Source organism: Nyctibius grandis, chromosome 11 (assembly GCF_013368605.1).
Source record: "Nyctibius grandis isolate bNycGra1 chromosome 11, bNycGra1.pri, whole genome shotgun sequence".
NCBI classification, from domain to species: Eukaryota; Metazoa; Chordata; class Aves; order Nyctibiiformes; family Nyctibiidae; genus Nyctibius; species Nyctibius grandis.
The window spans coordinates 4331043-4470434 of NC_090668.1; the positions used below are offsets into that span (position 1 = coordinate 4331043).

Below are 139392 nucleotides of genomic sequence, written 5' to 3' on the forward strand. Positions count from 1 at the left end.
CAACCAAAACGGTTCTGTGACAGCAATCCCCCAGCTACAGATCGAGCCTGGAAAGCCCCAGAGCCCCCATGGTAGCGCAGGGTTCCTGCTGTCCCCTCTGCTGAGCACAGCGGGACCACCCGCGGAGCGGAGCAAAAAGGGAAAGTGCCGCAGGGGAGTCGCAGCGAGACCGAGCTTAGTCTGAAGAGTGGATGGGGGAAACGTACGTGCGTGGGTACAGCAGCAAACAACACCAGGAAGGAGGTTAAAAGGCAAGGTATGCATTAAATGCCACAGAGCAGCAGCTGTAGCTTCAGCCAAATGAAGGGAAGGAGCAAGCTGGCTCAAAGACAAGGTGTCAGGAAGACAAAGAACAGGACTGGAGCCACTAAATACCCAGAAGAAGAGAACAGGAGACCTGTGAAATTCAGGGATTTCGCCTAGGACTTCGGAGGGGCGAAGGAAAACAAGGAGGCGAAAGATCCCCATGAGCATCCCCTTCTACAGGGAACAACAGGCCAGTCCAAAATCAGCTCATCGCTGCCTGCGAAGGGTCCCAAAGACACAGAGAGGACGTGGCCACCGGCGTCCCTTGTCCCCTGTGTCTCAGACAACCGCTCAGGCACACAGGTCTCAGTGTATGCACGAGCGAAGGAAAAAAACAACTCGCTTGGAGCTTTTGTGTAATAAATCCCCCTCCCCACTGTTTGGCCACACCAATCTCCCACTGGAGGCAGTGGGATGCGGGCGTGCAGTCCCCGTGGAGCCGGAGGCAGCCATGCACCGCTTTATTAGGCAGCGGTGCCGCACGCGCGGCCGAGACCAGTCACTATGTACACTTGGCAAAGGACGGCGGCGAGTACCGAGCTCCCGTGCAGGCGGGGCCCACCGCTGGCCTGGCCCCCCCATGCCTCGCTAGCCCCCGGCAGGCCCCTGCTCGCCCCGCGCCAGCCTCCTCGCCTGCGGGCACAGCCATTTCATATCCCGTGGGCAGAGCCAGGCACCCTCACGGAGGCACCTCAGGCCCGTCAACGTACGATTTCTCCCCCTTTTCCCGCACATCGCCCCTCTCCAAGGCCCCAGCTCCAGTCCTTGTGTCCCGAGCTCTGCCCGGAGGCAGACGAGGGCGGTGGGCAGCCGGCGAGCCCCACTCAGCTCCTCGTGTGGGGGGTCCCCCCGGGGCTGTCCCAGCAGACAAACCGGCACATGGTAGACCCCCGAGGACGAGGGGTGCGGCTGCAGCAATCCCCAACAGCGCCGGCCGTGCCCAGCGAGCCGCTCGCTGGTCCAGAGCCCGTCCTTGGCACAGCAGCGCTCAGCCCTGCGGACGGGCCAGCTTCGGGTGCACCCGGCCTCGAGCCCGGCTCGTGCGGGGTGAGGACTATAGGGTACGGATAGCCACCGGGTAGAGCAAGGACATGTGCTCAGCCCCCTTGATGGGCAGCTTGCGACTGGCGTAGTGGTGAATGATCTCCGGCACGCTGTCGAAGGGCGGGCTGTGCTGACCCAGCACGTACTTGTTCTCTTGGGTCCGCGACAGTTTCATGTGCATGAAGCCCTGGCTGCTCCTGCAAGGAGAGATGGAGGCAGGGTTAGGGGGTGCAGCTGGCCCCAGCCTCCCATCAGCTCACGTCCCCCCGAGACAGGCAGCCTGCCCCTGCAGCTGGGGGGACACGGCGGGCTCCTGTCCCCAGCCACGGCCCTGCCCGTGCCATCCTGCTCTTGGCCAGCTCCAGACGAAGCCCATGGAGCAAGGGAGGGATGTGGCTGGCCACGCTGCACTGTGTCCCCCCCAGGGACCACGGCCGCGCAGTAGGGTGTGGGGGGTCTGTTGGGGGACAAGGACGGTGCCCGAGGCTGGGGTGGGTGCGCGCAGGCAGGGAAGCGAGGGCACAGCCCGGGCAGGAGCAGCGGGGGCTCTCGCTGCAGGGTGACTGACGTAGGGGCAGCGGCTTTTGCCCCTCGCACGTGGCAAAGCCCCTTTTGCAAGCGCCTGGCTTGCACAGGAGGAGCACGGCTCACCGTGGCAAAGCAGGATTTTCTCCTTCAGCCCGCCGCCCCTTGACCCCCCGCCCCACGCCGACACTGCAGGCTCCATAAAACCCGGCTCAGCGTAGCGAGGCCATTTCCCGGCACAGCACGGGCACGGAGCCACGCGGGGCTGCGCAGGCAGATCCTGCCACGAGCGCTGATTCCAAGTGACGGGCTAATGGCCCTGTTGCTATTAATTTGCATCTCCGAGGAAAGCCACAGCCTGTCTGCAGCGTCTGGAATGCACATTATGGCAAAATATTGATGACTTAAAAGCAGACAGGACCTCATCAGCAATGCTGAGCCGCTTCCAGCGCTGCGCAGGCCAGTCCCATCCCCCCGGCTGGAGACGGTGCCCGTAATGGACAGCCCAGCTCCATTAGCAGAATGGGTTTGCAATCCATTTAGCGCCGAGGCGGCTGTCCCAGGGGGATGGCAGGGGGGAGAGCCGCAGCCCACCGTGAAGCGATAGCCGGTCGCATCTTGCGTCCCGGCGGTGGGGTGCGGGGAGGAGCTGTGGGGGCTGCACCACACGCGGCACCCCGTGAAGGGGCACAGGTTTTTCCTGCACGCACACACGGTCACACCGCTAACACGCAGGGCTGCCCATGGGTGCTGGCCTCGGCGCTGCGCCCCGTCTGCAGCCAGACCCAGCCCTCGCCTGGTGCTGGCAGGGGAGAGATGCGCAGGACCCCGGTGCAGGATCAGTGCCGGTCCAGAGCTGGAGCACTGCCACGCGGGTCCACAGAGAGGTGATGCTGGTTGTGTTTTGCCCAAATCCCTCCACGGGTCTTTGTCACAAGGGAGGTCACCGAGACTGGACCCCCAGAGAGATGCCTGAGGGAAGACACGGCCAACTCCCCAGCATCAGGGATGGGATGAGGACAAGGGGCAGGCGCTGCTCCTGCTGAGCACCTTATGGCTGTGAGGAAGGACCCAAACATTTGCAGCACGGCCTTGGCCACTCTCACAGAGGTGCAAGCCAGGAGGAACTCATTCCCCGAGCGTTTGAGGCAACGAAACTACAGCTCTGCCCACCACAGGCAATGTGAGGCTGCCTGGCCTGGACCAGCCAGGACTGTCATGGCAGGGTTAAATCCTTCTGGCTACCTGACACGTTATGGGTACCCAGCTTCTGCTGCTCTCTCTTGTGCATATTTTCCTTTAAAGCAGCACAAAAGGGCTTTAGGTCAGCACTGGAGCTCTCTTTCAGACCATCTCCTCGGCTGTGCCTCCTTCTTTAAGGGAAAAAAAAAAAAAAAATCAAGAAAAAAATAGAAAGAGACACAGACAGACAGCTTACAGCTATATAAAGAGAGTCCTGGGGGATTTTCCTTGAAAAGGCTCTACAGAGAAAGGCAATGGAGTAAAAATCACGTTCCGAAGGCTGTGGGCTCTCTGCAAGAGAGGCATGGTGGGCAGGCAATGCCCGAGCAGCTCCTGGACGGGCTGCAGTCTCCTCTGGGGAGGTGGCACACTGCTGCGAGGCCATGTCCCAGCTGCACATGCTGTTTGAGAAGAGGATTTGAAACAAAGAAGTAAGAATAAGAAGTAAGGAATAAAACCCCAAAGAAATGGGTGAGTGGCTTGTAGAGAGGTGATGGAAAGGGAGACCTGATCTGGGAGGAAATCCCAGCACCACCTCCCAGGCTCTCCAACGTGCATGCTGGCTAATGCCACCCATGAGGTGATGGCCAAGAGGACCTCTCGCAGCCTGGAATACGGCTCATCAACCAGCAGAAGCTGTTGCTTCAAAATTGCTCGCAAGCCAGGGCAAGGAAAAAAATATTGAGAAAACTAAACAAGCAGTAAAAATTCTGACCAAAAAAAAACGGTAATGAGGGAGGTTTTCCAGAAAGGCTCGTTGTCTGATCTAAAAGCTACAAGTGCAGAAGGAAGAAAGAATATTTTCAGCTAAAGATCTGCCCTGGCTTGGTGCTGAAGGCAGCAAAAAAGCATTAAAAAAAAAAATAGAGAGAGAGAGAGAGCAATCTAATTCACAATTGTGTCCCTGGGAAATAAACTGGGGAGAATGAAACCACCAGGGAGCAATGCAGGTACAGAGACTACTGGGGAAACTTAAAATATATTGAGGGAAGCGTAGGGATACGTGGCTTGTTGCTGTGCAGAGACGACTGAAGTGCTCAATAAATAGTTTTTTCACATCTGCCAGGAACAGAGCTAATATATTCATCCGGCAGGAGGGCAAGAAAGTATTTGCTAATCCATCATCATCTTCAGGACAGTAACAGCTTTGATTTAGTGGGTTTGGGCTGCCCCAAGAGCCCCAAAAGAGCTGGATGAGGAGCTACAGGCAGCTCCTCCCTGGCAGGACGTGTGCTGCGATGCTTCATGCAGTTTTGGCGCTCAGGAAAACTTGGAATGGGTGCAAAGATCCTCCCAAAAAACCCAAGCAGAAGCCAAGCTGTGCTGTGGGGGTGAGGTTTCCCTGCTGGGAAACCAAAGCAGGGTAATGCCCTCTCTGCAGCGCGGTTGAGAAAGGGCTTCAACAGTTACATGGGCTGGGGAGGCAGGGATGGGTACCCACGTTTCCATCAACAACGGGATCACACAAACTTCATTTTCCCATGAAACTAAGCTACAAAAAAAAAGGGGCAACAAGAAGCCAGAGCTGGAAGCTGTAACCAGACACGTTCCAGTGAGCAGTGAGGCACGTCATTTTATCCGTCTGAGGGATTACTAGCACTGCCAAGGGAAGAGCAACGTGCCTCCAGATCCGCAAGCCTTCCCAAGAGATACTTCTGCCAGACACCAAACCAGAAGCCTGTGCCACGCTGCAGAGAAGTGCAGACTGCACATTCCAGCCATTTCTGACCACCCTGTGGTCATCTCAGCGTTACCCCATCATCACGGGCACACGTTTGCGTGGGGCACCCATCGGCACTGGGTCACCTTTGCTGTGGGTCCACCACCCGCCCCAGCCCCGTCCAGGCTCACTCACTTCAAGGAGAGGGAGAAGTCGTTCTTGCTAGTCTCGCTGTTGCGCACCAGGTAGCTGGCCTCCTTGCACAGCCTCAGCAGCGTCTCCGCGTCCGTCCGGCTGATGGCCCCGTGGTACCAGCTGCAGGCGGGAGAGGGACCGGCTGTGCCAGGCAGAGAGCAGACACCCCAGGCAGGACTCTGCCCCGGGGCAGCAGCCATGCCAGCTCCCCCGGCACCTCCCTGGGGACCACAGCCACGTTCAGGGAGAGGGATGCGGGTGGCACCGCAGCGGTTGGGCGACAAGGGGCAGGGCTCCAGCTGGGCAGCTTAGGGGGATGCAGAGGGCACATGGGGACACCACGACTGCGAGAAGGGCGGCAGGGACAAGCAGGCAGAAAGGCAGCGCCAGGGAAGAAGGAAAGAAGCAGGTCTGCCCCAGGGCTCCTCATGGCGTGGCCACAGGGATCCCAGAGCAGGCGGCAGAGTCGGGCAGCGCTCGGGGCAGGCAGGACTCACCACTGGCTCTCCAGGGGCAGGGCAGGGTCAATCCTCTCCCCAAGGAAGGGTCCAGGCTCAGCGATCAGCGTCTTCGTGCTCTTGAGGCTGCTGGAGCCGTGCCGGAGGGCAGCCCTGGCCTTCTCCTCCCTGCAGGGCGAGGTGCGGCCGTACCCCAGCCCCTCTGACGGACCTGCAAGGCAGACACGCGTCGCAGTGGCGGCGGGGACAGGCTGGGCTCCCAGCTTTCCCCCCACAGAAGGAGCCCACAGAGAGCCATAGCCTCATCGCATCACGCTGGGTCCCCTCACACTGCCCCGTCCCCCCTGCTTTAAGGGCAGGGCAGCTCTTGGGCTGCTGCTCACTGCGGTGCCCCTGGATGGACAAGGTCAGGTCCCCATCGCACCAGGACTGGGGTCCTCGCAGCACCCAAGCCCCTGGAAACATTTTCAAAAGCTCAGAGAGATTTTGCTAATGCAACCAGAGATTCAGCGGTTGTGGCATAGAGTTAAGTGAGAAGCAGTGAGGAGAGACTCCCCAATCCTGAGGGGAAAAAAAAAATTAAATTTAATTTAAATTAAAAAAAAAAAAAAAAGAGGAGGAGGGAAATGGAGCTAAAGGGAGCAGTCAGTTTGGAAACGATGGACCCATTTCTGCCAGCACAAGTAAACCTCCTGGGGTGAAAAAAATAATTCCCCGAGGTGGGAAGGGGACGTTCCAACAGCGAGGTGCCTCTCCAGTGCAGCCACCTGCCTGGCACCAGCCCAGCCACGGGCCCCACGCACTGACACGGCGCGGTGGGGCATCAGCCCAGCCGTGCCCCAGGGACCTGGCCTCCCGCCGGCTGTTATTTCCGTGCGGGATGATTTCAGCGTTAACAATATTGTTTCTCCCTCCTCCAGAGAGTTCATTATTGCTCCCCTGTAACGCAAACCCCCTCGCACAAATTACTTATCGATCGGGCAGAGCTGCCTTGATGCGAGGCTGCCGGCGGCTGCCGCCGCGGAGGCACAGGCACCCCGGAGGCAGCTGAACCCGGGGGGGCCGCAGCTCCTCTTGCCCCCAGGATGAGGGGGACAGCCCAGGCAGGAGAGCTTCCCCCCTCCTCATGCTCCCTGGATGCTGGAGGGGGATGCTGGTCCCAGCTCAGTCCCCTGAGTGCCGCCGGCTGCCAGGGCTCCAGGCAGGGGCGAAGGCCTTCAGAGCACCCCAACCTCTGCAGGCAGCGAGGGCACGCTCCAGCATCCCACCCCCTCCAGCTCCAGCAGCAAAGCAGGGTGATGCTGAGGCCACGGTGCTGCAGCGCAGAGGCAAAAAAATACCCAGAGAGGGATGTTTTTCTCTCTAGTAGGGCATGCTCTAAGGCAGCTATTTAAGGGGAACCTTGTCTGGGCCCAACATGGGCGAGCAGGTCTCCAGCCCGACCCTCCCAGCACTGAGAAGAGAGGAAGGCAGCCGAAAGGAAACCCAGCCAAAATCACAGAATCACAGAAGGGTTTGGGTTGGAAGGGACCTTAAAGACCATCCAGTTCCAACCCCCCTGCCACGGGCAGGGACACCTTCCACTAGACCAGGTTGCTCACAGCCCCATCCAACCTGGCCTTGAACACTGCCAGGGAGGGGGCAGCCACAGCTTCTCTGGGCAACCTGGGCCAGGGTCTCACCACCTTCACAGCAAAGAATTTCTTCCTCAGATCTCATCTCAATCTCCCCTCTTTCAGTTTAAAATTGTTTCCCCTTGTCCTATCTCTCCATGCCCTTGTAAAAAGTCCCTCTCCAGCTCTCCTGTAGTCCCTTCAGGTACTGGAAGGTGCTAGAAGGTCTCCCCAGAGCCTTCTCCAGGCTGAACAGCCCCAACTCTCTCAGCCTGTCTCCAGAGCAGAGGGGCTCCAGCCCTCGGAGCATCTTCGTGGCCTCCTCTGGACTCGCTCCAACAGCTCCGTGTCCTTCTTCTGTTGGGGGCCCCAGAGCTGGACGCAGCACTGCAGGGGGGGTCTCACGAGAGCGGAGCAGAGGGGCAGAATCCCCTCCCTCGCCCTGCTGGCCACGCTGCTGGGGATGCAGCCCAGGACACGGGTGGCTTTCTGGGCTGCCAGCGCACGTTGCCGGCTCATGGTGAGCTTCTCATCACCCATCACCCCAAGTCCTTCTCCTCAGGGCTGCTCTCAATCCATCCTCCGCCCAGCCTGTGTTTGTGCTTGGGATTGCCCTGACCCACGTGCAGGACCTTGCACTTGGCCTTGTTGAAAGTCATGCGGCTCATGCGGGCAAAACCCTCTGCAGCTTAGCATGGCTTGAACCCCCGCAAGAAGGAGCTCGGGGAGGAGGTGCCCAGCATTAAGGCTTGACAAGCCCTGCCTCTGCAGCGGTCTGGCTTTTCACTCGCCCTTGTACATAACATCCAGGCTTCAATTTCAACTCATCGCCTTAAAAAATTAGGGCGATCGTTAAAAAGCCAGACAATCAGAACACTCGAGTGTTTGCCGGTGGCACAAAGTCACCATGTACGAGGCGCAGAAGAAATGCATTGCACCTGTCAGAAAGAGGCAGCGGCATGTGCATGATTAAACAGGATATTAAAAACAAGCCTCTGGGAGTAAGACGACATCCTTCCAGGAGTTCAAGTCACCCCTAGACAGGGGAAGTAGAAAATAAGACAAAACTCTGGCAAGATAAACTTAACATAACAAAGCAGGTGGGGGGGGGGGGAAAAGAGAGTCCGTGTTGCTAAAACCGGGAAAAATGACAAGCTGATGTGTTCATTGGGAGCAGGACGCGTGCCAGAGCCACTGCGGGGATAATAAATGACAAGGGAAGCGAGGAGGCTGCATAGCAAAGAGATTAATTTTTCTTGACACCTGCGTTCGTTGTAGGAAGAGGATCAGGAAGTTTACCCCTGCCAGGACCTTTCTTTTTCGAGCCTGATCTCAGCCTGCAGCATCCCTACGGGTTCGGGGCAGCACCCCAAGGCGGCCCCGGCAGAGCAGCCGCGTCGCTACGGGGTGCCCCTACGACGGGCAGCGAAAGCGGCCGTCACGTGCCGCCTCGTGCTCAAACCCACCTGGGAGGCATCGAAAGCCACACTGTTTTTTTTTCGCTTTACAAAGCTCTGCGGGGATCTGGGTCGCTGTAGATAAGGAAATTGAACATCTGCACCTGGCACGTCGCAGCGTCGACCCGGAGCACCGTTAGAGACAAAGTCACGTCTCGCAGACCCGTCCCCGTTATCTGCAAGAGTGGCAGCCCAACCCCAAAAGCCTGCGTGGCTGTTGACAAAACCCCCTACCTAATGCTCTTGGAAAAACCCTAATCCACCTTATACCATAAAAGCAAGGTCCTTAAAATGTTAATAACGGGTTAAAAGAGAAGCGGCAATATTTGGCTTTCACAAACGAGACTGCCAGCAGAGCCCACGGGGGATTTACACGGGGTCTCTGCTGCTCAGCACACACAAAAGGGGCTTCACAACAAGGCAAACCCGAGATGATAAAGTGTGCCTGGGAGATTCAGCTGTTGAGGACAGGAAAAACGAGAGCAAACAATCCAGAGGGACCTCCTGCTGCTGAGCAGCAAGGTAATAAAACAGCGGAGGGAACGGAGCAGTGCTAATGACGAAGCGAGGCGCACAGAGGAAAAAACAACCCCAAATTCAGCGCTGGGATCTGAATCAGCTGCTACCACACCTGTAAGGGGAGCTGGGTGTTAGGAGTCGCAAGAAAACATCAGCTGAACGCTCAGAGCAGTTGTCGAGAAGACCATAAAAGCAGCCATCAAACACTGGGAATGTGGAGGCAAAGAGGAGAGAAGAAAAGAGAAGGTAATAACTCTGCCACCGAATAATCATAGAATCAGAGAACCGTTCTGGTTGGAAAGGACCTTTAAGATCATCGAGTCCAACTGTTAGCCCAGCACTGCCAAGGCCACCACTAACCCATGTCCCTCAGCACCACATCTACATGGCTTTTGAATCCCTCCAGGGATGGGGACTCCACCACTGCCCTGGGAAGCCTGTTCCACCACTTGACAACCCTTTTGGTGAAGGAATTTTCCCTGATCTCCAACCTAAACCTCCCCTGGCACAACTTGAGGCCAATTCCTCTCAACCTATCACTTGTTACCTGGGAGAAGAGACCGACCCCCCCTCGCTACACTCTCCTTTCAGGCAGTTGTAGACAGTGATAAGGTCTCCCCTCAGCCTCCTTTTCTCCAGGCTAAACACCCCCAGTTCCCTCAGCCGCTCCTCATCACACTTGTGCTCCAGACCCTTCACCAGCTTCGTTGCCCTTCTCTGGACTCGCTCCAGCACCTCAAGGTCTTTCCTGTAGTGCGAGGCCCAAAACTGGACACAGTATTCAAGGTGCAGCCTCACCAGTGCTGAGTACAGGGGGACGATCCCTGCCCTAGTCCTGCTGGCCACACTAGTGCTGACACAAGCCAGGATGCTGGTGGCCTTCTTGGCCACCTGGGCACACTGCTGGCTCATATTCAGCCATCCATCGACCAACACCCCCAGGTCCTTTTCCCCCAGGCACTTTCCAGCCACTCTTCCCCAGCCTGTAGCGGTGCAGGGGGTTGTTGTGCCCCAAGTGCAGGACCCAGCACTTGGCCTTGTTGAACCTCATTCAGTGACCTCGGCCCATCGATCCAGCCTGTCCAGATGCCTCTGCAGAGCCTTCCTACCCTCCAGCAGATCAACACTCCTGCCGAACTTGGTGTCGTCTGTGAAATTATGGAGGGTGCACTCGATCCCCTCATCCAGATCATTGAACAGAACTGGCCCCAACACTGAGCCCTGGGGAACACCACTTGTGACCGGCCACCCACTGGATTTAACTCCATCCACCACAACTCTTTGGGCTCAGCCATCCAGACAGTTTTTTACCCAGTTTTAATCCCCTGGCACAGCTCGACTGCTGCATGCAAAGAGGTATTGTGGAGCTAGAGAAGATGCAGAAGAGGTGAGGACAAATGTCTGCTGTCCAGCACGGGACAACTGAACGGGCCAGGAGCCGGGGGAAGTTGGAGGAGGGTGATGTCTGGCAGCGCCCGCAGGCAGAGCCCTGCCAGGTCTGGACGGGCTCTGAGGCATCGCAGCATCTCGGCGCCGGCGGGGCAGCAAGGCAGGGTGGCGGCAAGCACCGGCCGCAGCCCCCCCGGGCACCCCGCTGTCACGCGAGACCCACCGTTGGTGTCTTCGTAGCCGGGCTGGCTGTGCGGCGGAGGGACGGAGGCACCGGCCTCACCGTCCGGGGGGCTTTCACCGCTGTCGAGCTGTCCCACTGGCGGTGGCCATGGCAGGTCTTTAATGACCTTGATTTCAACTGGATGGGGGCGGGGGTGGGAAAGAGAGAGAAAGAGAAAGAGAGAAAGAAAGGGCTTAGAAAAACACCAGCAACACCAGGCCCACAGAGAAAGAGAGCAGTTGTGGGAGGGAAAGACCTGAGGACTAAACTCCCAGGAACCCTATGCTGGCTTGGCCAATTCATCCCCTTCCCAGCACCGAAAGACCCCGCTCCTCCGTCAGCTTTCCCAGCCGACCCTCTCTGGGATTGGGGGGGGACCCTGCAATCACCCCCGTCCCACATGCACATCCATCTGGGGGACCTTCGCCGAGTGTCCCATTGCCACCTGTCCTGCCCATGCACCTGTCCTGCCCCTGGCACTACCCGGCCACCCACAGGGTCCACGTTCCCCTGCCAGGCGCCAGCATGTTGCTGCCTTGTGCTGGCACCAGGTGCCCATCGGCAGGGGTGTCGTGGGCCTCCGAAAAGGGGAAAGGACCAGCAGAGAGATCCCAGCATTGCAGGAGAGGAGAAACACCCTGCGAGCCACAGCAGGACCTGCTCTGGCTCCGGGAGAAAACAGGCAGCGGGTCCTAACGTGGCCCAGGGCACGGCAACCTGGCTCCCTCGGGACTTGGAGCAAGCCTGCAGCACCTGGGGAGCGCCCACATGCATCCACACGCGAGCCAGAGCTGTGGACGCGCCACCTCCACCCCGGGACATCGAGCAGGGCGGCTCATTCACCCAGATCCGGAGCACAGACACCTCAGCACCAATCCAGCCCAGCAGCGCACCACGTCTCATGACGGACAAGCCGAATGCCTGGCACAGCGTGCCGCTGGCCCCGCGCCCAGACGAGTCCCAGCGGTGCAAGCTGACGCCACAGCATCCAGCCCAGCACACACATCTCCAGCTCGCAGAGCCCGAATCCAAAAGGTGAAGCGCTCCCAAGCCCGAATCTCCGCGCCTCTCTCCTCCAGCATCCCTTGTGCGCGCCAGCTGCAGCGCAGACGCACGTTGCTGCAATTAAAATGTATCCTAGATAAGAGCCTGGCAATTAGCCAGCACGGGTGGAGGAGCCAGCGCTAATGCACAGCATGGATTTCCTCATTAACCAACACAAACACAATCGATCCCGCAGCACGGATAAATAGGTCAGGGGGATGGACGATCACCTGGCCAAAGGCTCCTGGGGAGCACCCAGCTCTCCTCCTGCCCCAAGGAAGGAGGGATCTGCTTGAGCCCAGGGCTGAGCCTCTCCCCTGCAATTAGGGGCTTAGGGGGGTTCAACTTGCACCCAAGGCTGCCATCAGTTAGAGGGGGGAAGAGGCAACGAGAGATGGGCACTGGACACACTGCCAAGGGAGTTCCATCCATCACTCCACCCAGCTCGGCTCCCTGCTGAAGAGAAACAGCCTCTACAAGTGCATGAGCACTCGCCGAGCCACGGAAATGCAGAGGCCAACACTAACAACCCCCAAAAGACAAAGGAACCCCAAGAAGCCAGCTTCCCTCCCTGCAAAACGTGACGCAGCACTGGTCACTTGATGGCTGCTATCCATCTTTTATGGGTGCTCCCATCACTCACCTGCAAAGGCTTTGGAGATCCGCTCCTTTTTCCACTCCCAGGGCTGATCGTACTCCTCCGGCGGCCGCTCGTCATCCTCGGGCAGCCGGGACTCCCTGGGCCTGGGGCAAGCTGGGCGGTCACCGTCCACGTCCAGCCCTCCAAGCACAGGCTCGTAGGGAGTGTCATAGAGGTGCAGCGGCCGGGTGGGAGCCTCCCGTAAGCCCTTCTGGCGGATCTCTAGGCGGAGAAGAGGGAAAAGACCATGAGCTTTTTGCCCAACACAGCCCAGCCATGGTCCCCAAAGCCCTGCTTGATGAAAGGGCTCGATTTCACCCAACGGCGATGCGAGGCAGGGAGCATCAGCAATGGAGCAGACCCCCAAAACTCCAGCAAGCACCTGCCAGAAGCAGGGCAGCTGCTGGGCAGCCGGGTCCCGAGCAGTCCACAGCACCAAGATGCCTTCCCTGCCCATGGTACCACATCATTAGGTGAACCTGCTTTGGCAGGGGGTTGGACTAGATGATCTCCAGAGGTCCCTTCCAACCCCAGCCACTCTGTGATCCCCACTGTCAGGCAGCCCTTCAAAGCGGGGTCCATGGGGCCAGAGCATCCCAGAGCCTGATTCCCTGCGAGCAGTGAGGCCAGGTTTCCCCCCTGGACACCCAGCGTGAGTAGTTCAACAAAATGCCCTTCCCTCAAGCAAAACAAAATTCCCTCCCACAGACCCAAGCAGCCTCTTCAGCACTTGCCAATTTTTCCATGAAATGCAACGGGGCCTCCTCCGAAAAGCCGCACGAGCTTTCCAGAAACCGCTCGCTCCAGGAAATACCACGGGACTGCACAGCAGAGCCGCAGCCTGGAGCGCGCGAGCCGGCATGGCACGACTCTGCGCGCACCGCGGCAGCGAGAGCGATGCTTTCGGGAGCGCGCGCTCCCACCTCACCTGCTCTCCACCACAAATGAGCCCGCCGGGGACCCCGCTGCTGCGGCAGACAACGGCACGCTCTGGCCCAGTCCTAACCGAATTAAACAGCTCCCACATCCGTCTTAGTTTGATGCCAGACGCATCGAATGTCAGGTCTCTCCTTGGCTCAGCCTGGAGGGCAGGCACCGTGGCCCCGGGGGACAGCACCGCAGGCAGAAACAGTGAGGTGCCTTTATCGCTCGGGTGTAGCCTTCGTGAGCGCTCTGGCTGTGGCAAGGCCATAGCATGGGGACAAAGCTGTGAAAATTTGCCTGCAAAGTGGCTGTGCACCACCACAGCGATCGCCCAGGTTTGCCTCATCTCGGGGACCCAGTGCTGTCTCGGGCTGCAAGTAACAAAGAATACAGCGGGCACCAAATTCACACGGCAGGGACCAGAGGCCTTTGCACGGAGCCTTCCGCCTTACCAGCCATCATCTTCTGGGCTTCGTATGGCTCCATGTATCCATCGTTCTCCGTCACCTTCTCCAGCCCTCCCTGGCTACCAGCCACCTGCGCCGCATCGAAGGGGTCTGCGTAGTCCTCCAGGACAGCCAGCTGGAAGAGGGGAAGGGTAGAAGGAGGGTTAGGGTACTCCCTGCCTTTTTTGGTGGGAGGTCAGGGACCAGTTGAAGCCCCTTGAAACCTCACCACGAGCTCTGCTAGCAGCAGCCAGAGCGGCAGCCAGGACCCCAAGCCCTCATTGTGGCAGCCCCGCAGAGCAGGTGCTGGCAGCCGGCGGCTTTCCAGGCACCGGCACTCGGCCGTGGAAACGCTCCAGCCTTTGTCCCGAAAGCTGGGATGGAGCCAAGCAGAGCAGAAGGCGGCCCAGCCTCCTCCCTTACCATCGGCTCAGCACTGCCAGCACCCGCACAGACGCCCCGGCAAGGCCCCCGCCGCGGCGCGGGGCTGCTGGCGGCGCCGAGCCCCCACCACGGCTCGCAGATGCTCTCCCTGAATGCAGCCACGCTTCCTCGCCCAAGGAGGAGAAGGGGCGCAGATCCCAGTACAGGGCTGTCAGCTGGCACTGGCATGACTGGGAACTCACTAGTTATTTTCCAGGGCTCCTGCAGGCTTGTTTGAAGATGTTTCTTAACAAACGGGCTAAGAACAGCCTATGGCTTCCTCTCCGCTCCCTCCCGGGCCCCCGCAGCATACCCACACATGTCCCAAGTAACTCAAGCCAGGGCTCCTCCACGCGATCAGGAGTCACCAGGAAGCAGGACCAGGAGCCTCTCAAGTGCTACAGCATGGGGACGGCACAAAAAGACCAAGGTTTGCCCTTACTGGCGAAAAGGAGATGATCCTGCAGTAGGATATGTGGCATAGAATCACAGAACCGTTTTGGTTGGAAAGGACCTTTAAGATCATCGAGTCCAACCGTTAACCCAGCACTGCCAAGGCCGCCACTAACCCATGTCCCTCAGCACAACATCTACACGGCTTTTGAATCCCTCCAGGGATGGGGACTCCACTACTTCCCTGGGCAGCCTGTGCCAGTGCTTGATAACCCTTTCAGTGAAGACATTTTCCCTGATCTCCAATCTAAACCTCCCCTGGCACAACTTGAGGCCATTTCCTCTCGTCCTATCACTTGTTACCTGGAAGAAGAGACCGACCCCCCCCTCGCTACACTCTCCTTTTAGGCAGTTGTAGACAGTGATAAGGTCTCCTCTCAGCCTCCTTTTCTCCAGGCTAAACACCCCCAGGTCCCTCAGCTGCTCCTCATCACACTTGTGCTCCAGACCCTTCACCACCTTCATTGCCCTTCTCTGGACTCGCTCCAGCACCTCAATGTCTTTCTTGTAGTGAGGGGCCCTAAACACAGGATTCGAGGTGCGGCCTCACCAGTGCCAATACAGGGGGACGATCCCCGCCCTAGTCCTGCTGGCCACACTATTGCTGATACGAGTCAGGATGCTGGTGGCCTTCTTGGCCACCTGGGCACACTGCTGGCTCATATTCAGCCGGCCATGTCCCGGAGCTTGATCTCCTCCAGCGCTGGAGCCACACGCTTGCTCCGGCACCTCAGCAGCTTCCCGGCCGGAGCACCCCATCGCACGATGCCGCAGCCCTCAGCAAACCTGGAGCTGTGCATCCTGCCTCCAGCCCAAAACCCTGGTCCCAACACGGGGCCAGGCGATATTTCCCACAGGGTCCGAGTGCTCCCAAGCACCTTTGCCGCGGTCTGCAGACCCCAGGCTGGACCATCCGGCGAGATGTGTTTTGCCACCACAATGCCAGCTACGCAGAGCTCCTACAGCAAGAACCAAAGGGCCCAAGCACAGTGCAGCGGCCGCCTAAACCCACCCAGCGCCAGGCTCTGTCCTCACCGCCGCGCTGTCCCTGCTCCTGGCCCGCCTCAGAGACCGGGGCTGCTCACACATTCCTCTCTAGCTCCCAGAATTGGCTTAAAACAAAACACTTCTTCCTCCTTCCTGTGCAAAACGGCCCGACAATAGCCTTGAGCAGCAAAACCCAGCAGGAAAAGGGAACAGGAACTGGAGCTGTAAACACCTCTGCGCAGCCCCGAGCCCTCGCATCCCTCCGCGCTGCGGGAGGAACGCGGCTCCCCGCGCCCCGGCTCACCACCTCCTCCCCAATATCCCGGCTCCCCGGGCAGCCGATGCAGTGGGGAGCGGGGCAGCCCTCCAAGCCCAATCCCTCTGTACCAGGGTGCATGCGAGTGGCAGAGCATCATCCCCAGAGCAAACCCTGCCAGCCACGGGGCTCGCAGCCACCCCGGGCGAGCACAAGGGGGGTTCAAATGTGGGAGCAAGCGGACGCCCACGTCCCTCGGCAAGGCAGCAGGAGGAGAGACTGCCGCTCAGGGTCTGGGAGGAGAGGGAAAGAGCAAAGCCTCCCGCTGGCTCTGCAGGCAGGCCCCGGTGCCAGCAAGCCGGGACGGAGCTGCAGGAACAGCCAGCCCCTGGCTCTGCAGCAGGAGATGGGAAATCTGCTCTCGCATCCATCATCCGAGGGAGACACGGCATCACTCAGCCCCGGCTGAGCACCGGGGGCACCAAGGGGCAACGCTGAGCCCCAGGGGCTGCAGCCCTTTGCTTGCCACCGCCGGGGAGAAACCCCGCAGGGAAATCTAAGGTCGCCGGTGACTTTTGCAGCTGCTCGGTCGCTGGGACCTGACCTAACGCCTGCAGAGCGGGGAGATGAGCTACAGCGATGAGATCAGGAATCAGGAAGCCCCTCTAAACACCATTTTCCTCTCCAAGGCAAAGAGGGGTTCAGCCTGCAGCAGGAGGGTGCTTCGCACTCGCTGCCTGCAAGATACGGAGGGCAGATTGGTGCCCGCTGCTCCGAAGAGCCGGGAGGTCCCGTGGGCTGCACCCACGCCTCGGAAAGCTGCAGAGGCTTTCGCTCCGCCGCCACGACATCCGCAGAGCACAGCCCGGCACCGGCGACAGCCCGCTCACACACGCGCTAGTGCCAGGTGAGGCACGGGCACGCAGGCGGGCGTCCCGACACGCGCAGATGCACAGGCTCGGCACGCAGGCGCCCGACACTCACCCTTGGCAGAGAGCTCTCACGGCCCCACGCGCGCCACAGGTCTGTGCAACGCCGTTTGCTGACCCTCCTGGGCTCAGAAGGGGGTTGCCTGCTTGCTCCTCCCGACCCGAGCCTGCATCCAAACGTGCCACGAACCTCGTTTCCCAGATGCCTTTTGCTAGACAGATGCAGACCCAGCTCGCTGCTGGCGCTGGTTCTGGACCCTCCCTCTCCCACCCCGTAAACACAGAGCAGCTTCAGACAAGACGGGCACCAGCACAGCAGCTTGGCAGCCGAGAGGCTCCTCCGCACGCGGCAGTCGCGCTTCCCAACCAGAGGAATGCCCCCTCCGCGTTTCCTCGGCGTTTGGGTCTGGCTTCCCAAGGAGGGACACATGAGCCCCAGCAAGCTCATAGAATGGCACCCACTCAGGTGCCTCCAGCTCTAGAAAGCAGAGGATGGTGGAGAATCCTAACATGTCTCCACTGAGACCCTCAAAACCGGGTATTTTGCTTGCAGGGGGGTGCAGAGGCGCTCAGCAGAAATTATATGGGCTCTATGCAAGCAGGACGTGGTTTGCTGGGCTCGGCTCAGACCCAGATCAGGGGCTTGAGTCTCCAAGCTCTATAGGTTTGGTGGGGTTTTGCCACGCTGGCTTCACTCCTCCACTATCTCAAGGATGCCTCTTCGTAGGAGCCGAGCCTCCCCACCGTACGGTGCTGAGAACGTAAACCCATTCGTTTTTTAATGATCAGATATTACAGCGAAGTCAAGAGCCACGGAAAAGCTGGGAAGGCAATTCCTGTCTCCAGGAGCGTTACAACCTCAGGATGCACAATCAAGCAAGCGAGCACAGTACCCTGAGCCCCGAGGCTGGAGGCTCCAGCCGGTGCCAGGAACCGGGCTCTTAGGCGATCACACAATTACCGATTGCATCCTAATGCCCTTGCACGTGGGGCCAAATTAAGGTTGCCCAGGAAACTGCATCTCTGACATTTCCCAAGCCCACCGCCGGACTTTACGAGCCGCGCAGGGCTCTCTGCGGCAGCCACAGTGCACGCGGCCGCTCCGCCAGCGCAGGAGGGGGCTACAGCCGTGGGCAGGCCAGCTCCCAGGGGTGCCCCAGACCCCAGGGCAAGGCATTCCCATACTTCGCTCCCCTCCCGTGCCGCGGAGGGAGCTGCTCGCCCGGCCGATCCCAGCGCCCTGCGCCGCTCAGGTACCCGGGTACCTGCTCATACACAGCACAAGTTTTGCTAGATTTGAAATAATTCAGGCGCAAAGCACATGCCTGACACACAAAGCCACCGAAGCAGGACAGCTCGTGGTGCAGAGCAGTCCTTCGGGCACCACCGGTCCTTAGACACACGTCCTCTTGGTGCACACGAGTGTTTTTCACGCGCTTATCTGCCGTGGCAATGCACACCCAGGTCCCTGCTGCAGTACCAAGGCTGGTCTCGCTCTATTATTTATGCCCACTGTAAGAAAAAAAAAAAAGAAAACCAGAAGAAAATTAAGGTGAAGGCCCAGATCATCACTGGGTTCTCAGAGTAAAATGGTTTTTATGCTGCCCACCAGGGAAGGTGACAGACGGCGGCTCTCCAAAAGAGTTCACAGTTCAGACACCGAGATCCCAGGGCAGAGCTGGGGCTCTTCACCCCATCTTGCCTACAAACGTCCTACCTGCCACCACCTTTTGCCACAACAAGGTGTTCTGCTCTATAGAGAGGACACCTGGGGAGATCCTTCACTTTATAAACAAGCTCCTTACCCCGGAGATAAAGCGTGTTTGGGGTCACCCCAGGAGATCGCTGTGTTTCACGCTGGAGCCACTCCGAGTTACAACCAAACTCGGTTCGTTCTCTCCGTTGGGTGCAAGATTTCCTCAGTTTCACCCACTTTGCAGCTTGTCTTGTGGCAGACGTCAAAGCCAAACCCAAAAACAAACCGAGCGCTGGCCTTCCAAGAAGGGTCCGGGCCAGGTGGGGAGCCCACGGCTGCACCCATGGCAGGGGAGGAGGGAGCACGGGGCAGACAGCACGGCATCGCGCAGGATGACTCAGTTCGGGGAGGCTCTCGCAGGAAAGACACACACCCAAGAGCTTCCTGGCCGGCCGTTCCCACACCCCGCGGCACCGACCCTGCGCTCCCAGCAAAAATGCCAGCGGCGGGTCCCGGCGGGCACAAGACGAAGTCTTCCCCAGGCAGATCCCCAATCCTGTCCCCAGGCGTGCTGTCCCCATGCAGGGAGGTCCCTCACTGCATCTCTCCCCACTGCATCCTGGTGGCACTGCTCCTCACGCCTAATCCAAACACAGCAGAGAAGACACCTCCCGGGTATCCACCTCGCTTAGGTAAGCCGCAGTCCACTGCTGCAGGGAAAGGACTGCCCAGACCCAGCAGATGGAGAAGGACCTGTGCTGGTCCCCACCGTGGCCAGCAAGCATTTGTAATGGAGCAGGAGCCACTGCAGACCTCACTCTAAGCACGTCCCCACAAGATGTTGCAGATCCCACGCGAGGCAGAAAGATGCGACAACTCAGGCTACGACGGCAAAGCATCGCGTGGCCCAGGCAGGAAGGATGCCATTGCCAAGATGTTCCTGCCCCGTCTTCAGTTCTCCAGAACGGGCAGGACAGCTACAGCGGGTACAGGGCTCCCAGAGAACATGGTCTGTCCCCCAACCTCAACGCAGCGCCTGTACCGCAAACCACATGGCCTCAGCCAAACCACACAACCAGGAACTGGTGGCTGCTCCTTCCACTTCTGTCCATCCTCATCCTCCCCGCTCAGAAGGGCTTCACATTTTATTAGAGTGTTTTCCACTGTCAATCATTAGCAAAAAACCTCTGCTCCAGCAGCCTTGCCTGTACCTAGAATTGTCCTTCTCCCTTCATCTTCAGCATCACCACAACCCAAGGCCTGCACCCATGAGCTTCCTGGAGTCCCAGTCCCTGCAGCAGGTAGGGAACTGTGCCCACCGCCTCTTCCTAAGCGTGGGAGCATTGAACCCCCTGCCACAACCATCATCTTGGCTTGAAGAGCTCAGCAGAGGCTCCAGTCTGGCCCTGGCATGCCTTCCCTGCTCCAGGACACCTTGACATTGTCGCCAAGAGCAAGAGCCTCAAGCATCAGCAATCCCCCCGCAGGCACCTCCGTCCTCCTGGACCACCTCCAGAAAGGACCACCACGACCTTGCAGCAATCAGGGAACCCTCCCACCGCTCAGCCCAACAACAAGGGCAGCAGATGGGAGCTGCAAAGGGTGCCCAAGCCCAACAGAGACGCTCCACATGGTGGACGCTCCCCGGCTCCTCCAGGGAAACATTTAATGGACAGTTGTTTGCACTATCAAATATTCCCACCTTATCTCTGGCTTCACCCAGCCTCCGGAGCTCTGCCTTTGCCCCTCACGTACCAGAGCCCTCAAGAATTAGAAACCTCCTCCCCACAGAAGCACGCAGGAGATCAGGAGATAATCTAATCACCAGCTATCTTGGATAAGATGAAGGGTCATGGGCCTCGTGCTTTTAGGAGGGTTTCCCCAAACGCCTCCCAGCTTTTGGCTCTTCTCTGAACTTCCCAGCTTCTCTGGATGCCCACACAGCCCTGGCTGTACCTGTTGGCAATCCCCGTTTCCCCAGGTTCTCCTCAGCTCTTTACCCATCACAGCCCGAGTCCTTCCTATGACCACCACCCATTCCTGGTCCCTTCGATCCCACACCACACTGCAGAGGAAAAAAACATCCAGCCTGCCTCAGAAAACTGCATCACCGCAACAGCGCCTTCGGTCCCTGCTGCCAGTACCCTCCTCCTCCTCTGCAGCGGCCAGTTTATAGAATCCCGGCTGAAGAAGGGGGTTTCTGCCGGGCCCCTCCAGAAACATCCCGAAAGCAATTAGTCGGTACGAGCAACTTTCCAAGATCCACCGACGACAAGTTTTTCTATCTGCTTAAAATACTCCCGGCGGGCTTTTGCCCGGCGATGCCAGGACCACGGATGGGATCACTGTATCCACCGTTCCCTCCACCAGCCAGATCTGCAATCCCGTCGAGTTCGCTCGACAAGCCCCGTCTTGCAGGCGGCAGCGCTGGCAGGCACTAATTACCCCTCCTGCCTTTATTTGCGCAGTCCCCGCATCAGCCTCTCCGCCAAGAGGCCCGGCACCGACGGCGGCAGCCCCCGCGGGTTTATTCCTCTACCGAGTCCTTGTGCCGCTCCGAGCCCACCTCCCCGGTCCTGCCTCTCGCTGGGGACGCTTCTCGCCTCCTCTCCGGCAGCGCCAGGCTCCACTCTCACCCCTGGAGAAGCCGGCTGGGAGGCAGCAGACAAAGAGGCGCTGAGGCCCCTGACAAAGCAGCACGGCAGCTCAGGGGGGCCCGTCCGCCACCACTGGCACCGGCAGGCGGGCAGAGGGAGATCCACGCTGCCGAGTGCGGGGTGGAAAGAGGCCCAGGGCCACTGGCCTCAGCGTTGGAGGCCACCGGAGACAAGTCCTGGGCTATGCAGGGCCTTTCCGAGCTGGAAAGTCTTCACCTCTGTAGAGCACCAAGCACTTGGCTGCAAAGAAATGGCAAGAAGGGAGCGGGGGAAGGTGGCCCTGCACCCTCGCACCTCCTGCACTCTCGCACCTCGGTGAGCGACGCTTCCCGCTGGGGTTATACCTGCGTCCCGCGGGAGCCGGAGGAGAAGCTGGGGCCGCCCCCGCTGCTGCTGCTGACGTGTGACCGGCATGTCGGTGCTGCCGGGGCACACGGGGGGACGCCCCGGCCGTGGCAAGCCCTCAGTGGCTGGGCTCCACCTGCCCCGGGGGGCCCGGCCCTGCTCCTCGCAGCGGGCGCTGAGGGTCCTGCGGGGAGTCCCAGAGCATCCCCCCGGCCGTGGGGTTAGGGGTACCCCAGGGAGGGTGGTGGGGCGCCCGTGCCGGGACACTCACCTCCTGCGGCGGCTCGTCGGGGGGCTCGGGGCCGGTGGGGGGCGAGCTGGGGGCGGCGGGTGTCAGCGGCGGCGGCGGGGGGCTGGCGGGCACCTTCTCGACCGCCTCCACCTTGATGAGCCGGTGCTTGGGCGAGACGTACCGGGGCCCGTCGGGGGGGGCGGCGGCGGCGGCGGCCGGCGGCGCCCCGCTGTAGGGATCCTCGAAGTCGCGCTCCTTCTGCAGCCGGTAGGCCGCCACGATGTCGGGCTGGGCGGCGGCCAGCGGCTCGGAGACGCCCCCGGGCGGTGGGGGCGGCTGCGGCGGGGGCCCGGCGCGGTAGTCGGGCTTGGGCGGCGCGGGGGGAGCGGGCTTGGCGCTGCGGAAGCCCAGGTGCTCGCGGAGCCAGCGGGCCATGGTGCCCACGCACTGCGGAGCCCCGCCGGCCCCCGCCCCGCCGCCGCCGCCGCCGCCGCGCTCCGAGCCGGCCGCCGCTCCGCTCAGCAGCATCGGCGCTGGCGGACTGAGCGCGGCGGCGGAGCCCGGGCCGGGGGGGGAGCGGGGGAGGCGGCCGGGGGAGGCGGCCAGTGCCACCTGCCGGAGCCGCCGCGCCGGCTGCTGCGAGCGGGGCTTCACCCCCCCCCCCGCTTCCCCGGCACGGCACGGAACGGCACGGCACGGCCTCCCCGCCGCCCGGCCCGGCCCGGCCCGGCCCGCCTCCCCGGGGCCCGCCCCGCTCCCCCGCCGCCCGGCACGGCACGGCACGGCACGGCACGGCACGGCCCGCCTCCCCCGGGGCCCGCCCCGCTCCCCCGCCTTCCGGCCCGGCCTCCCCCGGTGCTCCGGGCCGCCCCGCCGCGCTCCAAGGCAGCCGCTGGCTCTCGGCCCCGCGTCCCGGCGCGGCCCCCGGGGAAGGTTCGTCCCCCCCGGGGGTGTCCCGCGCCCCGTCCGTCTCGCTGCGGAGCCTGGAGACCGCGGGCCTGATGCGGCCACGGCTGCTGCCGCCGCTGCCCGTCCCCCCGGAGCGTCACCCGGCTCCGGGAGCGGAGGAAAGGTGCCTGCGGTGGCACCAGGAGAGGGGCCGCCGGGGCGGCTGCTGAGGCCGGAGCGGTAAAGAGCCCGTCGGTGGCGAATCCCCTGCCTAGGAGGTGTTCAGGGAACCAGCCCCATGCAGGACCCGAGGAGCAGATCGCTCCAGGAGAGTCACCGAAACACCAGGCTGGCACCACGGACACCCACAAGAAACACCACGGGATCGGGGCGAGCAGGGACAAGCCAAGGGAAGGTGCTCAGGAAGAAGGCTGAGCCGAGGCTGGGTGTGCAGGGACATGGGGCAAGCGTGCAGGGACATCGGGCAAGCGTGCAGGGCCGAGCCCCAGGACACATCCCGGTTCCTGGATCCCAAGGAAGGATCCAAAAAAGAAGAGAGCTAAGGAGGAGACGTGTGCAGGTTGTGAATTCGTGGTTTAGCGGGCTGGAGGACATCGTCTGGGGTGCAGCCCCATCAGGGCTGGATTTGCCGGTAAGGGGCCAGCAGTGACAAGCGTGCAGAGCAGGGAAGCGGCGTTGAAAACTGTCGGAGCGTGGCAGCAGAGGCCGAGGCCATCGCAGCGGCAAACAGCACGCTCACACGTGCTCTGACTGTTACCCCTGCACACACACCACCACCACTCACCACCACTCCTGCTCACCCACTGCCCAGGACTAACTGTTCCACCGTGTCCCCCTAGGCCCCGTCAGCCACTGTGCACAGTCCTGTCTCCACTTCTACCCCCCTGAATCCTCCACACCCCTCCCTAAGCACACACCATTCACCTAAACCCGCTCCCGGCCCTGCTCGAAGGCTGAATCTCCCAAAGGCCACGGTCAGGCATGGTTGGAAGGGAGGGGGGCCAGAGCTGCCTCCAAAAGCAGGACCAACACAGAGGTAGAGCCGTGCAGAGGCATGCGGTGAGGGGGAGAGATGCCACCGCATGGCCCCGCCTGTCCTCACACCGTGAGCTGGGCTCCTGCCCCACTATGGGAACAGATGTTGGGATGTGGCTGCAGGGAGAAGAGGGTGCCTGGAGAGAGACGCTTCTCGTGGTGACCCCCCTTCCTTCCAGCCCCTGCGCAGGAGGAGAGCTGGGATGGGGCTGCCGAGGGGCTGAGCCTCCTGTGCCAGCATGGCACAGCACGTGCCGAACACGTGCCCAGTGAGCCCACCGAGTCCCAGGTTTGCTGGTTTATAGAGTACTTGCATACTGCACGCTCCTGCCCAAGAAACCCAGCCAGATCCCCCAGGTCCAACTGGACATCAAGGGAGCTTCCTCCCTAGGGAGAAGACAGCCACAGCACCCAGAATCCAAGACTGGAAATTTCAGAGCGTAGGGAATGCAAGACACAAAGGCATCGGGATGAGAAAGTGTCTGCCAGGAATACAGTGAATGCAAGGCAGGGTTTGAGGTCTAGCAGCAGACCTCAATCCCGGCAGATGGGGATGATGAGATCGTTACTAAAATACAGAAAAGACAGAGGTTCTCAATAAATCTGTCTGTCCGGCATTTGGAAGCAAGCAGGATGCAGGGCTGATGGCACATGAGATTGAGAGTACTTCCACCCTCTGTCAGTAACCAAGGAGGATGTTCAGCAACATCTGTTGGAGATGGCTCTTGTTAAATCCTCAGGCCTGGAAAACACATGCTCAGCGTCTCCTGAGAGGTGACCAAGGAGGGATCTAGTTTGTGGTGGTGCTTTATTTTTAAAAATACTGTCATACCAGAGGAATTGCAGAGGTCCTCCCTTCCCATCCCGTCCTGTCACACCCTGTCCGTCGGTCCCTCCTTGGAGAGGCCACTGTGCCATGGCCATGCTGGGGATCGAAGAGGGTCTGTGGTCTGAGCCCACCTAGGACCCCAGCACCTCCTCACCATTTGCTGGGCCTGTTTCTCTTCCAAATTCCTCTGTGACCTTTCGGCAGGTGGGCACCTGGCCCAACGTAGCCCCATTCTCTGATCTGTGCCCCATGGGGCATCCCCTTCTCACCTGAGGCTTCAGCAGAACCTGGAGGGGCATCAAGAAGAAGATCCTTGGCCCCACCTGAGCCCTCAGATTTGAGCTTCCCCTGGAAATTTGCTTCCCCTGGGCCAAACCACCCAGACAGCAACATGGGGCAGCAGGGTGAGGAGAACATAGCTGGGGTGCGAACCCGCTTTGGGAGACTTCTTTGTGCTTGGGGAGCTTTGAAAGGGAGTCCAGAAGGAGACCAAATGAGCTCCTTACACCCCGCACCGCTCAGCACAGGCTCGGGCTGCTCGTATTTTTCCCGCAGTCGTGATGAGACCCTGGCGACATCCCTCCTTTCACAGCAGTTCGCTTCAGGTTCGAAGAAGCAGCGACAGATTTCTGCATTCGCGCCGCCGAAGCCAAGCTCCATCTGCGTCTCATGCCTCAGCTGGTGCTGCTCCAGTCCCCAACTGTTTACATCCCTCGTATCTGACGCACGCTGGGACCCGGGTTTGATGCCTGCACGGTAGAGACTGGCCCCGATGCCACAACCGTGGCCGCTGTGCCGCTTGGCCCGCGGATCCCCGGCGCGTTGCCGTGACAGATGGCTGTCAGGCGGCATCGCTGGTGTAGGGGCTGGCGGGGGGACGCGGGGTGGGACTGGCAGACGGGAGAGGATCAGGGAGCACACGCTGCGCTGCTCGCATGCCAGACTCCACATTTCATCTGCTCGCTCACGCAGCCGTGGTGGGAAGCCCCCCTCGGTGGGATCCCCGGGGAGGAGGGATGGACGGCAGTGGAGCTGCTGTGCACACAGTCCTGTTGGGAGGAGAACAACCCATGGCCGCACAGAAGTGATTTTTGGGGAGACAGGAGGCCTTCTGCAGGGGCCTGCCAGAAGGGCTGGACCTCTGCACCGGGAGTTCTGCTCCCACCCTCTTCTCCATCTCAGGAGGGTCCAGGAGCTCTTCTCTGCTGTCTCGGGGCTGGAATTCACAGCATGGCCCTTCCTCTCACCGAAGGCAGCAATAGCTGCTCGCCTGGGTAAACACTTCCCAGGCAGGTCGGAGCACGCACCAGGAAGAAAAAGCCAGGCAACGTCTTCCGGGCTCCTGCCAGCCCTGCGGAGAGCTGTGTGCGTCCTCAGCCCTCACCCGTCCTCCTGGGTGCGAGGAGCTGCTTCCGCTACCCTGAGTGCTCCTTGTGCTCACCCACAGCTGGGGACAGGAGCCCTGTTTGGCAGCCCGGCCAAGAACAGGACACGGGACCTTCCATGGGTCTAGGAGGGCTCAGGCCACATGGTACCGGTAAACCTTCCCCTCCAGTTTAACCCTGGGTGGTGTGGACACAGCCCAGCATCCCCCAGGCAGCAGCTTTTGGTGACTCAGAGGAGATCTCTGCTCCTGCACGCTCTTGAGGAGGTGCTGGAAGATGATTCACCCACACGTGATGTGGGGGCTGAATTTAGTGTTTGACACTTGCCAACGTGTCACTTGAGTCAGGCACTGGGTTGGCTGCTACCCCTGACGCCAGCATCTCCCCTGGCTTGTAGGGAAGCGTGCAGCCCCTTCAGTCTCCAGGTGCTTCTTCCACAGCTTCGAACAAAAGCCATCTCCAGGAGCTTGGAAATGTCTGTGGTGACTCCAGCCCCTTGCCTTCTCGGGATCACCCTACACAAGCCCTGTTACGCAGCGCAGCAGGGACCGGGAAGATGTCACGTCTGCTGGGTGACACCCCAACCTCCACCAAGGTTGGGGTACAGCCGGGGGCATCAGGACTGGAAGGTGGCAACTGTGACACCAAAAATGCTTCCCAGGAGGCGGCCAAAGAGACACAGACTGATAAATGACACATCTGTTCTCTGCAAATGAACAAAACCTGGCATAAGGAGTAGGAAACTGGCTTCTTAGGGGACAGATGGATAAATGTGACATGCTGGGAAAGAGCTGACACAGCTCTGTCAAAGTGAATTTCTTTTTTTTCCAAATCTAGTGGCTTTCTTGGAAAGAGCCAGCAGGTACCTGAGGGTGATCCAGCTGAGAGAGGTCACCTGCATTTCCACAAGCAGATCCTTTGATGAGATGAGGTCAGTAGAGAAGTGACAAAATCTGCTAATAATATTGAATTATTCTGGATACTGCGGATGAACGCTAAGGATTGCAGGGGGGCTTTCAGAGGCTGAGCAACTTGGCAATAAAATGAGACAAAAGGCAGCGTCAGGGAAGTGACACACATGGGGAAACCAAGCCCAGCCTCACGTCTGAAGTGATGGGCTCTCAGACTGGGAGCTCTGACAGGCCGTGAAAACATCCCCTCAGCACCCAGCAGAGGTCAAAACTGCAAAATCTCTTCATCAAAACTGATAGGAAGGGTTAGGAAAAGGTAGAGATGACATTGGAGGTGCCACTATTCCCTGGTCAGCCCCGGCCTGTGTGTGGTGCTGGTCCCCCCATCCCAAGGACAGAGCGGAGCTGGAAAATGCGCAGAGAAGGGCAGACAGGATGACCAAAGGTTTCCACACACACGGTGCGTGATGGACCAAGGCGCTTTGGCACAGAAAAGAGACAACTGGGGCCACAGGGAAGAGATCTGCGTGTCCGGGGGAGGGTGGGGAGAGACTGGTAGATCAGGGATAAACACGGGGAGGTGACTTGGCGCGCAGCAGCCCTCCCTGCCACGGGCCGCTGCAGATGCTACGTGGTTTAGGAACTAGACCGGACAAACCCACAGAAAGAAATCCATCAAGCACCGCTAAATACAAAGACTGGCACAAGGAGCCTTGCAAATATTTAGAGGCAGGGATCGCACCCAGGGGAGACGTTCCTACATATTTGCACCACGAGACCATCAAAGACTGGGCAGTGGGTGAGATGGGCTGCTCTCCCCGCAGCAGCTGCCCGTACGCAGTGATATTGCTCCCAGACACATCATCAGGCAGCACACTTCCATTTGGCAAGACGTTCCCAGTCTGGACAGAGTCCCTCTTTCAGCAGCCCCTCATCGTCACACCAAGCACATCCCCCACCAGTTGCACCATAGAACTTAGGAGCCCACAAGCTTTGTTCCTCCCTTCCAAATATCCCAGCTCCCATCAGGCTGGAAGGAAACAGCACGGAGCAGCGATGCCCACCCATCCCAGCTCACTGCCAGGGCAGGGAGCAGGCTGGCATGGGAGGGATGCTCTGCACAAGGTGATCTGCAGCAACCTCTCACCCCGGCCTGCTGCTGTGAGTTGCACAGGGGTGGCAAGGGCCAAAGACAAGCGGTAAGTTGGGGGAAAGCAAGGAGGAACATGGAGAACATGGGCCCACACCAAGTCCCACGTGTGACGTGACACGCTGCTCCTCCCAAGCATCACAAACTGGGACATTTCTGCATCAACACTCACACACATGATGCAGACCCGGGCTTTGTAAGTGCGTTCAGGCCACTCGGACGCTGCCTGTCCAGACATGTGAAATATGCCCAAAGCACGTACCTTTACCAAATGGAGCAAACCCTTGCAGACACTTTTTGCAGCTCCCCAACCTTTCTGTCAAAAGAAATCATTATGCGGTTGATAATATAATCGAAACCACGCCGATTGACTGAAAGAAGAGGCGACAACTCGCCGACAGACATCTGCCAGGTCAGAGCCAGACACGTCGGTCATCACCGAGCGCCTTTTCTGCCTCTGCTCTTAGCGCTGACAGCCCTCTGCACATCCACGGACCCGGGCGTCGTAACTGCTCTCTGGTGTGATCCATTATTTCATTAACACCCGACGAGGTGTGGAGAGCCGTGGGGAACTTCATTTCCACAAAGCCAGGCACAGCACCCTGGAAATGGGCCAGCGAGAGAGCTGGGTGACAGATAGGAGAAAAAAAAAATTGCTTCAGGACTGACACAGAGGGTGAAAAACGCCTCTTTCACCGGCAAATGCCACGTATGGGTTTGAGGGAAATTTCCCCACAGCCACATGTAAACTCTTTGGCGTTATTTTTTTTCCCGTACGATCGTTTCACACAGGCTCAAGCCCTGGAGTGCTGAAGCCGTACTCAGTGCCCGTGGGGACAGGGATGCCAAGCCACAGGAGCCCTCTGCCTTTGGTATTTCCCCAGCAAAACTACGCTTGTGGCAGGGAAATCTCATGACAGATGCCAGCGTGGTGGCAACAGCGATATTATATCATGCAAATCTCGCGGCCCCATCCAGCCACCCGCTTTCACCCTCTGCCCAGCCACGCTGATGCTTTCAGGGCTCCAGTCGTAGCACAAATTCAACCCCTACATTGCTGGCCCTCCGGTGGGGCGGCCGAGGAGGAACATCTGCATCCACAGGGTATGATTTGCCCCTGCCAGAGATCTTGACCCTGCAAGGGCAGAGCGGTTTCCAGGCGGGATAAGCTGCCTGAATTCCTCCTCTGAACGAACAAAGGAAGCGGGACCAGCTGGGAGAGCACGGATCTGAACTCGATAGCAAGCGGTAAAGTGGAATTGATTGGAGCCGCCGGCGCTCATCGATCTGAGGCAGAGCAAACTAAGGAGCTGGAGCGTTTGCAGCTCAATCAGAGTGACGTGCCCGTTGGAGGCCTGTGCTCTGGGGCTGGCAGGGGACCTGTGCACCCCAGCAAAGTGTTAATGGTGGGTTTGATTAATCCAGCTGCAATGGCCATGCTCACACAGCTGAGTCCTTCTCCAGACAGACTCCCACTGGCTTTACATTGCCTAGGGGGTGTGAACCATCCCTGGCACCCCCTTATATCTCTTAATAGGGCTGTCACCAACCATCAGGAAGATGGGCACGGCGGAGAAGAGTAAAACAAGGGCCGTTCTCCCCACACGGAGGGGAACAAGTGCTTTTGCCACCAACCCAGCCCTGTGCCTCTGAAAGGGCTGGGTGGCAGAAAATGAAGGTGAATTCAGAGGGGAGTGCAAGACGCGGAGAGGTGAGCACCGGGCAGGCTGCCTGGCAGCACGTGGCTGCATGTTTTCTGCCCGCTCAGCATCACAAAGAGGGGTTAAGAGGTGGCTGTGTGCAGGCTATAAATCCCTGCTGTGGGAGGAGGCTCCACTCACAGCGCAGACAAAGGCACAGTGAGAGCTCGGGCTGGCAGCTGGAATGAGGCAGGGCACATATGAACACGTGGCAGCATTTATACAGGGCTGCGGGCTGGCTGACTCTCCCCTGGGATGCTTTTATCACATCCCAGCTCCAGCTGGATGCTGGACCCACAGGGAAAGGGCTCAAGAGGCTGCTCCAGGCTTTGTGCTCCCTGGAGGTCAGACAGGACAGCTTTGGTGAATCTCTGCTCCATATATTTTGGGGACCATTTTCCCTGGTCCCTGAACGTTGGAGCCAGGCAAGGGGATCCCAAAACATAACCAAGCAGAAAATCAGTCTGTTGTAGCCTGTTTGCCTGCCTTACATAGTGCTGGCAGACTGGAAAATGTCCTTTCAACCTTGGGCTTTAGAAGAACCAGGACCATCTCATGCACTGCTGTGGGCTCATAAAGCCTCTCAAGAGCATCAGAGCTCAACATTCATTTCAAGAAATGCTTGAGTCCTTCTCCTTCAGTCCTTGGGGCACATGCACCATGAGCTAGAAGAGGATGGGGAGGTGGATGGTGGGGACAGAGCCATGTCAGGTTGCTTGCAACTGTCTCTCAGCTCAGATGTGCTGTCCTTCACCCCCAAAACCCACCTAAACCTTCACCCCAAAAATTATCCCAGCCCCAGGACCCTTCCCTGGCCTGCCCTTGCTCCAGCATCCTGCACTGGCCCGGCAGTGCCTGTGGGTATGGGAATACGGGATACTGGGCTCGCTGGTGTAACTCAGTGGAGCTGCTCTGATTTCCCTCAGAAGGAAGGTGGGCTTTCAGCAGCAGAGCAAATTGCAAGCTGAATTTATGGCCTCCGAATACCCAGAGATGACAGTGCTGGCCTATGTCAGTGCACAGTTTTCTATCAATCACCAGTAAAACACGGAGCACCTGCTCGCAGCGCTGGCATCCGTCCCGCCTCCCCAGGCACCAGCACTGCTCTTGGGGCTGTTTTAGGGATCTGAGACCGAAAGAGGAGGCGGTGGGGATCACTCTGCCTCCCATCTGCCTCCTTGAGATGGGGGAAGGAGGCCAGGGGCTGCCCCAGCAAAGGAACAGCTGGAGAGGCCGCTCGAGGGGCAAAGCAGCTGAGACAGCCATGCAGTGATGAATTGCTCTTGTCCCTGTGCCAGACGGAAGATTTATGTTTGTGCCACGGAGTGGCAACGTCTGGGCCCGGCAGCGCTCTCTGCCTGGCTGCACTGGCGTTTCGACATTGCAGGCACCTTTAAAATCCCATCGAACAGAAACCACAGGCATCAGAGGGCTTGGAGAAGAGTCACCGAGGGACAGAGCAGGGTGGGAAGAGCAGAGGTGCCTGCCTGGAGCAGCTGTTCTGCCCAGGTGCTGAGCAGAGCCCAAAGGGATCAGGTCGTCCAGCAGATAGACGGTCCCCCAATGCCCCCACAAGCTCATCCCTTTTCCTTCACACTGCGTGAACACATCCTGGCAGGTCCAAACCATCCAGGACAGACCAGCAGGATCCTGTGGACAAAACCAGGCAGCAGAGGGCTGTTGGGGCCCTGGCAACCTGGCACGATTTCATTAGGAGCGGTCGTATCCGAATCCTGTTGGGGAAGGCAGCCCACAGGTAGGAAGCTGTGCTGGGACAGGACCACCACAGCCAGTGATGGGTGGCAGCAGCTTCATGCCTCCTCTTCCACACCCGCCAGGCCCCTGCCACTTAATCTCCGTGTCCACTCGCCACCACCCTGCTGACTTCCATGTTTGGCCGACTCCTCCTTATCGCTGCAGCGTTTATCTCGGTCGCGCCTGTTCCAGCAGTTGAGATCATTGTTATTCTGCTGGCTTCCCCCTTCCAGAAACGTCTGCCGAGCATCCAAAGCATGAGCCCCGCTGCCTCCTCCTGCCCATGGAGGAGCCTGCGCCATGCACACCACGTGAGCGAGGCCTGGCACGCACCCACGCAAACGTGAGCCCTGCACCATGCCAGGCCAAGAATTGGGATCCACCATGGTGGACACCAGCCTCAGACGTCCTGCTCTGCTGCCCGTGCAAGTGCTTGAGGAGGAATCCCCTTGTCACTGTGTGCATCGCTATAGGTTCTCCGACCCCACCAGGCATGGACAGCATGTCCTGCCAGAGGTGCTCCACATCTCCACACCATCCTACCTTTTCCCTTAGGTGCTTCTTCCCCACCACCGCTACGCTGACCCAACACAGCATTTGTCCAGGGCCAAGCGTGAGAGCTGGCTGTCGTGGAGCTGGGCTTGTCCTTTTACCGGTGACACCACCACCTCAGCCTGGAGGAAGGCACAAGAGGCCAGGCACAGGGCAGCACAAGGGTCTCTCTCCACCACAAGCTCGTGCCTTGACATTCAGCGGTCACAGTGACCCCACCTCTACAGCTCAGCTGTCCCCTATCCTGTGGATGGCTGTGTGGTCAGATCTCTTTACGGTGCAGCCAAGGGGCTGATGACGGTATTAAACTCCCTGGATGTGAGAAGAGGCACACGTATCTCCTACCAGTGACTCTGCGTCCACTTTAGGTCCAGCATGAGGACACGGATGGTGACAGGGTTGGCCACAGATGAGCAAGAGCAGTGTTCTTGCAGCTGGGAGAGACAGACAGGGATCGTTGGAGGGCAGACAAGGGCAGCACTGGGGCAGGAGCGCAGTACCAAAAGCCACGCGGACACCCAGGTCATTCAGTGATACCACCAAAAAGCCCCTCCTCCACCATCTCCTGGTCAGCCAGGTTTGATGTGGAGAGTGTCTCCCATTGCAAAGGGTCTCACCATCGCTCAGGGACCAGCATGCACACCAGCGCCCAGGGCAAGTCAGCAGTGAAGAGGCTGAGGGAAGGAGGAGGTGGGAATAGAGACAAAGAGAGGACTGTTCTGTCTTCCTCCACCACTCTGAGCTCTTTTGGGTTGGATAGGAGCAAGATGAGGAGGCCAGAGGGGCAGGAGAAATTACTTCATGGAGTAATAAAGGTGCACAGGGCCTTCCTCTGGTTTGTCCCAAGCCTCAGGAAGGCTCTTTTAGATTTAGGATTCACCAGCTGCAGCAGATGATACACAAGGACAGAGGTGGTGCAGGGACATACCCCTGCCCAGCACGAGCAGAAGGGCTGCAGGAGACCTCTGCCTCTTCCAGCAACCCCTCCACACGTAGGCAAAACACGTGTGTGAGACGATGCTGAGCGATGAGCTCATTGCGCACGTGGGATCAGGGGTTTCTTTGACCAGCTCTTCTCCCTCGTGCAGCTCAGAAGTGTGAGTCATCTGGGCCATCCAAGTGCCTGGAAGTGCCATGATCGCTCTAAAAATATTTTACACAGAGAAATCCTTTTGATCCCAGGTGTTTTGAATTCTTCACATACCTGTGAAAATAAAAGAGCCTTTAGTACTTGGAGCGCTGTGAAAATCAGCAGCAGCGGTGACGGCAAACTGGCATTAACTATTAATGTGTGTGTCAGCAGGAAGAAAGAGGAGCAGCAGCACAGACTGACGCCCACCACTTTTTGGGGCCACAGAGATAAATTTCATTGTTAGTCCCTCATCTTCCTCTGCGGGTTCACATGCCCTGATGTGCCGAGTCGTTAACACTGCGGTAAAGAGAAACTTTATTCCCTGAGAAACACCCACGGGTGGGATTACAGCTTTGGGGGGGGTATTGGGGTTGGGTTAGGGACACGGTGAGGGTCGGGGTTAGGGGCAGGACGAGGGGAAGGGTCGGGATAAAGGTTGGGTGAGGGATGGGGCTATGGCTGGGCGCAGGGAGAGGGTGAGGATCACAGTCTGGCGCTGGGCCGAGGTCAGCGAAGGGGGTAAGGGGTCAGAGAGGGTTAAAACCGGGTTGGGGGGGGTTAGGCTTAGAATGAGGGTTAGATCCGGGGCTGGGGGGAGGGGAGGAGTGAGGCGGGGCCGAGGGTCAGGGCAGGGAGCGGGGATCAGGGCTGGGCCCGGGGAGGGCCGGGCGGTGGTCCCGCTCCGTGGGGGTCCCGGGGCAGGGTGAGGGGGCGGGCCAGGCCCTGCCCCGCGGGGCCCCACGGCGACGCCGCGCAGGCGCACACGGGAGAGAGCGAGCACCCCCGTCACTCCGCGTCGCCACGGAGACAGCGCGGGGCAGGGGCGGAGCGGGAACCGTCCGGGCCCGCCCGCGAGTCCCGCCCCGTCAGCGCTAAGGGCCGCCGCGGCGCAGCGTCACAGCAGAGCCCCGGTAGCGCGCCGTGATCGTATAGTGGTTAGTACTCTGCGTTGTGGCCGCAGCAACCTCGGTTCGAATCCGAGTCACGGCATCGCCCTGGCGGTACCACGGCACACGGGCTCCGACAGCTTTTTCTTTCCTTCTTCTGTTCTGGTTTATTTTACTCCGTTTCATTTTATATTTTTTTATTATTTCATTTCCTTTTTTATTTAATTTATTTAATTAATATATTTTAACTTTTTATTTATTCTTTTCTTTTATTGCATTTTATTTATATTTTATTTTATTTTATTTTTTATTCTATTTTTATATTATTTTCTAATTATTTTTTAACTTTGTATTTTATTTTTTATTTTCTTGTATTTTATTTTCCAATTTGTTAAATTTTATTCATTTTATTATTATTATTATTCAACTTTTTATTTTATTTTTTAATTTTATTGTATTTTGTTTCAAATTTTTTATTTTATTCTATTTTTTGTTATTTTTTACCTTTTCGTGTTTTATTTTATTGTATTTTTAAATTTTTAAATTTCATTTATTTTTTTATACTTTTATTATTTTTAAACTTTTTAAAATTTATTTTATTTTATATTTTTATTATTTTTAAACTTTTATTTTATTTATTTTATTTTATATTTTTATTAATTTTTAACTTTTATATTTATATTAGTTTTTAACTTTTATTTTATATTTTTATTATTTTTTAACTTTTATTTATTTTATTTTATATTTTTATTAATTTTTAACTTTTATTTTATTTTGTTTTTTATTCTCATTTTTATTATTTTCTTTTTAAATTTTATTTTTATTCTATTTTTAAATTTTCTGTTATTTTATGTTAATTTATTTTATGTTAATTTATTTTATTTATTTCTCATTGCGCCGTTCTCCCCCCCGCGCCCCACGGCCCCTCAGCACCGCCTCCCGCCATGACCCGCGGAAAAAAAAAAAACCACAAGAAAACAAAAAAAAAAATCAAACCCCTCTGAAATATCGACACGACGTGGAGAAAAAAAAAATGAAGCCGTTGGGAGAGGAATTAAAAAAAAAAATTAAAAATCAAAATCTACGAGCCCGTGTGCCGTGGTACCGCCGGGGCGATGCCGTGACTCGGATTCGAACCGAGGTTGCTGCGGCCACAACGCAGAGTACTAACCACTATACGATCACGGCGCGCTACCGGGGCTCTGTGTATCGTACCCGACGGGGTGGCCCTGAGCGCTGCGCTGGGGAGCGCGGAGCGGGCGCGCAGCGTCACGCCCTCCGGGTCCGCGCTCCGCGCTCGGGAGCGCAGCGTGGGGTCTGCGCGAGCTCCGCGCCCCGCGGGTGTCTCGGCGCGCGGGGGGGTTACGCCACCGTCGCACAAACCGGCTCCGCGGAGGGAGGAGGAGCCGCCCGCGCGGAATCGGCGCGGGGAGCGTGTGCCCGGCCCTTTCCCGGGCTGGGGTCAAGGTTGGGCTCCTGCTGTTCGCACCTTCCCTCAAGGCTCGCTTCGCCCGGGGGTGGAAGGATCCCAGGGCCAACCTTTCCTGGGCCGCGCGGTGCCCTGCGCGGCCGCCCCGCACCCGCGGGGGTGGCCGCACGCCCCGGGAGGAGCCGGGGCAGCCCCGGCCCCGCAGCGCCCAGCCCAGCTCTTTGGACCGAGCTGTTAATGGGTAACCGGGGCGCGGGGCCGGGAGCTGCGCAGCCGGCGGGGCCGGTGGGTGAGCACCGGAGGGACGGCGGGTGCGGGGGCGGCCGTGGGGTCCGGGGAGGGCATGAGGACAGGGAGGGCGTGAGAACGTGGGGCACGAGGACGTGAGAACACGGGGCACGAGGACGTGGGGGGTGTGAGGGCGTGGGGGGTGTGAGGGCGTGGGGCGCAGTGACGCGGCAGGGAAGGCACAGGGGCGTGCGACCACGCGGCACCGCGAGGCCGTGGGAGTCCACAGGGGGCGGGAGGGCGCGGGGGGGCATGGGCACGGCATGAGGACACGGGGCACAATGGGGGACACCTCCCTGCTGCCCCACCGATTGGCTGCCTGTCCACATGGTCCTACCATCGACGGGGAGGGCAGCCAATGAGGCTTCACCAAAACAAATGGTCGATGAGCTACGTTGGGTGGGTGGCACTGGGGGGGCCATGGAGGTGGCATCAGCCCAGGGGTCCTGGAGGGTGCTGAGCCTGGGAGGGATGGGAAGAGCCAGGGGCCATGGAGGTGGCATCAGCCCAGGGGTCCTGGAGGCACTGAGCCTGAGAGGGATGGGAAGAGCCGGGAGGCCTGGGGTATCCCAGAGCCCTGGGAGGTCCTGGAGGGGTCCCTGAGCACTGAGGGTGCTGGAGGGGTCACTGAGCCCAGAGGGGTCCCATGGGGTGTCCCTGAAATGATGGTGAGCCTGGGTAGAGGTGGGGGTCCTCTTGATCCCTGTCAGGGTCCTGGTAAGGGGCCCCTGAGCCCTGGGGGACACCGGGGGTGCTGGAGGCCCTGGAGGAGGTCTGGGGTCCTGGGTTCCTACCGTGGCACTGGGTCCTGCCCTGCTGCTGAGGAGCCACGAGCCCAGGGACACCCTGGGGGCCAGCACACCTCAGTGGTCCCCCTTGGTGGCTCTGCTGGCTCGTGGAGTCCACCACCACCTTCATCTGCCGTGAGGTCTCACGTTGAGGGGGATGTTCTCCAAAACTCCTCACCTCCACTCGTTTCATTTGGGGATGGGTCACACCCTTCAGTGGACCCTATTTCTCACACTGCAGGAAGCAGGCAATGACCCTGCTATCTCCACCTTCTCCACGCAGACCTCTACAACTCTACTCCAAAGCAAAGACAACTCCTTACTCCCTCTGTCCTCACACAGAAGTGCCCCTACTGTCAATTGCTGCCTTCTCTATGACTTCTCTTCCCTCTTCCTTCTCCACGTAGAGGAACTGGCAGGGTGTCCAAGTGGGATGCTCCAGGGGTTCCTGCCCTGGCTCTTCTGGCTTTGCTGGACCAGTTCTCCCAGTATGATCCTCCTTTTGGACCAGTCCCCATGCAAACTACCCCTTATTCCTACCCAGTGCTCCTGCACTGTTCTAGTTATCAGCGTGAAAGGACCTTCTTCCTTATCTTACTTGGTTGCACCAAGATCTCTCAATGAGGGATGCAGCCAGATTTATCTTTTGCAAAATCCCACTTGCTAAGGGGCTTATGGAGGATGGTGGCCACCGCCACCAGCTTGGAGGAGGAGTACCAGCTCTCCCTGCTGCATCTAATCCTCTCCTGTAATTCCTTGGAAGCACGGAAGAGCAAAGATCTTCCCCGAATCATAGGAAAACCAGGAAGACAACACCCCAGCCCCACAGCTTGAGAACCCCATGGGATGGTCCCTTGATGTGCTGGTGCAGGAACTGCTCTGGATCCCTCCTGCAAAGGGCGTTCTCCACTCAGAGACCCAAAATTGAAAATCAGGGTTGGACACTCGTCCTTCCCAGACCTGATCCCATCTTCCTCTCCCCAGCCAGTGTTGGTCCATCACAGTGCTGGTTCTCTAATGCATTGAAGCTGCAGCACTTCTGGAGATGGAAGAAAACCAGATTACCCTGGACAGCCTTGAGAAGGGTGCAGATAACCCAGCTTTCAGCTCCGTGGTAAGTGCCCCCTTCCCCTCCAAGCAGGGTACAGGGGCTGCTCGGTGCTCCAGCTAATGATGTTTTCCAGGGGGAGGAGAGGCTCGGTGAGGAATGTGATGGTCCATCTGGTGAGAGCAAAGAGGAGAGGAGAGGAGAAGGGAAATTCTCCTCCTACTGCAGGTAGGATAACCCCTGGAGGTGCGTGTATGTAGGGTATTTCCAGGGGTCATAGCAAGTCTGCAATCCTTGGGCCAGCGATTCTCCTGGAGCCAAACCTGATCTGGGAGCAGAGTAGGGTCATATTGACCACATAGAGGGGACGGTGCCTGATGGCTCCATATGGCTTTGTAGGGTGGCAGTGGCAGGTCTCTGTCCCCATAGCAGCCACCCACAGCAAGCCTCCACTCCTGGTGCCCAGGGTGTTGGAGTGTGTGGGGGGGTCTCCCAGCTCAGGCCGGCTCACTCCTCCTGGGAGCAGGCAGCAGAGCTGCTAGAGACCATGGCACACCTATACCACCGTGCTGCTGCTGCAAACACCCTCTGGGAGGCATGGTCATGACCTGGCTCTGATGAGTTGGGTTGGGTTGATCTTCAGGATCCATCTTCTGCGCCTCTCATGTCTCTGGCATGTGACTCCCCCCAGGAAGGCCCTGGAGCCGGCATCCAAGGCGAAGCGCTTCTGCAAGGCTCATGCCAAGGTGTTGAGAAGGGTCATCCTGGGGCTCCTTGGAGTAGGTGAGGACTTTGCGGCACTGAGACTCCATCTCCACATCCCTTTGGCTGGCCATGCCCCCAGACTCCAAGCACTGGGCACAGCCACCTATGTGGAGATTGTATCCGCTCTCACCAGCCCCACTGCTTGCCCCCTCCTCACCCCACCACTCCTGTCCATGAGGGCTACCTGCACCTCACTGTCCTCCTCCCCTTTCTCCACCTACCCAAAGGGTTTGCTGTGCCTCTTCTGCTCGCTCCATGTGTCCCCAGACAGCTGAGGTGCTGTCACCAGTGAGCCTGGCTGCTGGGGTGGTACTCCCTAAGTCCTCCTCGTGCACAGATGGGAGCTTCAAGGGTGACCAGGGAGGGACATTAGGAGGAAATGAACCTCATTGTTGGCCCCGGTTAGAGTTATGAATCTGTGATCCTATGGCCCTCATGTTTCTGACCCCCAATGTGCCTTCTCCAGCCTACCTGTGCTACTTTATTGCGGCCTGTTGGCTCAACTTCCAGCGAGCCCTTGCCTTGGTTGTCATGACTGCTGTGGTTGTCTTCTTCATCTGCTGGAACCTCTTCAAGAAGCACTGTGGGGCAAAGGTATTGCTGCTCCTCAGCCCCGTTTGGAAATGCTTCCAAAAGTCCTGGCCATGGCTGAAATGGTGAGTCTAGGAAAAGGCAGGGCCAGATCCCTCCCAGCACCTGGGTCCCCTCTCCCATGGCTGCCCTGCCACTGCGACCAACAGCCGGTGGCATTGGGCATGTGCCCTAGTGCCATGCAGGCATCTCATTAATGCATGAATGCTGAGGCATGGCCCAGCCTGGGGACTACTTAAAAGCCATGGCAGAAATGTCTTGCTACTCTACCTCAGTAGCGTGATGGCTATTCACACCCCTCATTTGTGTCCGAGCCCCAGGTTTCTTCAGATGCATGGACCTTACGGTAGCAGCTTCCACACAATTAGTTCCTGCCCCTCATGAGCTGCTCCCCATGGGGACATCCTCTCTGTGACAGTCTGGGATTTCCTTTGCAGGCTGCTGTGGGTGGCCCTCCTGGGAGGCCTGATCACGTGGCTGGCTTTGGACACCTCCAGAAATCCAGAGCAGCTCATCTCGTTAGCCGGCTTCTGCTTTTTGGTGCTGTTCCTGTTTGCCTGCTCCAAGCACCACGGCGCAGTATGTGTTTCAGGTGTGGCTTGGCCATCGGTCCCCTCACAGGAGGTGGCCACCCAGCACTTCCTTCTCACTGGCATCCCCTGATGGCCCATGGCTGGAGCTCCTTGCAGGAAGCAGAAGCAGGGCTCCCGGGCAGAGCTGGGCACAGCCTGGGGAGCCGAGCTGGTCGGGTGGATGGAGCCCCAAAGCCACCTCACTGCTTTCCTTCCCCCTGCTCAACCCAGGGCTCCCCCACGGTGCCTCCATCCTGTTTTCCACCATGTCCCTCATAGTGGGTCAGACCCAGACACCCAGCACCAGACCCATGCTTGAACTTCAGGTGCCTGTGGGTGGAGGGTGGGCCTGAGCTTCGGGTGCCCTGGGTGACTTGGGCAGAAGTGATTGAAGTCCCAGTGGCTTCCCACCCAACTTGCTTCAATGTTCTGGGCAATCCCTCTGTCCACCTCCTCCAAAGGGTTAATGAACAGGAAGTTTTGATCTAGCAGGTCTGTACCACCAGTCAAACCATCAGAAGGTCTCGTGCTCGTCTGCTCCTGGGTAAGCCCAGCAGGTTATGTTCCACCAGCCAGTTCCTGAGTCCCACCAACTCATCTCCTTCCTCTATCACCAACCTGTTTGTGGGTTTCTGTGACACTTTCGTTGTTAGCGTCCCCACGACCCTCACCCAGGGCACAGTGGAATGGCGTTTGCCATGTGCAGCTGTCGAAGGGGCAGGAAGCCAGAGAGGGAAGTCTGTAGGCTTTGCTAATGTCTCAGTCCCTGTTCTGCTCTCGGTCCCCAGGTGTCCTGGAGAGCCGTTTTCTGGGGTCTTGGCTTGGAGTTCTTATTTGGGCTCTTTGTCCTTCGAACAACCCCTGGTGCCCAAGCTTTCCAGTGGCTGGGTGACCAGATCCAGGTACTGCATCTGCTCACCCCATCCCGTGCTTGCACCCTCCGTGTAGCCCCTCCCTGGGATCAGAAAGAAGAGCAGAGGGTGTTATGGGGTGGAGAAGCTTCAGGGACTGCACACTCACAAACATTTTTGTTTGGGACTGGAGAAAAGCCAGCTCTTTCCTGGGTTTCTGCAGCAGCCCAGACCCTTCAGTGCGGTCTCCCTTGCAGGCTGAAGCAGTGCCCCATGGCTTGGAGACAGCCCACCAATGTCCCCAGCTTAGGTTTCAGAGGGTCATTCTCTGGCAGGGAGGTGAAGTGAGCTGTGGGGCCGGGGGTACAGACCCCTGCGAGGTAGAAGTGAGATGTCAGGGAAAGAGCGAATGGAGATCTCCATCCTACCATGTAACTTCCCCACTTGCAGTTCTTCCTGGGCTACACCACAGCTGGCTCCAGCTTCGTCTTTGGGAACACGCTCATTGAAGACGTCTTTGCCTTTCAGGTCAGCTTGGGGAATGGGGTATGGGGAGGGAGAGGCAGAGCCTGGTTTTCTTCTGGTCTGGATGCCTTGCTGGGTCCTGGACAGCACGGAGCTAAACGCAGCCAGGTTTGCTGCAGCAGACCTCAACCAGCTCAAGGATGGGTCTCCCTTGGCTTTGTACCCACCCGTGGCCCTCCTCAGTGCCATGAGGGATCTGCACTGGTCCCTGTCCCTCCTGCCAGCCTGGCCCAGTGCTGTGGCACCCCAATAGCGTGGGCTGGCTATGCAATACCATGCCATGCCCAGCTCATGAGACAGGGGTTTGGTCCCCAAGTGTGCTTAGATGTGTTGCTCAGCTCTCCTTTAACCCCGTGCCCCGGTGCCTTGCCTGCAGGCTCTGCCCATCGTTGTTTTCTTCAGTTGTGTGATGTCCGTCCTCTACTACCTCGGCATCATGCAGTGGCTCATTGTCAAGGTAGGGCCCCTCACCTGGCTCTGGGATGGTGGTGGAAAGGAGAAGAACCTGGTGGGTTCTCTGACTACTATGATCAGCTGAGGGATGTCCCAGGAAAACTGGTGTGGTACTAATTTGGGATGATTTGTCCTGCTTAAAACAACAGATACAAAACCCCTCTTTCTTGCACGTTCTCCTGAGAAAGCCCAGCCCTGGAGTTGACGTTGCTACCTGGTCTGTGGACGCTTCCCAAGATCACCTCTGTGCAGCTTTGAGGGCCAAACAGTGCCCTGCTTCACGGGGTGGGCGGCAGGGTGCCAGGAGCCTTTGTGAACATGGTGGCCTTGTCTTTCCCCAGATCTCCTGGCTGCTTCAGGTCTCGATGGGCACCACTGCCACCGAGACCCTGAGTGTGGCGGGGAACATTTTCGTGGGACAGGTAAGGTCCTGGGCAGGAGATCCAGCTCCTCAGCCTGTGCAGCTGAGCCTGCCCTGGAGGAAGGGTCTTCTCCTCCCTTCCCAGGAGACCTGCGTCCCTGTGTGGCCCTGTCTCAAGGACAACAGGGTTTTCTCTCTCACAGACTGAAGCCCCGCTGCTCATCCGCCCGTACCTTGCAGACATGACCCACTCAGAAATCCACGCTGTGATGACTGGTGGCTTTTCCACCATCGCAGGCAGCGTGATGGGTGCCTACATATCCTTTGGGGTGAGTGCACGAGCAGACGTATGCCACACGCTTCCTGCTATGGGGTCCTGACACACAAAAACTGGACGTGCGGGTGGGAGAAGACCGCCAGCAGGTGCCCCAGGGTCCCCTTCCATAAGCAGGATGAGGGCAGGGTGCCTCCATGCCCAGCCTCACCTTCGCTGGCCTGACCAAAACCCCGGAGCCCTGCCAGGCAGAAGGCCCTGCCATGGGACCCTCACTGCGTGTCCTTGCACAGCGAGCAGGGCAAATCTCACTGAATCACGGGATAATTTAGCCTGGAAGGACCCTCTGAGGGTCTCTGAGCCACCCTCCTGCCCACATGAGGTGACAGCAAAGCCCAAGGGGATGCCCAGGTCCTTGTACAGGTTGGTGGTGAACATCCTCACAGATGGAGATCTCCCCCCACCACTGTGGTCCACCCCACAGGTGCCTTGGTCACGGGGAACAATTTTTTCCTTATATCTAACTGGAATGTCCCCACTGAAACTGTGTCGTCGCTTCTCACCCTTTTTCTGGGCGCCTCTGAGCAGTGTCTTCCCTCTTTCCTCCTTTTAAGTAGTTGGGAACAGCAACTACAAGCCCTCAGCCCTCTTTTCTCCCAGCCGAACAAGTCCTGCTCCTCCAGCACCACCTTGGTGGTCCCGTACCCCGACCCCCCGGGAGATGCCCTCTTCATCAGTGTCTCAGTGCTGGACACGGTGTCCAGACGTGGCCTCATCAGTGCTCCATAATGGGGAATAAACCTTCCCCTCGACCTGCTGGCTGAGCTCCTGCTATTTAAACATTAATTAGTCACCTTAAATGGGGAACCAAGGGTGAAAGGTCACAGAAATGAGACGTCGCCACTCGGCGGGCAGGGAGGGGTGAGACTGGGAGCTTGGCTCTTCGTCAGCGGGTAGAAGTTCGCGACGTCGCACAAGCTATTGCTCTGATACCAATAAAAAGGGACAAGGAAGGGACAAGAATCAAGATGAGGTCGAACAGCAGGAGAGATTAATGTCTCCGAGGCCGTGATCACAGCGGCTCCAGCAATGCCTCCATCCAGGCAAGCTGCCTCACGTGCCGTGGTGGGCTGAGACAGGAAAAACAGAGACATTTTTCCCACCCTGAGCAAACAGAGAGCCCTGAACTGCTCCGAGCGTCGCTGGCTGATGGCTGCCACGTGCTGGGACACCCTGGGGTGGCACGTCACGGGGCGCAGCCTTGCCCAGAGGTGCCTAAGCCCACGGTCTGCGCGTTGCAGATAGACGCGGCGTCGCTGATCGCAGCCTCCGTGATGGCTGCGCCCTGCGCCCTCGCCATGTCCAAACTCGTCTACCCTGAAGTGGAAGAGTCCAAGTTCAAGGGCAAAGCAAGCGTCCGCCTCTCCAGAGGGTGAGTGCGAGGAGAGGGATGGTGGAGTGGGGTTGCAGGCGTCCTGCCAGTGCAGGGAAGCCCTAAAGGGGCACAAGTGGACGTTGCGGGTGGCCCGAGGTTGGGAGAGCCTGTTGTGTGCAGACATCCACGGAGCAAGTGCTGACCTTGCACAGAGGATGCCCGGCCACATGAGCCTATCAGGGTCTTTTTCCACCAGGGAAGAGCAGAACATCCTGGAAGCTGCGAGCAATGGGGCTGCTGCCTCCGTGGGGCTCGTGGCCAACATTGCAGCCAACCTCATTGCCTTCTTGGCGGCGCTGGAGTTCATCAACGCTGCCTTGCGCTGGTTTGGGGAGATGGTGGACATCGAGGGGCTCTCCTTCCAGGTATCCCCAAGGGCATCCCCATGGTCTGGGCTGCCAGATCCCACATCCCCCACCCAACCCCACCTTTGCCCGCTGCCTCGGTAGGCTGCTGAGACCCTTGCTGGGTGTTTGGCAAATGCTGGCAGCGGGTGTCCAAGCTGGGGGCTATGCAGATGGTCAGCTCTGAGTTGCTCCCTTCTGGGATGCTTTTCCCAGGTGATCTGCTCCTACGTCCTCATGCCTGTGGCCTTTCTTATGGGAGCAGACTGGGCAGACTCGCCGCTGGTGGCCGAGCTCTTGGGGATCAAGATCTTCCTGAATGAGTTTGTGGCATACCAGCAGCTGGCCACGTACAAGAAGAACCGTCTGTCGGGCCTGGAGGAATGGGATGGGAGCCAGAAGCAGTGGATATCTGTGAGGGACACCTGCCACGCTGGCACAGGGCCAGCCAAAACAGGGCATGGGGCCTGGCCAGGCAGATGGGTGGTGGGCAGGCAGGGGGATGATGGTGCTGGGGGTGGGAGGGCATGTGTGGCCAACTTGACTTGGATGTCCACTCACTGCTGGGTACAGGGTCATCCTGAAGGAATCAGTGAAGCCCTGTCCCATTTATCCTGCTCCTTGGTGGGGCAGATCACGGTGCTACAGGGCCCCCTGTCCCCCCAGGCCAGCCTCTCCCAGGGACAGGATGCCCACCACCTGCATCCTCGCTCCCAAAAATATCTGCAGGAGAAAGGACTGGGGTGGGGGATTTATCTCCAATCGTGTCTGGCTGGGCTGGGAGCTACAACATGGTGCTCAGCTGTGGGTGCTCTGGGGCTGCTCCTGGACCGAGGTGACCGTCCCCTGCCACTGTGTCCTCCAGGAGCGAGCCGAGAGCATCGCCACCTTTGCACTCTGCGGATTTGCCAACTTCAGCTCCATCGGGATCATGCTGGGAGGCCTGAGTGAGTGTGACCTGTGTCCTGGGTGCCTGGGCACGACGCAGGGGGATCCTGGTCCCACGGAGCAAGGGCTCAGCTGGGGCAGGAGGAATTTACTGCCCTCAAGCCTCCGTGTTCGGTCTCTGCCAGCACAGAGATAACAAATAGAATTTGCATGAGGTGATAGGGATGATTTTGCACTGCACCCATGGGCAAGAGCATGTGCATGTCCCACAAGCCCAGGTGCCACCCAGCCATGGGGCAAAGAGTACAGACTCCAGTGCTGAGAGTGCCGAGGGCGCTGGTTGATCACCCATGGGTGCAGGGTGGCACGGAGCTCTGCCAGCACCCACCGCTGCCAGGATGGGCAGACAGCGTGCTGGTTGCTGGCTGGGATCACCACGTCCCCCAGACACTAGGGGTTGGGGTGGGCAGGGCACTATGTGGCAGAGCCAGATGGGCACCTGGGACATGTTCCTGTCTGTCCCCAAACCGGGGCAGAGCTGGAGCAAGGACCTGACTCACCCTGGTCTCTGCTTTGCCCCTCCAGCCTCCATGGTACCCCACCGCAAGGGTGACCTAGCCTCCGTCATGCTGCGAGCCCTGCTCACTGGCATCTGCGTCTCCATGCTCAACGCCTGCCTGGCAGGTAGGTCCCTGCCCACTGCCAGCAGGGCCAGAAAGAGCCGAGAAGGGACAGGCAAAGGGCTGAAGACCCTATAAATGCAGGTGCAGGGAAGGAGACGGCTGTGCTGTCCTCGCCATGGCTCTGCCAGGGCCTCCAAGCCCTCTGCTCTCCCCCCATTGCTTTGCCAGGCGCTGCCCAAGCCAAATAGCTCTACTGGGACCCCTCATCCACAGCTGGGCTGGGATCGGGTCATCTGGGGCACTGTGAGGAGCTCCCTGGGGTCCTTCTGCAACCGTCTGTGGGGGGTGAGGGGGGATGGTGCATGGGACCTGCAAGCACAGTCCCAGGTACAGGATTTGCAAGCAGGGCTGGAGTACAGTATTTGCAAGCATGCTCAGCATATGGGATCTGTAAGCCTGGTCTCTCAAGAGCCCCAACCAGGAGACCTTGTCCCCCAGGTCTCCTTCATGTGCCAACGGACGTGGGTGACTGCGTGACCTTCCTCAGCACCGCCAACTTCAGCTCCACCAGCTACACCATCTACACGTGCTGCAAGCAGCTCTTTGCCAGGTGGGTGTGAAGGGCCCCAGAGCCGTGTGGGCCTGCCCGGGGAGCCAGGCGGTGGGGCAGCAGCCTGTCCTGACCACGCTTCTCTCTTTCCAGCTCGGTGCTCGAGAATGGGACGCTTTCCTTCACAGGAGCCTGGGCCGGCCTGGAGGAGAGCGTGCGGTGCCTGACGCAGTGCTGCGGCCACTACAACCACACGGCCTGTGTGGGGACAACCTAGAACCGTGCAGGCAGCACATGGTGGGACCACCAGGGTCTGCAAGGCTTGGCCCCAAAGGTTGAAAAACCCCATCAGAGACCTGTGTGCTTGGTCTTCTCTGCTCCGGTGATGATGGACAGCCGCGTGCACCTTGCAACCAGCACCCTTAGGTGCCGGCCCCGCGGACACGAGGGAACTGCTCCCAAATAAATCATGGAAATCCCCGTGTGCTTGCCCTCAGCCCCGCTCTGGCACCTGACCACGGCTGTCCCACACAGCACGAGGTGCTTTGCTCAGGCTGCACCCCGCAACCGCCGTAGCCAGCGTTCACTGCAGACCTCGCAAGCCGAGCCTCCGCCAAGTGCCAGCTTTAGGGTCTGGCCCCGGCCACCCTCTTCTCCCCCGTGGGGTGCGGATGGGGGTAAAGCCATTGCTTGAAGATGTTTCCTTCCCCCAAACACAAAGTCACCCCGTCCTGCCGTCCTTGGATGCATCTTCTCCGCAGGGACCACAGTGCTGGGGAACAGGCCAGTCCTTCTCACTTTATTGCACTCGAGAGCACCCCTTCGCCAACGCAGCCACGTTATGTACATCGTTATTTTACAATGACCCAACAACAAAGCACCACGACCCCAGAGCATGCCGCACTCCCAGCCCCGTCCCTTCCATCCTCTGCCAGGCTGCACTGAGCCACCGTTTCGCACACCACCATGAGGGGGGTGGCATTCGTGATGCCTGGCACCTTCCTCCAAAGCTGTAGGGAAGGTAACGCTCTGTGGCAAGACAGAGCAGGCAGAGCTGGGGCTCTTTGCAAGCCTTGCTGCCCACTGCCACGCTCTGCCGGCTGCTGCACGCCTGAGCAAGCTGACGGGCACAAGGGAGGCTTGATGCAATGCAGGGTGCTTTACTTCCCAGCACGAGCATCGCTGCCTGTCCATCTCTGCCTCCCACTGCGCGGCAGCGGGGTCTGGAGTGGGTGCTGCTAGCTGCCTCTGGGGTATGGCATGTGCCAAGCAGGGGTGATGCTAAGCAAGCATGACCATGTTGTGCTATGGGGCTGGGCAAGGCGTACAGGGGCTGCATATGGCAGGCGGGGCAAGGAGGGACAAGTCCTGTGGGTTGGACACCCACAGGTGCCAAAGCAGCGCCTGGCATGGAGGGGAGGTCCCCCCTTCACCCCGCTCCCGGGTGCCCCGTGTGAGGTAGAGCATCCTTACCGTGGCGCTGGCCAGCACCCAAAGAAGCACCACTGCCCTCAGCACCCACCTGGCAAAGGGGTGGGAGGCTCACCCTGGGGCGCAGGGGAGGCCGGCATGGCAAGGGTGCCAAATCCCATCCCCATGCGGCTGCTGGTACCAACGCCAGTGCCCCACCATGGGACTGGCCCACTCCCCAGAGCCCCACGCAATAGCAGCAGGAGCCCTGCAGCTCACTGCTAAACCCCTCTGCAGCATACCTTTTAATTCACACTCTGCCAGGGCAAACGAGACCACCTGTGTGCTGTTTGGGTTCACATCCTTGACACAGAGCGCTGGTCAGGCTTGGTGTGGTCACTTTATGGAGGACACAAAGAAGGACATGAGGTGCTGAGAGCCAGGAGGGCAGCCCGGACTCCCAGTTCTCTTGGGGGAACCAGGCAGAGGGCATGGCGCCTGCAAAGCCCAAGGGAGCAGGTCTGACAACCCCTGCCTCAAGGAAGGCAAATGGAGAGAGTCAAGAGAGGAAAGCGAGCCCGAGAGTGGAGGGGCACGTGGCCCCACAGGCTCCACCACCGGGAGCAGCTCTTGTAAAGAGGTATTGGCGAGGGGGTCCGCGCTGCCCACGGCTCACAGCCCCCCCGTGACCCCAGCCAAGCCACTCACACTAGCACACACTAGCACACAACGCACGCGCCGCGGGCCGGGGCAGGAGCCAAAGAGAGGAGAGCGGTGGCAGCAGCCGCTGCCGGGGTCTCCCCTTCCCAGCCTGGTTGCCTGCTGCCTCCGGGCTGCTCAGGCTGGGGTCCAGAGCAGAGTGTCCCAGCTGCGGCGGCTCTGGCTACTGTGGGAGGCCAGACGTGCCGCTCTCTCCTGACCTGGGTTTGGAGGCTGGTGGGGCCTCCCCTGTTTCTGCGGCTCTTCGGGAGCTCTTGGGGCTCACGGCAGCCTTGCGGGTACCCTGGGGACTTGCCATCCCCTTCTTCTGGAGCTGGGGGCTAGACTGGGCAGATTTCCTACCCATGGAGGGGCTCTTGGAGCCCTTGGGCTTGGCTGGCTCCAGTGTCTTCAGGCCCAGGATGCTGCAGTAACGGTTACACTGGTGAGCGGCCACGAATTGCTCCAGCAGGGAGGGGAAGTAGCTTTCCTTCAGCCCCTGGTACCTGCCAACACAGCCATCCTCAGCCCCTGCTTCGTACCAGGAGACACCCTGCCGGAGCAGGGAGCCAAGGACAGAGCCCGGCCTCACTCACCACCATGGCCCTTCGCCACGTGAGCGGTGGAGCTGGGGACAGCCAGGGCCACCCTGCGCCAACAGCTCAGGGTCACTCACCCTTTCAGGTTGGTAGCGATCCGCACGTTGGTCATCTTCCAGCCCACTCCTGCAATAAAAGGGAGGACAACTGGTCTCTGCCTAGAGAAGGACGGGCACCGGCACCAAGGGCAGGTCATCGCCCTGGGAGCTGGGCTCCGTGGCATGTGGGGAAAGAGGCAGGAGGGAAAGGCTGGGGCTTTTCCTCCTCCTTTCATAGTCCAGAGGGTGGCGAGGGGCCACGGGAATCAGATGAGAGGTCCCTTTACCTTCCATGTCAGTGACAAGGATGTTTCCATTTGTCCACTGGTAGACCCAATGCTGGAAGGTGCAACATTTGAGCACAATCTCCGAGGTGCCTTGTGCCACCAAGCTGCCATCTCTCTCGGTGACACAGTACTGCTCACAGGGCCCGCCCAGGTCCTCCTCCATCGTGGCATAAGGGATGTTGTTGGCCGGTCGGTAAATGAGGTACAGAGGAATTATCCTGCGTGGGTGCACATAGACAGGGTCAGCACCGGCTGGCGAGCTCTCCCACCACAGCAACTGGAGATTCACACCGCTGTCTGCAACCCTGGCTTTTGCCTTTTCCCCAATATCCCTTCCATTTGAGGGTGGGAGAAGAGCGTGCTGCCCTTTGGGATGTCCCCAGCATCCACAGGGAACGCTCCCACCACCCCCAGGATGCTCTGCTGGGATGTCAAGCCAGCAGAGCCACAGCACCTTACTCACTCGGGCACTGCTCCAAAATCAGGGACGGCTCGTGCCTCAGCAGCAAAGATCTTGCAGTACTCGCGGCTGGAGTTCTGGATTTTACATTCCTGAGATGCAAACAGAAGAGTCAGGGACCTGTCCTGTCTTGCACCAATGCCTCCCTGGGACCCCCCACCTGGCCAATCATCCTCTGGGACCACTGCCAGTTGTTTCCCTGTCCTGGTGGTCAAAGGACAAGTGACAGGAAAGCTCCGAGCGGCTCTGTGTTGCTCAGAGAGAAGAGCTGAAGCCAAGAATAACAAGGACATAGCCAGCCCATTGGAACATGGCTTGACCCCTCCAGAGCATTCAAAAAGTGGAAGGGAATAAAGTAAGTGGGCACAGAGCTGGGGACTGTGGCACAGACAGATAGGGAAGGTGTGGGGGAGACAGGCGGAGGGTGCCCCACAAGGATGCCCACCTGGATGGTGATATCGTAGTTCTTCTCGATGAGACTGTTCTCATTCTTGGTCCCAAAGACAATGAAATTGTGCACTTTGATGACGCAGGTGCGGCCGGACTCAAAGATGGGCTCCAGGCCGTAGATGGCTCTGGCACGGCAGGCTTTGCGCAGGAAACCAGCACCCACCTCCACGTCCTCGCTCACCACGCGCCCGAAGAGCTTATCCCCCCAGTAGCCTGCGTCAGCCAGACCCTTTGCGAACACCATGGGTGTCATCTCGATCTCCTCTCCAACTGGTAGGGGGAAGAGCTGGTGAGGGGGGACAACGGGGGCATGTCCTGCCCCCACCACAGAGCTACCTGGCCCCAGTCCAGCAAGGGGCAGCAGTTTGCAGCTCGTCAGCACGTGGCCCTTACCTTCGATCTCTTCCCGCAAGATAAATCCTGACAGCACTAGAGGAGACGGAAAGCAAAGAGGTGTCAAAGTCCTGCCAGGATCCCACCCTGCCCCGTGCACTTCCACACCAAGGGATGGCAAGGAGGATGGTGTGAATCGCTCATAAATTAGCACAAGGAGGCAGATGCACCTCGCAGAGGTGGTTTTACGGGGTATGGAAGGGTCCCCCTCCACAGCCTGGCACCAAACCCTCTCCTCAGTTTGCCATGCCGCCCCATGGCACACCTGGGCAGCTAGGAGAGCTGCCAGGCTACTGAGAGCTCCTCACCTTCTGGGCTGAGCAGGAAATCGGTGGAATCAGTGCCGTACTCGTTGCGGATCACACACCGGTAGACCCCGCAGTCCTTCTGGGACGCCTGCACAACAGCCAAGGCTGCTTGGCCCTCATCGCCAGCGCTGGAAGAAACGACAGCATGGCCTCAGCCCCGTGTGACGCGTGGGGGTACACGGGAGCCCCATCACAGGCACTGCGGGTGGGGACCATGCTGCCCTTGGAGGGCTGGAAGAGAGCTACAAAGGAAGCCAGCCCAAGGGCATCCCAGCTGCTCCCCTGGCACCTCATGGCACCAGGAGTCCTGCCCTGCAGTTTGTACTCACAGAGCTGCTCGTCTTCCAGGCACGCCCCGCAAAATCTGGCTGGGACTGGGCTACAGACTGATAAAGGTACTTGCCTCTGAGTGTGGCTGGGTCAGGGCTGTGCTTGGGCTAACAGACCTGCACCTGGATGAGATGGCTGGAAGTCAAATAGCCACTGAGGTGTCCAGCTTCATTTTCAGCTGTTCATGAGTGAGGGCAGATACCACTCCCCATCCTGTAGCCTGCCCCTCTCAGAGGAACTGGCAAAGCACGAGCTCTGTATCAGCAGACTGCTGGTCTTCTCCAGCCTGCAGCATCAAGCTTTGGGCTGGCAGTTCCTCTAGCCAAGGTCACCACCTTGGCACACACTGGGCAGATGGGTCTCCACAAGAACCAAAGGCCTGTCTTCGCCCCACATGGCCAACATGAACCAGCAAGGGGATGACAGGCTGCAGAGGCAAGAGGTGGGACCCTCATCCTGACACCCGCTGGCTGAGCAGGCTCTGCTCTTGTCAGCTAGAAGGCAATGGTCACCTCTCATCCATCTGCTCCAGCTCAAATATCTGCTGCAGGAGATAGATAGTTTCTGCCCCAGAAGCACCTCTTTCTGCCTGATCGTTATAAAGGGAGTTCAAGGGATGCCCAAAGGCATCAGGCAAATCCTATCCAATGTGGATGATGTTCCCATACCAGCTCCCTTGGGCTTGAGAACAAGTTGCTCTCCATAATGCACGCAAAGGAGCATCCAGGATACAACAAGCCACCCAGCTGTCCAAACATGGTCTCCCTGTGCAAGGGCAGTGCCAAGGGATAGAGAGGGCACAGCCAGAGCTGCTTTTTCCCTGTTGGTGCTTTCCAGTGGTGGCTGCATGGAAGCACCTACTCGGGTGCAGTGTGCAGACCCTCCCAGCATGGCTGCCACCCTCACATGTGTCACTCAGGGGCCCAGTTTTGCAGCTCACACCCAGCTCTCAAAGTCTGAGATGGGCACGGCACCTTCCCTGCCCTCCCCAAGGTTCAGGTTCAGCCCCTGCCCTCCCCAGGGCTCTGCTACTCAAAGCATCAGCCCTTAAGCCAGGCTCCAGATGGAGCATCAACAAGACAAATTTGGCAGCAATTCCCCATCTGGGTGATCCCTCCCTCCCCAGGCACTGAGAAGACAAAGTTCACAACGTACTGTGCCATGCAATGAGCTTCCCATGCAGCCTTAACAGAAGGGGCACCTTCACCCCAGTAAAGGCAAGGAGCTGGATTTAACACACGAACCCAGGGCTTATGCACAGGGACTACAACGAAGCGGAGCTGGCAGGTTACCTCCTTTGGGCTTCTGCTACAGGGATCTCGTCCTTGTACCACATCAGCTTAGAATCACTCAAAATATTGAAGAACTGGCACCAAAGTTTCAGGTTTCCTGACGCATCGGAAAATTGTTCTGCCCTGATCTTACGAATCACCTGTGGAGCTAAGGACAGGGTGCAAAGAGATCGATTGTGAGACACACAGTGCTGGCTGCAGCTCCGGGGACAGGCCAGCCTACCCCAGCGCTGCTGCTTAGGGCTTCAGTGTTGGGTACCACACGTCTGTCAGCACAGCCTGGTGGGACACAAGTGGTACAAACTCATTCGACAGCGCAGCACGGCAATGCCTGGTGGGGCTCGGCTAGAGGCAACGCAGAAAAATACTATGCAATGTTGGAGGAAACATTTATCTACTGAAGCAGGGATTTGTCAAGGTCACCCTTACTTTTGCAAGAGCGCTGATTTCTGTGAGGGTATCACCTGTCTCCCACAAGCACTTCAACATCAGGATTATGCCTGTTCTAATTTGATGCCAAGAGGGATCAAATTAGCATTGACCGTGGAAGTGGAAAAGGACCGTGCGCCCCACTGATGCCCACTGGACCCCTGGCCAGCATGAGACATGGTGAGGACCAGGACTTGCAGACCAAGAACAAGAGGATTATGTGATTCCTTTGGCCAGGGAAGTCCAGGCTGCAGAGACAGCCGGTCCCAGCACTGCTGTCTCTTGCATTCCTCCGCCCTCCCTGCTCTAGGGAAGAAGTCTTAGGGAAGACTTTAGGCTTTCACATGGTCAAAAGGCAACGCTGAAAACCCTGCAAATGCACAAAACTCACACGGCCCCAGCTGACTATCACTAGCCCAGCTGGCCAGTCATAGTTTCCATAACAAGGAAACCTTCATGGGAATTACCTCTTCTCTTACCTTTAAATGGGTTACTTGCTTTCTTGGACTCTGCTGACTGTGCTTCTGGCTTAGCATCTTCAGGGACCTCGTAGTCACCACTGCTGTCACCTGTGGGCTCCTCATACAGCTTAGGAACCTCCAACGTGTCCATCTTCCTCATGAGGGTTGGTGAGCGATGCTCTGTGGGAGGGGATGGAGCCAGGGCAGGCGACTGCAGCAGGGCCGCGTTCTTCCTGGATTGCCGTGGTGAAATGGTAGGACTTCTCACGTGCCCTGAGCTCTCTGGGGTTGCCTCCTCTTCCTCCCCCACCTGCTTGGTTTTTGGCAGGTATATTTTGCGCCGGGCACCAGAAGCAAGCTCCTCTGGCGTGGCACAAGGTAGCACTGCCAGAGGATCACCAGGGCTCTCTTTTTCAGGGCTCGCTGGAGGCAAATTGGAAATATTCGGAGGCTGCCCTGCTCCTGCTGCTGGCATGCTGCCCACCACGATGGAGGGCACAGAGAGCTGGAGTGGCCCCTCTGCCTCGGGAGCGACCCGAGTACGTCGCTTTGGTGGCACAGGCCTGCAATCCAGCATCTCCTTGCTGGTAATGAACTCCTCGTTAATCATGCCCGTGATCCGCCTGGACGTCCTGGGGGTCAGAGGCAAGTTCTCTGCTGTCTGGAAGAGCTCATTGCTTTGTACCTTTTCCAAAACTCTCCTTGAGGTGCGGGGGCTCAGGCCTGCAATACCTATGTCTGGGAGCATGACTTCCTCTGCACCGGGCTGCTCCTTGTCCCTAGGGTCAGTGTCTTCTTTCGTGGCATCCTTACTGCTGTCTGACATTTTTAAAAGCAGCAGCAGATAGCTCTTCAAGGAGGAAACAAGGTTTTTGTGCTGTATCTTCTCCTCCAAAGACATCTCCTGAGGTCTCTCGGGGCTAGGCAGGACCAACGGTACTTGTGGCTGAACCTCAGCACCTCCTTCAAAAGTGCCTGAAGGTGCTGCCGGTTCCTGGTGTGGAGCTGGGGCTGTTTGCTGTCCTACTTCCTTCCCCTGAGGTCCTACAGGCACTGGTTTGGCACTCTCCACCAATAATGTGCTGTCTGAAAACTCCTCTTGTGGGGCAGATCCATGTGCCTTTTCGATTTCCATTTCTCTGCTCACAGGAGGCAGCAGCTGGGCTCCAGATGGGACCTCTCCTGCTGTGATCTCCATCCCTGGGGTGCCGTGAGCTGCAAGCAGTGCCTCCTGAGCCACCAACGGCCCCGCTGCAGGAGCAGGGAGCGGCTCTTCCTGGGCAAGTAGAACTGAAGCAGGAGCTGGCATTTCAGTCTCCTGATGTCCCAAAGGTGTCCCTCCCACTTCCCTGTGCACAGCCCCAGGAGGTGGCTCTGCTGCACCACTCCCTCCTGCCGGTGCACCAGGATGGCTCCCAAACAGCTCTGCTCCCGCCTCTTTGCTCTTCCCAACCTTGACTGCTGTCTGATGTGTGATTTGCTCAAGAGGGGCGTTTTCTCCCGGCTCTGGAGGACTCGATTTCTTTAGCAATGGATCTTCCTCAACTTGGCTTTTGGCCTCTTGATGTAACAGTCCTTGTTGGGTCTCTCTGCCCTCAAGAGCACAGGAACGTCCTTCTGCCTGCGTCCTAGAGGGAGGGTGCTCCTTGCTGGACTGCAAGTGGTCTGGAGAAGGTGCTGGTGGCTTTGGTGGCTCCTGAGGCCTCAGCCGAGGATTTGTCCTTTTCCCAGCCCCCCTGGTCTCCTGGCAGACAGGCGTCTCTTTCCTGAGCTCCTCTAACTTATTGGCTTGCTGACGCATCTCTACAGTTGGACCAGACACTGGATGTTTTAGGTCACTAGCAGACTGTCCTGCTGTTGCTGCAACCTAGTCAAAAAAAGAAAATAGAAAATTAGCTTTATTTTACTGCCTGAGTCTGCCCAGTGGTGCTTGTGGTCCATCTGTACCATATGGCACTGCCCAGCTTCTACTTGAATCATAAATATTAACCTAGTGTCGCTGATACTCACTCATCCCGGGCCGCCTGGCTTCGCCATCGTCCCACGGCAGTGGGTCCCACAGCCCCCTGTCATGCTGCACAAAACCTTTTTTCTTTTAATCGGCTCCAGTTCTTCTGCCTTTCAGTGCGTTGGCTGTGCACAAAGAGGCAGGAGATCCGCCTCTCTAAAACATTCAATGTCTTTTAGCTCAATCTCCTCTGACATGACACCTTTACAAGGAGCAAAACTTTTCCATTTTCACCAGGCGTTGCTGAGACCTTGTAAAATTTCCTTGCTCTTTTTTAACACTCACTGCTCCCCCTATACTATATCTGCAATCTCCACTCTGAGATGGGGTGATCAGCATGTCACACACTATCTGGATGAGGCTGCCCAAGTGATCTATAGCAAAACTGTACACCGTGACGTTATCTGCGCTATTCGACCATCCTGTTTCTTTGACATTCGGGTAGCTCAAACGTTTCCGACTGCAGCTGCACTCCAGCAGACGTTTCAGTGAGCTGCCTGCTGTGATGGCTGAGCTTCATCCCGAGGAGATCTGGTGAAATCCTCCAGCCAAGGGGGACTATCTGTTTTGGTGGGATGAGGTTCAGGGGAGGCAGTGATACCACTGATACACGCTGTGCTCGGCTGATGCTCAGCCATCCAGAGGGACCTGGACAGGCTGGAGAGCTGGGCCCGTGCGAACCGCATGAAGTTCAACAAGGCCAAGTGCAAGGTCCTGCACGTGTGTCGGGGCAATCCCAAGCACAAATACAGGCTGGGCGGAGAATGGATTGAGAGCAGCCCTGAGGAGAAGGGCTTGGGGTGATGGGTGACGAGAAGCTCACCATGAGCAGGCAACATGTGCTGGCAGCCCAGAAAGCCAACGGTGTCCTGGGCTGCATCCCCAGCAGCGTGGTCAGCAGGGTGAGGGAGGGGATTCTGTCCCTCTGCTCCGCTCTCGGGAGACCCCCCCTGCAGTGCTGCATCCAGCTCTGGGGCCCCCAACAGAAGAAGGACATGGAGCTGTTAGAGTGAGTCCAGAGGAGGCCACAGAGATGCTCCGAGGGCTGGAGCCCCTCTGCTATGGAGACAGGCTGAGAGAGTTGGGGCTGTTCAGCCTGGAGAAGAGAAGGCTCCGGGGAGACCTTCTAGCACCTTCCAGTACCTGAAGGGGCTACAGGAAAGCTGGAGAGGGGCTTTTTACAAGGGCATGGAGTGACAGGACGAGGGGGAATGGTTTTAAACTGAAAGAGAGGAGATTGAGATGAGATATTAGGAAGAAATTGTTTACTGTGAGGGTGGTGAGACCCTGGCCCAGGTTGCCCAGAGAAGCTGTGGCTGCCCCCTCCCTGGCAGTGTTCAAGGCCAGGTTGGATGTGGCTTGGAGCAACCTGGTCTAGTGCAAGGTGTCCCTGCCCATGGTGTGGGGGGTTGGAACTGGATGATCTTTAAGGTCCCTTCCAACCCAAACCATTCTGTGATCCTATGATTCAGCTAGCAACATCAGGACAATTGCATGGGAACAGGGCATGCACACAACAGGTTCCCCTTCCATCCCAGAGGATCTGCTGCTAAGGATTTTTCTCCTGAGGTCTCTGGCTTGAGCTTTAAGCCTCCAAAATGAGGTCGATGGGAAAGGAGGGCTGTGGCACTTAGTCCTTCTATTTCGTGCCACTTTGGCTTCATTTGAATGCTTAGAAAAACCAGGAAAGGTAATGCCGGTCTCTCAGCAAACCCTTCCCCAAGCAATTGTTATGACAGGGACCGGGGTGGGAGGAGTAGCATTAATGGGGCCAGTCCTGCACACACAATTCAAGTCTGCTTCTTTGGCGGACTCCAAAGGATGCCAAAGTTTCTGTCGCCACACACAGGGTGTGAAGAAATAGGGACCCAGTTCACAGGGTTGCACAGACACCCCCAAATGCCACATGTCCCTGCTGCTGTTCCCCTAGAGCCACGTCCCTAGCCTGCTTCGACGGGCTGAGTGTCAAACGCAGAGCATCCCAGTGCTCAGGCTTAAAAGGTTGTATTTTAAGAGACAGACAGGCTTCTCGCAGTGAAACCCCCCTGGGTTTTACCACAGTATTTGGTCCTCCGTGGCATGGAAATGGATGGGGATGGACACAGCCCAATCTAACCGCAGGGCCAGCCCTGGTCCCTCTGCTCGGGGCACTGAGCAGCACAGTGCCCAAAAGGAATGGAGGTGGACCAGGGCTGGTGGTTCACGGATGGATGCACAGAGGCAGCTCTACGCAACGGTTCTGGTCAATGAAGACATCTCTTTGGCCGAAGAGGACTTGGGGCTTGGGGGAAATTTGCTTATCATTGGTGCACAAACTAAAGCTTATTCAGAAGAGCTTTCTGGGAGCCTTTCAGAGAAGCATCTGTCCTTGAGTAATTGTAAAACGCTCAAACTAGGGGCATAGAAAAGAAATGAAATGAAATCATCAGTTTCAAAGTTAGGCAAAAGTGATCATCACGCAAATCCAGTTTCTTCTCTGCTCTTGTGTGTGAGGATGTTCACAGCCTGGCTATGGTCTGGCATTTTGCAAAGCCCTCCTGCTACGGATAAATCCAGCTCAAAAGAGAATTCTTGAGCATGAGGCACAGCTAGGTCCCAAGGCCTGGAAAACACTCATGCTACGACCCTGTCTTGTTTAAGGGAGAGATTAAAAAAGAAAAAGACAAGCAACCCATGTCCTGGGGAGTGAAAATATCCTCAAACATGCCTGGAGTCAGCTTTAAAGGGCTTTAAAATAGCTTATTTGGTCACACAAAAGACTGAGCACTCTCCCCAGCATCACCAACTAGCTGAAGCATTCAAATTCAAATCAAAAGCATTCCCTTTTGTCTACTCAAAGGCACACCAGCTGACAAGTTACAGGTTTCCCTCTGTGAGTGGGTTTTTGAAGAGGAAAATAGCTTGATGCACGTCAAAGGTTCAGGGATGACAGCCCAAGCCTGGCTGCTACAGACCAACACTTTCCACCCTCCTTAAGAGCAAGGAGTGTAAAAAGAGCAGAGAGGGAGAAAACGAATTGCTTTGCCACCGGCTCGCACTCACAACAATAATTTTTGCAGCAATATGTGATGCTGATGGGTCAGGTTAAAGATGGGTTCTGGGCCCTGCACTGTGGCGAGGCCAGGACCCTGATGTTCACTTCACTGCAAACACAGCAGGTTTCTTACCGGTAAATGGTGCTCCTACCTACGGCTAAAGAAATGTAAGAGGAAGAAAGGAATTTTTTTCCACTGGAGCACCTAGCAGTCCCACTTTCCGCATCGTGGACGTTTCCACATCCTGAAGTGTTTGCATTACCTACTGAGGGAGATGTGCTGCACCCAGAGTGCCTCCTCTGATAGCTTTGGTCTGTACTGAAAGTGTGCACCTACCATAGCTCAAATGCCAAATCCTGATGGCACCTGCAAATTGGACTCAGAGAACCTTTTGCCACAGAAGGGGGTCATTAAAGGAAAAAGGAAAAAAAAAACCAGACTGGTAGCTTCCAGTCTCATATTTTCATGGAAAATGCTTCAGGTTAAGTGACAAGAATAGAAGTTGACTACAAGATGCAGTGAGGGTCAGGAGCAGGTGCTGTGCCCTGGTGCTGCATCACCACCACAACGAGCCTTGCAACACAGTTTTTCCAACAGGGAAGAGCCAAAAAATAGCCCAGATCTACTGTATACATGTTGCACTGTAAACAAAATTCAATGCCCTGCCTGGTGCAGCTCACGTGGCATACCTGGCATGCTGCGCTCATTTGCATGGGGGGCTCATTAAAAACTGGCTGAAGCTCAGGCTCAATTGCTAAACTGAACAGATGTCATCAGTCTCGCTGCCTGTTGTACGCACAAGGCATCCGCCCCCAACTATAAATAGCCATTCAGTGCTCCCTGCTTAACTGATTTGGAAACATTTCGCATGAGGTCAGCCTGCCGATTAAACAGGAGAGCTCTCAGCACCCCCCAGGCCACCAGAGACCAGCTGCTCGGCCGGAGGGCCCTGACGTACATCTCTCCTCACCACCTTGTCCGACATTTATTCGGAGATGGGGTGGAAGCTCTGCTGCCTGCACACACGAAGTCCAGAAAGCCCTTTTTCCTGGTTGCTTTTGCCAGTGGAGGCCTACAAAGCCTTGGCAGCAGATCCTGTGGGGTACATGCAGCCTACAACCGTGTGGCACGAATATTTTCTTGTTGCAACCCCTGCATTGGCTGCTTTCCGTCCTAGTTACCTTTGCACCGATGGCTTTGTTTCCCTCCGACTTCTGTGCTTGGTGCTGTCCTCTCTGTCCCTCAGATGGCACAGGTACTGCCTCTGACACCTCTGAGGACAACGGAGCATCCTCCATCTGTCTGCTGACTGCCACAGGCTTCAGGGCAGCCTTGCTCACAGCCTCTTCCTTGGCTCCCCCCTCCTCCTTCCCTGCTGCCGGCTTCACTTGCTTATCAAAATACATCTCTTTCAAAGAGAAGTGCATGTCACCATTGATTTTAGTGTCCTGATTCACAGCTTTCCCAGGCTCTTTGATTTTTGGGCTGTGTTCCACTTCTTGATCACTTGCCGCCCTCAAACGTGCGCTCCTGCGTAAGGGGACAGGAGGGGCAAACCTTGGATTTGGAGAGGGCTTGGCCCTGTCTCGCCCACTTTCTTCTCGCTTGGAAACTTCCTGCTTTGCTGCTGGAGCAGCTTCCAGCTTCTTTTTCTTTTTAGCTGTAGAGTCTTTCACCACTGGCTTAGTCACTAGCTCCTCCACCGTCTCGTAGATGTATGCAAGAAAGCTGTTCCCGTTCTCCTCCACACTTTCCAAAGAGGCATCTCCATTGGTGGTCACCTCTGCTTTGAAAGGTGCTACCAGCTTGTTTCGAAAGCCCGTCATCACATTGTCCGGCTGCTCCTTCGGCTCAGCAATATCCTCACGTAATCTGGACTGAGAATCGGCGACGTGCACTTTTGCTGCATCCTCCTTCCCCAACGGAGAGGCTCCCGACCGGAGATTCAGATCCCTGGCCAGCCTCCGCTTTCTCTGGAGCCGATCGGGGCTCATTCCCTGCAACTTCTCCACCTCCACGTTTTCTTTCCCTCGTTTCTTGCCTTGTTCTATCTCTCGCAACTTTTCTTCAGCTTTTCTCTTGATTTTGGCAAACCACTTCTGATGGATTTTGAACTCCGTCATGGTTCCCACTTCCAGCACGCCAGAGCAGGACACAATGCCTTTGTTATTTCTAGCTGAGGCCTGGTAAATGCCTGCGTCTTCTTCTCGGCACCTGGAAATCAAAAGCTCTGCATGAGACCTGCCCGTCTTCCCAAGGCACTACTGCACACTCTCCCACTTCTTGCTCCAGAGGGGCTAGAAGATGAAGACGTGGCCCTTGAGGCTGGCCTCCCTCCCCGGGCTCTAGTTGCTCTCAGCACTAGCAGATAAGCAAGTAGACGTTAAATCAGTGCCCAGTTCCCCCCTGGGCTGTAACTCTGATAAGAGAGGGCTGTGATGGAGAAGGAACATCTAGCACCAGGCTTCCCAACTGTTCTTGGCCATGTTCCTCTGCAGGATCTTCTCCTCTCAGCTCTTCACAGCCTACGTGACATTTCTGTTCTTCCTGCGTCCTACTGCCTTACCAAAGCCTTCCCACCCCCTTCACAGGCACCAGCGCAAGCATGTGCATGCCATCTCTGCTGTCACCCCTTGGGGATGCCTGGCCTGAGGAGATCCCTGCTCCTGTAAGAGGTGAGCCAGCCTCTGACGGAAACCTGGAGCACACCTGGGGCAGCAGAAAAGCCCAGGCGAGAAGCACGAGGATGACATGGCTATCAGCAATATCGATATTCTGCACTTTCAGATAGTGCCACGCCTGTCTGATATCCCAAATCCAGGACTCAAGGTGCAACAGGTCTCTGCTTGCTGGGGCCACGGTGTGCCTGGTTCTCCAGAAACACAGTCCTCATTTAAAGTCAAAAGAAGCTGGTAGTCAGGGTGGAATAAAGGAGGCCCTTGGCTCCATTAGTTGAATGCCAGAGGAGCCCTTTCCTTCCCTGGCCTCATGGTGAGAGCTAGGAAAGGCCCTCTTTGCCCTTGCTTAGGACACTCCTGTGAACTGATTCTGTCCTTGTCCTGCCTGATCCCCTGGACCATCATCCTGGAGGCAGACAGTGCTTTCCCTTTGCTCACCTTCATCCAGCCCTAATGCTCAGCTCCTCTCTGGTGCAGCCATAGCACATGCTGCTACCAGCACTGGAAGGCTCCAGAAACAGGAATTTCTCCTGACCTTCCTCTTGCTTCTGGCATGGCAGCTATCCCTGGATGCATTAACAGATCCCATACTGATGTGATCAGGGAGTCATCAGAGCGAAGAGCTGAAGGGGAAGGGACATCTGGGAACATCGCAATGGGGAGCAGAAGGGACCAGCACGTGTGCTGGGGTGAGATCACTGCTGACAGCCAGCTCCTCCAAATACTGAAAACATACTCAGAACTCCATCACCAAATCCAACCACTCTCCAACTTCTTTACTCACTTGTACAGCTGCAGAGTGTGGCGATTTCCATGACGGAATATCTGATACTTGGGTAAGCCACAGTAGCGGTCCATCTCCTCGTCATCCTTATACCACGTCACCTCCGGCTGCGGGTATCCTGGGGAGGAGATGGATGGTACATCAGGGTATGAAACACTGCAACCAGTAGCACAGCAAGCCTGCTCCCGCGAGGACAAGGTATCAAAACGAAATGTTCTGGCAGAATAGGATACATGTTATTCTGGGCTCACCACATTCTTTAAATCACAGAGGGACTGTGATTAAATCACAGCAGAACAAGTATTGTGAGTGGAAACCTGATGGGCTTATCCCAGTCTTTTATCACTCCTAGGAATAGGGCTATTTTTGAGAAAAAAATCCCAGCACTTCATTCCTGAACAGAGGGGAGTGGATCACACGGTCATCTGCTGTAACACTGGCTGGGAGGAGAAGGTGAGCATACCATCAGTTTTATATGAAGAGGCATGTTTTGATGAGACTAAGGCTAAGGTTAGAAAGCAGGCATTCACCCCTCCACGGAGCTCACAGCATTTCGCTAAGTGTCACAGCCTGTAAGCTGATCCAAAAGTTTCCATTGAAGAGAAACAACCTTGATTGCATCACAGCCAGCTTGGTGTCCTACAAATGTCACTTGACAACAGATGTCACCTGCCTTTTCAGTAGAATGACATCATGACGTGTGTGACTGGCTGGCTAGCAGGCCGGGCACGCAGCCATGTTCCCCGCCACCGACAGCACTGGTGGATCAGCATGAGTGCCCCACACAGACTGGTGCTAGCCACAGCCCTCATCTACCACCAATAGCAGCTCTAGCTCAGAGGCAGTGGCCAAGATTGGTTCCCGTACTTCACACTGGGCTCCCAGCGCAGCCAAGCTGACCCTAAGGGCATGGGATAAAAGTTTCAATGATCACGTCATGCCTCTGCTTAAGTAGATGCGCTCAGCAGTTGTTCAAAGCCCCAAGGCAGATATCCGATGCTTATCATCTCCTGCAAATGCCCCTGCTGGCTTTCCACGCTTCCAAAGTGAAGGAGTCCGGCACACTGCTCACCTCCACCAGTCCCCAAAGGTCTCCCCGCCAGTCCCTGGCACCCCCGAATGCAGCGGGGGGGAGTCAGCTCTCATGGATAGCCCTGGCACGGGGCCAGCGAGGGCTCTCCAAGAATATCCAAAGTGTCCAGACTCGATGGGTCTGAAGTAGAGAGGAGGCAGGGACAAGGCACTACCTACCTACCCTGCATACTTCCCAGCCGCCAACCCACCGGTTTCAGGGCTGACCAGGACCCTTTTCATCTCCAGGAGTGAGGAGCCTCCTACTTCCTACTTGCACCAGCCAGAGATGTCGGCAGCCTGTAGCAATGCCTAAGCCTAGCTTACACCTGCTCCCACGAAGGTCCCATAGTGGGAGCAAAGACTCATCAGCAGGTATTCACCCTGGTTTTTGCTGATTCAAAATGTCTTAGACCAGAAAAGCAGCATATGCCAAATCTCCTCCTCATGTATTGCTTTGTTCCCCCTGCCCCAACCTGCTCTTCTGATACACTCCCTGTCCCCATCCCTTGCTTATTGGGGCTCTCCAGTGTCCTCTGGCCCATTGAGGGACTTAGCCCACTAGAACCAGACAGCTTTGGGGAAATAATCTTGGAAGAGCTTTCCTTTCCTGCTCTCCTCCATGTACAACAGCCATCCCCAAAGCCCAGACACCTCCACAGACCAGATTTTACTCTGCTTTCTTCCTTTCCTCACTGAGATCTCTCACTCTGCACTGCCCCTGGCATCTACCCTCACCATCCTCACTGCCTGTACCTCTCTTGCATCCTTTGCTGCCTGATTCCCCTCCCACTGCTGCCATTGGCAGCTTTGCCTTTCTGTTGGTTAGTGCCTTGTTCCTCCTCTTCTGCAGAAGACAAGTCATGACTTTCTCCTGAAGCCCTTCCTGCAAGGGTCTCCATCCTCCCCTTCGGTCCCTATCTCGCCACAGTCTGCTCTTTGCTACTGCTCTGGCCGTCCAAACCAGTTTCTAGAAGAAGTGCAAAGCCCTCAGATACTCGTGGCTGAAGCGAATGAGCCCTAAACTGCTAACTGGAGGAGGCCAGGAGAGTATCCCAGTGATGGGACCACCAGGGATCAATGCTGCTGCTTGTATGTTCCATAAATATTAGCTGCTGACCATACTTGGCAGCAGGACCCTGGGCTGAACAAGCCTGTGGTGGTTTCTTTCTGCTCCAGGGATGAGGAACAAAACAATTTTCATACACAGCTCACACTTTGCCCAGAGCAATCCTACCCTTCCTGACGGCTGTTCTGCAGGCGAGACCTTCAGGAGGCCCCACGGCTCGTAACTCAGGGAGTTGGCAGGTAGATTTTCCTAATACCCTGCGAACAGCAATCACAGCACTTCATTCCGGGAACTGCAAGCATATCATTTCCGAGAAGCCCTGTGATATCCCCAGGCGGCCTCTGCAGCTGATTCCCGTTCCCAGCTGACATCTGCAGGAAAGAGCTGCAATTTCTATAGCTGCGCAGTGCCCCGATGAAAGGCTTTTCCTCCTGTTAAGCCTAAACTCCCTTTGACCTATAGCACTTGTGTCCTTGAGGCTACCTGCTCCTTACCGTGGTACCTTCCAGGCAAGGAAGGACTAGCCCCTGTTGCATGTTCCAACCTGCAGTGAAAGATAGCTACAGGCAAGTGCTGGCTGGAAACCCGCAGGCAGAGGGATCCTGAAAGGCTTCCCACCTCCCACGCAGAAACAGTGGCTGCAGCTGCCTCTTCAAACACCAGCCATCCCTCCCCAGGGGCTGTAACCAGAGCCAAGCAGGGGATGGAGAGATGCCTGTGCAGGGACAAGGCTCCCTGGCATGCCCTGTGCTCCGCTGGGGAGGGGAGCTGCTGCTGACACTGCAGGCATCCGTCTTCAGGCTGCCGAGTGCATAAATTCCTCTGGTCTGGGGGTGGCAGGGGGGCAGGCATCACTCCCAGCACATCCCCTGCAGCCACAATATCTGCAGCTTGCCCAGCTTCCACAACAGGCACAGTTTCAAGGGTGCCGGTGGGACAGGGTGGCTGAGCTGAGGGCTCCATCGGTGGTCATCGCCACGCTGCAGGGTGCCGGATGCCCACCCTTAGCATAAGCGCGTTGCAAGACAGAGCAGCCATTCATAAATCCGTCACTCGCCCTTCCGAAACCCGTCATTCCCACAGATCCCCCCACGCAGCTGGTGCCGAGAGGGATTTGCCAGCAGCTGGTCCCCTGGTCCACCAGCGAGTGTCCCACCGTTGCAGACAGAGTGGTGCCGGGCATTTCTGGGGAGGAGGGCAGGCGTCTGCTGCACATCTTCGAGCCCAGCAGTAGTTTTTTGGTAAGCATGCCTTCCAGCAGCATTGCTCCAGCACGATGGGCAGCCACTGCAGGACCCAGCAGACTTTTCTGAGCAAGGATTTTTTTCTTCATGGAGACTGCCAGGGTTAGATCAAACATTCTTTTTCCCAAAGTTGTTAAAGTTCGAGAAGTCTTCAAAGCTTTGGTGACCTTACCCAAAACAGTTCTTGCAATAGCTATCCAAAATCACCCAGAGAAATTCTGTTTAAAGGAACTTTCTCTTTTTTTGAGGGTGGGGGTGGGGAGTTAGTGTTCTGAAACTTGGGAAGGTGGAAAGAGTTTAGAACAATTTCGCATAATCTCCACGGTTTGCTGTTTCTGCTCTACACAAGCTATGTGGAGTGGGGGCTTCAGGCAGTTTTGGGAGCAGAAGTCATGGTATGATCTCATCCTTTCTGGCTTTATGGATTTAAACTTCCCCACCACCTGAAGACAAGGAGGCTTCCAGTAATGCTGACAGGAGGGACAGATACTAAGAGCAGTAGTTCCCCCTACCACCGGCCTGCGAGAGGTGCTCATTCTCCATCCCTCTCTAGCCCTGGCTGCCCCAAACCCAGGCATCCTCATCTCCCACTAGCCTGCTCTCTGCTCTTACACTCACTACTCCATCCCCAAACCCACTCATTCACCCCTCTTGCAACCCCTGCATTCCTCCAGACATCCTTCATCCAAGCACTTCGCTCTCATCCTTCAAACATTTCCCTATGCGGGCCACCACAGATGCAACGAGTTGAACTCCTTTATGCTTATTAAAATCCCCATCCACTAAGCGTGCAACTGTCTACTCACTTTACCCCAACTCTCTTCCCCAAGCCATGGACAGAGCCCTTTCCCTTCCATAGCCCTACAATAAAACCAGGCTGTTTCTGGGCACATTGCTTTGTTCCCATCCCCTCCAGGGACGTGCTGTTCAGTGCAGATGCACACATTGATTGAGCATCTGCATAGGATGGGAGAGGTACCAGGTTGGATGCTTCTTCAGCACAAGCACTGACCCATGAAGGGAGTGATGGGACCGAGCTCCTGAGCTGGTGATTTGGGTAGCCAGGTCAGAGGGGTTGAACCTGAGGGAGGGCTGAAATGGCGCTGAAGAGGCAGCTGTACAACAGTGGGCTATACCTGGTGCTGACATACGATGGTCTTGGCTAGATCCAGTCACACGTCTCCTGGCTGGCCTCATTCCCTAACAAGCAGTCACAGACCCAAGCCCCTTCATCCAAGCCCCCACATTTCGTCAGCTGACACCACCAATGCTACACAGAAATGACTGAAAAGTTGTAAAATCCTTGTAGTAGCACCTCCAATAAGGACCACTCTCTCAAGAGAAGAGCCCAATATCCACTCACTAGGAAGGATCTGTGATGACCCTTGAGATCCTGGAGTCCAGACAGACCCATCAAGAAAAAAACTTGGTGCAGACAAGCAGGCTGCACTCTGCTCTGTAAGAAATTGCACAGTAAATGGAAATGTTCCCTTTTTCACATCTCTCAGAGAACAAAGGATGAACTAATTTTGTCTAAAAAAGAAAACATGTCATAACTGATGCAGGGTTTGACCCAAAACAATCAAATCAGATACACTAGGGACACCAGTAGCAGGCAGAACTAGGTGACAGGAGGAAAGGAGGGTTCGTGCAACCACCTAAAAGCGTCAGGAAGTTTGCTTCTGTCCGACTTGTTTTTTTCTTGCCTGCATCACCCAGCACATTTTGAAGACTGGCTCTTCAAACACTTGCATCTTGCTGCCTTCCTAGGACATGCCCAGCAAGTCACTGGTATTCACAGATGTGGGACTACCCTGTAACTCTCATTATTGATCAAGAAGCAGCAAAAAAAATATTAAGATGTTATTGCAGGTCATGTATCCATGTTTGGGACTTGAGCGTCAAAACATGAGCAGCTGACAGTCTGCCCTTTGCCTCCTGCAAGTCTATGAACCAAAGTGTCCCTGGACTCCAGCCACAGCAGTGGGACTCGGCTGGTTCCAGTCTGGTCACTGGCCAAGGATGCAACCACCACTTCCTTTCTCCTCGTAACGTCTCCCAGTCAAATGTAAACATCGTGGCAGGGGGAGACATCTGAACTCCTGATCAGACTTTGCAGTCAGAGTTCGCTTTCCACCTCATGCTCCTCTCTCCCAAAGAGATCCTGAGCTCCTAAAGCAGTCCACAGGACCACATGCAAGAGATGACCACATGGTGTAGGTGGTCCAGGCTGCTTTTAAAGATGTTTCCATGAAAATTTCTGATTCTGTAAGTTTATTCATTTAAGTGCATAAAGACATCCCCCAGTCTAGTTTACTAGATACAAAAATGCTGCAATAGGCTATATGCTGAAGATGCTACAGCCCATGGACTATTACCCACTGCTGCTGCGTCACATGGGCACCAGTGATACAGCCAAGAGAAGTCTGAGACGTATCAAGGAGGACTACAGAGCCCTGGGAGCAGTGGCAAAGGACTCTGGGGCCCAGGTAGTTTTCTCATCGATCCTCCCAGTCAAAGGGAAGGGCACTAAAAGGGACAGTCATGTTAGGGAAATGAACACATGGCTACAGGACTGGTGCCACAGCCAGGAGTTCAGCTACTTAGACCACGGGGCTCGTTTTGAGAAACCTGGTCTTCTGACAGCTGATGGGGTCCATCTGTCAGAGAACGGGAAGACCATCTTGGGTCATAGGCTAGCCAATCTGGTAAAGAGGGATTTAAACTAGATTTGCCGGGGGAGGGGATCCTCAGTCCCTCCCAATTCAGCCAGTCCGATGCCAGGGCCAGTAATAGGTGCCCAGAGACTGGAGAAGGATGGCAGGGCAGCAGGAGAGCGCCAGAAGAGCCACAGATAGATAGGAATTTCAGGCATCAAGGCAGCTTCGTCCGGGGCCCAACTGAAATGCCTCTATGCAAACGCACGGAGCACGGGGAACAAACAAGAGGAGCTGGAGACGTGCGCATACCTGCAAGACTACGACCTTACTGGCATCACAGAGACATGGTGGGATGACTCTGACGACTAGAGTGCTGGAATGGAGGGATACAGGCTTTTTAGGAAGGACAGGCAGGGGAGACGAGGTGGGGGGGTTGCGCTCTATGTCAATGATCAGTTTCAGTGCACGGAGCTCTGTCTGGGATGGAGGAGGAGCCGACAGAAAGCTTATGGGTCAGGATTAAAGGGCGGGCAAGGACGGGAGACATTATAGTGGGTGTCTGCTACGGCCACCTGACCAGGATGGCCAAGCGCACGAGGCCCTCCACAGACAGATAGATGTAGCCTCACGTTCACAGGCCCTGGTCCTCATGGGGGACTTCAACCACCCTGACATCTGTTGGAAGGACAACACAGCTGGGCACAAGCAATCCAGGAGGTTCCTTGAATACGTGGATGACAACTTCCTCCTCCAAGTGATAGAGGAGCCAACGAGGAGAGGTGCCATGCTGGACCTTGTTCTCACCAACAAGGAGGGGCTGGTGGGGGACATGAAGCTCAAGGGTAGCCTTGGCTGCAGCGACCATGAAATGGTGGAGTTCAAGATCCATAGGGCAGCAAGGAGGGCGCGGAGCCAGCTCACTACTCTGGATTTCAGGAGAGCAGACTTTGACCTCTTCAGGGACCTGCTTGGGAAAGTCACTTGGGATAAAGCCCTGGAGGGAAGAGGGGCTGAAGAAAGCTGGTTAGTATTCAAGGACCACCTCCTTCAAACACAGGAGCGATGCATCCCAACAAAGAGGAAGGCAGGCAAAAATGCCAGGAGGCCTGCATGGATGAACAAGGAGATCCTGGATAAACTCAGGCACAAGAAGGAAGCCTACAGAGGGTGGAAGCAAGGGCAGGTAGCCTGGGGGGAATACAGGGAAATTGCCTGAGAAGCCAGGGACCAGGTTAGGAAAGCTAAAGCCCTGATAGAATTAAATCTGGCCAGGGATGTCAAGGACAACAAGAAATGCTTCTATAGGTATGTCAGTGATAAAAGGAAGACTAGGGAAAACGTAGGCCCTCTCCGGAAGGAAACAAGAGGCCTGGTTACCCAAGATATGGAGAAGGCTGAGGTACTCAATGACTTTTTTGCCTCAGTCTTCACCGGCAAGTGCTCTAGCCTCACCACCCAAGTCGCAGAAGGCAGAGGCAGGGACTGGAAGGATGAAGAATCACCCACTGTAGGAGAAGAATAGGTTCGAGACCATCTAAGGAACCTGAAGGTGCACAAGTCCATGGGACCTGATGAGGTGCATCCCCAGGTCCTGAGGGAACTGGTGGATGAAGTTGCGAAGCCGCTATCCATCATTTTTGAGAAGTCGTGTCAGTCTGGTGAAGTTCCCACTGATTGGAAAAGGAGGAACATAACCCCCATCTTCAAGAAGGGGAAAAAGGAAGACCCGGGGAACTACAGGCCAGTCAGTCTCACCTCTGTGCCTGGCAAGATCATGGAGCAGTTCCTCCTGGAAACTATACTGAGGCACATGGAAATCAAGGAGGTGATTGGTGACAGCCAACATGGCTTCACTAAGGGCAAATTGTGCCTGACAAATTTGGTGGCCTTCTGCGACGGGGTTACAGCACTGATGAATAGGGGAAGAGCAACTGATGTCATCTACCTGGACTTGTGCAAAGCTTGGAGCAACCTGGTCTAGTGGAAGGTGTCCCTGCCTGTAGCAGGGGTGTTGGAACTAGATGATCTTTAAGGTCCCTTCCAACCCAAACCATTCTAAGATTCTATGATTCCATGCTCATTTGCCAATTTCCTTCATTTGAGTAGAAAATAAGACCAGTACCAGGTCAAGTTTCCAACTTGGTGTAATACACCAGCTTGTGCCACACAGCACCAGCAGGTCATCCAAAACTGGAAGGCAGTGTCCTGCCTACCAAGAGCAAGGGTGGACTGTAGGAAGGTCTACAAACTGGACAGAGAGCATGTCTGTGTCTAGATGTTTTGGGGTTGTTTAGCCTGGAGAAGAGGAGGCTCAGAGGTGACCTTATTGCAGTCTACAACTACCTGAAGGGAGGTTGCAGTGGAGTGGGAGTCGGCCTCTTCTTCCGGGCAGCTAGCGATAGGACAAGAGGACATAGCCTCAAGCTTCGCCAGGGGAGGTTCAGGTTAGACATTAGGAATAATTTCTTCTCAGAAAGGGTCATTAGACATTGGAACGGGCTGCCCAGGGAGGTTTTTAAACCTCCTGGTTTTGTTTAAGAAAAGACTGGACAAGGCACTTAGTGCTATGATCTAGTTGACAGGGTGGTGGTGTCAGGGCAATGGTTGGACTCGATGATCCCAGAGGTCTCTTCCAACCTGATTGATTCTGTGATTCTGCTGATACTTCGATTTTGGTACAAGCAGAGAAGGTTATTCCTTGGCAGCATGTCTCCTGCACAACATATAGTGCAGAGTTTCTCTAGCTTTTCCAGGAGAGGTGCTGGAAAGGACATGGACATGGCATTTACCAGGCCCCTTTTGTAGGGCTGACTGAATTATCTCTCCTCTCGAGGGGAAACTGAGCCTGTTGGCATCACACATGCAGGGCACTTCCCACCCTGTCAGCCATCCAGTCTAATGGCGAACTCTTGCTCAGCTGCACAAACGCATCCCTCATCTTGACAAAGCCCACTTGGAGCTGATGGTATCATTTGGAATTTGTAGATGATGAAGTTTGTTACAGGGAACTGTCAACCTCAAGGTGCAGCTGGTAAAGACTTAAGCCAGTGAGAGAAGCCAGGACTAGGCACTTTAAAAGGGGCAAGAAATCTAGAAAGGGAGAGTGGTGCTACCCCATGTCCTTGCAGTAAGCAGACATGCTCTGAGTCTGCAGCACTTCCACACTTACCAGCGAAGGGAGCTGGAGGAGACAATTGTATCTGCTCTTACTCAGGATTTCCTAGTATATCTAAACATCACTAATTTTTTGACCTCTGACACTCACAGCTTGCAGAATGGTGAGTTCCGTGCTACCGCACAATATGGCAAGCTTTTGCTTTTAGAAAACTTTAATTGGGAAAGCTCTTCTAATGAATCACGGAGGGGCATGGCTTGGAGATATCTCCCTAGCAGCCCACTTTTGCCCTAGAAGCAGGAAGTGGTCTGCTGAAGTTAAGCATTAATAAATCAATATATCAGTTGTATCGCTGCAAATTCAGAACGTCAGACCTGTAAAACAAGTGAATCCCTATGAGAAGAGCTAAGAATTCGAACCCAGCAGCTCTCAGAAGGTTTCAGTATGTGTTTCCTGATGCATGGCTTATTTACAGCATGTTTATAGGGGCAAACTAGATTTCTTAGATCTCAGGAAAGCCTTGGTCCTTGTAACTAAGAGGCTCACTGGAGATACCCTTCTCCTTCCAAAACTTACTTCTTTAATGTCTCTCACTGAGTAACCTGTCAGAATAAATAACGTGTGTGATATTAGGAAGGATCACAGAGTTGTAAACAAGTACATACTACGGAAAAAAAGAGGTTTTAGAGTCTCTATATTTAAAGGACAAAAGCTCATCAGCAAAGGAGCCACTTGCCTTTACACCAATGCGCTGCCATGCCACATCACCACAACTGCCCTCTTTCTTAGCCTCCCTCTTCTCAATTTATTGGCCTAACCCCTTCCTGCCCAAGGTTCAATTTTAGCTCATTGGGCAGAAACTGGCTTTTATTTCATGTTGACAAACACAGAAGCTGACCACTGATGCAAATGCAGCTGCGCTCTAACCATTTACAGCCAGCAAAGAGAGCGAGAGTTGGCTCCAGGATGATAGCCTTAGTCTTCAAAACTGCACACTCCTGAGTTATGGATTCCAGGATTAGCAAAGACAATAAAATGTAGCTGGCCCGAGCAGTAACCAGTGTATTCCATTTTCTGGTCTTTAATTTGCCTTGTTTGAGATGTTAGGTTATGACACCCCCCCCCCCTTAAATTAAAGCTGAAGTCATCATGCAATTGCTGAATCTTTACTTGGCAGTCTGACAACAGTGGACTTGTTAACGTGTTGCCTTGTTATCTCTTGCTCTAGAGTTTAACCAGCACAAGTCCATCAAGTGAGGCAGGACCACGTTATTCACTGAAGACACTGTTACCTGTCACTATGCACGTGAATTTAGCATCAGAGTCCTCGGACACAGAACGGGATTTGATAGTGGTTTCAAACAGTGGCTGGGTTTCCTCCGTCAGCTGAGAAATGATTGCGCAGAAGGTGCTCCTGGAAGATTCAAGAAGCATTTCTTAGAGATCAAAGTACTAGAAAAATCAAAGGGTCCTCTTCCTATCTCGTCTCAGAAGCCTGCGTTCTTGTTGTAAATGCCCTCCTTCCCTCCCATCCTCCCTACACTGGGTTGTTCACAAACCCAGTCCAGTGTCATGGTATTTGACTATTTTTTCACTCCTAAGATGACTCTGTCAATTTAAAGTGTCATTTGGGAGATGTTCACTTTGTCTTAGCCCTTGTGGCTACCAAGGTAATGAATGTCAAGAACCATTTTAGTTCTTGATTACACTAGAACATTTCTTTGATCAGCCAGCAGGCTCAAAGCAAAACCCTCACAAAGTCAGCTTCACATTCCCGGTACTGCACCGTCAGTGTTTCAAGTGTTGTTCTGTTCACCAGGATTTTATTTTATTTATTTGTGAAGACCTCACATTGTAATTTCAGGCCAAGCGTGAACTGAACATGCCTCCTGAATACAACAGCCCTCTTTGAAAGCTTTTAATTAACAAAAGCTGGCTGCAGCTCACTGAAGGAGACCTCAAGCCTGGCTTGCAGCTTTCTGAGCTCAGGAATCATATGTGAAGCTGACACCCATTCCCTGTTTCACCTCTCGCTGCTGCAGGTAGGCACTCACACTACATACTCCACGAGTTCAGGCACTGACCCTGAAGTTCAGGCTGGGACACCCAAACAGCCAGAACTATCCAAATAGCCAGCGCAATCTCTGAAGCTCATGAAAATGGACCTTAGATTCTCCAGTCATTTAAGCATTATTCAAGTACAGCACTAAATCAGTGTATTCATACAGTGCTGCCAACCCTGCTGGAACATCACCAAGAGGGGCCCCAGAAGATCTAGGCTTGTTTAAATAAAAGAAAAGGATTAATTCCAAGTTGGGTCTTCATTTGGGTAGTGCTCTGGGGCTCTTGGAAGGGAAGAGCTTCTTCCATTTTTCCTTCTGAAATTAAAACACTACATGTTTACACTAGGAAAGAGGACCCCCAAGGTCTCAAGTGCAAGGACCTTAGGAGAAACAGCAAATATTGCAAGAGAACTGGTAGCTGGCAGCTCTAGTTATATAATTTTCAGCAGTGAAAAGACATTCCTTAAACAAGTGATCAGCTTCTAGAGACATGCAAGAGGTGGAACAAACCCCCAAACCATTCCTGACACAGTTCCACCATGAGCAGAAGGGCCCATAGCACATGGTGAGGGTTCCACGAGGAGGACCCCAGCCTCACAAGCAGCCCCCGGCTTGCAGGCAGGATGCTGGTGCTGCTGCTACTCATGCTCTACCTGCTGATGAAGCAGACTTGTTCAGGAAAAAAAAACAACAAAAAAACCCCCACATTTAGCATGAACCCAGCAAGGTCAGGTGCACTGACAGGCTCTGCAGCAGGGACTGAACTGCACGCATGGCTGAAAGTGCCAGGATAGCTCCAGCCACAGCAAGTGCCTGTTTCATCCACCCAGAAAACTTACCTGGAGGCTGCAGTGCTATGATTTTCACTCTGGCTTCCTGCTAGAATGGGTGTGTAAAAGATGCAGGGAGATGAATCTCTGAGCAAAAAACAACTGGGATGCAGCGGGAGCCTCACCGACTTCCCAGACACTTCATGTTGGGTAAGGGTATGGGACAGGGGCAGCTAGGGCTGTTGCGAACTTCACTTATCTACTGAATGAGGGTTATAAGCACCACCTATATCCAAACACACGTGTGGGATGGGGTGAAAAATAGATGCCATAGCTCAGACACTTTTCTGTGGAAATCAATGGTCCCCAAGGAGACTGGTCCTGGCAAGCAGCTCTTCACACAACTACAGGGCCAGGAAAGGGCTGTGGGAGCCGACAGCTGTTTCAAACAAGAGAAACCTTTCCATACTCCAACCCCAGGAGAAAAAACTCCCATTTCCAAAGAGCAAGGCAGACAATCCAGTACCAACGCAGTTACTGGTGGGGTTTTGATGGCCCCTTCAGATCCCCAGCCAGTAAATGCCTTTTAGATCCACATAAGGGACTTCCTAAGCTTCAATGAACATTTCATACCCCAGCAGGAGAGCAACCGGATCAGCATCTTAAAGAAAGTGATGTGCACACGCATAGTGACACTCAGGACCAAGTTTAATCCCAGTACCATGCCACTGGTATCAGCAGGAGGCACCAGGAATAAGTCTGGTCCATTCAGTACAGATCTCACAGTCAGGTGAAATACAACAAAGGCTACTGAATGGTTTAGGAAAGCAGCATCACCAGAAGCTGGGGGCTCCACAGACACGGCAGATGAATCAGAGGAGACTTGCCCAATGTACACTTGGCAGGAAGCCCTGGAAAGTCTATTTAATCTTTCAAAGAAACCATTGTATTAGTCACTGGGGGGGTGGCTTAGAGACTGCAGCACTGTGGGGCTCTCAGCTGACTCACTCCAGCTGCAACGAGACTTGTCCAATTCAAATTGCTTTCTAAACAAGTAATTCAGAGCAGTCAAGAAATCTGATACAAGGCGGCAGCCGCTCTTCCTCCGGGCCTTCCTGAAGCTGCATCTTTGTTGCAGAAAAAGCCCTGGAGCCTAGGAAGAGGACACCAGCAATTCAGTAGCCTTTTTACATTAAAGAGGGATTTCCATACAAAAGCAGTCTGCAGGAAAAGGAGATTTGAGAAGTGTATTCCTCTTCATCATGATTTTCTTCTCCTGACTTTTTGGTTAGCAATCCCACAGCTATAGGGGTGTTCTGGAGAGGCCTTTCCCTCCACGGTCATTCCTCTCCCTGCTTCTGCAGCGAACCGGTAATGCCAACTGACTTCCAAATGTGTTATTTTGCCAGAGGCAAAGTACAAGCGCATTTCAGGGCAGAGTCCAAATGAATGAAGATCTTCACAATAAAGCACAGGATGGCAGGGGGAGAAGAGAATTTCTTCTTTGAAAGTCTCAGGGCAGGCACATCTAATTTTTAATGTCTCTGTATGGAAGTCTCACTTTAATATCAAGAAGTAGCTGAACACCCATTGTGTGACTAAGAAAGAGGAATATTTCTTGCACCTTAACACAGGAATTACGATGAACATTCACTTTGCTGTCTGCAGTTCAAGCAAATATTAGGGATCCAATCGTGCAGAATAAGGCTGTTAGATCACTCCAGGGCTCTCTACTAATTAATTAGTACCAAAGCATACAGATTAATCATGTGCAGTGGGATTCAGCAAAGTGTTTGGTCAGAGCAGTTTAATGCAACGTAGTTTTACCTTCCTAAACTGGAGGGAGAGAATCTGCTGCTTGATAAGCTAAGCAAAAAACAGCATAAAAACCATTAGACAGAAAAGCATGGAAAGGAGCTGAAATAAACAAACCGTTACAGAGACGTATTAATGATGAGTCGTTTTGTGCAGGTCAGAGTTCCTATTAAAAGAAGGTACAGCTGCCTTACTCAGGCTGACTGCCAGGACGAGCAAGCCACATTGTCAATTGAAATCAAAGGCTGTAAAAATGAAATGGTCGTTAACAGCAGAGAATAAGTGTAAGGACATTTATACAAGTAGGTTTCCAAGAAGCAGCACCGGAGCCTTCCATGCACCATCCGCAGCATTGTGCTCAAAGCAGGCAACTCCACCCCGGGAGACGTTCGATTAAACGGCAGGCAGGAGTACAGACCGCTGCAAGACCACTTCTCTGCTGGCAAGCAGGTGGCCTGAGCTGGTCACCCTCTGTGCTTCCAAGCTCTTTGGAGAAGCTGAAAACTCTCAGGTCACTATACACTGCTTTCCAGCTTGCCAACAAATCACTAAGGCCTGGTAAAAAATTAAAATAAAATAAAAGAAGTAGACTTCACAAGAATCGATAGGTTTTGCTTTCTTTGCAGGAACATGTTATAACACCAAACCATTCAGGGAAAAAAAAATAATCAAACACACAAGTCCTACACAAGGGAAACCCAGATGACCTACTTACCAGTGGCCACCAGCTCTCCCAAAAGAGTGTCTTCAAGGACTCATGTTCTAGCCAAAAGGCCACATTGCCATATTGTGGCAGCAGCCCCTTGTGAGCTGTAGGAAATAACCTCTTGGCATTGACCCACAGCAGTCAGGAGCAGTTCCTCAGACCCTGAGTTCACCCACATGCCAACCAAAAGCCTAAAACTAACTACGTACCAGCTAGTCAACAGCACGTAAGCTCAGTGCTTTAATCACACTGAGATACTTGTTAGTTGTGCCTATGCAACAGCCTCACCATATAGCCTCAGAAGTGACTGCAGCGTAGACATCACCTTTGGGATGCAAGAAGTCAAACTCCCACATTGGTATGTGCAGACAGATCAAACCTTCTCAGCGTGGTGCACTGAAGACCACCGCTGAACAATCAAACTTCAGTGCTTTATGATGATGCTACAGAAGACAGCATGAAGAACCAAGAAAGGTGCACCTCTTCAGGTCTCCTACCCAAATGACCACATCCAGGCTCTGTGCAAGTCTGAATTGCACAGAAGTCAGCTGGACTTCAAGTCTTGCCCTAAAAATGACCACAGAGGGTCTCTGAAAACTGCTCCTGCCAACCATGTAGCACTTCCACCTGCGGAGGCAGAATCTCCATGTGAATAATAAGTAAAAAAGTAGTTCGGCCTGAAGGCCTGACACTTTACACAAATAACTGCACATTTTCATTGGGAAAAAAAACTCCAGCACTCTGAAGAGCTCACTGACTCCCCTCCTTCAGGTCAGGACAGTAAAGACAGAAGATGTTTTAGACAGCCGCTCAGGAGTAGCTTTAACCCAACAAACATGGGTGGCACTTGCCCTTCCAGCAGCAGCTTCACCCTCTCCACCCCCAGCCACAAGATCCTGATCCCTCCGCGGTGCCAACTGCTGTTCACGCAGACAGGGGATGAGCAGATCAGGCGTTATCCAGTTGGAAAAATCAGACACTAACCATAATAGGCTGAGGATCAGCCACACGATCCATCTTGCATACGTTGTGCTGGCCCATGGGAGAAGTCAGAGGAACTTTGTCCTTCCAGCTGAGCCCCATCACCTGGGGTGTCCCTTTGAGCCCCATGTCCTTTCCAGCACTGCAAGGCATGCCTTTGCATTACCTGCATTACTGACCAGCATGTCACCTTGTCCTCATCACTCCCAGCCACCCTAACAGCTTAGAGAGCTCAAATTCCACCTCCAGCTGCTCTTGCCCTGCCCTGACCTCCCAGAGGGATTGAGCTTCCTCCCCCCCACCATTCTCTGAAGTACAGCCATCCCAGATGACCCTAGGGGCAGCAGCACTGATGTGCTCTGTCCCTGTGCTCTGGGCTGCCCCCAGGCAGCTCTGTCCAGCTGGAAACACAATTCGTGGGCGTAAGTATGAATTATGTCTCACCTTCCAGCTTTTCAACAGCAAAGGAACCCAAAACCATTTTGTATACCGCTGCAAGGGAAAAACGTCCTTTGAGCCTCCAGGAATACTGAGGACGTGGGCATCGCTTGAGGAGCCAGCAGCAACGATCCTAAAATGCTTGCTGGAGAATGCTAGCATACGCAGAAGTGGGGTTTTAATCATGGTTTCTTGCATAAGACAAACGGGAAGGTGTCTTGGCTTGGATGTAAAGTAAATCACTCGAATATCAAGAGCCAGAATGAACCATGTCTGTGCCACAGACCCCTTGTGCTCAAGAATGTGATCAAACAGTGAGCATCATCAGTATTCTTTTTAATCTCCAGTGTTGAGCACACAAGCTGGGCTTTATTCACTGTACATCCTGAAACACAGTGCTGAACACTGCACTGAGGGTCTCTTGAGGAGCTTTGATATTGTCAAAAGAAAAAGGCCATCACCACAAAGATCCACCTATTACTAAAGTTTAACCTCAATACACTAAGGAACCAAGCAAAATTTGCTTTTCAGACTAGAGATTTAATCCCAGAGAGAGCGAGATCAAATTCTGAATGCTTCAGCCAGAACAGCCCTGCCTGCAGGCAGCTGGCGTTTCACTTCGTTTTAATTACGTTCACAGCATACCCGCATAGAGCTGCAACAGCGTGACTGCATCAGACCCTAAACCAAATCTATCCACTTAGATATGTGGGAATCCTGTGCAAGCAACGACAGATGTCCCAGCGTGCCTAGTCTGGTATGCTTTGGGACTGGGCTGTCTGTGTCCTCAGCTCCCCAGAGACTTGTTAGTGCACACAGTGGAGGACTCTGCTAATGAAATAGAGCATCGCCAGCGGATGTGTCTCCCCCGAGCAAGCCTGGGGCCATTATAGTTACTGGATGAAGGCAAACGCTTATCTTATCCTGAGGAATACATCTAAAGCAGGTGAATCCAGGTCTAAAGGTACTGGTAGAAACCTGGAGAAGCACTCAGAGAGGTTTGCTCTGGGCATGTCCAGTATCAGTGGGAGGAAAGACTCCGCGGCTGTCTCACATCTACGAAGTGAAGCTAAAAGCTAGCCCTGAAAATACAGGTTTTGTTATTAACTGCTGTTGTACTGGCCTGTGAGAATTACACCCCTCTACTATCCACCATCTACCAGCTTCAATTCCTCTTTAAATTCTGTTTCTTCAGGTGCTTTCAAACTCCTTTGGACGTTTGTCATCCTCTTAAAGGTTTCAGCCCTTCAACTGCTCATAATATTCTTCGGAAGTGAAGACAGTCTTCCCCATTTTTCACGCACTTGCCAAATTTCAGTCTTTCTGCAAGGGCAGGAGGCAGAACTGTCCAACAACGCTCTTTTTTAATCATTAAAAATATTACTCAAGCTGATAGCCTAGGCTAGTACATCACCCCGCTGGCACTGAAAAGTTAACAACTGCTTGAAAAACACAGATTTTAAATCCAGCACCTTTTCTAGCCCTCTCATGTAATCACTGCATGAAATTCTCCTCTTTCTGTATTTCTTCTCCCCAAGATAACAAAATCTTTCCCCTTCCAGCTCATGTCCTCATATGGAAGTCAACAAGAGCTCGGGAGACCCTGAAACAGGCTTCACAGTGGCTTCGTTCTTACATGTACAAGTACGTGGACTTGATCTGCTTGAGCTGCAACCATCCTTAATATATTTCAGTGCTCTTCTACAGCACGAAAATTGAGCTACACAAGCTGTCCAGTGCAGCAAGTAAACAGTGAAATGTGTCAATGACAGCAAAGCTGAGACCTCCGAGTTATGTTTTGATGGCAATAGCATTGCACAAAAGCTCCTCAGAAGAGCCCACCGAGAACCTGGCAGCCTTTCTATCCCAGGAGCAGGACAGAGGGGTGGCCCTGGCAATCCCCTACAGACGCTCCCTCTTGCTGGCACTCTGACCCGCGACATTATTGGGCATGTTTTGCACATGCAGACTTCCAAGTATAAGATTTCATATGAACTTCTCTGCCTCCAAGGTTAATACTACTTGAGACAAAAACAAGACACTCTGAACGTGTTCTCAGCTGTCAGTAGCAAACTGTTTTCAACATTTAAAAGCCAACAATGAAGCTTTCATGTACATATGGTTATGCTTAAGGCTTCTTTCCTGCCATGTGTCCTGCTCCTTATCAAGCACTTCATGCACACACAGAACGAGTGTGTTTGTGTTTCATATACCATGGCAGTAATTATCAGCAATCCTGTGATAAGGCAGCTGTGAGTGCTATGGAGCTGTACAAGACACATTGTTATTTTACAGACTGGAAAAGGGATGTATTGAGTCTTTGCTTGTCAAGGTCACGGAACGAATCGATGTCGGAGCTGGAGAAATATGGCATTTTTTTTCTGCAGGTAATTTACTTTGAGCTGAGATGGACACAGACTTGCATGCAACAATTTAGAGCTAGATTTCATTAACTGAGAAGGTGGAAAACAATAAATTAAGTTACACGTTCCTGTATCAGCCTCTGTAACGCTCTGGAGATGGCTCAGATCTGTGTATTTTAACTCTGAATTATTGCTGCCTTTATGGTCCAAATTAAACTGGTAGCTAGTTGAAAGACATCAAGGAATAAGAAAGGACAAAAGAAAGCAAAGCAAATACTGGACAATGAGATGCCCAGGAAAGCTGACATCTTCCTGGTATCTCATTGTGTGTAGAAGATTTTTGTGGCTATGGGTTAGAAAAGCAGCAAGGTGAAAATATAGTTGTTCATAACAGCTCTTCTGCCTTCCTCTTCTTGGACCAGGCGATGCTGTAAAGTGTGAGACTGAGTCGGTGTGAGATAACAGCCTCATTCACCCGAGACCTTCCTCCCTTTGCTGAAAGAGAGTGAGGATAGAGGAGGTTTTAATTCCATCTCCTGGAAACTGCCTCTGCTGTGGCACAAGAGGTGCCTGGTTCAGAGGAGACCACAGTCTCCCCTCCACACAATCAGATGGGTTCCCAGGCCTGGGAAACATCTCCATTTATGAGGTTTCCAGAGAAGAGAGAAGTTCACACATGTGATATTCTGTAATTTAACAGAGATCCTGAAGGACACTGTTTGTCCAGCTCCATAGCTTGATCTTCCAGCCTAGGTTATCAGCTCATCGGCCTACATACTCAGCTCTGCTTGACTGGCTAGGACATATGGACAGGAGGGTTTAGAAAGGGAGCTGAAAAACGCAGCTTGGGATTATTATTCACTGTGCACAACTGGTAAGGAGCCCCACTCAAACAAGGTACTGCTGTGGAGATAATTACACCAATAGGAAAAAGACACTTCTACTCTAGAGACCTGGGAGATGAACCCATGAATGCCTTTACTTTTGCCTTTCGAGTGGGTACTGGATGTCCCTCCTTTCAGAGTTTGGGACACTTCCATCCAACACAACGGATACTCTGAATTCCCTCAGATGCCACAGCTGGTTTCTTGCCAGGGATTTACACCACTTGTTGCCAAAAGCAAGGTCCTGTAAGAAGTTACAAGTGCCCAACTACTGCAGAGGGAACTCCTCTGAACCAAGAAAGTTAAACACGCTTTTCAGGAACTAAGCACTCCTGTGTTTTCAGCTCACTTTATTATAGTAACAGATCTTCCACCTTCATTTGATATTATGTGCAAAGCAAGAGGTACAAGGTTGGGAATGGTTTCTAGCCAGAAAAGCCAGGTGGCAAGGCACTCTCCTGAGCTCAGCTGCCACCACAACCGGAGACAGCCATCCAAGAAAAGATCAGTGGCAATGTCACTATATTCTAAAAATATCTGCATATGACGAAGCTGCGACAGTAGAAAGACATTTAAGCAAGGAGGCAATGCTGTAATGAGACAGAGGGGCAGACATCTGCATTAGACGAGAGGTGCAGATCACTTCCATCAGAGGAGTTTGCCTAGAACTCAGATGAAGACTCTGCCATAAGATTTTACATAAAATTGCATCTCCCTGCACAAGACGTTCTCCAGACTCAGCTATTTCTTACAAAAAGGACACCTAAAGAGACATCTTGAAGTTGTGGCCCTTGAATGCAGTTAAGGCAGACCCGGGACAGGACTGACAAGTTTCTCCTCGCACTTTGTGAAGTAATTATAGTGAGTTGCTTTGAGACATAAGAGTTCTTCTAAAAAAAAACCTACCCCAAAAATAAAAGTGCTGTCAGCTGCCAGGGCAGAGGGCAAGTCACCACAACCATAAGCTGCTCCTCACATTGTCCATTATCAGGTATGTTAAAAAACTGACGAAGGAAAGCCAGTAATCTCTTGTCACTGAGCTATCTGCTCACAGGGAAGATTCTTCCTAAAGACCAGTTCCTAAAGGCACAAAAAGTAAATATCCTGAATACTCTGTTTAATAAAGGGATGATGTTCTCTCTACAGCCATTTTCAATACCTCTATTCTTTTGGCCCTCGCAGCACCACCCCTGACAAATTCTACGAGTTAAAAAACGGGAAAAGTATGTACCAGTTTCTAAACTGGTATCCTTCGATTTACACAACATCCCTTTCCTCCTACAGAATTAGGGAGACCAAGCAAGGTCATCCAGACTACTCTCTACACGGTTCATGAATGCAAGCATATAGGTGAAACATGTTCGTGAGTCGCCCCAGAAGCAGGGATCCCTAACCTCAGTTTCTTTTCATAAAGATATTTCCACATCTGTAAGTAACTCTACCACGTCACTACAATTTCTACTGTTTTAAGAATGGGTGAAGAGAGCAGGCAAAAATTTCGGTTAAACACAGTCTACAAATACATATAAAGACAGCAACAGAGAAGCCTGAAAAACCCCACGCTTTCTTCGGATCAGAAAATGCATTTTTACTTTCTAACCACCACAGCAGCCTCCCACCACAATTCTGTGTCTGCACCGCTTGTCCCATACTTTTGTTAGCTCCAAACCCACCAAATTCAAATATATTCTGCATTAAAGAGAACTGCTGAATGTTATCTGCAGTTAGGCATTTCACTAATCTTGCTTTTCAAGTTCTCCCAGGCAAGCTCTCCAGATGTTCCTAGATTTAATTAAACTCATAACTGCTTTCTGAAAGTCTTCTTGCTACACCATTCCACTCACTTGCTTTCCAGAATTGTTATGATACATTATTTAATTACAGGACAAAAAGCCCCACTTCATTCAAGCCCTTGCCCTGCATCATAGCCAATAACACAGTTTCCACGCATCCTAGCTCAAGTCTTCAGCACTTGTAGGTGCTCTCAGGGCTGTGCAGGGAATGAGACTTTTATATTACTCCTCATTCATTAGAGAAACTAGAGGATGTCACGAACACAGGGAAAGGTCAGTTTTGCTATTTAGCGAATATTTATTCATTGCTTCTTACAACAGAAGGGGCAGCCACTGAAGTTAACAGGCAAAATGGAATTACCTTGCCATAGGCTTTGACAACCAAGTACATAAGTGGATTGAAAAAAAGGATTGGACAAATTGTAGAAATGGAATGCACTGCTGGTTTAAGCATGGCAGTACAGTGCCCCTTTGCCTGCAAAAGCTGTGTGGAAACTGGGGTGCACCCACCCGCAGCGCCAGCCTGACAAGTTCAAGATGTTCAGGACTCAGAGCTTTGCAGACATGGACTGGATTTACCGTGCTTGAGCCAGAGTCGACACAGCCAAAAGACACCAGGCTCGCTGCAGGGGAGTGCTACATTGCTGTGTGCCTTCCTCAGCGGCCTTAAGGAAGACTTAGGGGATGTGGGGAAGCCATCTGGGAACACCGGCAGTATTGATAGCAGGACGAAGGAACTCTCCTTTATGGTTAAACTGATTAAAGTTGCAATTTGAACATACTTAGGGGGGAATAAAAGTCAAAGTTATAGGCAACCAAAACACCTTGACATCTTATTTATTAAAGACTCTCTCTACTTGTAATCCACAGAATGGAGTCACAGGACTCGATTATGGCTTTCCTTTGCATGGTTTGGTCTGAGGTCGCAGATAGGTTGTGGATGCCTTGAGGGCATTTGTTGGTACTGAAGATGCCTTGGTATGCAGACAGACTGCCATTAGGTTGCATGCTATGATACAAGCACAAAGGAACCAGAATTAAGGCAACTTAACTTTGGCATTACCCCAGTTCTAACATCTGACTTCCAGGCACCACGTTTTTCTCTCTTTTGGCCCTGTATTTATTTTTACGAATCTCCGATTCTTTGAGGCATCAACCCTTGACACACTGAAAAAGGATTATTTTTAAATCAGCAACAGGGAAGAGGTACAGTCAAGAGCTTATGGACTGAAGAGCATGGCTAGTGAATTAAAAGTAATTTATAGGCTTTATTTTGAACAACTAACACAATCGCTGACACTTTTGCCTTCACTGGCACGTTGCCTTGTGTTTGCTAACCTCAGCCAGTCACATTTGACAACATGTTTATCATACCTTCTCCCGTGAGAACAAAGCCTTATTCCTACCACAGACCCCCCGCCTAAGGCCGTTTCTAACCCAGGAATGCTGTTCTCATGGCTGCTCAGCCCGTATCTACATTGTAGAAATACCTTTTTGGCAATAAGATAAGGCACACGCACAGCGGGCCTCTCACTCGGCGTCTGGTGTCGGTAACACAAGCGGCTTCACTACAATGAAGGCAGGAAGGTCAGCACAGTATCCCGTACGCAAGTTTAACTCGAGAGACACAGAAGCTCGTGTCCATCAGGATTTCACAGCACGGCGGTCAACTTAGCACACCTGCCCTGCTATAAAACGATGCACGATGCTGACAACCCCTGGCAACAACCACAAAAAAAACACAGCCCTTTTCTGGGAAGCGACGGGCTGGTCCGCAGAAAACGAGCTGTTTTGGAGAGCACAAACTGTCACTCGTTTTTAACACCCTGGAGAAGATCCCTCCCCAGGGAGGGAAAGGCCCAGGCGGCCATGCTGCTCCCAGCTTGGCTGTCACCTCAGCCCGTTGGGGGCCGCGGTATTGCCTTATGGCTTGGGACGCCGCCAGCCCGCTCTCCCCCCGCTTCACCTCCAGCTTGTCCCCACGTCCCCCGCACCTCAGCCCTCCACCCGCCTTTGAAATGTCACCTGCAGGCCCCGTCTCTGTCCCAGGGCCTGTGGCACCACGCACCCATGGCAGCTGCCGGGCAGGGGGACACCCATCTCGCACCGGCCCCTTCCCCCTGGCCTTGGCCCCCCTCACCTGTTCTGGGGCCGGATGCTCAGCAGGTAGCTGCGCCGGTTGGGCCGGGAGGCCCAGGCCACTCTCTCGGCCTCTTCCGCCCCCTCGATGTTACCCGTTCCCGGCCCGTAGAGGCCGACGAGGGCTCGGCGGGGCGAGCCCATGGCGGCAGCCGGGCTGCGGCTGCCCCTGCCCCCGCCGCCGCTGCCCACCCTGTCAGTCACCGACAGTATTTATAGCAGCCTCGCACATGTCGCTGTCACTCGGGGGCGGCGGCGATGTGACGCGGCGGATGCGGCCCGGCCTCCCTAGGCCTGGGTGCCTGGCTTCCCCGGGGCCTGGGGTCCAGCCTGCCCCAGGCCTACGTGCTTGGCTTCCCCGGGGCCTGGGGTGCAGCCTGCCCCAGGCCTGGCTGCCCAGCCTCCTCCTCCTCCTTCCATCACCGTCAGCTCGACTTCATCTTTTTGGGAGAAAGTGTATTTTTTTTTTTAATAATAACCTCCACACAGCACACACACACACCCCCAGACCCCCAATTTGGGGGATTTCTGGCACCTTAAAGATGTCTCAGGATCAGCTAAAACATTCCCCGATTTCTTGCAGGCACAAGGCTCCCGCCCTGGCCGGCAGCACCGCTCAGTGCGGTCGCTGCAGTCACGTCCTCATGTCGGCCTTGGAGCCGTCTCACACCTCAGCATCCTGTTTTTTCTCTCAGGCCACCCAGGAGAATGTCTGTGCTGGTATTTATTCAGTCTCCATGAAGAGGAGAGCATGAAAGAGGGCTATAAAAGGTGGATACATGTCACAAACTATTATCGGCAGTGATTTAACACCAAATGAAAACATAGCACGTAATAAAATGGGATTTATTCTTGTTCCACCTTCGTCTTGCCTGTCAAGCTCTTGTATCGTGCGCCGCAGTCACGTCGCTGGTGGCACCGCATCTCTCTAGCATAGGATTGATGGATGAAGCAGATTGCTGCGAATCAGCTGTCTGCCCACGCCTGCACAGCAGCAATTGGTGCAAAAGTGGGAAGATGATGTTAGAGAAGATGATGGTAGATGTCTGCTCCAGACTGGGAAGGACAATGGGCTTTGAGCTGATCCTCCCTGGGCAGGAGAGATAATGAATGCGGCAGCAAAGCAGTGGGGCAGGTGATGGCCACATGGGTCACTTGGTGCAGGACAACCCTGATTCCCCCTCCCCAGAAAACACTGTGATTTGGAAGGTGACTCCGGATAGGGACTGCCACAATGGTGTTCACAGACATACACAGTGTGTTCCTCACCTGTACAGGTTCAGGGGCATGCACAGAAATACACAATGTGTGCACCACCTATGCGCAGGCACCGGGATGTGCATGGGCACACACAGTGTGTTCACCACCTATGCACAGGCATGGTGTGTGCACAGACACACGCAGAGTGTGTGCATCAGGCTGATATAACTCATCCTTGACCTAAGCTGCTATTGTCACTGGTATATCAAACTTCGGTCGAAATGGAAGGAGTGGTTACAACTTGAGCCAAATCTGCATGTGGAGAAACTGATGTCGACCAAGAAAATTTCCAAGCCCAGCAGATGCCCAAGCCTGGGCATACGGGAGGCCAGCGACATCTGTGAACCTAGGATTTGGGGAGAAGCTTGTAGGGAGAGGCGGTGACTCAGGGGGGATTCAGCCATGCAATGTAGTAGAGTGGTGCTTGCAGACACCACGAAAGCCAGGGCCCTCAAGTGAATTTTACTCTCATATAAAGTTTCTTGGATCCTGTTGACCTGTCAGAATCAGTGTATACTGGGTCAACAATTTGGTTTTTGTGGTTGCAGAAGTTATGATGTGGTCCTAAGCACTCCAAATCTGGATTTATCCAGTTGATTGACAGTGGCCTGATCAGACTTGTAGTTTTTTCTCTCAAGCCCCAGTGAAATGCTTTCTCAGCTCAGATCTCAGGATAGTCTTGCAGTGTTTTGGAAGGAACCTTCTGTCATCTCAGGAGTAGCTATTGAAATTTATTTGCTTTTTGCAGGCCACCGTGGCAGGTGATTATATTAGCAGGCATGTAAATAGCTGGATTTGTGATACCAGAGAGGATACTTGGTCTTGGCAAATGCAAAGAAGATGGACCTCATGAGACATTTGGATGTGCTTCTAGGAGATATGGAGAAAGAAGGTGGTCCCAGAGGTCTGACTGAAGATTTGACCTTCACCAGGCAGCAAAATAGAAGATAAAATTGTGTAACAATGAACGTAACATGATCCATAGGGGAAACAACAATACTCTTTTTCCATGGGCAGCAGTGGGTTTTGCGTGGGCTGCCACTCAGGAATAATCCATCTCAAACAGAATACAGTAGACCAGAAAAAAACAAAACCCAAAACTCACAGAAGGGCAGCAAGGATGACCAGGGGTCCAGACTGGCTGCTGCATGAAGAATAACTACATAGACTGGGACTCTTCAGCCTGGAAGGAACAACTGAGGTGCGTATGACTGAGGTATACACAGCTGTAAGGGTCAAGGAGAACAAGACCAGGGGCATTAAGTGAAATTAGCAGGAGGTAAAATCAGTAAAACAGAGATGCTTCCTCCCTCACCTTGGCATCAAGCTGCTTCCACACATTGCTGTGGCTGCTCAGTATCAACACATATGCCTCCCCAAATGTGGAAGGCAGGATGCTAGGCTGGGAGCACCCAAGGTGGTATTCTATTGCTCCCATCTCTTTCTCCAATAGGAGGAGGACTTTCAGGCTCCACGGCTTCAGGAATTTGCATTCAAGTCCCAGCATATGAATTACACATTATTTTACCATCCCGTCAGCATGAGCCCTATCTCTTGAGATGTTGATTGGCTAGAAAAGACAGCCCAGAGCATCTTGAGAAGGGTGTCCAGAACAGGTGGGTCTCTGTGTCAGGCCTGGAACTGTGCCCAGTTTCATACTCCCAAATACAAGAAAGACACTGATATACTGTAATGAGTCCAGTGAAGGCCACCAAGATGATTAAGGGAGCTCAGGCACATGAAATAGGAGGAGAGGATGAGAGAAACTGGGTTTGAGTCTTCAGGAGAGGGCTAAATGGACACTGCCTTGCTTTCTTCATCTACCTCATGGGAGTGTGTAGACCAGACAGAGCCAGCCGCTTCCCAGAGGTGCAGAGTGATAGTCTGAGAGGCAGCAAATGCAAGTGGCAAGGAGGAAAGTTCTGACTAGATGCTAGGAAAAAAAATTGCCCTGTGAGGGAGATCAAAGGGTGTAACAGAGTCCCAGAGAGGTGGGCGATCTCCATCCTGGGAGACATTCAATTGTGGATGGGGCAAGGTGCCGAGCAACTGATTGACGTCCTCCTCAGAGTGGGAGGCTGGACCACTGATCACCAGACGTCCCTTCCCACCCCACTCATGAGGTTCTGTGCCTCACCCCAGTAGCGGAGGGAAACCTGGATGGTGAGCGCAGGTTTAGCTCAGCTGTGGTGAGACGAAGCCTGCTGTGGTGCTTGATCCTTCCCCCAGACACACAGCGGGTGTGTTTTTTCTGCCCTTTAAGGCTCTGAATGGTTCTTGTGCCAGTTGTCCTGCTGAGACAGAGCTTCCTCTTACAGCATCTGCTCTCCCGTCACTTTGTTCGCAGAGAGTGACAGTGCCCTCTGCTCCTGTCTCCGTTTGGAAACGCGCTCTCTCACTGTTCAGTTTCTGAAGCATAAGCCAGTCAGCCACAAGGCTTCAATCCTCGTTAGCAAAGCTTTCGTCCTCTGCCTGCAAGTCCAGCGCTGACTCACAGCGAGAGTTGCAGATGTTTTCTCACTCCTCTCACACAACACATCCTTCCCTTTCCCAGCCTGCACGCATACCCATTGGTTCCTCCCTTTCTAGAATCACAGGCTTCTTACTGCTCTCCAACGTGACATCAACAAGCTCTCACCCCTGGTTCTTCACCAAATATTCATGCAGACTGTGCCAGGGCAAGGTTTTACCGACCTGAGAGGACAGGCACGGCAGACTTTTTGTCTTGGTACTTGATGGAGGATGCTCTCTCTGCAGCTCAGAGAAGCAGTCTGTGGGGAACACAGCAACCTCCAGCCATTTGAAGAGATGCTGCATCAACCACAAGTGTCATCTTTAGCTCCAGGAAAGTGCTGGGGTTAAGTTAATGATCATTTTTATTAGCTACCTGCACTGCATTTATAATAACTCTGCATCACAGGCATGACATGGAGCTACTGGCACATGTTCAGCCAGAACCTTCATTTGCAATCCATTAATATGTTTATTGTAAACCTGCAAGGGTACATTTCCAAATGCTTGGCTGGACCCTCTAGAAATTAAAAAAAAAAAAAAAAAGAGGGTCTGTGTGATCTGAGAGACAGCTGGGGAGATGAACACAACAAAAAGTCTGTGCTAAGCATCACCTTCCCTGTATCCAGGAAAGGAAAGAACCAGTCGCTGTAGGAGCAGGGATTGTGCTGGAGCAGATCGAATGGACGGGATGTAGCACGTTCTCCTGCCTTTGCAGGAGCACAGTGTGACTGTCCAATCCTGCACAGAGGAAAGGACGTGGAAGGAGAAAAATCCTTCCTCCATCCACTAATTGTGTGGGTTTTGGCTTTTTCCTACCATCTGCTTCCCTGTCTCTTGTAAGAGAAAAGCAGAAGGTAGAGGTGCATCCCTCAGCCTTGCTTAGTCCCTCCGACCCTATGGCATGGCTCAGCTCTGCCGCGGGTTCCCTAGGGAACCCCATGGAGGTGATCCATGACCGCTCTCAGCCACGACTGCTTCTCTCCACCATCCCAAAGACCTGCCTGCGCTCTTCCACACTGCCACTGAAGGCACTTGGGAGAGACATCCCTGGTGGATCCCCTTGGTCAACCCCCATCATCGCTATTGTGAAAACCACTGCTACAGCCCCGAGGGGAGAGAAGTATCAGCAGGGGAGCAAAGGTCTCTCTTGTACCTTCTTCTTCAGATGGTCCGTGGTCCCCCTTGTGCTGAAGTCCTCATCCTCATCACTCCTGGCATTGTGAGGACCTGCTGCCCAGGACCATTGGCTTGAGAAGAAGGCAGCCTGGTGGGAATTTGTCTGCCCTGGGGCTGGAAAACCGTCAGTGGGGCCTCCCAAGTCCTGAGCCCAGACCTGCTTCATCCCCGTTGGCTTTGTGTCACATTCCCTGCCCAGTCGCTACAAAGTTCTTTGGGAACAACAACCAGTTGCTCCCTCTTCACCCTCTATCCTCTCCATTCACCATTTCATAGACCTCCATCTCTTTTCCATGTGGTCCTCCCACCTCTTGAAAGGTGATGAGTTTTGGTTTAATGAGTCTGACCTTACTTGCCCTAACTTTGTCAACGAAAGTCATGGCACAGCAATAACGCGTCCTGACGCTCACCGCCACGTCGTTTCCCCTGCCGTCACCGCCTGTCCCAGTTCTGCCCTGTCCCAGAGGGGCTTGTGCAACCTCTGGGCGGGCTGGCCCAGCGCCACTTCCCCTGGGGCCCTCGTGATACCCGGCCCAGCTGGCGGGGATTTCTCGGAAGAAGCAGCCCCATCGGCAGCCCAGCAGAGGCAGCAGAGCTGTGGCTCCACCATGAGCCTTGGGGCTGTGGCCCCCACTGGGAGAGAGGTGAGTGTGGCCATGGGGAGGGGGGTGAGGACGGCTGTGGGGATGGGGATGAGAGTGGCTGTGGGGATGAGAGCAAGGGTGGTGTGGGGATGAGGTGAGGACACCTGTGGGGATGGGGGTGAGGACACCTGTGGGGATGAGAGCAAGGGTGGTGGGGGGATGAGGTGAGGACACCCGTGGGGATGGGGGTGAGGACACCTGTGGGATGGGGTGTGAGGACACCTATGGGATGAGAACAAGGGTGGTGGGGGGATGAGGTGAGGACACCCGTGGGGATGGGGGCGAGGACACCTGTGGGGATGAGAGCAAGGGTGGTGGGGGGATGAGGTGAGGACACCCATGGGGATGAGGTGAGGACACCCGTGGGGATGAGAGGAAGGGTGGTGGTGGGACGAGGTGAGGACACCCGTGGGGATGGGGGTGAGGACACCTGTGGGATGGGGTGTGAGGACACCCGTGGGGATGAGAGGAAGGGTGGTGGTGGGACGAGGTGAGGACACCCGTGGGGATGGGGGTGAGGACACCTGTGGGATGGGGTGTGAGGACACCTGTGGGGATGAGAGCAAGGGTGGTGTGGGGATGAGGTGAGGACACCCGTGGGGAAGGGGGTGAGGACACAGGTGGGGAAGGGGAGAGGAGAGCTGTGGGGAGGGGAGGTGAGGACACCCGTGGGCAGGGAAGCCACGGGCAGCCTCGGCACCTCAGCCAGAGGCGCCTCCTGCCGCGCCCCCACCGGAGCGGCCCGGGCCGGGCCGGGCTGTACCGCGGGGCAGCCCCGGCGCCGCTGGACGCCGCCCTGCGCGGTTTCGCCGTGGCAGCGGGGCGGGCCCGGCGGCGCGGAAGCGCGGGGCCGGCGGGGCCTTCCCCGGGCGGCGGGGCCGGCGGCAGGCGAGTGCGGGGCCGCGGCCCGGCCCCGCGCAGGGCGGGGGAGCTCGCCGAGGCCCCGGCCGGGCCAGCCGGAGCCCGGCCTACCCGGCCCCGGAGCCCGGCCTACCTCGCAGGCCGCCACCCCCGCCCGCCGAGTGAGCGGCCCCGGCGGCCGGGCCCGAGCCACCCCACGAGCTCCGGGCGCTGCTGTCCCGCCCGCCGCAGGTGCTGCTGCTGCTTCCCCGGGAGAGGAGCCGCCGCGGGCCCGGCCGGCGGCCGCTGGAGCCGGAGAGGAGCCGCCGGCGAAGCGATGCAGGAAGGTGAGCGTCGGCCGGGGAGTTAGTGGGCAGCTCGGCCTGGGCCATTCCCCGCCATGCGTGTGGGCCCCAAGAAACCACCCCAAAACCTCCCGTGGCATCCCCTGGCACGGGTGGCCGAGCATCCCTGTGTTTCCCAATCTCCTTCCCGGGATGGGTGCTGGGGGCCCCTTCCCGCAGCCCGACGTGCCTGGCCACGGGGTGGGAGCGAGCCCCCGCGTTGTGCCCAACGGATTGTTTCCACCTCCCTGTCCCGTTTCTCCACAGCCATCGCGATCACTGAGCAGCCAGTCTCCGTCTCCGTCCCCGTGGGATACTCCTTCAGCCTGCGGTGCAGAGCCGAGGGACGCACGTCGCTGCAGTACCAGTGGTTTTGTCAGCGCCAGGTAACGGTGGGAGCGGGGGTGGCCCTGGGTACGGCACCAGGCTGGGACCCTGCCCGCAGCTATGGAGCTGTCCCTCTGCGGGTGGACCTGGTGGGAACCAGGAGGCCAGAAGGAGAGTGGGATAGGATGCATGTGCACGGCATGTTGGAGCGAGTTCAGAGGAGGCCACGGAGATGATCCGAGGGCTGGAGCCCCTCTGCTATGGAGACAGGCTGAGAGAGTTGGGGCTGTTCAGCCTGGAGAAGCGAAGGCTCCGGGGAGACCTTCTAGCACCTTCCAGTGCCTGAAGGGACTACAGGAAAGCTGGAGAGGGACTTTTTACAAGCGCATGGAGTGACGGGACGAGGAGGAACGGTTTTAAACTAAAAGAGGGGAGACTGAGATGAGATATTGGGAGGAAATTCTTTGCTGTGAGGGTGGTGAGACACTGGCCCAGGTTGCCCAGAGAAGCTGTGGCTGCCCCCTCCCTGGCAGTGTTCAAGGTCAGGCTGGATGGGGCTTGGAGCAACCTGGTCTGGTGGAAGGTGTCCCTGCCCGTGGCGGCGGGGGTTGGAACTGGATGATCTTTAAGGTCCCTTCCAACCCAAACCATTCTGTGATTCTGCGAGGGCTTCTGCAGATGCTGGGAGGGGGGTGCAATGGAAGAGCTCCTTCTGTATCCCTGCAGCTGGAGAAGGGGAGGAAACCGGGGATTTCCACTTTTCCTGCTCTTGTGAGGGGCCTGCTGATGCCTTCTACTACCAGCGATGGGATAGGACTTGCTGCCCACCACCTGTGTTTTCCCTTTAGTCTGTCTGCCGCCAGATTCCTGGTGCCACCAACCCAGACTTGCCCATCACTGCACAGCAGACCCAACTCTACACCTGCAGAATCAATGACCTCTACAGAAATGCTGTCTTCTCTGACTGGGTGAAGGTGGAGGTCCATCAGTGTGTCGCCAGAGGTACAAGCACGTCTTCCAGCATTTCTCTATTTTATCCTTTGTGCAGACATTGCATACCCTTGCAGTGGTGATCGTTTGTAGTTCCCAGGGCTGTGTCCCCTCCCAGCTCGAAAGTCATAATACAGAGGGATTGCTCCAGTGATGTGAGCCTGCAGGTCTAAGCCAGACCTCTGTGTCCATCCTCTGGATGGTTCAGGACCCTTTCATGGTCCCAGTAGCCCCAGCTGTATGTACCTGCTCCTCCTGCTGATCACTCGCTGTGGGTTTCCCAGAGTTATACCAGGTGTTTGCCCGTTTGCGTTGGGCAGAGGGACTGGAAGAGGCAATCTGGCTATTTCGAAGCTGAGCAAAAATAGCTCTGGGTGTGGCTGACCGCAGCATGTTGGCTGCACCCTTGGCAGGAAAGGGCAAGCGTCAGGTTTGGGAAGCCAGAGGTAGGGCTTTGGTGTGTGATTTACTATCACGGGCGTTGCTCTCCAGGATTCCCTGCTCCCAGGGCAGGAAGGCGCAGCTGTGACGTCCTATACAGGGGAAAAAAATGACCACTGTTTTCTGTCCTTACGGAGGGAGGACCAATTCTGTGTTGCTGCTTCACAGGACTGCCCCCTCAGCTCTGGCGAGGAGAACCGGTCATCGTCCTCAACCCCACAGAGCAGCAGGTGGAGGTGGGAAAGCCGCTACAGCTGCAGTGTGCTGCCATGGGGGTCCCAGCCCCCAGCTACCAGTGGTACCGGAATGGGAACCTGCTGGAACACCAGAAGAAAAAAAAACTCTGGGTAACGTTGCCTTGGGATAGTTCGGGAACTTTGTCTGCTGAGGTGGGTGATGGGAGAAGCTCGTTGCTGGATGGTGGGCGTGGGAGAGCCTCAGAAGCCTTGGAGAGACTGCTGAAAATTGTGTTATTGTCATCCTGGATGTGACAGGTGGCAGTCCTTAAGCCTGGCTCCTATCTGCGTGTCAAGGCTCAGGCGTGCTTTGATCTGTGTGATATGCCAGCAGAAAGCAGTCTCTCCTTGCCTGCCCTCCCTGTCTCTCCAGCCCTTGAGAAGCAGCCTCGTGCTCAGCTATCTGTCCCTGCCGCGTTGCAGGGTTGTGAGAAAGCACTCCACATATCACCCCTGCTGCTTTGATAGCTGACTGAAGGACTCCGAGTGAAGAGGAAATACATTTTATGGGCTTCTTTCAAAGCTGTGGATGCTTCTCTAAGAAGTAACCGATTCATAGCTGTGTCAAGGGCTCCCAGCACGTCCCTCGTGCCTTTTTGCAGCGGTGGCACAAGAACAGCTATTGTATATCTGCGCAGGGGACTGCAGAGTGAGTGATGGAGCTTGTGGGAGTGCTGTCTGCCTGCAGGAGAGCTAGCAGGAAAAGTGGTTAGTCCCGACAGAAAAAAAGTAACAGGGAGGCCAGCAAAAGGTCTGGGTTTGTTTTGGGTCACTGGCTTAATGTAAATCAGTGCTGTCTTCTTGATGCAAGAAAGGTAGTTTTCCTTCTGGGGCATCACGTGAAGGTAACGAAGACAAGAGATCCAATCTCTTCTCAGTAGTGGTAGATGATCTAGGCAACGGTGGCCTCAGACTGCACTTCTCACAGGGAAGTTCAGGCTGGTGATTAGGAAGAGGTTCTTCATTTGTCAGTGAGTGGTGCTGCACTGGAGCCACAAAGGCAGTGAGATCTCTGTCCTTGGAGGTTTTCAGTACTAGGCTAGACAAAGCCATGGTCAACCTGACCTGATGGTGGCTTTAGTTCCTCTCTGAGCAGGAGTCTGGGCTGGAGAACCACAGAGGTCCTCGCCAGCCAGTACTGCTCTGATTCTTGTCCCACTTCAAGAGAGATGGTTAAGAGTTGAAAACTTGCCAGAAGAGAGCAACAGGCATGATCAGAAATCCAAAAAATGTCACCTAAGAGGAAAAACAGGCAACATGCTGATGTTGGCCACGCACCGTGGCTCCTGGGGCAGAGCGTGGCTATGACACAGGGTTTGGGGGCTGCTGGAAAAAGAAGGGAAGGCGTTTGGGCACAGGATTCTTGTGCTCTAGCAGCTAGGGTCAGTAGCAGACCTTAGCCCGTGGCCTTACTAAGCTTCTTAGAAAGACAGAAGTCATGGGAAATCTCGTAGCTTTGTGAGGCAAGGAATGAGGTCTCAGCAAACAGCAAGAAAAAGTTTTTATTCCAGGAACATGGGTGACTTTGGCAGATACCGGCAGGGAGCCACAAACTTTCACCATAAATAATGTGATTTAACTTTTGATCTGTCTAGATCACGCATGCAAAGGTCAGTGACTCCGGCACGTACCTCTGCTGTGCCTCCAATAGCCACGGAGAGCACTGGACCAACGCTGTGGATATTCATATAGGTGAGCAGAGTCAACCCACGTCTGCTTTGCTGCAAATCACCTTCTAGCGTGAAAAGTAATTAGAGGGCAGACAGGAACTTAGTGCTCTCGCCTGGAAGCGCCGGGCTGGTGAACAAGGAGCCCAGTGCTGGCATGTTCCCTGCAGCTGGGCTCCGGGGTGTGGGAGTAGAAGCAGGATGCGTGGCTCTGACACGTGCACCTACCCCCAGCCTGGACAGATCTCGCACGCTTTTATTAACAAAAAGAAAGGCTCCCAGTTTTAAATACCGCTTCTGCAGGGAGCTGAAGGGAAGACACTTCAGAGAAGAAAAGCAGCATGGGGCTCTGCGGGGAAGCTGGAGTGTCCTGGCAGTCCTGCGGCGGCTGTCACGGGCACAGCCTGCAGAGCGCAGTTTCACACCCTGGATATACTGGGCGCGATGATCTCAGCAGAGCTGCGCAAGCCCTGCCGAGCGGTGGGCGCAGGCACCCGTCAGCCCCGTGATAAGTAGGATTCCTTGATAACAGGGTTCGGAGGTAGCCAGGGAAGTGGCATCTGTAAAAGAAAAAAAAAACCCCAAAACCTGTTGATCCGCTGTACTGCGGCATGGGATGCTGCTGGGTCCTGCGGCCTGGTGGAAACCTGCCGCATTAGAGCAGGCTGAGCGCTCTCAGATGCTCGCTGTGTTTTTCTTGGCTTGCCAAGGGGCTGGTTTAATAGCTCCCCAGCCAAATCGCAGCAGGGTCCTTTGCTAAAACTCATTTACAGCCTTGCTGAGATGAAGTGATGCACTCGGACACATAGAGCTGGAAAGGTTGGTGTTTATTTCGGGAAGGTTCAAGCCCCTCGGGCTGGTAGCCCAGGCCTGTTGCTGCGTGGGCTGATGGATCCTAGGGAGAAGATGGGTCCCCAGAGCCTCGGGCATGCTCCACTTTCGGTGTGATGGCCACTTCGGCCTTCTGCCTTTGCCCTGCTGTGAGAAAAGAATAGCACGGGCTAGCTTTGCTGTCTCTTTACTCCATCTAGAGACTTTTCTATGCCATAAGCTTCTCATCTCACCTTTTAGGCTGGCTTTAAAATTGCTCCAGAGTGCAAACTGGTCCTGTATAGCCAGAGAGCGCTCTCACTGCCTCCTTGCAGCTGACAAAACAGCATCCGGGGGGGACATGCAGTGAGAAAGGAGCACAGGATTAGGTTGGGTTCAAAATGTTATGGCTGAATAGCGTTAACGTGCAACAGGCAGCTCTGTGGGAGGCAGAAAAGGATGAATGGGCTTGTTCTGATGGCTTTCCAGCCATCCCTGGAGCATTACCAACACTGGTTCATGTGCCAAAGGTCTTCCAGACCTGAGAGATTTGTGCAATTAAAAATATGCCCTCAATTCCTTCCTTTAGAGCCTGTTGAGCTTTATGGTTTTCTCCTGGTCTGGATTTTTAGTATTTTTTTTTTAATTTAAATAGGACAAGCTGGAGCTGTTAGGGTAATGATGATTTTAAGAGTCTGGGAGCGCTCGGGCAGGGGAACTTGTGGATCTCATGAAAGTGAGTCACATTTGGGGTGGCTTTTTGGAGCCGGAACTGTTAAAAGGCAGGGAAAGGCAAAGCAGGGTGGTGAAAGGCTCTGGGAATATTATCGCAATCGAAAGCAAACAGTCGGCTTCCTCTGTGCTCATGGGGATAATCTCTGTGTTTTGAGGCTTATGTTGCTCTTGAGTCGTGTTTCCTTTGCTTTCGCTGCAGCAAGGGAGCAGGCAAGTCATCTCGAGAAGCGCAGCAGCCCAGGCAGGACTAGTACAAGCGGCGCTGACCTGCTGATGGGTATGAGCTCCTCCATGCTGGCCCTCTTTCCCCTGGCCTGCCCCTTCTCCAAGCTTTGCTTCCCAGCTGCTCTGGATTTCATAAATCCTCCCAAAATCACCAGACCAGTGTCTTTAAGGTTAGCAGTCAGGCTATGAAGATCTTGCCCAAGGAGTGTTGCTGGTGTGGATGCTCCACGGTGTTTGATCCAGCTTTGCGCTGCTGGGGGATGTTGGAGGAGGTTTCAGACCTGAGATGGGAGCTGGCACTGGGGCAGTGGGTGGTGGGCACAGGCTTATCATTTCCCTCTTCCTTTTCCAGGTACGTGTCGCTCTGAAAAGTTTTTTGGTGAGTACTGTCATCTTTTCTTCCTGAGCAATTATTCCCTTAATTAAAAGCCAGGCTCCAGGGTGGATGGGAGGACAGGCCATAGGAGTGCTTGTCCTGCAGAGACCGCTTCAAGCCTTTACTGCCCACATTGTCATGGGCTCTGTGCTTTTGGTATCAGAGCTGCAAAGCACAGGATGAGTCCCATCCCCTGCCAAGCTCTGATCAGTCTCAGCAAGTGGAGTAAGATTATTGCTAATGAGTAACTCAGTCTTGACCTCCATGCTCGCCAAATTAGTTTAAAAGTGTTGCTCACATGACACCTTTTCCCTTCCTTGAAATACCTCCTTGGAGCAAGACAAAGCTCCTTGCTTCCACCACTGCTGAGTGCCATAAATCTGGTTTTCCTACAGTGGAAGGTGGGAATAAAACGAAAGCAGGAGCCCAGGGCTTCTCTCCTTCAGCCCTGCGGGGGAAAGGACCTCTTAGCCTGCCTCAGCGCATCCCCCTCCCAGGCACTGCTGTCATGCGAGACTTGCGGTCACGGTAGGGCAGGTGCCAGATAACCTCAGTAGCGCAGATCCTCCAGCACTCCGGGGATTTTGGTTGTCAAGTGAAAACTTTTCAAGTCTTTCTTTCAAAGTGATGGTTTGTGTATTTTGTCAAAGTGTTCAGAGAGCCAAGGGCTTTCTGGAGGGTGCTCCAGCCTTTTAGCAGAGTAGGGTCTATCCTTCCTGCCTAGATGTAAGAAAAGATTTCCCGTATCCTCACTCAACCGAAGCAGGTGAGACCTTGCCTCCTGCTGAGCATTTACAGCTTTCTCACTTGGTATTTCTGTTAGCTACAGGCAAGATAGCGCTTTTAGTGGGCAACAACCGCTACCAGCATCATCCCAACCTGATGGCTCCCGTCACAGATGTGTTTGAGCTGCGTCTTCTTCTGGAGCAGCTGGGATTCCAGGTTGTCTCCCTTCTGGACCTGAACAAGGCTGAGATGGCGACAGCGGTCAGTCGGTTTCTGCAGCTCCTGGGGAAGGGAGTCTACGGTAAGGCAAAGCCAGTAAGGTAAGGTAGCCAATGTGCGAGTAGCAGCAGTCAGTGCCAAGGAGGAGCAGGGATTTGACAATTTTCTGAACAGCTGCTGAATTAAAAGAGAAGAAATTGAACTTTCCTTTAGGGGGGGCAAAGGAGCCCTGTGGCACAGCCTGCAGTGGTGCCAGGCTTTGCAGAAGCCCCCAGGTAAATGCCATTCAGTTTTGGCCAGGTTGCAGGCAGGCAAAGTAGGTGTTTCTCCATCACGTGGCTCACCTCCAACTCCAACAGCATGGTCTCATGCTAAGGTTTTGAGGACCCAGCACTGCTGACGGCAAATGGGAGAAGGTCTTTTGATTTTTCCTTAGATGAAAAATTGAGGAGATTGACTGTCAATTGTCCCCACCGCGCTCCTTTGCGAGGAGAGGAGCTCCTTTTGAGCCATGATTGCTGCAGCTGGCCACGATTTCCTTGTTTCTCTTCCCTGATGGTCTAATTTGAGCCTCTGACAGCCTTTTTGCAGAAGCGCATTCCCAGCTGCAGATGGCTTTGAGGTTGGGCTTTGTGCTTATCGCACGCTGTCTTCAGCAGGAAGTGTTCCTCAAACACAAAAACCACCAGCAGATCTTGTGGGTCTTAAAGCAGGTGTTTGGATTTGGTAGTGAAAGTAGCTTCTTTGGGGTTTCTGAGGTTCTCCCAGCCTGATGGATACCCTGAAAACACCTGGCAGATGTTTTTTTTGCTTCCAAACCTTAGTACGAGGCTTATCTTCACCGCCCTCCCAGTTGCGTGGCGTACCAGGGCACTCAGACAGCGAAAGTCAACACGGGCCAGTTCCAGCCCGGTGCTCAGCGTGAGGTTTGGAGGTTGTGCAATGGACAGGGACACAGCCACAAGTGAAATGCTGCAAATCCACCTCGTTCCGGGAAGCACTTACTCAGGGAGGCTGAGCTGGCGGGGAAGGGCAGTACACGGTTGTCGCCACTCTGGCCAAGCACGTCGTCTGATGACAGCATATTCCTATGACTTCACTTGCAGCTTCCTTTTGTGGTTGCTCTCTGAAATCCCCTTGCTTCTCAGGCTTTACCTCCTCTCCCAGGCCAGAGTCATCCCTGGTGGGGCTGCTATGCTTTTCCCACAGCACTGCTGTTCCTACCCTCTATCCATACGTGAGGACCAAATGGCATTTTGTCCACGGTGCTTCCGTTGTTTTCATAAGCCCTGGAGAGAAAAAAGATTTGGAAATGGCAAACCTTTCATGCTGTCATGCCTTATTTAAACTTCTAATGCTTTTCTGCATTCGTGGCCACTGAACCTTCCTGGCAAAATTGATTTTGTGCACTGGCAAGGAAAACATTAACAGCTGAGTCACTGAACCTTGATGAGCCTCAAGTGTTTGCTAGGCAGAGCCTGCTCCGGATGGTGGTTTTCTTTACAGCTTTCTAAGCTGAGTGGTCTGCCATTGTTTGGAGGCAGTGAACCCCAGCACAGGCTGGTCCCAGCAGCGTGATTGAGTTGAGGATTCTTGCTGTAATTGGTGGCATCCAGAACAATTGGTGGGGCGTTGGGTCAGTCTACCTGCTGATTGCCCCAAGGTTTCTCCATCTGAAGTGTGTTGCCTCTCACTGTGATGCATCTTCCAGCATTTCTTCAGCTGTTTTCTTTACATAAAATCAAAAGAAACAGGTGAAGTACAAATAATTGAAATTAATTTGTCTTGTTAATGAAAGTGCATATTTAGAAGCAGCTAACAACTCCTCCTAAACCCTCTGTAGCATTTTCTCAAGGCACTAACTCTTGGATAAACATCTAGAACTGACTGAGAGGTTTAGGATTCACGTAACTCATATGCGTGGGAAGATAGTGGTGAGACAGCAGCTCCAGGGACAGCCTTGGCAGCCTATTAAAACTTCAGAGACCCCAGGGCTGCCTGTGGTAGCTGCTTCTGTACATCCACGTGCCTTATCTCGGACATGCACCTGCATAGAGGCATCCCGGTGCTTCTACCTGGTTTTTCTTACTTGAGGAACCTGGAGTTGCCATCTCCTGTGTAGCAACCACCACAGCTGAAGTCAAGAGAGCTTTGCGTAGGCGTACAGAGCGAAGCAGTGACTTTGGAGGAGAGGCCTGACTGGTGAAAGACTGTCACTGGAGTGAAGTGGGAGACTGGTGTAATACAGACACATCTGTCAGCATGCCCAAGAAGTGAGGCCGGCTGTCTCCTGAAGCTAATTCCAGCAGCAGAGATGATGGGGCATTCATGCATCTTTCTGCTGGTGCAGATCAGAAGAGAGGACATAGCCATGTGGGTTAGTGTTTGAGCACGGTGCTTATTGTTGCTTCTGGAGTTTTATTTAACTTCAGGATGCTGATAAGAGCTGAAGAAGACGTGTCTGACCTCCCTAGGCCTCTTTCTTATTGCAGGACTCTCTGGATGGCTGGCCCTCCCTTGCGTGTCCTTAGAGACCTGTCTGTGATTTACCCTCCTACAGGGGTTGGTGGGAAGGGACTTTGGAGTCATCAACACAAGGTCGGTGTTGGTTGTGGCTCTCCTTATTGGGTCTTGAAGACTTCCAGGCATTGGAGCCCCCAACTTCTCCACCTGCCCATCCCAGGGCTGCACCACCCTCCAGGGAAGTCTTTTCTCCTGTCAAACATGACCCTCCATGGGCTGGTGCTCCTTGGCCCATGTTGTATCGTCCACACCAACAAGGAGAGTTGGGCTTTGTTGTCTCTGTAACTGCCCCTCCAGGAGCTGTAGGCTGTTGTTAGACCTCCCTTCACCTTCACGTCTCCAGACCATCCCAGCCCAGCTCCTTCCCCCTCTCCTCCCAGGCCCTATGCCCCAACATCTTGGTAGCCTCTGCTGGCCTTTTTCCAGCTTCTCCACCTTCCTCTTGAACTGAGGTCCCTAAAACTGGACACAGTATCTAAGTGGGGTCTACTCAGGGCCAAGGAGAGCAGTGACAGCTTCCCTGGCGGTCCTGTACTTCCTAGCACAGCTCTGTCTCCAGTCAATGCTAACTCATCTTCAGCATGGTGTCCACTGTGAGCCCAGGCCCTTATCTCCAGACTTGCTGCTCAATCAGCACACAGCTCCAGCCAAAATGCTGCCTGGGGTTATCTGCCCCTCTGCAGGACTTTGTCCTTCTTGTTACTGAACCTTCTCTGAGATTTCTCAAGCCCAGCACAAAAACTGGCTTTGGTTTCAGGCACAGGGATGTTGTATGGCTTCACATTCGAGGTGATCCGAAGGCTTCTCTAATTCACTGTATGGAGGTTGTGGCTCATCTGGCTGCTTTTCCTCCAGATCTCCTCTTGGAAAAGCTGCAGAGCATTTTTGAAGGCCCCAAACATCCGCTGAATGGTCTAATTATGAAACCCTCAGGCGAATGAGGAATCCCCCCGGATGTTATTTCGAGCGTCCTAAAAAGTCCCGAGTCAGAAAAATAATGTCAGAAGTGCAACAAGAGCAGAAAGTTGCGAATGAAATACTAGGAATGTGCCATCATGCCTTAATTAAGCCACATGCTGACATTTCCTGTATTATAAGTAGTGCCTGGAGCTTCCCCTTTTTAACTTGCTACTCTGAACCTTGTCTCTGATCAGCAGTTTTGACTCATGAGATGTGGGAAGAGCGTTGAAATGTTCGTTCAGAATAAAAACCCTCTGTCCTTCTCCAGGCAAATTGTTGACTTTCCTGTTCAGGAGGGGAGGTTAAGTCCAGGAGAGGTTTGCGAAGTTGCTCAGCTGATCTGAAACTCCCATCTTTTTTGATTTGAACGTGAATCTTTGTGGTTTATGTAGCATGGGGAGCACTTGATGCATTCAGGGTGCACAACAGGACCTCAGAAGTTAGAAGATTTAATGACTGAATGATTCTTTGTGGGCTTTTCTGTAATATTTCAGTTTTTTCCAAGTGTCAGTGACGCTGCCTGGTAACGGATGTCATCACCTCCCTTTTGCATACAGGAAGGGAGGCAGAGGGATGAAAGCCATCCGTGCTCGATGACTTGAGGGGCCAAACCTGAAGTGCCTGCATGTGATTTTTCCAGAAGGCTTCCTGTTTTATACTCTTTTACAGGGGAGGCTTTCGTGGCTTTGATTTGCAAGTTATGAAAGTTTAAAACTTCTGCAAATCAGAGCCCACTGTCTCTGGCTGGCGATCCCCAAGAAGAGGAACCCAAACCTTGTGGGAACCTGTGAAAACAGCCTTTTGAGTAACTTTCCGTTGTCCCCTGAGAATAGAAACCAAAGGTGACTTGAGGGCTTTTTTACTAGGAGATCATGCTTTCCATCCTCCATATGATGAGGTCATGCTTTCAGTCCTTCAGCTCCTGCCCCTTTCACTGCATTCCCTGCAGCATCAGAGATCAAAGCGAGTGTCCTGTGAACTGCAGGGACAGGAACAGTGGAGGGAAAACAGAGGAGAGGTTACTCAACAAAGCGTGGGCTTTGGCAGCAAATCTGACTGAAGAATTTCTCCTGCTTTTGCCTCTTGGCTGCTTGTTCCCATTTCTGACCTCTCATTCTTCACTGCCCCTCAGATGTGGTAGCGCAACTGTTTGCGTCACCTCGCAGAGCTATTTTTCACCCATTTCAGTTCCCTGAGTTGGCTTTCACCAGCATCCCCCAAGCAGTTGCATTGGTGCTGGGAAGGGGTAGCCAGCCACCGTGCAGCTTTCTTTCGGGATGCTACAGCCCACAAAGGGATCCCTGTGCAGAAGGAAAGCCCTTCACCAAGCACAGAGGTCAGAGAGAAGCACCAGCTTGGGCCACGCTGAGCTCCTCAGTGCTGGCTTTCCAAACTGGATGTCACCATGTTGCCTTCTCTTGTGAAGGCAGAAACCATTATTAAGTTTCACGTACTTAAGAGAAAAACTCGAAACCAAAATTCTTGTTGGGTGTTGGACTTCCCACCAACACCTGGATGAGTCTGACTCCTCTCCTGCCTTACAGGGCTGGTATATGGTCTGAGATTGTTAAAGCATGTGGTCCACATGTTCTGGACATCTGGAGAACTCATCCCTCTCTATCTCATTTTTCACCAGCTTACAGTCGTGTAAATACAGGGAGACCTTTGAAAGCTGGAGAGTGTTTCCCATCACTTAATCCTTCGCTAGTCTCTCCTCCAAAACTAGGAAGCTGAGGAGCTTCTCATTTGAAAGGCTGTTAATGTATTTTTCATCATGGTAAAATACGTCGTCTGTTGTCACATTCTTGCAAAGAGCTGATGATTAACCGAAACTTTGTACAAAGGTGGTGTTCAGCCTGGCAGATGCTGAGCTTGGGTGTCATAGCACAGATGGTTATGGAAACATGTAAACCCAGTGACTTTGGCGTCTCCTGATGAACAGTGCTGGAAACCACAAGTACAGGAGAGCCTCTCAGGGCTGCTTCCAACTCTGCTGAAGGGAATGGACTGGAAAAAAATTCGAAATTGTGAGGTCAGCGTAGCTCCCAGTTTCATAGGTGCTACAGGTCTAGGTCTGCCCTGCACCAGTATCTCTTCAGGACAGGAGGTGGGACGTGGCCATGGGGCGCTGGTTACAGACCTGCAGGTTCGCATTGTGACTCATCCTCTCCTCTCCCTGTTCCCAGCTATATTCTACTACGCTGGTCATGGGTACGAACATTTGGGGAGGAACTACATGGTTCCTGTTGACGCTCCACAACCCTACGTCCCTGAGAACTGCATCAGCGTGCAGAGGATCCTCCAGAAGATGCAGCAGCAGCAGACGGCCCTGAACCTCATCCTGTTGGACACCTGCAGGAAATGGTAGGGTGCTCTTCCCCCTTCCTCGCCCGGGATGGGCAGAGTGTGGCATTTCAAGGGGTCAGGGACACGGCTGCCAGCCTCAGCCCCTGCTTCAGCAGTGGGCTTCTGCACAACCACGTAGGGTGTTCCCATGAATTGCTGTGTGCATGTCCACTGTTGTGCTGCTGAGCCCAGGCCTTTGTCAAAGGTTATCAGGGTGTGTCATAAAATCAGCAAGACTGCCAGGTCTTGCAGGATCTCCTGGGAAGCCCAGCTGGTCATGTGTTAGCTGCAGAGTGTATCAGATCCTGCCTGAGATCTGGAGAGAAGGAACTGGAGACCCTCCCTTGATTTTTAAAGTGAGTCACCTAAAGCCTACAGAGGGCTGCTCTACCCTGGCATAAACTGTGGCTGGAACTCAGCATAGGGTTTGTCTTTCTGTGTTTCAAGCCCCTGCACTGAACCACCCCACCTGGCAGGCTGTAGCAGCATCTCGCTGACCTCATGCTTTCATGGTACGTGTTGCCCACGTGCTCAGGCTGGCACTGTTTAGCTCACCTCTTTTCTCCTGGATGCGTTTATGTTAATATCTCAGAAGAGTGCAACATGATGGGGAAAATATTTTAAGCCGTGCTACTTGGTTTTTACTGGACTTAAATGCTTCTGAAGTGTTCATGTTGTGAAGTGGGACCTAGGCTGCTGCTGAGGTCAGGGATCAGCTTTTTCCCTCTGTCTGTGAAAAGCCCATCATCCTCCCTTGGCCTGCAGATGTCCTACAGCTTGTGTCCTACAATCCTACAGCTTGTGTGCTGCACAAAATTGCTACTTGCCCATTTCTAGCAGAGGCAGGTAGACTGTTCCAGTAGAAGCTGTCATTAGTTCATTTATTTCGGTCTCCTGAGGCAGATTTACAGGTCAGAAGAGACCTGGAGGGCAAATACAGAAAAGTCTCCCTCTTCCTTCTGTGGTTCTTGCATTAAGGACCAGAAAGATGACAGGGATTTTGATACGGCTGTGTTGAAAGAGCTGCCAGCCCTTGGAAAGATGTTAAATCTTTGATGCCTTTTAGCTGCAGAGGTAGGACCACTCACTTTGAATAGCTTACAGGCTGGCTGCGCTGGGACTTATCCTGCTGCCGCAGCTCTGCATTGCCAGCATCGCTGGAGCTTGCTGTCCCTTCATACCTGCCCCGAACACCCCACAGCGAAGCATCCCCTTCCTCCGTCTCGCTCATCACTGCCGCTGAGAGCAGAGCGAGATGCTTCCCTGCACTAGCACTTTGCTGCTCTCCCCAGCACGACACCAGGTAGGGGATGGCTTGCAGCTGAGCAGGAGCACGTGGCTGTCATGGATGCCCTGGTGGAGATGGGCTGGTGTGCCTCTGGGCTGCTGGTAGCCCATCCAGTGCAGTGTGTGATGGGGAGGCAGCGTGGCAACATGGAGGCTGCACGGGAATTGCTAATGCAAACAGCAACGATCTATAAAATAGCTTTAGAGCTGATGTCTCCTTTCTTGGTGCACCAACGGTGCTTTGGGAAGAGGATGTGGTGTGAGATCTGCTGTGACATTTAGGCATGGTTGTGTGGCTGTTTTTCTCTCTCCCACCCCAAGATCTCACACTTCTTTCCTCCTCTTCCCCACAGCAAGCACAGCACTTAGTGCAGTAGGTGTTGTCACCGGGCTTGTGGGGGATTGCTGTAGAAGCTCTCTCCTGAGCTCATTTTTCTTGAGAAGTCACCATTTCAGCTCAGCAAGGAGTTTGGATTTCATAGTTGCGTGTGTTTACACTGCTCCTTAAAACAGGGCTCCTGGGCCCTCCTTTCCCAACACCGTTTTGGTTGGACTGATGCTGCGAGTCTGTCGACGGTTCACTCAGTCATGCATGAACCAGGAGGAGCTGTGTCTGTGCTAAGAGGGATCTCACCCAGAGTATCTCTTCACCCCATATGTCAGCATCAGAAATGCCAAGGCGATGAGAAACACATCCTCCTCTGCCAAGTGGTAGAAGATGTTCAGCTTCAGCAGAGGAGGAACCAGGAACACAGAGCCTGTGTGTAGCCTCATACATTTATGTGCTGATTTTGGGTGGATGTGGTTGCCTCTTCCAGGAATTCCCAGATTTATGAGGGTTTCTAGCATGTGACGCTTAGGACAGAAGGACACCATCTCCTATCTGGGATGCCGATCATAACTGGGTTGCATGAGATGTGCTTTTTTGGGGCCTGAAGCAGGAGGGAGTGCTGCCACCTCCTCTGTTGTCAGGTCTCTCCCTGTGTTTGGTCATGGTCTGGAAATGCCCCTGCTGAAGCTTGTCTTCTGCTGGGGCAGGGGACCACAGCCAGCGTTTCTACTGCGTGCAGCTCCAGCCTTGCCGGAGCTGTGGATGCCTGCTGGTGCCATCACAACAGGCTTGCATCAACTCGTGTCTGCGCAGCCGAGGCTGCTGGGTGGGTGTCCCCAGCAGGGGAACAACAGGACCTCGGCTTATTTTGGGATCTCATGTCTCATTTCTCCTGGAATCTTAGATTCATGCATTCATTTAGGTGTAGCTGAGGGGCAGATAAATCTCAGTGTTCAATGTTCATATTTAGAAGCGTATCTTCTTTTCCACGTTTTCTCTTCTGACCATCTTTAGAAAACTTAACACAATCCAGATGAACACTGCCATTAAACACCTCCAGACTGCGCCACCAGCAGTAGGTAACATGCTGGCTGCTGGCGATACAGCCATCCCTTCTGCTCTCCTTGGCATGCCAGCTTCAGCCCCAGGAAACTGTGCTGGAATTGAATAACACCGAATAATGGTGCCTCTGTGCCTGGCTCTTATCCCTGTGCGACTGGGAACAGCTCCAAGTCACTGGTGTAAACTGGAGGCAGCTGGTCCCCACGCTGTTCAGTCTGGCTGCAGTTAGATGGGCAAGGCTTGGCCATTAAGTGCAACCTTGCTATCTTTTTTGGTGGAAACCAGGACTGTCACCCCAGTTCTACCTGATCTTGGAAATAACAAGGTCTGTGCTCGTTTGGGGCTTTGAGACGTGGGTGCATGTCCCGATTCCATCTCTAAGTGAGACCTGGAGGTGCATCAGCCATAGCATGCTTTGGTGTCCTGGGGCAGAAGGTGTGTGCATGGTCTGCAAGGGAGCTGTGGTGCACCCCAGACCCCTGGGACACGTGGTTGAGCCGCAGCCATGCAATGTGCACACCACCAAGTCGTCCGTTGAGCCACAGTGAACCCATACGTCCTCTGCACTGTGCTGCTGCCTGGATTTGTGACAAACCAGCCTCAGGAGGGAGGAGGCATGGTTGCACCCGCAGCTCCAGGCTGGCTTTCAGGGCAGGGAGCAGCTCACCAGCGCAGACAGGTCAAAGCTGACCCTATCTACTCATTTTCCCATGGTTTGGGTTCTTTGTAGGACTTCTAGCCTCTGTTGCTACCCAAGTAACATGGGTGGTTATATTTGACATGAGGGTTGATCTTATCGCCATCCATAGGAGACGGATTTGGTGGAACACACGAGCTCTGTCCCCTCCAGGCACATACTGACTCGTACCTTTGTCTCCTCTTCCAGGTACAACCCGGAGTGTGCCCTCTCCCAGGTACAGCCGCTGGAGCCCTGGGGCAATACCGTTTATGGCTACGCCACGTAAGTGCACTTTGCTGTCCCCATACCGTGATACAGGACAGAATGCTGGCACAACTCTTATCTGCTCGCATCCTTTCGTGCGTGGTGGCTTTGGAGGCTTGAGAGAGCTTTGCTCATATTTCCTCTGGCTCTCACCCTCCACTTCGAGTGTTTCCCATTCAGACACTTCTTTTCTTCCTCCTGACATAGCTAGTGGCAGCCTGTGCATCAGTTACAGATTATGCATGAAGGTGGCACCAGCTCCTGTAATCTGTCCTTCCGTGTCTGAGCCTGACTCCCAAGGCACATGTGCCACGAGCATGCCACCTGAAGCCTCCTGAGATGAGGATGAGCATTGCTTACTGCTCCAGTGCCAGTTCCGCTGGCTTTTCAACTGCTGTCACCCCCCTAGGCTGGCAAAAGAGGCTGTGCTCTCCTCTCCTGTCCCCCCATGCCCTTCCCACCCTCTCCTGGGTCAGGACCAAGCACTTTGTGCCATTGCATGAGGAGCTAACTTGGACTCAGCCAATAGAGTCTGGATGGAGTCAGTGAGCCCTGAGTCACTCCCAGGGCTTCGTTCTGTCGCAGAAAGATGAGGGCAAGTCCTTACTCTTGCAGGAGTGAAGATGCAGAAGCCTATGAGTTGCAGGATGGGGAGTTCAGCTCTGGGATCTTCATGAAATATCTGAAGAAACATATTCTGCAGGAGAAGAAGGTTACACACATGCTGGAGGATGTGTTAGAAGGTAAGGGATGAGCTAGAAACCGCTTGCCAGAAGAGTACCAAGGGTGAGAAGAGACATCAGCAGAAACCAAGTGGCTCCACACCACCCCATCCCAGCCATTCATCCCTAAAAACCAAATTGCAGGCCATGCCCTGTGCAAGCTTTTAGTAACCTGGCAGCAGTACCGAGATGTTCGTGTACGGTCTGAAAGGCAGGACAATAAATAAGGAGCCTGGAGTGACGCTTGTGCCCCTGAAATCTCTTTCCCAGACATTGGCCGGGATCCCTTGGTCACTGGGAAGCAGGTGATGGAGATCAAACACACTCTGAAGGAAGCCCGGTCCCTGACTGACCCAATCTGCCTCTCGGGAGCAGCTGCTGAGCGCTGGGGATGCGGCCACGGTGAGTCATGCAGGGTGTGGGGAGGGCTACCAGGTCAGGAGGAGAAGAGGACTGGTAGTCCCCATGCCCCTCAGGGACACCGGTCTGCAGGGGGGTGCTGGTGGGACCCCCTGAGGAGCTGAGGGCCACCAGCTGCTGACCCCGCTGGGCTTTCCCTTCCAGAGCCGCTGAGCAAAACAGTGACCTTTCCCTGCGGGGCGCGCGTGGAGCTCGGCTTCCACCGGCTCTTCTCCAACCTGATGTACGTGTGCGCCAAGCTGCAGCCCCCCCCGGCCCACGTCGCTGACGCCCGTCTCCTGCTCTGCTGGCCCGCTGTGAGTCCTCCGTCAGAGATGCTGGTCCCCTTCCCCTCAATTCCCACTGGGCTCCTTTCCATGGGGCAGAGTTGGGAGGGGGGTTATGGTGATCCTGAGGGGTCCTGAGGGCTGGAAAAGGCTGAACCTACACGGAAAATGATTCTCTGCTACCTCTGATGCAAATAATCCTCTCTGCAAACACCTCTTTGAGTGTTCCTTGCACGTGTCAGTGCCCCACAGACTGCCTGCCTTGCTCCTAATGCATCGCAACATACATTTGGTGCCAGTTTTGATGCCGTTAACCAGTTACTCCTCGGACTGGTTTCTAGCCTGCCTGATTAAATTATTGCATTTAATCCAATGGAGGTGAAGAGCCTTCCTGTTGCCTGTATTTGGAAGCAGATCTGGCTTTTTGAATGACGCCTTCTTAGCCTGCTGTGTTAACTATCTTAATGCAACAATATATCCTCCTGTACTTGTTCTCAGTTGAGCCGTACCAGTTTCCTTGCACCCTTTCTCACACCTCTCCTAACAGACCTTTTCTGGTGGTCTCCATGCCATCTCTAGGGATTTAATTTGCTGCTCCTTTTTGCTAACCATCTTCCTCATTTTCTGTAGTCCTTTTGCTGAAGCGTAGCGTGACTGTGGTGGATTTTTCAGCCCTTGTTGCTCATGGAGGGAGGCAGCCCCTAAGTACGTTGTGGTCACTGGTGCAGAGTGGTGAGTCCAGCTGGAGGTTTGGAGCCTGATCCTGCCCGTTATCAAGCCGGAGCGTCGTTTCCCCCCGTGAGCGCCCAAATCACGCATGAAAATCGTGTGTGTGTGTGTCTGCATGTGTTTGTGTGCATGCACGCCACATCAGTGGTTGTGGGGAAGGGGGGACCCAGCTGCTTGCTCCTGCATCTGGAGCTGTCTCAAGAGGGATTGAGGGTGCCAAAAAGGGACCCCAGTAGAGCCAGGGCAGTAGGTTCCCAATCCCCATCCTTCTCCACAGTGGTGCTGGCTCACACTGACCTCCAGTGGTGTCTGCTGATGTAGCAGCACATCCTTACATCAGATGGCAATTCATCTGCCCCATGTTAGACATCCACAGCAAGGCCACCTGCTCTCGCCTGTGCGACCACAGAGAGATGCATGGGTGTCTGCAGGAGGGCACCTGGCTCCTTTCGGGATGTGGGTGAGCTGGCTACATCCTCACCATTCCAACCCTCTTCAGAGAGGGGAGCTGGGGGACTGTCTGAGCCACACTTGCATCGCTGAGATGCAGGAGCTGGAGGCTGAAGGCCAACAAAAACAGGCTCGATGTGAGGTGCGTGTTGTAAGCCCTGGGGAATGAACCCAGGGAGCTGTTTGGTTGAGGAAATGGTAGTTTTCCCATGATTTGCCACATTCTGCTTATCAAAGTGACTTAAGCAGAGAGCCTGGGCTTGCTGTAGGGCTTGCCAGAGATAATTAGGATGGGATTTTCTAGCATTGATCCATTTTCTTTAGTTGTCCAGTGCTAGTGTTCCTTCCCATCCTGTGTCTTGCCTGGCTTGCATTTTTACTTGACAAGCACTGTCTTCGGAGAGGCTGCTCTAGGACCTATGTGTAAAGGAATGATGCTGAGAGCTAAGACATTCCCATTTTTTTTCTCTCTACTGTTTAAATGCTTACTTTTTTTAAATTTTCTGTTGGATCTCCTTGTTTTCGAGTCACTTGATCTGGAGCTTTTTGACTTAATGGCCTCTCCAGTCACCCTTTTCTCAATTTACTTAGAATATCTTAAACCCTGGGCCAGCCAAAACTCTGGCCTTGCCAATTCCTGGGCATCATCTTCATTAAAAAAAATGCATTCCACTATGGGGAAATATTTATAAATAATTATGAATGGGCTAAAAAAATTAATTTAGAAAATCCTTTTCTCCATTTCCTGACTCCTACACAGCCAGAAATGATAAAAGAGACTAATGGAAGGAAATACTTGCCTGCATGCACTGTGATTAGATTGTGGAAGTCATTGGCCCAGGAGGCTGTCGAGGCTGGGAATTTAGCAGAATGCAGATACTTGTGCGATAACAAGTTGCTGTCAGCCGAGGGGCTTTGAATCTCATGTGTCAAGGCTTTAATTGATCCCTCGAGATTAAGTTGCTTCTTGCCCAGGTGAATGTCTTGCAGGTCACTAGGCTGGAGAGCTGTGTTCCTGTGGACACGGCCCTGGAGAGATGGGAGGTCCAGGATAGCTGGTGGATTTTCAAGGATCCTGATGAACAGGGAGTCAAGCAAAGGCAGCAGGAGGCCTACATGGACGTGCCAGGGGCTCCTAACTGAGCTCACACATGAAAAAGAGGTGTGCAAGAGGTGGAAGCAAGGGCAGGTGATGCAGGAGGACTATAGAGATGTGGTTCAAGCATGTAGACATGGGGTTAGGAAAGCCAAAGCCCATCTAGAACTGAATCTGGTAGAAAGAAGAAGGGCTTCTACAAGTACATCAGCAGCAAAGGGAAAGCAAGAGGAAATGTGGGCCCACTGCTAAATGGGGCAGGGTCCCTGGTGAACACAGGGCATGGAAAAGGCCAAGGTACTCGAAGTCTTCTTCACCTCAGTCTTTACTGGTCAGACCAGCCTTCAGGACTCCCAGACCCCTGAGACCAGGGGAAAGGTCTGTAGCAAGGAAGATTTACACCCAGTGGAGGAGGACCAGGTCAGGGAGCACTTAAACAAACTGGACATTCACAAATCCATGGGACCTGACGGGGTGCACCCACGAGTGCTGAGGGAGCTGGTGATGAGACTGTGAGGCCACACTCCATCAGCTCATGGTGGTCTTCCTGAGGCCTGGAAGAAAGCCAGTGTCACTCCTGCCTTCCAGAAGGGCAAGAGCAAAGATCTGGGGAGCTACAGGCTGGTCAACCTCACCTTGATCCCTGGGAAGGTGATGGAGCCAATAATCCCTGAAGCCATTTCCAAACACAGCAAGAACAAGAAGATGAGTGGAAGCAGTCAGCATAGGTTACAAAGGGGAAGCCATGCCTGATAACCTGATAGCCTTCTGTGTCAAAATGACTAACTTGGTGGACGAGGGGGGAGCAGTGGATATTGTTTATCTTGGTTTAGCAAGGCTTTCAACACTCTCTCCTGTGACATCCTCGTAGACAAACTGATGAGATTACAGACTAGATAAGTAGAGGGTGAAGTGGGTTGAAAACTGTCTGAACTGCCAGGCTCAAAAGGTTGGGATCAACAGCATGAAGTCCAGCTGGAGGCCACTAATGGGGAGCCCCAGGCATCAGTACTGGGACCAGTACTGTTTTACATCTTCATTCATGATCTGGATAATGGGGAGAGTGCATCTTCAGCAGGTTTGCTGCTGACACCACACTGGGAGGAGTAGCTGATGCACCAGAGGGTTGTGCTGAGATCCAGAGGGACCTGGACAGGCTGGAGAAATGGGCCAACAGGACCTTACGAAGTTCAACAAGGGGAAGTGCAAAGGCCTGCACCTGAGAAGGAATAACCCCATGTACAAGTACAGCTAGTGGTTGACAGGTTAACTTGGCAGGAAAGGCCCTGGGGGTCCTGGTGGACACCAGGTTGACCATGAGCCAGCAACATGCCCTCACAGCAAAAATGATGAATGGTTTCTTGGGCTGCATTAGGAGGTGATGCAAGTTCCTGCATGTGGGCAGGAATAAGCAGTAGTGTAAGTACAGGGTGGGAAACAACTGGGGTACCAGTTCTGGTCAAAGTCCACAATAGCTAGTGCAACAAAAGCAGGGCAGAAAACCGTGCCAAGGTTGTAAACGAGAGCCCCAAGATTTGTGTGAGATCCTCTCTGGCTCTCCTCACTGTTGCTGAGGCTGGAGCACTGGGTCCATGCTTCATAGAAAAAAGCATGCCAACTAAAGCGCATCCACCGTAATGAAAGGAAGGAGCAAGACAATGGTGGTTTAGGCAAGAAGAGCAAAAATTGGTGGATAGGGGCCCTTCAAATATATAAAAAGTTGTTTCCAACGTGGAAGGAAGTCATGATTTGAATTGCAGAAAGGAAGATCCAGAGTGGACGTGACATTTTCATGTTAAAAAGAGTGAATGTCTGGGAGGGGTTTTGCCTGAGGGTGTTGCCGAATCAGCACCCTGTGGATCCCTCAGAGCATGTGGACATGCATCTGTCAGGCGTGACGTGTGTCACCAAATCTGTGTTGTTTGGGCCACATGATGCCTTTGGTCCCTTCTGGTCCATACCCCAGTGGTGAGGGTCCTAGACTCAGGAATAGGACGCAGGCTCAACCTTGTGTGCAGAAGCAGGTTGGCAGCATATGGCTGGCTGTCGAATCCAAAATCGTTTAATGAAGCAGTCATTTAATCACTTAATCTCTCGGGCTGCTGGGAGATCATCCCTGCGTGGATGCTGAAGGGACTTTGGGCATTTCCCCACAGTGCTGAGCATCTGCTCCTTCGCTTTGGGATTGTCCCAGGTCTGTGCCAGAGAGAAGCGGCATGTCTGTTTTGGATGTTCAGCGCTTGGGACTGGCTTCATTCCACTCGGAGAGGCTGTGTGGTTCACCCCATCCAAACTTCCTGATGCTGCTTGGCTTTTCATGAGCTGTGGTTTAACTTGTGATGGAATATCATTAAATTTGTGCTAGTCACATCTCTAGTACACCGGCTATTTCTTAGGCTGAAAAAAAAAGGGTGGCTCAACTTCAAAGGGCTCAAAATTGCAGAGCAATAAACAGATGTCTGGGAGAAGAGCCCAGTGCATTAGCACAGATCTGAGCATCCCTGCCCTGCTGGTATGTTAGTCGCTGGAGATTCACAGTGTCTGCAAACACTGCTAACGCAATTGCAAAAGCAGGCACTTAGAGGTCATCTGATGCAGAGCACATCTGTGCCTGCAAGGAGACAAAAGGGAACGTGGCCCGACCCCAGCTCCGACAGTCTGATGAATCTGTGGAGAAGCCACTCTTGGAGAGGTCGCAGGTGTGGGGATGCACCAGGGGAAGGCAGGACTGCAGGAGTCAAAAGACACTTGCGGAAACAGCAATGAGGTGGCTACAGAGGTTAGAGGAGAGCTCTACAGCATCATCAGATATGGGGATGAGAAGGGACTAGTAGTGGGGTGACTATGAGGAGGACTTCTGGCCATGGACTGTTTTCCTCCTAGAGATTAGGATGTCATGGGTATTACAAGTCTAGCAAGGTCCAAAAATAACTTTGACACCTTCATAAGAGTCCGTAAAGGCTACTGAAAGCACAGACACCACCTTTGACTTGGAAAGTCGCTGATTTTCCCATCGCAGGAGGCTGGCAGGGTGGACTCACCCTGGGCAGGGCTTGCGGCATGCGCGTCCTGTCCTTCCTTAAGCACGTGCTGGAGGGTGGAGCTGGCTGGATGCAGTAGGGCCACTCTGCTCCTTTTTGCAGGTCTCCTGCCGAAGCCCTGTGTTAGTGACATCCGGGATGATCTGCTTTGTGTCTCTGTCTTTGGTCTCCAGGTTTAGTTTAACCTGGCTGCTGGGCTCAGCTGGGAGCAGGTACCTGATGCAATGAGCCAGGGAAGGAGAGAGCAGGAGAGGGCAGTGTTCATTTGCAGAAGGTGCTCTGCGTTGCAGCCTGTCTCCTGTTTCAGGCACAGTGCAGGCTGGTGGAAGGGACTAGCATGAGGCTCCCTGAGCAGGAGAGCTTCTCCATCCCCCTGTGAGCTGTCCTCCCCTTGTTGGCACACCCATCTCCCTTTCTGCCAGCTCCATTCGCTGCCCTGATCTTCCCTAAGCTCCCTCAGGTTTATCTTCCCAGTGATGAGTTGCCAAGTGCAGAGATGGGATTTGGCTTTGCTTTGTACAGAGATAAATGGTATTTCTTCAGCCTGTCTCCAGTGGACCTACTGGATCAGCAATGGGCAGAGGGAAGCGTCTTTGCATGGAAGGGGCTGGTGGAGGACTGTGGGCTGTCACCCATCCAAGAAGGCTCAAACGCAAAGCAAAATGCTATTTCACAAGGCACCTATTCCCTTCTCTGTTCTTGTGCTATTTGCAGCTCCAAGATAAGACCGTTACTGAAGAGGATCTCACAGAGACGGAGCCATTTTGGATGTTTGCGTAATTGAGCAGGAATTGACAGTTCTGTAGATGGTGGGGGACACAACTCAGAGCTTCCTCCAGCTATGCCCTCGGAAAACTTGCTCCCTCCTCAACACACCGCTTATGCTACAGGTGGTTGCGATACCAGCTGTTGCTTCTGTCTACACTGCTGGAAATCCCATTACACCACAGTTTTCCCAGTAGGCAGCCTCAGGGGATGTTTATCTAGGTCTTCCCATTGATATGCACAAGGCGGGTGTGTAAAATCTCTGTATTTCTGTTGTACTTCCATTAGGGTATGCAGCATTTCCACCAGCCAACGCATCAAGGGCACAGGCCAGCCCTGGGCACTGCTGTGTGCAGAGAAGCAGCATGTTTGATAGGCAGTTGTGCCTCCGTGCCCAGGCTGATGCTGAAATTTCCTTGTGTTTCCTCTTGTTCTCCTGACCCAGGAGATGGACAACGTGGCCATCCTGAAAGAGAGCCGCCTCGACCAAGTGGAGTCTCTGCTCGCCTCCGTGTACAAGCGGGAGGAGCTGGACTGCGTCTTCCAGCTCTGTGGACTACAGAAAATCCAGGTAGAGAGCTGCCAGGTGCAAATCTTTGTGGTTCTCCTGCAGCCTCACGTAACTGGTACTCCTCATTCCCACTGGATGTGCCTCTCTGTGTGTCTTGTGACTCCATGTGGATGATGCCTGGGATGCCTGTGTCAGCGTAACATCCAGATCGATATTAGAGGAGCTTGTTGATCTTCAAGGCACAAAAGCAATCCTCTTTCTCATCGTTCGCTCTCTCCTTCCATGCTGCCAGGCCAGGGAGGCTGTTCTTCGCCTGTATCAGCCTCAGGGAGATCAGACTAGCCCAAGTATTTCAGGTGAAGGATGTCTCACTCGGCTGTGTGCTTGCCTGAGAGATGGGCTCACGGGCTGGCCGGGATCTCGAGCAGCGGGATGGTTTATCCCCTGCCATCAGGGTGACATTACCAAGCCTGATCCAAGCTATGTCCCTTTGGCACACTTCAAAAACTACTAAAAGACCATGAGAGAGGCATACCTGCTAGTCCCCTGGCTTGGCCCTTCCAGCAGATTATCTCTCCCCAAATAGCAGTGTGCACCTTGTTTCTCATTTGATTTTTTTTCCCCCCTAACACCCAGCCAGTGGATCTTGCCAGCTGCTTACCTGCTCTGCTGCACGCAGACTCACACTGAACGTTGCTCTCGAGCTGCTGCCTGGATCTGCCTACAACGAGCTCCGTTTGCTGAGTGCACGATGTGCCTCAGCATATGGCAGCTATTTCAGTCCTTGATTGTTCCTGGAGCTCTTTTCTGAACCCTTCCCAAACATTCAGCGTTGCTTCTAAGTGCAGACATGAGACCTGGACCCTGCATTGCCTGCCAAAATCATCTTCTTGCTCCATTATACGTCTCCCTACTTTGTACAGCCGGGCGTCTCAAGCACAGCCCTGTGCTAGCGGTTCACGTTCAGGGATTTAGCTGCCATGAATATGGTTGTTTTCTGATTTCTTCACCGTCTTTTATAAAAATCTGAAATAGTGCTAGACTGTGAATGGATCCCTGTGGAGCGCTGCTGTTTAAAACTGTTACTTTGTGCAATGTGTGTTTTATTTACGTGGTTCATATCCCCCCGTTGCATGCTTTCCTCTCGTGTGTGCAGCAGTCCCGTGCTGTGGCCAGGACGGATGTCGTGCCGTTCCTCGCGTAGGTGCAGCTTGCCTGGGTGCGGTCCCTCTCCGCTCCTGCTCCCCTGTGCCAGCATCCCAGGGGTGATGCTCTCGGTGATGGTGCCCTGACCAGGCTGAGGAGGTATCAAGTGAGGTGGCCTGATTTCAGGAGTCCTGAAATCCAGCCACTATGGCTCAGGCCCACAAACGTCATGAGTGTACGTAACAGCTCGTTTTCTCTGGCAGCAGCGTTGCTCCACCACGCCACAGCATGGGGCTGTGAGCCTGCAGAACAGCCAGCCAACTCTCATTTTTGCTGACAGCGGCAACAGTGAAAAAGCTCTGCTTCAAGTCTTAGTCTCCATTTCACTTTGCGTCCTTTGCTCTTCCCTTCCAGACAGACGTGGTCCTGCAGTTGGATTTGCATTACACCCAGCTGAGCACAAAGCAGAGGACTTGTGAAAGCCTGCAAACAACCCTCCAGAAATCTCTGCTAGGACAGTTTTTCAGCCAGAGGAATTACTCCCTGCCAAACTACCAGAGAACTCCTGCCTGCGCAGGCAGCACGTGCCTCCGGGATGCGTCGGCACTGAGCACAGACCCGAAGGGGCAAGCATCTCTGAGGACAGGCTCTGGCCACAGCTTGCCCAGCAGCAACCCCTCCAACTTCAGCAGCGAGCCGGAGGAGAACGACGAGAGCGACCTGAGCGAGCTCTGCTCAGCTCTGCTCCGGGCTGGCCCAGGGCAGGACTACCCCTGACCCCCGTGGGCTGGCGTGCTCAGCCTTGGGAACTGCTGTTTTTAATAGAGGCAAGTTATTTGAGTGCTAAATACATCAGAATCCATCAGCTGCGTTCCAGTCTCGGTGATCGCCCCGTCCAAACGAGGCCAAGGCTACTTTGTCAGAAAGGCTTCTCCCATCTGCGCCCTGCGGCGTGCGGGACCTGAAGTCTGCTGGAAGTAACCCCTGTCCTGCAGTCGGGAGCAGCAAGGAGTTGTTGTCGTGTCTGGTGGAGGACAGGGCCACCCAACAAGTCATAACATTTCCAGGCAAAACCCAACGTTGCTTGAAGTCAAGGGCACCGACCGATGTTTCCTGCGAATTAGGCTTTGCCTGAAAGCAAACGTTACAGCATTAAACGTGTTAAGAAACCCATAAACACTACAGACCCTTGCTACAGCAGCGGCACAGCCTCAAAACCCAGCTACAACTGCTGACTCTCATCACACTTGTGCAAGGGACACAAGGCTTGAACAAGGGACCCAGATAAAACTGTGTGAATGTATAAGCTCTCCTCTGCGGTCACAGTGTGTTTTTTTAGCTTGTGAGTCCTGCCTGTGTCAAAGCAGGTTTTAAATTATGCATTTATCTATTTCTGAAGAATGTATTTATACTCGGGGCAAGACAATTGCTTGCCAGGATCAGTGTCAAGTGTGTGTTTACAATGAAGGCTGGTTTTCCATCAGTAGTAGCCACCTGGCAGGTACACTTCCATGTGTCCCTTCTAGCATGGTACACAGGGGCATTAGAGTGTGTTAAGTCCTGTGCAGTCCTGAGTTCCTCTCAATTTCCTACATGTGGGAGATGAAAAAGACCAAGATGGAGGAGGAAGAACCTCAAAGAGGTCATTATTAATGCAAATTTTATTTCTAAGTGCCTGCCTCTGTGCACTCACTGTGGGCAACCTCAAGCACTACCTTTTGTGGAGAAACAGCTGTCCAGAGTGAGCCACAGGTGAGCAGGGCCCAAAGGACAACCGAAGCGGGTGCAGTCCCCTCCCTGGCTGCTTCTCTAATATTTGTTTGATAAAGGTTTCAGCATAGCTCCAGGTGATTGCTCAGCAAGGGCCTGGGAGGGTGATCAAATAGTTCAACAGGGGCCAATGAGCCCAGTGAGGTGTGGGATCTCCATCCTTGGAGACAGTTCACTCCAGACTGGAGGAGTTGCTGATGAACTGAGCGAAGCTGTCGGGGTGCTGGACCAGAGACGACCAGAGGTCCCTTCTGGCTGTTGTGGTCCTGTGAAAGAAAGAACTTGGAGATCAAAGACTTCTTGAGAGGTCAAGGGTGGTGGGGTGGGGAGAGTGTCCAAGCTCTGTCTTCTGTCTTGGTCTAAAAGAGGGATGGAAGGGAGCATTTTATAAGTTTTGGTTCTCCTTCAGCAGTGAAGATACTTGCATCTCTGTTTATGCTGCCTATTGCAGCATAGAAGAATATGAAATGCTCCTTCTAGATAGACCATCCTACAAGCGCTGGAAACCTGTCCAAAAAGAACAGAGAAGGCTTTTATTCTCCTCACAGTGAGTAGAGCCAAGGGAAAGAAGAGAGGCCCCATTTGGCTGAAGTCTAGAAGGTCTCCTAGGAAAAAAATGTAAAGCTCAAAAAAAAAAATGTTTGCAGTTGTAGTTTAAATAAGATGGACTGATAGAGAAGCTAAATCAGAAAATAATAAACTAATTGAAGGGAGAACCAAAGATCAACTCAACACCAGCAGAAACTTAAGACAGGTCAGTGGGAATGGCTACGCAGGCATTTGGGAGGAGCTGGGGTCGCCTCTGTGAGGATTATACACACCCTCCTATACTGCTGGAGCAGAATGTGTTTCTGGCTCTCATAGTCATGGCAAATGTGAATGTTAATTACATTCTGAGCGAGGCTGTTTATTTTTTCTAAATAAAACACTATTGGTGTTTTTGAATGCATAAAGCTTCATGTGGCTCTCAGTTAACTGTATTTTTCCCTCTAACTGCCAGGGTGTGACTTAATATTGACCTACTGGTTTTTATGCTTTGAACTCCAGCTTCTAGGCTCTTATGTGTGAGGACTGTTTCTTTTTTTTAGGTAACTGCATATTGACGTTTGGATTCAGAAGGTGGATCAAATGACATGAGATAGGATGAAATAATGTCGGGTGAAATGTGTAGATAAAATGTCAGGATTCATTGTGAATTATCCATTGGTATTGTGAAGTGTAGCCTTCAGGTGGCTGTGTCAGGCTTAGGGGGCCTCCTGTCCTGGTGCCAACCACAGGACTTGTCCCTGTCACCAGCTCTCCTGCTCCTTCCAGGCGACTGGCAGCCAAGGCCTGGGCTACCACCACATTTTCATGCACCTCAGTCGACATTGTGTTATAACTGAGAACTCAAGCACTTGCAAAGCTGAATTGCAAGGGTGGAGGTGGATTGCATCCTGGGCCTCTGGCCACGACAGCATGCTGCCCTGCCACCAACTGGGTTCATTGTAGGAGGGGGTGCAGCTGTGTCTGCCTTCATTCTCCTACCTTACACATGAAATCCAAACTGCCCCATGGTGGTATAACTGTTTAGTGCCAGTAAATTTTCCCTTGACTCTGTGTTTCCATCTCCCAGCATGGAGGATGGACGACTCATCCAAGATTACCATGCTTCTCTAGACCATGTCCTTCCTGATCTGCAGCCATGGTCCTTGGGCTCCATAAGCTCCTTGTGGCCAGCCTGAAGGGTAGGAAGGAAGGAGCACTCATCTCCATACAAGGCACCGGGATTTCATACTCTGCTCACGGCGCACCCATGGCTGAGTAGTCCCAACAGCCTCTGCCCACTCAACACTTAATTTCTCTCTTCTTTGCTGCTCCTTCCATCTGTTACCTCCCGGACAATGCTGCTTCTCCCCCACCTTCCTGCGACCTGACCTCACTTCTTGCTGCTGCGTCTCTCTGGCTTGCCTTCTGCCATGGCACTGACCCCACAGAAAGCAGCCATTCTTCTTACCGCTTCCCTTTCTCACCTGACAACATGTATCCCACCCATCTTGCTATGTCATTTCAGGCTATCCCTCCGTCCCCATTGATTTGAGTAGATTTCCATGACTTTTCATACATCTTCTGAAGTAGCGGGTGATATCTCCAAACTTTAAAACCTGGAAATTTGATGCCACCCCATTGCATTTCTTTGCAGGGCCATAGCCTGGACAGATCCTATGACTGGGCAGTACAGGTGGGCTCCCTGGTGTCTAGTCTTCATACTGTCTTTAGTAAGAAAACGAGTCCGTTACTTAGTTTGATTCTCCCAGAAGGACTACAAGACCCATTTAAGGCCGTTGCCCTCTGCTTCCCACTGTTTCTGGGCCAGCCTGTGCCTGGAGGCTACAAACAGCCGCTCGGCGTTTAGAAGCATTTGTGTAGGTAATACAGCTGCTTTCCCTTCCCCAGGTCTGCTGTGTTTTCTTTGAGAAGCACCAAGCAAACCGAAGCTTTAAAACATTCATTAATCCCTGATGAAAAGAGCAACACCTAGATGTTCAATCATTTTATCTTCAGATAGATGCCGGTTTTTTTCCTCTCTGCTAATGCAGCTGTGTTGAAGGGAAGGACCTTGGTCGACAGCCTGATGTGCTCTTCTCCTGCTACAGACAGGGTTCATTTGGGGATGCAGTTCTTTTAGCTCATTTGCTGATGTTTGGCAGTTCCTGACAAAACCATGCAAGTGTACCCAAAAAGGAGTGAGAAAACAAGGCAGTGAAAATCAAGGAAACGCCATTTATGTCTGGTTTATTTAGTTACTGGAAAATCACTGGCCCAGCATGCAGCTGAGAAGTGTGTTATATGTGCACTGGCATATATATCCGAACCTGGCACACTTCTGTCAGCAGCAGATCCCTTAAGGTTTGTTCTCAGTTGGCTTTTTTGGGCCCAAATCAAGGAAAGGGTAGATTTGTCCCGGATCAGCCACTCTCCAGCCTCAACCAAAGAGAGAAAGAAGCGTAAGGCAGGTCTTTCTGCACCTGGAGGATTGGTCATGCAAGTAAACCAGCAAGTTAGGGATAAAAAGGCAGCAGAAGCAATGGGTTCATGTCTCAGGCCAGGCAGGGACACAGCTATGGAGGCAGATGACACCAGAGCATGTCCTCATGCCAAAAGGATCTTCCTGGCACCTTTGGGTAGAGTCACCGTCCCTGGAGGTATTTAAAAGATGTGTAGATGAGGTGCTTAGGGACGTGGTTTAGTGGTGGGCTTGGCAGTGCTGGGTTAATGGTTGGACTCGATGATCTTAAAGGTCCTTTCCAACCAAAACGATTCTATGGTTCTATGGAGGCAGGGCAGAACATGGGATGTTTCTTGATTCGTACAGCCCCTCACTGGGCACTGAGCCATCCCTGCTGGCTCTGGCCAAGAGCTGTCTCCTATTGGACTCAACAAAGGTGCTGGTATAGAAGAGAAGGACTGGGATGCACTGGTGGGTATGAACATTTCCATCCTCTGTAGTTCATGGGCATGTTTTCTTCCTTACCTATCTAGACTGTGCACTAGAGGGACAGAAACGCCTCCACCAACTCCTGGGTCATCTCTCACCATAGTCATGTTAGTGAGTACAGGAACAACAAACTTTAATCCCAACCATATTGGCCAGCCATTGAGTTCTGCAGTTTATCTGGTAAAAAACAGTGATATTCAGGTGATTGGTGACATGCTTATAGCTGGATTAGGCCAGCTGACAGAGATGATTTGCAAGCTGTGCTGTAGCCCAGGTAGGTTACAGAAAAATGGGAGGCATGTAGGCTGTCAGCATAAAGTAAAGGTAATGAGCATACCTTACAGAATGGTAAGTGTTGTGTAGGTAGGACCGATGGATGCTGTGTGGGTTTAGTGAAGTGGCCTCAACAGGGCGGAAAGTGCCTCCTCCATGCAAAGCAGCAGCTCGTCATTTCCTTTCTCAGGGTTATTCTGGCTACCGTGCAGTTCTGGTTGCTGTTGGGGCCGAAGGAGCATCCCAGAGGTACCTCCTGTCCTTGAGCAGACTTAGGAAAAGCCCTAAATGGGGTCACGTAATGTCTGCAGCGCAGCAGTGTGGCAGCACACCTGGGGCAATGGCTAAAGCATAATGTCATTGAAAGAGTTGTTTCTGGGGAAAAAAGTGACTATGGAGGAATGTTGAGCCGTTTCACTTACCAGCTCACTTATCTCTTTCCAGCTTTTTTGGAACAAATCTTCTCCCTCACACTATGAGTGCAGTCTACAACTACCTGAAGGGAGGTTGTAGTGACGTGGGAGTCGGCCTCTTCTCCCGGGCAACTAGCGATAGGACAAGAGGACGCAGCCTCAAGCTTTGCCAGGGGAGGTTCAGGTTGGACATTAGGAAGCATTTCTTCTCATCAAGGGTCATTAGACATTGGAATGGGCTGCCCAGGGAGGTGGTGGAGTCACCATCTCTGGAGGTGTTTAAGAAAAGCCTGGACATGGCACTTAGTGCCGTGGTCTAGTTGACATGGTGGTGTCGGGGCAATGGTTGGACTCGATGATCCCAGAGGGCTCTTCCAACCTCATTGATTCTGTGATTCTGTGATGCATAGTGTAGTAGAACATACAGAGGGACATACAGGGAAACTGCAAGAGTCAAGAATGCTGTTTTGGCCCTCTTTCCCTGATTTTTGGAAGTAGCTTCTGATACAGGCAGAAAAGATCCTGAAGGCATCAGCAGCCATTCCTTCCCAGGGAAGGAGGGAGCTTCCCAAAGTGCAAGTTATCATGTTCTTTAGCAGTTTTGTTAACCTTTCTTAAGGGAAGAATTGAACAGGATGATTTCTTGAACTGGTCTAATAGAGTTCAAAAATTGCTTTTGTTTTTTTTATAAAATGCACTCATTAGAACATTAGCTGAGGATCGCTTCTGAAATAAATACCAGGTAGTGGCAGTCTGCTTCCTATAGGCATAACAGGACCATACACAAGACAGTAATTGAAGATACCAGACCCAGGACTAGTAAGGAGGTCTTGAATCGTTAAATCCAGGTGGTGCTATCAAAGGCAGAGTGTCACAGATGGCCTTTATCCATCATGCTTTGCACTTGGAGACACCCACGGCTGTGCTCTCCTCTCTCCTAACGCTGGCAATCGTCCTGCTTCGAACAGGAGGTTGGACTAGGTCCCTTCCAACCAACGCTTCTCCGATTCTGCTACCAGAATAAATGCCCAAAGGAGTTCTGAGTGATTCTGAACAGCGAGCAAACTGGGAGATGCAAGGCTGTGTTTTCAGTGAAATATCCCTGCTCCCTGTCCAAAAAGCAAACGAGGACATTGGTTCAGCTCGGCTGGTTCCAAAACTTTTATGGCAGGTCTAGAAAATAAGGGAAAGGTGGTAAAACAGTTCATTTGAAAATGTAAAATGGTTCAGATTCAGTTCTTCCAGGCTTCCCCAACAAGCGGATTGTTCAGTAATGAAACCAGGAGGATAGTTTTAAATAAAAGGGGAAGTCAACCACTGTGAAGACAATAAACCTGAGATTACTCAAATCAAAAAGAAGATAAACACTGTCGATCTGCATTCAGACAAGCTACCCCTCTGCAGAGAGCTGGGATGCCTCTTTGGAAAGCAAAGGCAGAAGCAGTTTTGGTGTCATGGTGAAGCCCGCAGACTAAGACTTCATTAATGATGAGGAATTATTGGTAGGACAGCCTCTTCAATATGGTCCCAGAGTTCCCTCCTCTATCAAAGATTATTTCAATGACTGTTTTGCCGTTGTGACTAATCACTTGAAATTAGATCCATGACATCATGTGGCAGTGAAAAGTGTATCATCAAACAAATGAGACTCCTTGAAGTGCCTGAAGTTACTTCTTATCTTCACAGTTTGGATAACCTTTTGCATAATAATCAACAATTTCAGATATATTGGTCATATCACCTCCTCAAAGAGATGGAAGACATTCTTTGAAATTACAGACTAGACTTCACACACACGAGAATCACTGACGTGGTGTCACACAGTAACGAAGACCTAATGTCTCTTTGATAAAGCTGTCTTCACTGAGTTGGATTTTCTTGCCACAGTGTCAGGAATAGTTGACGAGACAGACGTGTTATTAAGTGGAAAAAACAAACAGATGGAAGAGACAAGTGAGAGATTTCAGCTATGACTTTCCAGAATGTTTCAGCAAAGAATAACCTCCTAATTTCCATTCCCTACCAGAGATGAAAAATACGAGATCCTTTTACCCAAGTTTTGCATGGTCACAGATCCTGTGCACCAGTGGGGCACCCACGGTAACACTGGACCACAAGTCCCTTGAGCCAACAGCTTGCCCCTGCCTGACCACAGGGCCCATGAGATGGGGCAGTTCGTGGACCTGGAGGAGGGGTGCTGGTCCTTACCTGCTGCTACCCTGGAATGCAAAGTCATCATCGTGGAGAGCATCGATGCATGTCCGTGTGTGCGCTGCCTGCCTTGTATCCTGCTGGGCATCATGACCTATTTTTGAGCCCCCTTCCTCTTTTCTCACTCTCCCTCCCCAGTCCACAGTGGTCTCCTCCTCAGCTTTCTGTCTCACCCCTTCCTACTGTGGAGGATACAGGAGTTTGGCCAGGGCTGTGCCAGCACCCTGCCCAACCAGAGGAAGGACAGAAGATGACAGGCAGGCTGGGGATGTTTCATCCCCTGGGATTGCAATGGTTAGAGCGTCAGCTCCCGCAGAGATGTGACGGTGAAATAGTGTTCAGTGGCAATGTTGTGATCGTGGAGGAGCCTGCCTTTGCATCTGGGGTCCTTACCACAGCAGGGCACGACCGAAAGTCCTCTTTTCTGCAGAGTCGATAGAAAAGGGCTGTTGCTTCCAGACCTGGCTCCTGCCCAGCCCGCCGGACGATGCATTACTGGAAAAGTAGAGGGCAGCTTCTGCTATGTCACTGCAGCCATCTCCTGCCCATCTGCCTTATTCTTCTGTGTTGCTTAATATCAATTATAAAATATTAAATCAGATAAATACCTTTGACCTTTCCAGATGATAAGAAAATACATTGTTCTGCCTCCTAAAATGCCATTGTTTTCACTGGAAATGCTAATGGGATTATGTAAAGGTTATTTCAGCCTCCTCTCAAGCCTGGAGACGTGGCAAAACAATCATGATGCCCTTTGTTTATGCCTTTTTAATGACTGCTTTTATCTCCAGGTATCTGAGGCCTCTCAGGTGCTCACTTGTGGGGTCCTTTGGCTGCTTTTGAGGGGAAACTCTCTGGGGAATATAAATGTATCTGTGATGTCATATTAGAGATCTGGAGGAGAGCTGGTGTGGTGGAGAGCTCTGGAAGTCTGGCAAGGATTTGACGTCTATGTCTTGATACTTGTGGGTATACCTTCTGCTGTTTGCAGGATGAACATCAGGGAGCGTGCACGCATGGGTCCAACATGGTCCTGTGGCGCATCTGTGCAGCAGTGTCTGCACTGGTGTGCACCAGCACACCCCTGGGGCTCCGTCTTCTGGTTTCCTTTCTTCGAGGCATCTGTCTGTGAGCCTGTGCCAGGATGCACACGTGAGCGCACGCAGTTCTCGTGATGAGCAAGTTGTGCGGCGCGGTCCCTGTTTGCAGCCTCCAGTCTAGACTGGCCTTTACTGCACCGTGCAGAAGTGACGAGCTGAGTAAGAAGCATAGTTCACAAGCAAGAGACAGCTACAGAAATAACCATGGTGCTCCTCTTGCTCTGTTCTCTGGGAAGGTGCTTCCAAAAGCGTGTTTTCCTCTAATTTTTGGTTGTTATTAGGTTTTTTGTCCAGGCCCTTGATTTTTACTAAGTCATTCCCTTGCATCCCAAAACAGCCCCAGTGTTGTGCAGGGGGCTTGTGACGGCCTGATAACCTCCTCGCTTTCTAGAGAAGACCAGAGCACCGAGATGATAGACTGTCATAATTTCTAGCACCAGAAACATCAGGAAAGAATTGGTTCTCACTGGAGACCCCCACGTCCCTGCCTCCGTGTGGGCTGATAAATACATTCCTTTAAACTAGCACTGTCATGAACATTAGGGTCACAGAGAGCCCAGGCATCAGAATCACATATTCATTGAATGGTTTGGGTTGGTGGGGACCTTTTAAAGACATAGTCCAACTCCCCTGCTATGGGCAGGGACACCTTCCACCACTCAATCCCAGTGTCCATGTCACTGACAAAGATCCTCTCAAAATTTCCTCCAAAATTTCCAAAGTTACTCTCAAATTAATCTATTAACACAATCAAGCCATGCTTAGAATTGTTCCCAATATACCATTTCCCTCCCTCAGGTTCATCAGAGAATTTTTTAGGAGAAGTGTGAATCCCTGTCCTAGTACTCTGGGCAGCCCCCAGAGTATCTGCACACATGGCCGTCCTCTGACACCAATGGGATGAATGACTCAGGACAATGTGAAGCTTCAGCTGGTGTGGGCAGGGAGGAGTGTCCTTGTGTTGGCCACATTTCTGTTGTTGTCTTTTCCTCATCAAAAACAAGCTTTCAGAAGGGTGTGAAAAGGCAGAATACAACTAAACAGAATTTCACAGCAATTTTTGTAGACTCCTAGAAGGACTTGGGGTGGAAGGACCCCCTGGATGTCCCCAGGCCAACCTCCTACTTGAAGCAAGGCTGTTCACAGACCTAGATTGACTTGCTCAGAGCTTGCTCAGGCCACTCTTAATGCATCCTTTCAATATATAAATGGGGCTTATAAGAAAGATGGAGAAAGACTTTTCTACCAGGGCCTGTAGTGACAAGACAAGGGGCAATGGTTTTAAACTGAAAGAGGGGAGATTTAGATGAGATATTAGGAAGAAATTCTTTGCTGTGAGGGTGGTGAGACCCTGGCCCAGGTTGCCCAGAGAAGCTGTGGCTGCCCCCTCCCTGGCAGTGTTCAAGGCCAGGCTGGATGGGGCTTGGAGCAACCTGGTCTAGTGGAAGGTGTCCCTGCCATGGCAGGGGGGTTGGAACAGGATGATCCTTAAAGTCCCTTCCAACCCAAACCATTCTATGATTCTATGGTTCTATGAACAAGAGTTCGTTCCTGGATAGCAGAGGAGCACACTAGCTAGGACAGTCGGGATTACATCTTTCACGGCTAGCAGAGAGAGAGAAAAAGAAAAGGTGGCTGTCACTGCCTGTTGAATGCAAAAGCATTTAGCAAAGAGCACGGGCAGAGAAAGGTGGTGCATCCCTGCTGTTCAGTGGGGACATGAACTGTAAATCCTGTTGCTAAAAGTTGTAATTCTCTCTATTGAAGTTATTTTGTAGGTCTCCCTGGAGGATCATGCCTGAGAGGTCAGAGACAGCGCAGAGCAGCTGCTGTAGGAGGACCAGTACTCTCGTTGCCGATGGGGGGTTTCTCATGCACGTTGGCTATGCAAATTCATACAGTAGGTTTGGTTTTCTCACCTAGTTTCTGTGAGTCCATTTGAGTCCTCCCAGGCTGGAGGATTTCACAGTGTGGGATGCACACAGCATGGTTTGATCATACTGTGACAGGCAGTGATCTTGGCCACGGCTGCAATACAGGATTCACACGCGGTGCTCCAGCTTGGCGTGCTTCTGTGCAGCTGCTGCTCCTTGCAAGTTTGGTTTGGATGAGCGCTTTGGGAGCATTTGAAGTGAGAAGAGGGAGGAGACCTCAGAGGACAGTTGTTTTTCCTATATATGTGCCATCTGTGTATTTTTTTTTCTGGAGAGGTGCCAGATGAAGTTGGTATGGGACAAGCAGTGGAAGTTCAACAGGGGAGCTCGTCTTTTTTCCCCCCAACAGTATCAGCCGGTCTAATGAGATTTATGCACTCTCTCTACAGCCCTTGCCAACTTATATCCTTAGACCACTATCGCTGCTGCTAAATTGATACCTTCCTTCTCTGTGCTGTTCTCCAAAGTCCCACAGCTGTTGAGTTACTCTCATCCTTTCACTTTCTGTCTGTCTTTCAAAAAAGTCTCCCTGGCACCTGTGTTAATTAGAGAAAATCTGAAATTTAATTTCCAGCTTTGGGATCATCTTTCCCAGTGCACTGCTGGCATAACAGAGCCACTGGATTCCCTCCTGAGACTGCTGAGACCCATTGCGGTCTCACAGGTGCCCATCTGCAGTCACCCATCACGTTGTCATTGCTGATGGGACTCCCCATGACACTGGCTGCACTGGCTCAGGTGCCCACAGCCTCCCTCCCCTCCAGCAAGACACCGTGGACCCACCTTCGTGACCAAAATCACAAGAAGCAGCAAGATGATCCTCAGCCGTAAGCCTGGAGCAGCCGTGTGGGAGCTGGAGCAGCCTGAGCTCAAATTGCAGTGGATTTTGGATACACACGTGTCTTCAGCTCTTTTGTGCCTGTAGCCCTTGAATCTGCTGCTTGTGAAATGGTAATGTCAAAGTGTGATGGTGCAGACCCACAGACCCCCTCCCAACTACCAGGTCGCATTGTAATGTCAGGACCAACCAACATTAATCAGGGAACAGTGAGTGGTCTGAGAGAATCCAAGCTCAAGATCAGCGCATCCCTATGAGTAATAAATCAAGCAAAGGGGGTGGGAGACCTGCATGGATGTGCAAGGAGCTTCTGGAAAAACTCAAATGGAAGAAGGAAGTCTCTGGAATGTGGAAAAAGGGACAGGCCACTTGGGAGGAATATAGGAAGGTTGTCAGAGTATGAAGGGATGCGACGAGGAAGGCTAAGGCCCATTTGGAATTAAATCTCTCAAGGGACGTCAAGAACAACAAGAAGGGCTTCATCAAGTACATCAGCAGCAAAAGGAAGACGAGGGAAAACGTGGGCCCTCTGCTGAATGAGGAGGGTGCCCTGATGATGGAGGATACAGAGAAGGCGGAGTTACTGAATGCTGCCTTTGCCTCAGTCTTTACTGCTAAGGCTGTTGTTCAGGAAGCCCAGGCCTTGGAGGTAAAAGAGAAAGTGTGAAGAATCCTTTGGTTGAGGGGGATCAAGTTAGAGATCATTTAGACAAACTGGACACCCACAAATCTATGGGCCCTGATGGGATGCACCCACAAGTGCTGAGGGAGTTGGCAGTTGTTATTGCCAAGCCACTCTCCATCATCTTTGAAAGGTCATGGAGATCAGGAGAGGTGCCTGAGGACTGGAGGAAGGCCAATGTCGCTCCAGTCTTCAAAAAGGGCAAGAAGGAGGACCCAGGCGACTACAGGCTGGTCAGCCTCACCTCCATCCCTGGAAAGGTGATGGAACAGCTCATTCTGGATGCCATCTCTAAGCACATGGAAGAAAAGGAGGTTATCAGGAGTAGTCAACATGGATTCACCAAAGGGGAATCATACTTGACCAATATGATGGCCCTCTATGAGGACATGACCAGCTGGGTAGATGAGGGGAGAGCAGTGGATGTTGTCTACCCTGACTTCAACAAGGCTTTTGACACTGTCTCCCACAACATCCTCATAGGAAAGCTCAGGAAGTGTGTGTTGGATGAGTGGACAGTGAGGTGGATGGAGAACTGGCTGAACGGCAGAGCTCAGAGGGTTGTGATCAGCGGTGCTGAGTCTAGTTGGAGGCCTGTAGCTAGTGGTGTTCCCCAGGGGTCAGTACTGGGTCCAGTCCTGTTTAACTTATTCATCAGTGATCTGGACGAAGGGACTGAGTGTACACTCAGGAAGTTTGCTGATGAGAGAAAACTGGGAGGAGTGGCTGATAGCCCAGAGGGCTGTGCTGCCTTTCAGCATGACCTGGACAAGCTAGAGAGCTGGGCAGAGAGGAACCTAATGAAGTTCAACAAAGGCAAGTTCAGGGTCCTTCACCTAGGGAGGAATAACCCCACGCACCAGTACAGGCTGGGGGTTGACCTGCTGGGAAGCAGCTCTGCAAAGCAGGACCTGGGAGTTCTGGTAGGCAACAAATTCCCCACGAGCCAACAATGTGCCCTTGGGGCCCGGAAGGCCAATGGTGTCCTGGGGTGCATGAGGAAGAGTGTGGCCAGCAGGTTGAGGGAGGTTCTCCTCTCCCTCTACACTGCCTTAGTGAGGCCACACTTGGAGTAACTGTGTGCAGTTCTGGGGCCTCCAGTTCAAGAAAGACAAGGAACTACTGGAGAGAGTCCAGCGGAGGGGTACCGAGATGGTCAGAGGGCTGGAGCATCTCTCTCACGAGGAGAGGCTGAGGGAGCTGGGGCTGTTCAGCTGGAGAAGAGCAGACTGGGGGATCTTATCAATGCTTACAGATACCTTAGGGGGGGTGTCAAGGGGATGGGGCCAGACTCTTCTCAGTGGAGCCCAGCAACAGGACAAGGGGCAATGGGCACAAACTGAAACACGGGAAGTTCCATCTGAACATGAGGAAAAACTTCTTTACTGTGAGGGTGCCAGAGCCCTGGCACAGGCTGCCCAGGGAGGGTGGGGAGTCTCCTTCTCTGGAGATATTCAAACCCACCTGGACACGACCCTGTGCAACGTGCTCTGGGCGACCCTGCTTTGGCAGGGGGTTGGACTGGATGATCTCCAGAGGTCCCTTCCAACCCCAACCAGGCTGTGATTCTGTGATTCTGTAATCGGGCACTCTCTGATCCTGCCTGCCAGTGCAGTCAGTCAAGACTACCTGGTACCTCCCCACCCTAGGCACAAGTACAGTGAATTAGTAGGATTAGGCATCCCCTAACCACACCTGCCACTCCTGCTGCCCAGGAAACAGACAAGAACAATGAGCTGGGACGACTGGGCACTCCCCAACCGTACCTAACTCCTGCTGCCTGGGAAACGTACCCAAACTCCTCCTGCACTGGACCGTTACCCACTCTGAACGGTACCAAGACTGCCTGACAAGAATTATGGCCATCTTGAAAAAAGTACTGACCAAAGTCAATCATTTTGTGACCCTATAAATACTGATCCTAAGTGAGGCCCTTTGAACTCTCTGGCATTGCAGCAGGCTGTGACCCAGCACCTCCCCTTGAGTTGGGACACCTCTCAGGGTAGATTCCACAATGTCCAGGCTTGACTGGTGAGATAATTTAGACCACCCATTTAGATGCCGATGAAGAGAAAGAGTAATTCACTATTATTGTTTTTTTTTAAAAAAAATATAGTGAGTAATTCACTATATCTTGATTTTTTGGCAGCAGGTTTCTCGTCTTCTCCCGGAGCATCCTGCCAGTCACATTACCTCTAGTGATGTGACCGGCAAGATGCTCCTGGAGAAGACAAGCAACCTGCTGCCTCCCACACAGGCCAATTCCTTTATTGCTCATTTCCTTCCTACCCCAAAGCTGTAGGTTATAATTTTACCCTGTCTACCCCATTGTAATTTTACTCTTTGTCTTCATTGTTTAACGAGCCCTACTCAGCCCTTTCACAGGAAGAGGTTTTTTAATCCACAATGCAATAAGGCTGCTTATTCATTCCTGGCTCCTCTCCACTGTTTTCTCTCACAGGAAACACTTCTGCTTCCAGGTAGGCTGCAATAAGAGCGCTTAGCACATCTCTCTGCTGAGCTGGTATGAGTCAATACGAGTTCAACCTTTGGAAAATTGTTTCTTGAAGGCCACAGACATTTGTTTGTCCTATACTTAAACATCTTTCACTGACACATCAGAGCAACCACAGCCCATCACTTAGCATCCTGAGTGACAGCACAGCGTAACCGAGGGCCCAATGAATGTCTAACAGGATAAAAAAGAACATTATAATACTCTAATGTCCACAGCTAATGGGGTCAAAGGAGGCCTACTATGGAAAACTTCATTTTCAGATTACTTCTGACTGTGCTAGTACAGTGCTTTCTTATCATCACAGTCTCTAGTGTTTTTAAGGCATAAAAAGGATTTTCTCCATAACAAATCTTACAATTGTTTTCTTTTTTTTTCTGAAAAGCCTGTTTGTCACAGCCCCTTACAGTTCCCTATCTTTCTTCATCTTTCTCCCAACGTTTAGTTTGAACAAAAAGTATTCAGTGTCCTGCACCTCTTATGAGATGCTGTGTCCTGATACACAGTGTTGTTTTTTTTCCTTTCTCCACATCCCAGTCATCTTTATGGAAAAGTGATCAGATGAGATAGCCCCTACTGTTAAACAAAACAATAAAATAGTTAGTGCCTTTTGGTGCCAGAACCCTCCCCTATTTTGATGACTTGTAGCCCAAATTTGCCAACAGGGCGTAAGCCTAAGAGACCTCTGCTTTGCAGCCCCTTCCCAAGCAGACACGATTTGGGAGGCAGACAGTCGCACACCGTGCTGACAGCACTGCAGTCCCGTGTCAGCGTACAGGCTGCAGTTCCTTGGTTACAGCCTGACTCTGCGTTCAGGAGCTCACTCTTTTTCCAGGGACATATGAGTTTGAAGACAACTTATTATCAAAGGCAGAGTGGAGACCAGTTCTGCCCAATCAGTCTTACAATGCAGCAAAAGCCTCCGGGACACACGGGACACACCACTAGTTGTACCAGTTAAAGCCAGGTTTTAATTTAAGGACGAAACAAGGTGAGAGAGGAAGGAAAGATGTGGTGTATAAATTCCCAAGGTCCTTCTCCCTCTAGGGATAAAAAAACAAAGGTTTGGAGAAGAGGAAGAGAAAGTCATTGGCAAGCAAAGATCAACTTTTAGGAAATAGATTTTGCATCTAAAACTGTTTCTCGGGCGCTGCAGCATGAGAGATGTTGCTGAAGGCAGTGACCTCTCCAGGGGAGTAATTACTGCTGCTTAATACCAGCTTTCTCCTCCAGCTTTTTCTCAGTAAGGCCTACAGAGGGGCATCAAACTATGATATTCTATGTGGCAGCAGTATGGGCTGCTCCAAGCTGAAATGGCTCTGCCTGTGCCACCTCGTGTGGGGCAGATGATGCAGAAGCTAAAGGCGATACAGGAGCCAAAGGCAATGCAGAAATGAGACACAATGCAGGAGGCAGAGGAGATGCAGGAGGGAGAGTCAATGTAGGAGGGAGAGGAGATGCAGGAGGGAGAGTCAATGTAGGAGGCACAGGAGATGCAGGAGGCACAGGAGATGCAGGAGGGAGAGGAGATGCAGGGAGGAGAGGAGATGCAGGAGACGCAGGAGATGCAGGAGGGAGAGTCAATGTAGGAGGGAGAGGAGATGCAGGAGGGAGAGGAGAGGTAGAAGGGAGAGGCGATGCAGAAGGCAGACGTAAAACAAGAGGCAAAGGAAATACAAGAGACAGAGGCGATGCAGGAGGCAGAGGCACGCATGTGCCAGGCAGCACAAGCAGAGTGGTAAGGAAGAAAGCAAGACACGCTGCAGTGACTTGTCTACATTTATCCCCCTGCTGCATAAACTTGGGGTAAGTGAGCAGATGTGGGGGGCTCTGCCTTCATGTGTGAAATAATGCGAGACACAGAGATGAAGGCAAGACATTTAAGTTACCGAAATCCAAACCAGATTGAAAATTTAGCAGTTTTTCCAAGACATTTGTCTTTCCTTTGACTGAGAGCTTGGTGGAAGGACTAACCAGGGAGTGAGAGACAGCAGGGCACCTTGGAGCACATCTCCAGGGAGCTCAGGGGAGACACATCGGGGCATCACATAGGTGAAAACCAGCTCCTGATGCAAATGCACAAACTGAACCATGTTCTGCGCCTCTGCAGGACCATGCAGCTGTTCTGGTGTTGTGAAAGGGTGACACGGCGCTGGACAGCTTCCCAAAAGCAGAGTCAAGCACCGAGCTTTGGCTGCCTTACCCCCGGCGACTGGCTGCGTGGTAAAGTTGTGGGTTTTCCTGGGAGACGCGTGAAGTGAGCTGAAATAGTTGCACAGTTTAGTGTTTCCTGGTGCGAAGGAGACTATCCTGGAAAAGTGAACAGTCCATTTTAGCATGGCTGTGAGCTTAAGTAACACTGTGATAACAAATACTTGGAGGCAAATGCTGTGATGAACAGAATTCATAAACACTTTTCCAACGTAAAGGTTCAGCTGCATTTTCCTACTGTTGTCCCGATACAGAAAATAGCAACAAACAATTCTGAAAACAAAAATCTACCGAGTTTTTAATTTTTAAATGAGTGAATAGATTTTCTTAATATTTTCCATGAGAAAAAAAAAAACTATGACAGGGTGGAGATCAAACACTGAGGATTTTTTGCCTCATCTGTGGTATTCTTAGGAACTGGCAGTGGTTGGAAAGCAAGAAGAAAAATCCTTTGGTTGCTAGCTATCCTCTTGTCCCTAGCTACGAAGAAAAGCCTCTGCCCCAGATTGGGTACAGTTCAAAATCCGGCGCAGGTTGTGGGGTAAAGCCTCAACATGTGCCACTCTGCCTCGGGCTGGAACCGCCCAGTGTGCCGCCCAGCTGTAGATTAAATTGCTCAGATGCCTCACAGTCCCAGGCGACCTTTCCACTGCACCCCAGGGAGGATCAGCAAGTCTCCTTGAGCACCTGGGAAAGTGCCTGAGATGGTTTCAACGCCAAGAAGCAGGAGACGGGTGTTCGAGTATGTATGGGCCAGGGCAGAAATGGCACCATCAGTGGGGCTGTGAAGGAGAAGCCCTTGTTTCTGAGCTGTTTTATTCTTACCATAGCTCTGAAATTAGCTTCTGTACATGATTTCTGGTTTATCATTTTAATTAATACCCTGCAGCCACTAGATGATGCCAGAAGTGTCAGATTCACCTTAGGATTATCAATGCACTTGCACAGAAAGCAAAAATTGTTCACCTCGTTTCGAGGCTACATTGCACTTAATCCTTGTCTGACACCTGGAAACACTGTCATACATTCTCCTAAATGCCTCTCCTAGCTACGTGAGATCATTTGCATGCAGTGCAGTTTCATCTACTCACCTCTTCTTTCCTACCTTACCTTCAAACATGGTCGTCTCGACTGCCCGTTCCTCCTGTAGAAAAAAAAATAGAGTTTATTATAACCAAAGGCTATTTTAACATTCAGACACAAGCTGTGCTTTCTCAACAGATCCATCTCTCCAGGCATCTCGGGAGGGTAAGGATGAGCAAAAGGGCGGACCGTTAGGGTTTTTGGGGTATCTCTGTTTGACGTAAACATTTTACTATTAAGCTTAATTGAAGAAACTAATTGAAGAAAAGGCTTTATGCAGAAAGCCCAGTCTGGGACTGAGCCTGCCCACGCTGGACTGCCCTGTTGCAGCTCAATGCGTTGGCCAAACTATGGGACTACACAATGGCCACCACCAAGCCCACAACATCCCCCTTGCCCCTCAGCTATGACTGCAACACAGACCAACTTTGCGCCTGCATCTACATTACTATTTCTCTCTTTTCATGAATGTGCAAAACAATCTCTTGAGGTTTTTTGGGGAGGCTTTTCAAGCTACAACTGCCTTGAAATTGCTAGGAGGGTGCTACGGGCAGTTTAGGACAGACAACCATTGCAGAATTATTCTTCTCACAGTTTTCTCAAGCTTTGGTTAAACTTTCCAGCAAAGTTCAGGAGAGTTTCCAGGAGTGACCGTGGGCTGTGGCTTGATGACGCTGGTCTTTCTGCCCCAGCAGCTCTCCCTCTGGCTGGGTCCCACCTGGGAGCCAACTACCCCACTCTTCATTTTTGTCCACACAACCGCTTGTGGGACTATGTGTAACCTGATGAGGGAAGTAATTAAGTTTAATTTCTTCCACAAAGAGGTTTATAAAGCCTGGATCAGTTTCTGTCCAGTTCACAGAGCGGTTCTGCTGCCGTCGCATGAGGCAACTGGAGGCACAAAGGCAAGAACAGCTCAAGCCAGTCTTGTCACCCTGGGAAATGTATGGGGAAACCATGGTGTCCCCTGGCCAACCCAGTCCTGAGGCCAGGTCCGGGGCTGCAGTCACACGAAACATTGCTTCAGCAGGAGAACCATCTTGAGAAGGTCCTCTTGCCATAGCCTGGAGCGTGGGAGTGAGCCCATCTGGAGCCAGCTTGAGAAGAAGAGGGTCACTGTGAACCTGGCTCACGTTCAGCAGACAGGTGCAGAGCCCCACAAGCAGTTGCATCAGCACTACTCGGGCGAAGCAATACGAAGCCCAGGGCTTTGCACCGTCTCCGCTGCCGGTGCAGAGGATTGCGCAAAGGGTCCTTGCTTGCCCAGACCTTGGAGCATGTCCGTACTGCACCAGAGCCTGCAGGTCTCATGGGTGAAGAAAACTGGCTGTCTGGAAGTTATTCTCGAGTAGTAAAACGGGTTTGCTATTGCACCAGTGAAAGTCAATATGGGAAATATGCATCCAGCAGTCTTTGACTACAACCTCCCCACAAGAAATTGGTCTATCTCAACGCATCTCCAACTCCACTAAATGGGAATCAGAAGCACAGCAGGTCACGAGACAGTTCTTCTCTAACAGGATTTTGCCAAATTAGGGTTCTTATTCCTATTCCCAAGCTCGCTGGGATACATGGCTTTGTCCTCTTTGATTTGTCGCAGGAATTCAAGGTCAGGTCCCCATCATTGCCAGCAAGTGTCACGACCACTGGCTACAAGCTGCCTTGAGCATGGATGTGGAGTGAAGGCAAGTTTTTTCCGTGTTCCTGGTGGATCAGTGGGAAGTGGGATCTTCATCGAAGAGACGTGTCAGCTCATCAGCGTATGAGTCAAGAAGAAAAAGGGGGAAAAAATTCTGTTTGGGGAGATGCAGAGGGCATGCCCTGGGAGTCAGGGAGACCAAAAAGCCAGAGTGAAAGGTGTAAATGGTTTTCAATGTGTACAGATGACATCTGTGTAATTAATTACACTGATTTAAGTTACACTGATTTTTTTTTTGTGTAGAAAACGCCGAAGGCTACGCTGTTATCTTAGAGGAATGTTTGTGTCTGGAGATTCACTCTCACCGTGCCAATAATAAACCTGCCCTGGAGTTTCTGAAACATTAATTATAGTTTTGTAACACGCAAGTTTTGCAACCAACTCAAGGTAATTCTCTATAACACTGAGCTCTGACAGAAACAAATTAATCCCTGATTTGAAAACTGACAGTTGCCTAGGCATGAGCGCTCAAGACTTTATTACGCTTGTTATGTACAAATAAAATGGGTCTCACCATACTTGCCAGCCCGCCTGCCTACATATGCACACGCACACCCTCCACATAGCCAGCACCTGGGAAGAACCAGTCTGCCCCAGGTAAAAAGCAAGCACGAACAGCCCCGAGCAGGAGGAAGAATTAAAAGTGAAGATCTCAGATGCAGCTGGGCATCACTTGAGAGCGTTTCGTTCAGGGGCTTCTCTTACTGAGGCACCACCAGGGCACAGGGGTTCCCACCGACACTTCTCCCTGCTCCAGCCTCAGTATATCCCAAGCACAGAGGGCTGCTTTGTAACAGCATCTCCTTTAGACTCTCAGCTTGTGTCTCTTCCACACCAAATCCTTTAGCTCAGATCACGAAACGAGCCTAAAGGGAGAAATTTAAACTTAAAAAAAAAAAAAAGGAAGATTCTTTTATTTCCAGACTTGTCAAATTACCATATTGGATTAAAAATAAAAAAAAAGGAATGTGATTTTTAGATCATACAGAAGAATATAGATTCGCCTTAGCCCTTCTTGTGTCTCTGCTGTCTTGAGGAGGGGAATGTAGCTTCCCACCCGGCCATTCTAGGGCTGCCTCTCCTCCTTGGCCATCTGGGATGGAGCGATATTCCCATTGGCATTATATTTCTTAATTAGCACAATCCTTCAACTTACAGTGGCTTTCCTGCAAGCCACAACTTGTTCAGGACTATGGCACATCTTTATAAATTGTGTAAGAAATGTCAGCTCTCTTACTAGATACATCTTACAGCTCCTGAGCAGCTTTTCATAGAGCTGTGCTAAAAATACAGGTAACAGTCGTGATACTGAAAGTGTTTTCTCTGCATGACTTCCTTTGCCTTTTTGTTGGTCTTGAGGGACTGGCTATCACCTCCAGAAGGAGAAAGGCGATGACACCAATTCAGAAATGAAGGAAGTGAAGCTATGAGTGTCAATAAAAAAAAAAAAAGAATAAATATTTTGCCCATGGGACTGATGACAAGGAAAAGAATAATTATTTAACTAGACGAGAAACAAATGCGGTATGAACAATGCTGTACATCCAGTACCAGGTGTAGTGGTAAAAATGTCATGTCACAGGAAAGACTCAAGAAATTGTTGTCTTTTCTTACGATGTGAGGGTGACATATTCATACCTGAACACAAAATGCTTCATAGCATCACAGAGTGGCTGAGGTTGGAAGGAACCTCCAGAGCTCACCTGGTCCAACCTCAAGCAGGGCCACCCAAGGCCAGTTGCCCAGGAAATCCAGACGGCTTTTGAACACCTCCAAAGATGGAGACTCCACAGCCTCCCTGGGCAACCTGTGCCAGCGCTCCATCACCCTGACAGTTAAAAAGTGTTTTCTGATGTTCAGAGGGAACCTCCTGTGTTTCAGCTTGTGCCCATTGCCTCTGGTCCTGGCTCTGGGCACCTCTGAGAAGAGCCTGATTCCGTCCTCTTTGCATCCTCCCTTCAGGTATTTGTAGACATTGATGAGATCCTCCTGGGCCGCATCTTCCCCAGGATGAACAGTCCCAGCTCTCTCAGCCTCGCCTCATACATGAGATGCTCCAGTCCCTTCACCATCTTGGTGGCCCTTCAGTCTGTCTCGTAGCGGGGAGCCCAGCACAGGACGCAGCCTCACCACCACTTCTGAATCCATCACTAACTGTGGAAGATGTTAAGCACATTAGTGGAAGATGTTAAGCACAAGCACAATTAATTTTTTTTATTAAACTGTAGGACTTGATAGTGTGTACCGGGGAGTTTTATCAGGTAAGGAAGACACTGAGCAATTAGCATTGAGAGTCAGCAAATACTAACGGCTTACGCCAGCTCTGTAGGCCAGCGGGGGCAAAAAAACCTAACACCATTTGCACATTTGCAAATGAAAAGTGATTACACGGAAGTGATTAATTCCAGGTCAATTAGTCCCATCATAGGCAAAATCCCACGCGCGTCGATGTGGGACACAGCGAGGAAGGAGTTAAAAGACAAGGAGAAGGTCATTAGCAGCGGGTGCCTTTGTAGGAGGCAGATTTTGGGGAGAAAAGGTTAAAAATTGCGGAGCGCGGCACCCCGAGGGCGTGAGGAGCCCGCGGGACGG

At 53.4% G+C, this 139392-nt stretch overlaps 4 protein-coding genes and 2 non-coding genes across 11 annotated transcripts; 3 read left to right on the forward strand and 3 right to left on the reverse strand.

The window, feature by feature from the left end:
* Nucleotides 1-753: 753 nt before the first annotated feature.
* Nucleotides 754-22144, reverse strand: SHF (Src homology 2 domain containing F). Of its 2 annotated transcripts, XM_068410597.1 has the most exons (7): nt 21703-22144; nt 13692-13821; nt 12319-12537; nt 10632-10769; nt 5470-5641; nt 4973-5092; nt 754-1547 (listed from the first exon to the last, which is right to left on the reverse strand). In XM_068410597.1, the coding sequence occupies exons 1-7, from the start codon at nt 22096-22098 to the stop codon at nt 1361-1363; spliced, it is 1362 nt and encodes a 453-aa protein (XP_068266698.1). In that variant the 5' UTR covers nt 22099-22144; the 3' UTR covers nt 754-1360. The 2 variants fall into 2 exon arrangements, with proteins under 2 accessions (XP_068266698.1, XP_068266699.1); XM_068410598.1 differs by lacking the exon at nt 10632-10769 and having other exon boundaries at nt 21703-22136.
* An 11795-nt stretch (nt 22145-33939) lies between these two features.
* TRNAH-GUG (transfer RNA histidin (anticodon GUG)) lies at nt 33940-34011 on the forward strand. Its single transcript has one exon. It is a non-coding gene; the product is annotated as a tRNA-His (tRNA).
* A 1013-nt stretch (nt 34012-35024) lies between these two features.
* On the reverse strand, nt 35025-35096 carry TRNAH-GUG (transfer RNA histidin (anticodon GUG)). The gene has a single exon. It is a non-coding gene; the product is annotated as a tRNA-His (tRNA).
* A 2362-nt stretch (nt 35097-37458) lies between these two features.
* On the forward strand, nt 37459-45970 carry LOC137668792 (sodium/nucleoside cotransporter 2-like). Its single transcript, XM_068410582.1, has 17 exons — nt 37459-37527; nt 37598-37689; nt 38153-38244; nt 38693-38882; nt 39255-39396; nt 40178-40291; nt 40691-40768; nt 41142-41222; nt 41560-41640; nt 41783-41908; nt 43155-43285; nt 43485-43653; nt 43849-44046; nt 44498-44579; nt 45106-45204; nt 45642-45753; nt 45847-45970. Exons 1-17 carry the CDS (start codon nt 37459-37461, stop codon nt 45968-45970), a joined length of 1980 nt encoding a protein of 659 aa, XP_068266683.1.
* Nucleotides 45971-46466: 496 nt separating this feature from the next.
* Nucleotides 46467-84668, reverse strand: ALPK3 (alpha kinase 3). 4 transcript variants are annotated; one of them, XM_068410378.1, is made up of 14 exons: nt 84467-84668; nt 75174-75212; nt 71806-71927; nt 61355-61472; nt 59074-60106; nt 52868-54716; nt 51960-52107; nt 50338-50465; nt 50030-50065; nt 49632-49906; nt 49190-49278; nt 48727-48944; nt 48479-48527; nt 46467-48308 (listed from the first exon to the last, which is right to left on the reverse strand). In XM_068410378.1, the coding sequence occupies exons 1-14, from the start codon at nt 84607-84609 to the stop codon at nt 47987-47989; spliced, it is 4569 nt and encodes a 1522-aa protein (XP_068266479.1). In that variant the 5' UTR covers nt 84610-84668; the 3' UTR covers nt 46467-47986. The 4 variants fall into 4 exon arrangements, with proteins under 4 accessions (XP_068266479.1, XP_068266476.1, XP_068266477.1 ...); XM_068410375.1 differs by lacking the exon at nt 75174-75212 and having other exon boundaries at nt 84467-84655; XM_068410376.1 differs by lacking the exons at nt 75174-75212; nt 84467-84668 and adding an exon at nt 75279-75327.
* Nucleotides 84669-91070: 6402 nt separating this feature from the next.
* On the forward strand, nt 91071-119262 carry LOC137668684 (mucosa-associated lymphoid tissue lymphoma translocation protein 1-like). Of its 2 annotated transcripts, none has more exons than XM_068410402.1 (14): nt 91071-91246; nt 91511-91629; nt 92419-92572; nt 93170-93348; nt 94833-94929; nt 97027-97053; nt 97874-98077; nt 103665-103842; nt 107391-107465; nt 108063-108190; nt 108440-108571; nt 108734-108885; nt 115382-115507; nt 117008-119262. In XM_068410402.1, the coding sequence occupies exons 1-14, from the start codon at nt 91237-91239 to the stop codon at nt 117368-117370; spliced, it is 1944 nt and encodes a 647-aa protein (XP_068266503.1). In that variant the 5' UTR covers nt 91071-91236; the 3' UTR covers nt 117371-119262. The 2 variants fall into 2 exon arrangements, with proteins under 2 accessions (XP_068266503.1, XP_068266504.1); XM_068410403.1 differs by having other exon boundaries at nt 97880-98077.
* Nucleotides 119263-139392: the final 20130 nt, after the last annotated feature.

Coding starts and splice junctions, on each gene's coding strand:
- LOC137668792 (XM_068410582.1), top strand. CDS start 37,459: ATGGAAGAAAACCAGATTACCCTGGACAGCCTTGAGAAGGGTGCAGAT. Junction 40,292..40,690: donor GGCTGGGTGACCAGATCCAG/GTACTGCATCTG, acceptor CCCCACTTGCAG/TTCTTCCTGGGCTACACCAC. Junction 41,909..43,154: donor GTGCCTACATATCCTTTGGG/GTGAGTGCACGA, acceptor TGCGCGTTGCAG/ATAGACGCGGCGTCGCTGAT.
- ALPK3 (XM_068410378.1), bottom strand. CDS start 84,609: ATGGGCTCGCCCCGCCGAGCCCTCGTCGGCCTCTACGGGCCGGGAACG. Junction 48,945..49,189: donor GATTTTGGAGCAGTGCCCGA/GTGAGTAAGGTG, acceptor GCACCCACGCAG/GATAATTCCTCTGTACCTCA. Junction 48,528..48,726: donor CCTTGTCACTGACATGGAAG/GTAAAGGGACCT, acceptor CTTTTATTGCAG/GAGTGGGCTGGAAGATGACC.
- SHF (XM_068410597.1), bottom strand. CDS start 22,098: ATGGCCCGCTGGCTCCGCGAGCACCTGGGCTTCCGCAGCGCCAAGCCC. Junction 10,770..12,318: donor GATCTCCAAAGCCTTTGCAG/GTGAGTGATGGG, acceptor GCCCCCATCCAG/TTGAAATCAAGGTCATTAAA. Junction 1,548..4,972: donor GACTTCTCCCTCTCCTTGAA/GTGAGTGAGCCT, acceptor CTCTCCTTGCAG/GAGCAGCCAGGGCTTCATGC.
- LOC137668684 (XM_068410402.1), top strand. Junction 98,078..103,664: donor CCTGGGGAAGGGAGTCTACG/GTAAGGCAAAGC, acceptor CCCTGTTCCCAG/CTATATTCTACTACGCTGGT. Junction 108,191..108,439: donor GCTGGAGGATGTGTTAGAAG/GTAAGGGATGAG, acceptor TCTCTTTCCCAG/ACATTGGCCGGGATCCCTTG.